This window comes from Phragmites australis, chromosome 11 (assembly GCF_958298935.1).
Source record: "Phragmites australis chromosome 11, lpPhrAust1.1, whole genome shotgun sequence".
Classification (NCBI taxonomy): domain Eukaryota; kingdom Viridiplantae; phylum Streptophyta; class Magnoliopsida; order Poales; family Poaceae; genus Phragmites; species Phragmites australis.
In genome coordinates, this window is record NC_084931.1 from 457300 (window position 1) to 595293 (window position 137994).

The 137994-nt window shown below is 43.2% G+C and overlaps 16 protein-coding genes, 2 long non-coding RNA genes and 1 pseudogene across 24 annotated transcripts; 12 read left to right on the forward strand and 7 right to left on the reverse strand.

Annotated features, from left to right (window-relative positions):
• The first annotated feature begins 948 nt into the window (after positions 1-948).
• LOC133885865 (uncharacterized) lies at positions 949-2260 on the forward strand. The gene has a single exon (XM_062325628.1). The coding sequence runs from the start codon at positions 965-967 to the stop codon at positions 1886-1888; it is 924 nt and encodes a 307-aa protein (XP_062181612.1). The 5' UTR covers positions 949-964; the 3' UTR covers positions 1889-2260.
• A 6862-nt stretch (positions 2261-9122) lies between these two features.
• Positions 9123-9419, forward strand: LOC133885866 (general transcription and DNA repair factor IIH subunit TFB5-like; annotated as a pseudogene).
• A 1241-nt stretch (positions 9420-10660) lies between these two features.
• Positions 10661-12143, forward strand: LOC133885864 (cysteine protease XCP2-like). The gene is made up of 2 exons (XM_062325627.1): positions 10661-11591; positions 11686-12143. Exons 1-2 carry the CDS (start codon positions 10713-10715, stop codon positions 11899-11901), a joined length of 1095 nt encoding a protein of 364 aa, XP_062181611.1. The 5' UTR covers positions 10661-10712; the 3' UTR covers positions 11902-12143.
• An 8960-nt stretch (positions 12144-21103) lies between these two features.
• Positions 21104-22617, forward strand: LOC133885823 (cytochrome b5). Its single transcript, XM_062325576.1, has 3 exons — positions 21104-21356; positions 21976-22042; positions 22144-22617. The coding sequence occupies exons 1-3, from the start codon at positions 21279-21281 to the stop codon at positions 22398-22400; spliced, it is 402 nt and encodes a 133-aa protein (XP_062181560.1). The 5' UTR covers positions 21104-21278; the 3' UTR covers positions 22401-22617.
• An 8691-nt stretch (positions 22618-31308) lies between these two features.
• On the reverse strand, positions 31309-37260 carry LOC133883918 (subtilisin-chymotrypsin inhibitor-2B-like). 2 transcript variants are annotated; one of them, XM_062323319.1, is made up of 3 exons: positions 37134-37260; positions 36881-36935; positions 31309-31776 (listed from the first exon to the last, which is right to left on the reverse strand). In XM_062323319.1, exons 2-3 carry the CDS (start codon positions 36920-36922, stop codon positions 31594-31596), a joined length of 225 nt encoding a protein of 74 aa, XP_062179303.1. In that variant the 5' UTR covers positions 36923-36935; positions 37134-37260; the 3' UTR covers positions 31309-31593. The 2 variants fall into 2 exon arrangements, with proteins under 2 accessions (XP_062179303.1, XP_062179304.1); XM_062323320.1 differs by having other exon boundaries at positions 37079-37168.
• Positions 37261-40383: 3123 nt separating this feature from the next.
• LOC133885842 (uncharacterized) lies at positions 40384-47919 on the forward strand. Its single transcript, XR_009903265.1, has 3 exons — positions 40384-40505; positions 41525-41647; positions 47844-47919. It is a non-coding gene; the product is annotated as an uncharacterized LOC133885842 (long non-coding RNA).
• Positions 47920-48098: 179 nt separating this feature from the next.
• Positions 48099-49291, forward strand: LOC133884974 (replication protein A 70 kDa DNA-binding subunit A-like). The gene is made up of 5 exons (XM_062324592.1): positions 48099-48363; positions 48465-48567; positions 48684-48814; positions 48919-49000; positions 49126-49291. Exons 1-5 carry the CDS (start codon positions 48099-48101, stop codon positions 49289-49291), a joined length of 747 nt encoding a protein of 248 aa, XP_062180576.1.
• A 1253-nt stretch (positions 49292-50544) lies between these two features.
• On the forward strand, positions 50545-50986 carry LOC133884312 (uncharacterized). Its single transcript, XR_009903057.1, has 3 exons — positions 50545-50594; positions 50710-50810; positions 50933-50986. It is a non-coding gene; the product is annotated as an uncharacterized LOC133884312 (long non-coding RNA).
• Positions 50987-63868: 12882 nt separating this feature from the next.
• On the reverse strand, positions 63869-64676 carry LOC133883906 (subtilisin-chymotrypsin inhibitor-2B-like). 2 transcript variants are annotated; one of them, XM_062323307.1, is made up of 2 exons: positions 64550-64676; positions 63869-64340 (listed from the first exon to the last, which is right to left on the reverse strand). In XM_062323307.1, the coding sequence occupies exon 2, from the start codon at positions 64325-64327 to the stop codon at positions 64103-64105; it is 225 nt and encodes a 74-aa protein (XP_062179291.1). In that variant the 5' UTR covers positions 64328-64340; positions 64550-64676; the 3' UTR covers positions 63869-64102. The 2 variants fall into 2 exon arrangements, with proteins under 2 accessions (XP_062179291.1, XP_062179292.1); XM_062323308.1 differs by having other exon boundaries at positions 64495-64593.
• Positions 64677-70546: 5870 nt separating this feature from the next.
• LOC133885947 (subtilisin-chymotrypsin inhibitor-2B-like) lies at positions 70547-71318 on the reverse strand. Of its 2 annotated transcripts, none has more exons than XM_062325724.1 (2): positions 71181-71318; positions 70547-70971 (listed from the first exon to the last, which is right to left on the reverse strand). In XM_062325724.1, the coding sequence occupies exons 1-2, from the start codon at positions 71249-71251 to the stop codon at positions 70734-70736; spliced, it is 309 nt and encodes a 102-aa protein (XP_062181708.1). In that variant the 5' UTR covers positions 71252-71318; the 3' UTR covers positions 70547-70733. The 2 variants fall into 2 exon arrangements, with proteins under 2 accessions (XP_062181708.1, XP_062181709.1); XM_062325725.1 differs by having other exon boundaries at positions 71126-71215.
• A 10149-nt stretch (positions 71319-81467) lies between these two features.
• LOC133884571 (pumilio homolog 1-like) lies at positions 81468-88389 on the reverse strand. The gene is made up of 9 exons (XM_062324029.1): positions 87552-88389; positions 85374-86593; positions 84988-85129; positions 84800-84907; positions 84129-84341; positions 83922-84032; positions 82501-82695; positions 82168-82342; positions 81468-82033 (listed from the first exon to the last, which is right to left on the reverse strand). The coding sequence occupies exons 1-9, from the start codon at positions 87936-87938 to the stop codon at positions 81993-81995; spliced, it is 2592 nt and encodes an 863-aa protein (XP_062180013.1). The 5' UTR covers positions 87939-88389; the 3' UTR covers positions 81468-81992.
• A 6835-nt stretch (positions 88390-95224) lies between these two features.
• Positions 95225-95635, forward strand: LOC133884976 (putative protein phosphatase 2C 46; the record flags this gene model as incomplete). The annotated part of the gene is made up of 1 exon (XM_062324593.1): positions 95225-95635. A coding segment is annotated over one exon (411 nt), but the record flags the coding sequence as incomplete, so codon positions are not given.
• Positions 95636-98084: 2449 nt separating this feature from the next.
• LOC133884684 (E3 ubiquitin-protein ligase RDUF2-like) lies at positions 98085-100035 on the forward strand. The gene has a single exon (XM_062324196.1). The coding sequence runs from the start codon at positions 98516-98518 to the stop codon at positions 99677-99679; it is 1164 nt and encodes a 387-aa protein (XP_062180180.1). The 5' UTR covers positions 98085-98515; the 3' UTR covers positions 99680-100035.
• Positions 100036-108714: 8679 nt separating this feature from the next.
• On the forward strand, positions 108715-109642 carry LOC133885830 (uncharacterized). Its single transcript, XM_062325584.1, has 2 exons — positions 108715-109117; positions 109238-109642. The coding sequence occupies exons 1-2, from the start codon at positions 108870-108872 to the stop codon at positions 109374-109376; spliced, it is 387 nt and encodes a 128-aa protein (XP_062181568.1). The 5' UTR covers positions 108715-108869; the 3' UTR covers positions 109377-109642.
• A 1937-nt stretch (positions 109643-111579) lies between these two features.
• Positions 111580-112148, reverse strand: LOC133885775 (small polypeptide ROTUNDIFOLIA LIKE 3-like). Its single transcript, XM_062325523.1, has one exon. It carries the CDS (start codon positions 112146-112148, stop codon positions 111759-111761), a length of 390 nt encoding a protein of 129 aa, XP_062181507.1. The 3' UTR covers positions 111580-111758.
• Positions 112149-116999: 4851 nt separating this feature from the next.
• LOC133884911 (uncharacterized protein At5g02240-like) lies at positions 117000-120799 on the forward strand. 2 transcript variants are annotated; one of them, XR_009903179.1, is made up of 8 exons: positions 117000-117295; positions 117513-117784; positions 117879-117915; positions 118098-118195; positions 118349-118410; positions 118500-118623; positions 118825-119016; positions 120676-120799. XR_009903179.1 is itself a non-coding variant. In XM_062324512.1 (7 exons), the coding sequence occupies exons 1-7, from the start codon at positions 117100-117102 to the stop codon at positions 118942-118944; spliced, it is 909 nt and encodes a 302-aa protein (XP_062180496.1). In that variant the 5' UTR covers positions 117000-117099; the 3' UTR covers positions 118945-119189. The 2 variants fall into 2 exon arrangements, 1 of the variants encoding a protein (XP_062180496.1); XM_062324512.1 differs by lacking the exon at positions 120676-120799 and having other exon boundaries at positions 118825-119189.
• Positions 120800-122883: 2084 nt separating this feature from the next.
• LOC133884912 (uncharacterized) lies at positions 122884-124940 on the reverse strand. Its single transcript, XM_062324513.1, has 4 exons — positions 124735-124940; positions 124502-124605; positions 123251-123380; positions 122884-123174 (listed from the first exon to the last, which is right to left on the reverse strand). Exons 1-4 carry the CDS (start codon positions 124846-124848, stop codon positions 123136-123138), a joined length of 387 nt encoding a protein of 128 aa, XP_062180497.1. The 5' UTR covers positions 124849-124940; the 3' UTR covers positions 122884-123135.
• A 1339-nt stretch (positions 124941-126279) lies between these two features.
• LOC133885421 (kinetochore protein SPC25 homolog) lies at positions 126280-129682 on the reverse strand. Of its 2 annotated transcripts, none has more exons than XM_062325134.1 (8): positions 129337-129682; positions 128979-129044; positions 128437-128583; positions 128168-128272; positions 128003-128092; positions 127777-127899; positions 126856-127049; positions 126280-126642 (listed from the first exon to the last, which is right to left on the reverse strand). In XM_062325134.1, exons 1-8 carry the CDS (start codon positions 129533-129535, stop codon positions 126619-126621), a joined length of 948 nt encoding a protein of 315 aa, XP_062181118.1. In that variant the 5' UTR covers positions 129536-129682; the 3' UTR covers positions 126280-126618. The 2 variants fall into 2 exon arrangements, with proteins under 2 accessions (XP_062181118.1, XP_062181117.1); XM_062325133.1 differs by having other exon boundaries at positions 126856-127082; positions 129337-129679.
• A 4478-nt stretch (positions 129683-134160) lies between these two features.
• Positions 134161-136706, forward strand: LOC133885422 (PGR5-like protein 1B, chloroplastic). Of its 2 annotated transcripts, XM_062325136.1 has the most exons (8): positions 134161-134391; positions 134508-134723; positions 134996-135058; positions 135172-135258; positions 135362-135596; positions 135728-135801; positions 135904-136002; positions 136427-136706. In XM_062325136.1, the coding sequence occupies exons 2-8, from the start codon at positions 134556-134558 to the stop codon at positions 136514-136516; spliced, it is 816 nt and encodes a 271-aa protein (XP_062181120.1). In that variant the 5' UTR covers positions 134161-134391; positions 134508-134555; the 3' UTR covers positions 136517-136706. The 2 variants fall into 2 exon arrangements, with proteins under 2 accessions (XP_062181120.1, XP_062181119.1); XM_062325135.1 differs by having other exon boundaries at positions 134161-134723.
• Positions 136707-137994: the final 1288 nt, after the last annotated feature.

Sequence of the window (137994 nt, forward strand, 5' to 3'; positions counted from 1 at the left end):
TGTGTTACAGTGGGAGTGGACAAATTAAGGGCCGTCCTCCAATGCTGCACTTTTTGTCACCGTGCCTGTACCTTGGGATCTATCAATGATCAGTCCCCTCCGATCCAAGCAAGGAAGGGATGTGGAAACTTGTTGACCATTAGAACCGGTTAAGGGAGATAAACAAGGCACAGTGCACGTCGATAAGTAAAATTAAACAAGAAAGCTGATGATTTAAAATACAAGATTTCCAATAGATTATATTTACAGGTTGTCTGCTTCTCTTGCTGTTCCAATTCAATTAGTGTCGCTCCCTCTATGATAAGGTTTGGACATTTCATCATCTGACACTGTGGTGACTTTTCAAACTCAATTTTATTTCCTATCATTGATATACTCCAGTTAAAAACTAACTAGAGATACTATGTGTTGCAGGAAATTCAGTCAATGTGCAGCCACTTTCATGGATCCAATGCATGCATCAAATTAAGAAACATGCCCAGATGCACATGAACACAAGAAGCACTTTCGCTTTCACACAATACAAGCTAAGACTGATATCAGTTCAATCAAATCAAGCAGCAATGAACTAATTAAAAAGGATACAAACAAGAGAAACAGAACAAATAAATCCGAAATCACCATATATACTGCTAGCTATTAATCATTGAAAGAGGAAGCATGATCCATACATGCATATATATGCATGTATCCAACCCATCAAACACATGAATCCAATGCAATTATGCATGCATTTTGCCTGTCTCCAGCTGAGCTCAGCTGATCGCATCGATCGAGCTCGATCATCACCCACCCTATCATGCATGTTCATGTCAGTCGCCGCAACCACTTCTCTCCTCTGTCCACGCACTATATAACCATCTCTTCTTCTCCCCTGCGCTCTCTCTCTCTCTCTCTCTCTCTCTCTCTCTCTCTCTCTCTCTGCGCTCGCGGGCACATGACGTTAGTTGTCGCGGCTGTAGCCATGCAGGATCACGTGGCCTACATGCACAGGAGCGGCGAGCAGCCGGCGCCGTCGTCGTGCGACCTCGCCGCCGTCGACGACGTCCCGGTCAACGGCCACAAGCCCGGCAAGGCTGTCACCGCCTCGGTGTACCGCGCCAAGATCGCAGGCCACTCGCGAGTGGTCACCGTGTCCTGGTCCCGCGACCTCCTTTCGCACGCCTTTGCAATCGCGATCTCCGGGGCCGATGGGGCCGCGGCGGAGTGCAGGGTGGAGCTCCGGCCGTGGCAGTTCTGGCGGCGCGCCGGATCGCGGCGCATGGAGCTCGGCGGTGGCGCGTCCACCCCGGCGTCGGTGCGCGTGCTCTGGGACCTCCGCCGCGCGCGGTTCGGCGCGGGGATCCCGGAGCCGCGGGGCGGGTACTACGTGGCCCTGGAGGTCGCCGGCGAGGTGGTCCTCGTCCAGGGGGACATGCGCAAGGACGCGCTCCGGCGCGCGGCGTGCGCGCCAGCGGAGGCCGATGCCGTGCCCGTGGCGCGGCGGGAGCACGTGTTCGGCCGGCGGCGGTTCGCGGCCAAGACGCGGTTCCACGACCAGGGCGCCGTGCACGACATCGCCATCGAGTGCGGCGGCGGCGGCGAGGGCGGAGACGCCGACATGGAGATGACGATCGGCATCGACGGCGAGGACGCGGTGCAGGTGAAGCACCTGCAGTGGAAGTTCCGGGGCAACCAGTCCGTCACCTTCAGCCGGGCCAAGGTGGAGGTCTACTGGGACGTGCACGACTGGCTCTTCAGCGCCGGCACGCGGCCGGCGCTCTTCATCTTTCGCCCGATCGTGCTGTCCAGCGCGTCGGCGCCCGCGGGAATGGCGGCGGGGCTGGTCGACGGGGCGGTCTCTACGACCGGCTTCTGCTTGTACCTCTACGCGTGGAAGCTCGACTGAGCTACCTTACCTGGCATGGATCTGGTCTGGTACCATTACTACAGTCTACCACACCATGTTCATCCAGATTGTCTGTCGCGATCGAAGATGTAAATTAAGTTGAGTAACAAATTTTTTTCCTTTGATTTTGTAATTCTGATCAAATATATAACTATTCAATATAATTCTTCAAACAGGCCATTGCCACTAGCTAGTATTCTCATTCCTGTTGCAGCGTTCAGCGATAAGAGAGCTCACAATCACAGCCTTTCACCGAAGATGCTCAATTGCTCATAAGTGGTTATGCAAAATCTGATAAGCTCCTGTTAGACAGGATGTTGACTTTGTGCTGTATATATGTAGCAACATAACTATGTACGTGTACATGATATGAAACGCTGTAACTTGTGCAGAATATAAATCATCGACAGTGAGAGAGATAGAGATCTTAATGCTACTTGATTAGGGATATGCATGCATGATATGAGAGAGAGAGAGAGAGAGACTGGTGCTCTGCCATGCAATGTGTTGGGTGGGAGGCACATGGGTTGATGAGAGACAGAGAGTGGGTTCCAGTGCTGGGCTGTGCTGCTGCTGCAGCAATTGTGGACTGCCTCACTCAGTCTGACTGACTGATCCAAGCAAAAGAAAAACAATGCCACCGCAAAAGGTGACAGATTGGATCCATCACCCTAATCTTCTTGCCCCACAGTTGATTACTTTTACTTTATCATTTGCCAATTCACGTTATTAACCTAGCCAGAGCATCCTATGTGATGTCCCCACTTCTCACCACTGAAAACATGAGATACATAACACAATTAATTTCACCATGAGATTTCTGTGAAATTCTCGGCTTGATTTTCGACAGAAATAGAGCAAATTTAGATACATAGAGAAAACATATTAATAGTGTGATGAGCTTGGGTTTGTGATGTGCCTGTCGTGAGAAAATTGCAAGGCTGTGTTTTTATTTGTTTATGTTTGTGTATCGCCCAAATGATCGAGTGTGTTGATGAGATGCCAAAAGGCTGTAAGATTCCATCATGGGAAAACAATGAAGGAAGATGCATAAACAATGTTCATCCATTTTGTTGCTTTGCTACCAACTTAATTGCATCTGTTGGATAGCTGGTGCCAACCAAGGCTTTGTTAATTTGTTAAAAAAAGGCTGGATTATACTAATATACCTCTGGTTGGTGCCATTTGTCTTCACAGTATTTGTGCAATGATACTGCAAGGATACTAGCAAGGATATTAGCCAATTCATTTACATAATATATATGCACTGCAAAGAGATTATATTCTGATTGGTGCCACCTGTCATAATTAGTGGGAAGGCTGTTTTATTTTCGCCGTTTCAGTTAGTAATTCTTTAATTGGCTTTATGAAAATCAAAACATAACAAAATATATGTCAAAAGTGCCAGGCATGCTTAACTATATATAGCTGAAGCTACACCCATAAAACAAAACGAGAGAAAACGACTGCATGGACGATTTATTTTTTTAATCTGAAGAATTCCCCAAGCAAACATTTATGGTCTAGCCAAATCTATGTTTTGTTGAAGAATGTGCCAGGCATGCTTTAACTATTGCCAAAAAAAAAAAAGGTGTAAGCATGAAGGAATAAAAAATAAAATGGGAAACTTATGAAAACTTTTCAATTCCACGAATATGATGAGGACCAAACAATTCAATGCTTTTCGCTCAACCAAACAAGAATATGATGGCAAACTATCTGCATGAAGGTGTCAAACATTGTTTTCTCAAGAGTAGTTTGGATACAAAGATATTTTTTCTCTCAACCCTGAACATGATGAGGACCAAACAATTCAACGTTTTTTTTTCAACCCTGAATTCCAGGACATAAACTTATGAAAAGAAGAAAAAAAAATAGCATACAGTTGGTCAGTCGCATCCTCATTGCCCTGATCAAAGCTGCGCTACCGCTGTTATTTCAATCTTTCTAAACAAAACACCTTTCTTTGTTGTAACATATGCAGTTTCCTGACAGCCGAATGGGTTCCTGCATTTCTTTTCTGCTCTCATGTTTCAGAACCGATCAGACTTCACATTAGCTTGGTCAAAATGTCTGTTAGTTGCATATTCGGTATTGTTTGGACTCTGCAAGTACCCACAGTTTGAATTGAATTCCACAATTCGGATAAATTACTAGCTTGTTTTGCTTCCTCTCTGAACAAAATATTATATAGTGAAACTAGTTACCCAGTCCAGCAACCGAGAGGGATCAAGCAACAAAATCAACATTACATTACATTACAGAAGAAGAAGGATTAAAAGTACCAAGCACGCATCAAATATATACACTGCGTATTTTAGATTAGGCTTGTGATTCAAGATATTCATGATTCCTGCAAGTTTAATTTGATGCTGCTAAAGGTGAAGTAGCTAGCATGGAAGTGCGTGAAGCTGTCTTGTTTAGTTTATACTCCACCATGCATCGATATGCATGCATGGTTTGTGCCCGGGATCAGCGGACAGGGGTCCCTTCTTCGCTTGTGATGGATTCCAGCAACCACTACTACCATTTTATTTCCCATGTGCATGATGCATGGCCAACCTGGTTGCCTTAGGGCATGTTTGGTTTTCCATATTAAGAGTTTTTGCTTGTGCGTATATTTTCACGGAGTTCTTTTGGTTATCTGTATATACTATTTCTCTTTACATATGCAGATGTATTTCTCTTTACATATGCAGATGTAATTATACAGGTAGATATGTCGAAATCAAGCTGCATCTGCTACAGTGCTATAACAGACCCACTCGTTAGTCTCGGGTACAAGGTCACTGCATCCGCTCATACAGACAACCAAACATCTTTATATAGTCATTGTATCCATCCATATAGATAATCAAACACTTTTTTTTTCAGAGTTACTGCATCCGCTCAATCTGCTTCTACTCGTCTAGGATATACGCTGCAATTCTTTAAAAAAATCATGCGGATAACCAAACACATCCTTATCGCCTGCTCAGATCAAATAAATTCAAATGGACATGTATATATGGACTAGGTAGCAAGAATCCTTAGCAGCATTTCTTCTTACTGCTACATTATTACAATGCAATGGATAGCTAGCTCGTGCATGCTAGTCTACAACATATGATCCCCAATGCAATGACATGTAATGTAAACAACCCAATGCATATGTATTACGTAGGCATTGACAATTTGGCATGCTTGCATGTTGCTCCAAGCTCAGACTAGTCCAGTTTACGCAACCTATGATCAGCAGCAATTCAGCATACAGCTAGCTTGTACATGCACGCATGTCGCCATATCAGATGGACTACATATTGTACATGTCTTTGTATTCTAGCCTGTATTCGATTGGCATGATGAGAATGTATAAATTGCATACATTTGTGGGGCCTATTTTACATATTTTTTTGATAATGTAAAGAAAAGATTGAGGATGCATGCTTTTTCTTAGGATGCCTTTGGCTAGCCGCCAAGTTAATTTACAAAATAAGTGTGGTGTGGACCATTTGCTACACGTCGCCCTGCCGGCCCTTTTTTCAAGCTTTCAACACAGCAGGACTCGATTTTGTGGGTGCATGGTTATCACGAGATGTGCCTCGAAAACTCACAGTTCTTCCAACAGGTCCCAGCATCCATGGCGGACACAGCATTAAGCAGCTCCCGCTTAAATTCTTGTTTTTTAAGGATTTTAATGGATCTAGTATTTTTAGTGAAGTTACAAATGCACAATCACTGTTATATCTCCGCTTAATTTTTTAGACTAGATCTGCCCAGCATCATCACTCTACTTGTTGTAATTCAATAAGATACTAACAGTAGTAGCTTCACTTGAAAAAGAAAAGAAAAACAGTAGGCCAGGAAGCACCTTGGGGTGCGGCGACAGAGTGCTTTCAGTGGTAAAATTTTGAACCTATGAGATAGGGACTCACTTGCATTTGTGCAGTGTATGGCCGTGGCCGTGGGGGTGGGGGTGCGTCTTCGATGTAACCAAGAAGAAAAAAACACTAGTAACTTGGAAGGAAAAGTCCCCCATGATTCTGAAGAAAATTTCAGATTCGTACTGCAGAGTCAAAATGCGAAATCAGGCTGTGTGGGTCGCGTCGTCCGTGGTTGGACTCTCTGGTGTGTGCTGGGTGGGCCGCAAATATAAGAATAAATCTACTGCGATTTACATGGCTTGGTCTCAGACTCAGTAATTTTAAAATTATAAATATTTTACCTTTAGTAGGCTTCACATTTTTGCCGCTCCAAATATTGGTTCATAGAATTACAGCTCAAAACATTGTCTCTTTGATTCCCTTGCCATTATGCAATTTTAATTTGATTTTTTTTCATCTTAGCCCTGTAAGAAGACCGTTTAAACGTTAGGATTGAACCAATTGGCTGGACTAAGTTAGTTCTCATCCATCTTCTCCCCTCCCCTATCGTGGCACGAGAGTGCGCCTCTCCACCGCCTGCCCTCACTCCTCTCCGCCACCGAGCGCCGCATGCCCCCGCTCCTCTCTACCTAACTTGTGGTTTGTTGGTAAGAAACCCTAACTAGATACACATTTTCCCCAATTTTCTAAGACTTATTTGTTCTGAGATATAAATCTCTTTATTATCTGCTTCTATGATAAATCAAATCCAATAATTTCTAAAAATAAAAGAAAATTGGGTGTTCCACTAAGGTAAACACCCATGCTAAACGCTGCCCCCGCACATAAGTCGATGACTTCACTCTAATTTCTCTGAGATATTTAGCTTAGTGTTGGAGGAGCCATGGCCCTTATGGCCTGTGCAAAGCTCCGCCACTGCTAGGGATTAGAACGCTGCTGAAATTATGTGCACAACTACATGAGAGATATTATCTGGCTGTATAAAGTTATCAGCATATTATGTGTATACGGTTCTCTTTTTGTGTGAGATCATGTGTACTGAAAAAATAGTTTTATTGTGAAATTGGTAAAAACGCAAAGTGTTTTAGTATTATTACATGTGACGATGTGCATGTGTTTGATAATAGGTTGCTTGTATATGCTTGCGATAGCGTAGTGATATTTGCGTTTTGATATGTGAAATACGCTTATGCTGGTGATGTTGTGTAGATTGACGTAAGTCAAGTTTATGATAACTTGTACTCAGAATTAGATATGCTCGTGATAGCATAGTGATATTTATGTTTTGATATGTGAAATATGAGGGACGTTCGGGCTAGTGAGCGGTATACGTGAAGATAATCACACTATGAGACGTACATAAAATTGTATGAGCTATGATGTAGTGGAGATAGATTACACCAGAAGACGTATATAGGAGATGTACAGTTTGTGATACAGAGAATTGCGTCACAATGCGTGTGACGTGGAGAATTATTTTATGAACATGCATGGATTATTGTATGCTATGGAATAAAGGAAAATAGGCTTGCATGGTAGTTCATAGTCTGCCTGCAACTGAGCTCATGTTTGTTCGGTTGTGGGCCTGGAGTGTGGACTCGGCCCAGCTGCTGTGGCGTGCGCCCAGGAGGCCATGAGCTCAGTGGGCTGGTGGATCGAGCGCTTGCTGGCACAGCGGCCTGCAGTGGTGGGCCGTAGCGGCCCATGCCAGGCGCGGGCAGGTGAGCAGCCCAGCGCTTGGCTGGCGGTTCGGTCCGGAAGCAATCTAGGGTTGCCGTGAAGAGGAACGCTTGTTGCCGTCAATATAATACACGGGAACAGTAGTCGACGGAAAGAGAGAGAAGATTAGAGAATTAATCTAGGGTTTTGTGAGGAAATCTTTTAGGATACTTTGAGATGCATCTTGAGAATCTATTCATGCAATAAAGATTAAATGTCATAAGTTTTCCTTCACGTTCTTCGTTTTTGTCTTTCGGTAGATCTTTTGATCGTTCGGTCCGATTTGCCTGGGTTTGATTCTAAAACATGAAGCTAACTTTTTGAATAGTTTGGTTAGTGAGATTGCTGTAATTCTTGCATAATTGTTGATTTATTATTTAATCTATTTTCGTCATCATCTACCACAATATACTTGTAAAATTCATAACTCTATTTCTAGAATCCGATTGACTTGATTTTTATGGGAATAATTTTGAATCGTGTTTAGTGACTTGATAGCAGTCTAAGGCAATATTTGTTTGCTGCTTCTACTTTTGGTTTCTCTGGTGCCAGAATCCCAAACAAACGAGATTGCTGAAAAGTGGCTTCTGGCTTTGAGAAGCCTACTTTTTTTTAAAAAAAAATTAGAAGCTGAGAAGCTAGTTAAGAGTAGTTTTTCTGAGAAGTTGTATACTGAGAAGCTAGCTGAGAGTAGTTTTTCTGAGAAATTATGTGCCGAGAAGTTAAAATTTTATTGTAAAAGCTAACAGCTAGAATCTAAAAGCAGCAAACAAAAATGCCCTAACTAAGACATTATTTGTTTAGACTTTTATTGGCTTCTACTTCTTAGAAGCTAGAAGCTGAAACAAACATCCTACTTTTGCTAACTTCTAGCTATGATTTTTTAAAGTAAAAAAATAGTTTTTACTACTACAGAAGCCTGAAAAACTAGAAGAAGTATGGATGTGCTTGTTCTGGAAACAGACTTCTAGATAAGCCACAGCTTGTAGATGTCTAAACAATCAGGGTCTAATTTCGAGATTAAATTGAATATTTGTTTGCGGTGATTTTAAAAGTTGAATTTAGCTTTCGCAATCATTCACCCCTTTAAATATGTATTTTTCGCATAATCGATCCTACATTTTGTATTTCCCATAGAAAATGATACAAATACTAGCAAACAAAGAATAAAATGCCATTATCTTCAATGTCTGAGCATTCATTGTTAGTCACAGTTGCTCAAAAGCAGACATTGTGCTGGTTTGAATAATGTACAAATGGGCTATTTCTCGTAGTTACATATGATTTCAGTAGGCCTGAAAATTATATTCAACATCCCGATGTCCTGTAGTACCATTATATTCACGATGAGCATGGTTGGTTTAGTTTGGTTCTTTTGTTTCAACTACACCTCATAATCCTTTCACATAATAAGGAACTGTTTTTTCCCCCATTTGCATCTGGTCTTCTTTTTTAATCATTTTCCCCTCTTCTGTTTCGAAGGTCACCACAGTACCATCTTAGAACACTGTCCCTTATCTGATGTATATGCCTGTTTGTTGGGGTTGGATGTTGCCAAAAAATTGCAGTAATTTTCCTGCTTGCTACTCCAACTGACATTTTTGCGTTTTTTCCCAATCAGGTAACTTTCTGTTGTCCAGAGCACAGAAAAGATGGTTAATGCAATCAAGAGGTTGTTCATCTCCTGGTAAGCTTATGATAAAATTGAATTCAAAGTTTTGTTTTTGTTTTTCTCCTTTTGAAGTTCTTTATAATTCACACTATGTCATTCCTTGTTTCTTTCAGTGATGCACCAATGGCGCAGTTCATTGTTAATCTGAATGCTTCAATGCCTGCATCTGCACATGCTTGAACCTACGCACATATTTGTGCAGCCTCATGTGGCAGAAATGATCAGAAGTAAGATAGCGGAGTTCAGGGACCAAAACAACTATGAGAAGCCGCAGTGAAGGATAATTCTATCCTGCATTTTCAGTGTCACCCTCCATTCAAAGATATCTTCGGCTCATATCTGTGTAGAACTGTTATAGAATGGATGGATGCCATGTCTTACTCGTGTTTTTCTAGAAATAATAATTGTTTAGTATCACAAAATAATGTGACTTGTTCTGTCAATGGATTGAGAAGCCTTTTACTTGGTAGTAGGCTGTGCATTCGGTAGCGCTGATTCGTTGAGACTGCAATTTGAAGAGAGTACACTACATCTTACCTGCATTTCTTTTGTGAATTCTGATGTTGTATGAACTTTTTTATAAGATCCCTGAATAGAGGAGCCGAATAGAAGTTTCACCACAAATATATTACACATTCAAAGTTAACAGTTTGAATTCAGTTGAAAGGTGGAATTCGGCCACTGACCACTTGAATCATCTATGCTTGTGCGTACAGATTACATAGGACAGGAGCCTTTAACCTCTTAAGAACCAATTCATCTAGATTGCTATCATGAATATTAACCTTCATAGAAACGTTTCCTGACATCGGTCGCTTGTTTATATATACTCCATTAGGAACCAAAGAGGTAAGTTAGTGTTGGCTTTTTGTACGTGTGGCCTGCAAGAGATATGAGTATGCTATGTACAGAATGATTTATGCACATGACACAATATGATGAATTTGATGCCCCTGTTTCACTCCAAGTAGCAAGTGTGGTCCAAGACGAATTCATTCTTTATGAAATAGAAAGCACAACTATATATGTCACTGAGCCTGAAAAAAAAAACTGCACTGAGATAATCTAGTGAAGTGTGAACAGATACAGAAACCATTTTTGTGTACCATCTTCAGCAGAGACACGAAGCATTAGCATGGAAAGGACCTCATACAATTGACAAGGATGGTTCATCCATCGGGTTGCAGGTTGTTCGACGTACACTTTGTTTCAGTTCAGATCTCAGATGCATGCCTGATTGTGGTTGCTTTCCCTGAATGAGTTCATACGCACTGAGATTTCTCTGGACTTTGCAGCCAACCAAGCAATGCTCTCTCTGCACCCGGCATGCTTGGAAGCAAAGTCTCTCAGAGACCAAAGCTTGAAGCTTTGGCATGATTCAGGAAACACTCATGGCCGGCGCCACATTTTTCATTCTCTTTTCCAGACTCCTTCGCTTTGCTTCCAAGTGATTACGCACCAGAATGATGAGTATATATACATGCATCGTCTCCTACGATCTCGCAATCAAACGCATCCCCTTCTTCTCCTTCCTAGTGAGCAGAGCACTGAGCAGCAAGAACTGATCAAAATGACTTCTTCTGCTCATCTGATGAGCAAGCTCTCCGTTGCTGCCATCCTCCTGCTGTGCGCCGGCGCGTGCCTGGTGGAGGCTCGCCCCCACAGCGACTTCTCCATCGTGGGCTACTCACCGGAGGACCTGGGCAGCCATGACCGGCTGATCAAGCTGTTCGAGGAGTGGGTGGCCAAGTACCGGAAGGCGTACGCGAGCTTCGAGGAGAAGCTGCGACGGTTCGAGGTGTTCAAGGACAACCTCAAGCACATCGACGAGATCAACAAGAAGGTGAGCAGCTACTGGCTGGGGCTGAACGAGTTCGCCGACCTCACGCACGACGAGTTCAAGGCCACCTACCTGGGCCTCCGTCCCAGGAGCAGCAGCAGCAGGGACGACGGCGCCGTCTCCTCTGGCAGCTACTTTAGGTACGATGGCGTCATGACGGACGATCTGCCCGAGGCGGTGGACTGGAGGAAGAAGGGCGCCGTGACGGAGGTGAAGAACCAGGGGCAGTGCGGCAGCTGCTGGGCGTTCTCGACGGTGGCGGCAGTGGAGGGCATCAACCAGATCGTGACGGGGAACCTGACGTCGCTATCGGAGCAGGAGCTGATCGACTGCAGCACGGACGGGAACAACGGCTGCAACGGCGGCATCATGGACTACGCCTTCTCCTACATCGCCGGCAGCGGCGGCCTGCACACGGAGGAGGCGTACCCGTACCTCATGGAGGAGGGCGACTGCGACCAGAAGGGCGGTAGCGAGCAGGTGGTCACCATCTCCGGGTACGAGGACGTGCCGGCCAACGACGAGCAGGCGCTGATCAAGGCCCTCGCGCACCAGCCCGTCAGCATCGCCATCGAGGCCTCCGGCAGGCACTTCCAGTTCTACAGCGGGGTACGTGCCAATCCACTCGATCATCCATTGCTGCTGCTTCACGTACTTCTCCTATGGATGATCATTGATCAGTTCTCACTCAACTGCAACTCAGGGCGTGTTCGATGGTCCTTGCGGCGCGGAGCTGGATCACGGCGTGGCGGCGGTGGGATACGGGACGAGCAAGGGCCAAGATTACATCATCGTGAAGAACTCGTGGGGCTCGCACTGGGGCGAGAAGGGGTACATCCGCATGAAGAGGGGCAGCGGCAAGCCCGAGGGGCTCTGCGGCATCAACAAGATGGCATCCTACCCGACCAAGGACCAGTGATCCATGCATGCATCTGCATCAACATCTATCACCGAAAAAGTCCGCCCGGTTTTTTCCCTTTGTTTAATTTCTGGATCGAGGAGGAGGAGCGAAAGGCACTCAAGAACAGCTAACTGTCTGCGTTTCGGCGCGCTTGGTTGAAATGATGGATGAAATAAAGCTTTAAACTTGTTTGGCTGTGGATTTGATCATTCTGTCTTGCTGCTGCTGCTTTGGCGTTCAGTAATATCTATGTGAATCAACATTTTCTTTCGGTGCGGTAGTATATGTACAAAATCGATCATTTTTATGCACCGTACGTACGTCCACGAACAGCTCCAAGCAGGCACGACGTCAAGCAAAAAATAAGCAACGATTTTTTTCACGACTTCGATTACATTACTGTCACCTGGAAGCAGGAATGATTCAGTTCAGACGTTCAGTGAAGAATTTGATGTGTAGTATTTCCCTCTCGGGAGAGGAGAACATGCATGTGTCTTTTTCGAAGAAACAAAGAGGAAAACATGCATGTATGTGAAGTGTGGACCAGAGATAAGTGTGAGCATGTGTAACAGGTCATCTGCTCTGACCCGATATCAGCATCAGGTACCGTACTCTACACAGCACTTAGTTGCAGCTGCAGGGACCAACAGTACGTCCAACGCAATGTTCATAAATTTTTTTTAAACGATGGCAAGAGCATTAGTGGATTTTTTAATAAAATAAGAGAATTAATTTAGTTTATAAAAAAACTAGGTCTAAAAATCTTATAACCGAATGATTAAAAGGAATCGGCATATAATCTCTAGACCATAATACAATCTCAACTCGAAATAGAACAACGCTCACACCAATTAGCACAACCAGACAAAAGATAAGGCTAACATAACTCAACTCACGCGCTAACTGTGCAATGCCATTTTGGCATATATTTGCACCCCTGTACATGCACATACACATAAAAAAAAAAGAAAAAAGAAAAAGAAAAAAGGGGCTCGGCCGACCCCTTCCTTTTGGCCAGCCTGGCCCGGCTCCCATCTCTCCTCTCCTTCTCCCAACTGGCCCAACCCATGTCCGGTTCTCCGCCTTTTTCCACGCCAGGTCAGCCCAGCTGGCGCCCTTCCTCTCTCCCCCTCGCTCTTATCCACTCGCCCGACGCCCTGTTCTTCTTCTTGTACGCGCCGCTACCCGCTCGCCTCCTCCTCCCACGCCGCACCGAGCTGGCTCAGGTCGCTTGCGCCCGCACCTGAGCCGCTCTCTCCTCCCCCCCCCCACTCTCTTCTTTCCCCCGCTTTATGCTCCCTGGGCCGGAACGCCTGAGCGTGCCGCCCCAGCCGCGCTTGCGCCGTGCCCGAGCCGCTCGCCCCTCTCCTGCTCGTGCCGCCACCTCTTCCGCGTGTAGCGAGCGCCCCTCTTTCCTCTCTCCCTCTCTGAGCAGTGGACCACCATCGCCGGATTGTTTTCCCCTAACCAATTCGTCCTCATCCCCAACCGGAATATACCGGGATTCTCTCCCTAATCCCAATTGAGCTCGTGTTTATCTCCTCTCGGGGGAGCCCCGTGCCGCCACTATAAAAGCAGGGAGGGGTGCTTGAGGGAGGGGGATCGATTTTTTTGGACCTCGGTGGAGTCTTGCTGCGCCGAAGCCGTGCCACCAGGTGTGTTTGTCGAGTAGCTGTGCCTTCCCCTCCCCGCTAGCAAGCCTCGCCATCGGCAAGGAGAAATCGACAGGAGCCCCTGCTGCTTCTATTGCACCCACGCTCCTTGGGACGTGCCTCCGATCCGTCGCCATCATCATCATGTCTGCGCCCCAAGGTGAGGCCCAGCTGTGATTTCCTTCCCCTCTGATGCTCTATGACGTCCGGCCATCGTGCTGTGCATGTGCCGCGTCGCTGTTGGCCCGAGTCCGATCCCTACATGCAAATCGGGAGCGGCAGTCCAGTGCGATGTGCATGCGTGTGGTTGCTGTGCTGTGCTTGTCCCCGGCCTTCGCGCTGTGGTGCTCTTCGCTGTTGTGATGTTGCGTGTCCGTTGGCCAGTGATGAAAAGCTGAGACCCGACCGCTATAGCTTGCCTGTGTGCCTGGCCCTCGTGCTGATGCCCTGTGTGCTTGGCCTTCATGCTATCGTGCTCGGAGACGGCCAATGATGCTAAAACTGAGGCCCTCCTTCCCCTTCCTGTTCTTACAAGTGATGATGGCCAGCCTTCGAGCTGTGGTGCTGCTGCGCCTTTGGCTCATTGTGGTGGCCCTGCTGTTATATATATGGCCGATCGCTGCGATCCCTCTGGTGGTGCAATGTGCTTGTTACTATCCTTGATTATCGGATAAATGTGGGCTGTTCCCCTTTAGCCCCATGAATTCTGATGTCCATTGATGGTTGATTGTGAAGTATAAAGTTTGATGATCGGTTGTTGAGGCTTGTTTACTTTAGCCCTTTTGCCATTGTTATTTTCTGCTGTTTCCGATGGATATGGTACTAATGATTTTGAGTTGGCTATGTTGTGATCATAGTCCCTGGTGCTTAGTTTTGTTAAGAACATATTATGTCTGGTGAGTGTTGTTGGCTAAGTTGTGCATGTGGTTCCTTATCAATTGTTGAGCAATTTGTGGCATGTTGATATCTTCTGCTATTACTAATCTTCCTCAGTTGTTACTGATTATATGCTCTGACGATGGAAATGTGGCTTGATCAGGGTCTTGCCCTTCTGTCATTTCGACTTTGTGGCTTAATACATGTGCGGTTGTCCAGTCATGCTGATCACAGAAAAAATATATATGCCATTGCGGCAGGAGCCTTCGTGGCCTAAAAAGTGATCACCCTTGCCTTTGTGGCCTCCGCCTTTGTGGCGCGTTGCCTTCGGACGGCCAATGAGGATAAGCCCGAGGCCCGAAGAGTGAGTTAGTGAGTCAAGCACAATGTCGGAGCTCCTAGTTGTGGCCATGCCGCCGCTTCCGGTAGAAGCTATGCGTCGTGCCGCGCTCCTAGCTCACCTCTTCGTAGAATATACACGATTCTGAGGCCTATGTTGCCGATGATGATCCGGGATACATAAACAGTCCAAAAAGCTCATGCTAGACCGTTATCCCGTTCTCTACCGCTTTTTGATTTCTAACGCTTACGTTGCTTAGTCTTTGTTGCGTGTGACTACAGCCTTGCAGACTCGGAGATGATCTCAATACGACGACCTCCAGCGCAGCTCAATTGGAGGTAGCCTGAGGACAAGCGTAATTAACCGGAGAGCTTCACGAAGCCCCGGGAACCAAGACAAAGCAATCACCAGATCATGAATATAGTCATATAGCGTGTGCATTGTGGAGTAAAACTTTGTAATCGAAATATGTACTTTATGAATTCAATATGAATGAATAAAGTTAACAATTTCATTACATTGTCTCCCATCTCTTGTATACTCTGTATACTGGCACGTCTATAAATATTACATACACAATTTCAAATACAATTCGAACGTCACGTAACCAACCAAACGACCGTTTCTGTCACAACCGCCAGCGGGGCCATGCTTTCACGCCACCACAACACAACTTGAACGGTAAAGCCTTGCTCCCACGTCATACCTCTTTGTCACACAAGTCGGCAGTGCGTCTCTTTAGAGGAGCGTACATTGAAACCAATTTTTGTCGAGAAGTGACAAACCAGAATGAAGAAGCTGACGGAGCCGGCACCAAAACTGACCAAAGCTGGACCAAGAGGCCGGTGGTCACCAAAAAGCTATGATGTAATTCTAATGTGACGCCTCCAAGGAGGACACGATGTTTCAGTGCCGCCGTCTCATGGCTTTCACCTGGAGAATCCCCCACGAGTGGGATGAGGGAAGACGACACGGCAACGCCTCCAAGAAGGAAAACGGCGCCCGGGGACGTTGCCGTCGTCGGCACCAATAAAAAACGGGCAAGGCTTTCATCTGTGTCTCCACCATCCCAACCCGCCTTTGGTAGCAGCCACACTACATTGCCACGAACCTACCCCGTCCTTGAACCACCATGCCACTAGGCTTCCCGCCGGCCATATTTGAGAAAGGATAGAGATCAAGCAAGGGGAGGAACCCGACAGTGACACAGGTTGGGATGGAGCAGCACTGGCAACATTAGAGGAGCAAAACAATAGCAGAGCCAGCAAAAAGCACCACCGAGTTATTTCAGCTGGATACTCTGGGTTGACCCGGAGACTCCGAGTTCTGGTAGTTGTCTGGACCCTCCGAGTTGTACTCCGGTCAGGGTTCTCGGTTACGCATTCAAGTGACAAACCGGATACTCCGGGTCAGTATAAAAAGCTGTGTAACAACTAGTCTTTAGGGAAATGGTATAAATAACCCCTCACACCTACCCTTGTTTGCTGCTGCTTGAGAACTCAGGTTCATCGGTAAGAAGTTCATCGTCGTATTTGTTACTCTTGGAGCTTTGAGCTCCTAGGTGGCTAGACGTCGTCGACGAGCACATAAGATTGTGGTGTGCTGCAGAAAGTTTGTGAAGACTTCGATTTTACCTTCGGAAGGAAAAAAATCAAGAGTGAAAATACAAGCTCAAGTGTGACCGAGCTTGGAGAGAAAAAGGTTTAAGAGAGACCCAGCTCAAGGTGATTGAGTCCCTTAATGGAGACGTAGGAACCTCTAGATGAGGTGTCCAAACTTCGAGAAACAAATATTGTATCTCCTCTCTTGTATCCTTGTTCTTAAGCTCTTACTTAACATTTATGCATATTGCTCGATCTACTTGATCGTGTGAAATTTATTGTAGGTTCTCCGTGGATCTATTTAGAATCATCATTTGGAACACACGATTTTACTTGGTTTGAGTTAGAACTCCTTAAGCATCCTTTAATTTCAGTTTTGAGTCCATTCTTTACTGAACCCGAATGTTTCGGATTTAACCGGGAAGATCCGGAATCTGTATAATCAGATTTGAACCCAGAGGCTGCGGATTGAACCCGGAACCTTTGGTGAACAGCATTTTTAGGATTTTTAACTAGAGTTTTCTATATCTTTTGCTAGTTTTGAATAATCTTTGTCACCCTAGGATTTTAACTTTTATACTTATTTAGAGTGATTGTACACTAGCTAAGCCTAGCATATTTAGGATTTTCACTTGTGAAAATTCCGTTAGTTTATTTTCCACTACAAGTCTAGCCCAACGGTAAAATGGAATGGATTTTTGTAAAAACACCTATTCACCCCTCTAGGCAACATCATTGTCCTTTCAGCCTCCAAAGTCCAAGTGCCGCTACTTGTAGACCTCATCATCTGCTTATATTCCTCATTAATGTTGCTACCTCAAGTTGATGCATGAACAATTCCTTGCCGCCGCCGCCTCTCCTCAAGTCACCACACGACTAGGGCTATCAACGAGCCAAGCTCAAGTGAGCCTGACATGGCAAGCTCAAGCTCGACAGAAACTCAAGGCGAGCTCGAGCGAGCCTGAGTTGTTGATCGAGTCTAGAGACAAGCTCGAACTCAGCTTGACTGAAGCTCGGCTCGGCTCGGCTCGAGTAGACTCGTTAATAGATAAAATTCGTAAATTTTATTCTCTATTCATAATTAAACGTATAAATTGTTAATAAATTTTCTTCTCTATTCTTAATTAAATATATAAATTGTTAGATTATTAAATAGTACAAGAGGGTCACAAGCTTCGAGCTAGGCTCGTGAGCTTTGAGTCAGGCTCGAGCTCGGCTCGAATCTCAGACGAGTCTATATCAAATCGAGCTTTTAGCAAGCCAAGTTCGAGTAACTTGTGAGCCTCAAACTTTTTTAACAGTCCTAGCCCTTACCATGTCTACCTCGTCATTGACCCGACTCCTATCTTCGTAATACTAACAAATAGGTAATCAAAGGGTCAGAGTACATATAGGATGTTGACTTTTTGGATGGTCGTCGGTGGCGGCATAAACTCGATATCATCCTACACAATACAGAGATATGATTCTAGCAACTTGAGGTCAAAGGAGAAGCATGCAAGAAGAATGAACCGAGATGAAAAAAACTTGGTCTAAAAACAGTAGTCCATCTTCATAGATGAATACATAGAGCTAGTGGATGAAACTGCTCGTGACGTGAGCGTAATCAATTATTGATTTCTTAAACATGGTGCAAATTAAAATATTAGTATTAAATATATGGTTTAAATAGAAGTTATTATTAAAAGTGGTTCAAAATACACCAAGTATACATAGTTTAAAGTGAAATTTACTCTATTACAGTCGTATTTAGCTGACCTTACCACAATCGTACCAAGTTGACCTTACCGCTTAATTGCAGCTAGCGACCTTAAAATATATACGAGTACGGAAATCACGTGGAAGAATGGAAATCACGTGGAAGACGGTGCTATCATCTGGAATAAAATGTGGTGGAAATGGTAGTATTTAATTTCCATGCAAGGAATACAAACAAGAGTTAAGTGTCACCATTGTGAAATTAACATGATCAACCAACCACCAAGCATTTCGAGGACAAAATGTAATGGTCATGACTATCAAGCAAGCGCATGTTGCAGCTAGCGTTTTCATGCATGATCGAGTACTGTATGTATGTAGGAACACAGCACACCAATCACATTTTATAGCTATAATATTATCCCAAAAAGGATCAATGCATGGGTAAAGCAAAAGAGTAAAAAATAAATAAAAAGTCATGTAAAAACACAGAAAAATAGAGCATGCATCTTTGCAGCTTTATCTGACCCATGTCATACACAGGGCCGATCTTGATATCACGGTGGCCTAGGCGAAACAAAAATTAGAAGCCCTCATAAAGAAAATAAAATTTATATTTTAATTGAAAATCAATTATGTGATACATTTAGAAATTCACCATAAAGATATGGAACCAACGTAAAGATATAGACTTCAACTGGGGGATATATCATAGTTAGAAAATGACTTGAAAAAAGAAAATCAAATTATCTTTAGAAAATTAGTGCAAGACTATAATTTAGATGATCAAAATAAACAACTAAGAAAAACTTGACATGAAACCGCAAATCGCAATGTCAATCCCCTTCTTGCTAAGTAGTTTTGGCCTTCTCACTCTACGGCTCCACATCTCCAACCACTCTCTGTACTCTAGTGACAGGTGAAGTGCCGAAGAGGTGATGTATTTAACAATGAATCAAGTCTAAAGTAGGAAAGAGAAAAACTAGTACCTTATATGCAACGGTTAAGTGAAGGATTATGGAGTAAAGTCTAAAGTAGGAAAGAGAAAAAGTAGCATTGTTTCGTTGGATGCGACGACATAATAAACGAACAATACCAGCAAGGGCATCAACTCCTTCAGTTAGGGGTTTAGGTTAGACCATAATATCTTTTTATGTAGTTACGTTTAAAATTATACATGTATATAGCTATGTACTACATACATCTGAAACCCTAACTTTCAGGACCCGCCCGTCACCCAGCTGCTCTTGCCCAGTGCCCGGTCCTAGTGGTCAAAATACAAAATTAGATAACATACGTAATTGTATTTACCGAAATAGACAATATATTATCGTATTTATAATTTTAGCATTTGTATTCGGCACTTTATTTACCAAAAATTAACTTTCGGTATATCGTACCCCGAAAATATCATATTCCACCCACCATATGTGAACAGTGTCGCGCATGAATAGAACAGCAGTGTGTTTGAATTTCGCTTTACCTCTTCTTCAAAACAGTGGTCTTCTGTTACTCCAAAAATTTTAAAACTTTTTTTACATGTTCCATAATACATGTGCAACCCATTTTAATTAGATTCACCGAAAAATCCTTTGTATATTTTAAACTAAAATTCTCCAAAAAAAATCTACTTTTATAACTTGTAACAATTGTTAGTGTCTCAAATAAATTCCAAAAATCTAGGAAAATTCACTAATATTCTTCTTATGTGATGGACTAATTTCTAAAATTATTTCTAACCCTAGGTTATATGATGAAAAAGTGAGTTCCTTTATAATGCTCTATTTATATGTATTTTATTATTTCATGTCATATTCTTGTTTTAATTCAATTTGAATTGTTACAAGTTATAAAAGTAGTTTTTTTTGGAGAATTTTAGTTTTAAATATACAAATAGTTTTTCGGTGAATCCAATTAAAATGGGTTGCACATGGATTATGGAACACGTAAAAAAAGTTTTAAATTTTTTGAAGTAACAGAAGACCACCATTTTGAAGAAGACGGAAAGCAAAATTCAAACACACTGCTGTTACTGTTCATACGCGACACTGTTCTGTGTGCCACACTGTAGCCCATTTTTGTCACATCATGTACCGAATACGGTACTATAGTGCCATATTCGGCATACCGTATGCTGAATATGGCATTTTCGAGGTACGATGTATCGAAAGTCAATTTTTGGTAAATGAGTTGAATACGAATGCTAAAATTGTAAATACGACGATATGTTATCTATTTCGGTAAATACAGTCGCGTATGTTTTTTAATTTTAGATTTTTGCCGACCCTGATCATACACATGTAAGTTAAACGTAGGTAGTTGACCAACACAGTACTGACGGATTTGCCAGGCATAGATTGGTTTTTGTTAGCTGATTACATTAGACCAACCAGGCATGCAGCATATATATAACACCATGTGCCATTTTATTTACTCCAAGCCGTCTCAAAAAAAGAGAAAAAAATAGAGGTCATGTAAAAACGCAGAAAGATACTCTAGCTCAAGTTGTCAACTCAAACTAGTGAGAGATAGCCAAAACCTGGGGGCGCCACCAGTTTAGGAATAAAACGCAGGCACTGGCCGGCCCACTGATTCGTCTTCTTCTACTTCTTTCCTTTTTTGCGTGCAATAAGGTTGCCCAACAACCATGTACTAGTAGTACTTGGTCGTTCTAGAAGCTTCTACTCAACGACCAGCCCAAGCTAATATTTCGGCCACTATTGATTTTTAACTCCATGCCGCGCAGCAGTAAAATCATGGTGCCCACTGTCGAATTTTTCTGTGATAAACACATTGTAATCGCTTTCTGAACTATGAGACATGAGCTCTGCGCTCCACGTAAGAAGAAGAAGAAGAAGCCTAATTTTTAAGCAGTTCAACTTTTTGACTGACGATCCATTCCAAAGCAGCAGCAGCAGCAGCATGTTTAGCTATTCCGGCTCAAGAGTTTGTTTGGATCGCAATGGTAGAGCCGCTGACAGGTGGGGCCGATGAAGGGGTTGGGGGGCGGTAGGTGGACTTGTTTATCTGTGGCCGGTTTTATAATAAGGAGGGACGGCCCTCTGTATCTGTCCCCCTCCGCCAACCCCTTCCTGCTCATCGCCATTGATTTCCTTCGTCGGTGACGTCTCGCTTGGATCCGTCCAATCCGAGCAAGGTTGCCATCGTCTCATCTCACCCTTGGCTGTTTGGGAAGGAGAAGCCGGGGACAAAGAGAGAGGAGGAGAGATGTCCAAGGTATACACCCTCGAGGAGGTCGCCAAGCACAACACCAAGGACGACTGCTGGCTCATCATCGGCGGCAAGGTACCTACGACTCTTCTTCCTCCCTCCCTCCACGCACAACTCATGGTTGGCTGATCCCCAAATTCCCAACCAAGATTAGATTTTGCCTGCCCAAAATCTCAATTTCAAGGAATTACCTAGGTAACTAACTGATGATGGCCAACGAAATCATCATGTCTCTTTGACTGAATTTTACTTCAGGTGTTCTGTTTCCACGGACAGCAGTAGCTCCGTTTCATTCAAGGGTTTAACATGTCAAGTGCTGATCTTTCATATAAACCTTCGATAACATAGATGTTTTCTTTTACCTTTCTCCGAATCTTGATGGTTTCTTAGATAAGCATATTGATAAAGACAGATTAATTAACATTTATGAGACTTCTTAAGGGCTGCTCTGATCTGTTCTGGTTAGGCTCAAAACTTATCCTTTTGTATTGATTATATATGCATATTGGATAAAGACAGTATATTTATTTGCCTTCAAAACTTGAAGCGTTCATTTGCATAATACTATTTGACAAAGACAGGTTAGACATGACATTAGCTCTTTCAGTAATGTTGCTACTTTTACAACTCGGTAATAAGAAGTTTTATCATTTCTCGACAAGAACCTCAGCAAATGCTGTGTTTTGCTGTGTAGGTGTACAATGTGACGAAGTTTCTGGAAGACCACCCAGGAGGCGATGATGTCCTGTTGTCCTCGACTGGTATGCCTTCTTGTCTCTGGCTAGTACAACTAACAAGTGACTAAGAATGCAAAAGATTTGCTGTAGCTTACAATTTGACATCCATATGGACTCTTGTACAGCCAAGGACGCGACTGATGATTTTGAGGATGTTGGGCACAGCAGCACTGCTCGTGCGATGATGCATGAGTACTACTTGGGCGACATCGACTCATCTACAATCCCTGCCAGGACGAAGTATGTTCCCCCCAAGCAACCACACTACAACCAGGACAAGACCTCGGAGTTCATCATCAAGATCCTCCAGTTCTTGGTTCCCCTCGCGATTTTGGGTTTGGCTGTTGCTGTTAGGATCTACACCAAGTCGGAGTCCGCTTAGCTTTGTTGCCCTTGCCCCTTGGCGTTGTCAGAGTCGAATGTGTCGAATAAGTTAGCAAGAGTTTTGTGAGGTTTATATGTGTAACTCGTCGTGGATTCGTCGAATGTTCTGAGCCGCTGTGGGTTCTGTGGTCTTGAGATGTCCATTTGGTGATTAAGATGGGATTGGAACACAAACTATAACTTCATTTGTTATCTCAGTTGTTGGTGACTTTGCACAGTATTGCCTCTCATTGAGTGTTATAACTTACAACCAGCAGCTATATATTACTTTTTTGTTGCGGTTTTATTGGCTGTGTTTTGCATAGGTTATTGCAGGTCTGGTCCAGCGATTGCATTTCGGAGTTTTTCCACTGATGAGTTTTCCTGCAGGCACCATCCGAAGAAGAGTGGCAAACTCACGGTGACCCAGACCTGAACAACAGCTAGCTAGCTTAGTGTTACAGCAACTTCAAATTCCTCTGGAACCTGAACAGCAGCTAGCTAGCTTCGTGTTGCTGCGGCCCGAGGAGAGGTACCTCGACGCGCCACTCTCGGACCTGCGTCTCAGACGAGTGCGCGCGGTGGCGCCCGAGGCCGACGCTGGTTGGACAGGTTCGAGGACGAGTCAGCTTTCGGGAGCATGGCAGTGCTGCAGCCGGCGGCGCTGGCCACACCGGTGTGGGCGGCTGGGTCAGCAGCACCGTAGCTCTCCCCGAAAAGGTACGAGGAGAGTGGGTGCTGGACGCGGCTGTCGGCGGTAGGGTGGCCGAGAAACTTGGATGGCTGTCTCTACTCTTTAGGCATTGCACTTTGGAAGCAAGAAGTGACGTCTTTTCTCCCAGCCTGTAACATTACTCTAGATTGTAAAAAGGATCAGTCCAGGAGTAAGAAAAGATTATGCATCTTTTATTGGTGTAAGGCCGAAAGTCGTATTATCAAAAAAAAAGGAAAGATTAGTTCTGGAACAAGAGATAAAGGTGTTGCCCACTGATGCACTATACCTAGTCGTCAGTCCCATCGAATTGCTCCCCAAATTGCAAGGAAAAACTTTTTTTGCTTGCCACTGACACAAAGCGTTCGGGAAGACCCACCCAAGCTCAAGAGAAGCTTCCGATTTCCTCGCAATGATGCTCATGTCTTGTTGAGTTGGAAAATGAATTCAATTATGTGGATACCTGTACAACTTTTTTTTCTTTCGAAACAACGACATGAGCACTGTCGATTTTATATTAGAAGAAGAGAGTTGATCTAATTTATAAGAGAAATCAGATCTAAAAATCATACAACTGCACGGTGAAAGAGTCATGATGACAGAGACAACTAATCACATGGCCACTCAATACGACGGAGTCCAGCGTAGGTCATCGTTGTCAAGCTCGCTGCTCCAACGGCACATCAGTTCTGACTTCCCACAACAAACCCCTTCGAAACTTCAAAGCCTCAGCCGAGCGTCTCAAATAGGGGGAGGGACCCCTAAGGCGACGCCTGCAAGGAGGACGCAACGTCGAATACACCGTCGTCGTCCATCCGGAAGACCGAACTTGGATTTTCACCTGGAGAGTCCCCCATGGATGGTGAGAGACACCACAACAACGCCTCGAGGGAGGGGAGCAGCGTCAGAGGGTGTCGCCATTGTCAGCACCAGTAGCAAACCGGGAAAGGCTTTCGCCTGGAGCCTCCCACCCACCAACCACGCATTCGAACAAGCATAACACAACTGTGCATAGGAGAGGCAGAACCCAATGATTTTTTCTCATTACACAATGATATTTCTCTCGTTCTCTCCTTTCCACTCAAATGCTCCGTCTCCAAGCTTGAGCCTTCTCTTATGAGTGAGGCTCTCATCGTATCTGTTTGGGGGCACATCCTCGTGCCCTCAACAAGTACACTATGAAGACTAAATAGAGCACAAGGAGTATGTAGGACTGAAAGTGGCGACTAGAGGGGAGTGAATATGCATCTCAACAATTTCTTGTGAAATAGATGATCTTTTCCTATTTTTAATCACCCAACGCATGTCAAACCTTGAGCGGAAGTAAAATACTCAGAGAGACAAAGCAAGATGGAAAGTTTCAAGGTAATATGATTTTACGGATGGAATATGAACCATAAGTTCCATTCAAAACCATTTCATGTGTCTTTGTTCCCAAAATCTTGCAACTTTGAATATGAACGAAATAGAGACGAGGTCATCGGGTAAGTAATCTCTCCAAGATGATGGTCTAGAGGCAAGAGAATTCAAGATCCCATCACATATACATGTGTATGTGAATTCTATACCTCTAGTATCAAGAAAAATAACTTCCCAAGGTGTTGAAATTTCAGCTCAAAAAGAAAAATAAGAATCAACAACAAAACACCAAGAACTTGCAAGGGAACTAATAAAAGAAACTAGAAGAAGGGGAATTCAAGCATATGCAAAAACGTAAACTTTATTACTAAAAGAGGTCAGCGCTATTTTAGGCGGATTATAAAGATTTATCTCTCAAAACTCTCTGAATGTATGAGATATCGCCTAGAGGGGGGTCAATAGGTATTTTTAGAAAATTAAAACTTCGCAGCAGATTATAGCGTCCGGATACTCCGGGTAAATTTGGAGACTCTGGGTTATACAGACCCGGATACTCTGGCCTGATCAGAAAATCGAAAAACTAAGAACTTTTAAGCAAACCTAATTTAGTCTATAAGTTACCACAAGTTCTAATAGATGTCTAAAGACCTATTGATCAACAACCTGCAACTAAACACTCACAAGCAAGTAAACTGAGCAAATCGTCCAAAATCAACTAGAACAAGAAAGTGCGCAAAAAGTAAATGAGACAAGAATTTGTATCCCGAAGTTCGACTACTCCACAAAGAAGTGCATACGTCTCCATTGAGGAGCTCACAAAAAGCCAGATCTCTTTCAATTCTTTTCTCACCCAAGCAATCACCAAGATCAAGCTAGAGTTGCTTACTCAAATTGTTGGGGTAATACAAATTTCCTGGGGCACTCCATAAGCTTGGGTGCTCTCCGGGTGACACCTAACCATCTAGGAGCTCAAGGCTCCAAGAGTAAAGAACGCGGATCGACGGCTTGGTGATGAACTCAAGTACTCAAGATTGGATTTAAACTCACTAGCTCTTTAGTCTCACTCTCCCAACCCTAATCTTCAAATCTTCAAAGATTTAAGGCTTTAGAGGAGTTAGAAGGGCTATTAAATGGCTATAAATGAGCTATACACAAGTTATTCAGCAGCAAATGAAGGAGGAGGTGAGGGGGTATTTATACCCTTCCCCTAAAAAACTAGACGCTACTGAGCTTTTTGAACTGACCCGGAGTGTCTGGGTCAACCCAGGGACTTCGGGTTGGCACACAACGCACAGCCACAAGCCTGTCCGGAACCCAACCCGAAGGGTCCAGATGAACATAGAACCCGGAGACTCCAGGTTAAACTCTTAGGCTCTAACCGAGACTCTCTACCGGAGTAAAGTCCGGAGACTCCGGTCACCCGGAGTATCCGGGCCAACCCGGAAACTCCGAGTTAAAACATTAAACCTATCCCGAGAGCCTGACTCAGAGCTCTACCCGGAGACTCCGAGTTGCTGTCCAGAATCCGGAGTATCCAGTCCAACCCGGAGACTCCGGGTTCAGACAAAATAGAACTTTCTCGGTGTCCCTAGATTATTGTGTCTCTCAATTTTTTTCTAAAAGGATATCATGAGCACTGAGACACTATCAATACACATCCTTCTTAATAGAACGGTATTCCTAAACTCAAATTCAAAAATAAAGCGAATTAAAACCTATTGAGTAACTATATACCGCTTCTCTTTTCTTTTGAGGGACGCCATCTTCGTTTAACTTCTTCACCAGGACTAAAACCTATTCATAACCTCAATAAACACGTTAGGCCCTTATAGTTTGTCATCAATTAGGTAAAACCCACATAGTGGGTATAGATGTATTTTCAATCTTCCCCTTTTTGATGATTGATGACAACACGATTAAAGCTTTCAAAAGATAATTGAATTAAAGATTTTTGAATTCTAAGGTATATGGTGAGCTCCCCCTAAATGTGTGCATTGATTGATATTTGAATTTTAGATCAAATGCACATATTTAAAGGAATTTTTACGAGAGCTCCCCGATATTTTAGCATTCGTGGGATGCAAGAGAGTGAACATGATAAGCATTGATGCATATGACAGGATATATCATAAAAAGAAAGAGAGAAACAAACATTACATTAAGCATCTCATAGGATCACGGTAAGACAAATAAGGACTTACAAATATTAAAGTTCAACTACTAGTACACCACCACATAGATCAACACAAATTATTACATATGTCGGTGTATCAGGAACCGGGGATCCCTGAGTCCCGAGGCCAGGCCAGCCATCCGCCACGTGTCACCATCCCACGAGGTCCCTCCTGCGGGATGAGGAAAATCTAAGTTCCGGGAGAAGGTGCTCGGGGCCACAGCCTCTGGTCCCCGAGCACCCCAGTTCCCTGATGACCCGCAGGGTCCAAGTACCGAGAAGAAAGTGCTCGGGGAGGTGCCCGGTCGCCCCCGAGCACCCTAGTTCCCTGATGATCAGAAGAGCTAAGTTCCGGGAGAGAGCGCTCGGGGGGCTGCGTACGGCAGCCCCCGAGCGCCCGGTTCCCCGAAGGTCAGTGCAAAAGTGCTCGGGAGAGAGTGCTCGGGGTTGCACGTGGCAGCCCCCGAGCACTCGGTTCCCCGAAGGTTCGTGCAAGAGTGCTTGGGAGAGAGTGCTCAGGGAGGTGAACAGTACCCCCGAGCACTCGGTGCCCCGACGACCCAGAAGGGCCCCCGAGGGGCCCGCCGATGAGGTGTCAACCAGTCAGAGGTCCGAGGCCGCATTTAATGGGCGTGCGTGGCCTGACATCCCCAACTGCTCCCGCCGCAGTGTCAGTCCCTGCCATGCTTTGGCAGAGAAGCGTGGGGCCATTAATTGCACGGGTCCCGTCCCGTATCATCTGGTGTATCTCGGGATAACGTTGCCAGGATCAAGGCGTTCCGCCTGCCGCCCTGCCGTGGCAGAGGAACAAGACAGGGCGGGCACGCCGGGTGCCTCTGTGGCTGCTCGGTGGGCCCTCTCAACAGCGCCTGTCGCCCTGCCGTGGCAGAGGAACAAGACAGGGCGGGCACGCCGGGTGCCTCTGTGGCTGCTCGGTGGGCCCTCTCAACGGCGCCTGTCGCCAGGGTGTCCACAGTGACGAGTGACCGGACGCGTGCCGCGTTTTTCCACCGCCCCTGTCACTTCGCCCAGAGGAAATGATGACGCCTTTCTCAGTCGTGGCGTCTTGGAACTTGTGCCCCTTCCTTCCCGTTCGGGGTATGTCGCGGCCGACGAGTGCATAAAAGGATGGGCATACAGAGAGAAGAAAGACGATCGAGACATCGAAAGATCGGAGGAGAGAACAATTGAAAAAAAAGACAAGCCCAAGCAATATTCCGTGCCACACTCAGACGAAGAACATTGTAAGCAAGCCTGAGCAGAGCTAGAACAAGGAGCCTCAAGCTCTTAGTTAGACAATATATTCTTGTAACCAGACATATCCCTGAGGGATCCCCCTCATGGTAAGATATAGCATCCATACAGGAGTAGGGTATTACGCCCCCGTGCGGCCCGAACCTATCTAAACTCCGGTGCATTTACTTCCCTTTGTACTAGGTCGATCATCCCCCACCACCGGCCGTTGCATTTACTTCCACTTCCATTTATTTCTCCGATGAACTTATTCAGGATCATCCCCCTGGCCGAATCTTTAAAAAGGGGTCTCTCGGGATCCCTGCGACAGGAGTTAATCCTCCGACAACATAGGTCTTACATGTCCAACGAAAATGATAAATATTTGAATACATAAGAGAGAAGACACACTGCCTAGAACCCGGAGACTCTAGGTCAACCTGGATACTCCGGGTTGTAGCAGAACAGAACAACAGAACAAATTAGGCATTCTCTCCCCCTTTGGCATCAAGCACCAAAAAGGAAAGAGAAGTAAAGATGAAGAACTACTCGCTGCCTACCTCAAAGTCCTTGTCTTCATCACTATCGTCTCCGTTGCCATCATCATCATCAGGAGAACTAACCTCAGCTCCTGCTACGTCCTCCTCCTCGGTCTCCTCATCATCAACCTCTTGAGCATGTGACGTCCCGGCAGCAGCTTGAGCCTCGTCATACCAAGCCCATGGATTATCAAAGATCTCGGGCTCACTAATGTCTTCCTCAGAGGCAAGTGGAGAGCAAGGGGGCTTAATCCCCAAATGAGCATGAATGGTCTTTTGTCTCTCCTCTATCTTCCTTAACCTCACATTAGTCTTGTCTTTGTATTCCTTGATCTTTGTGGCATTATGAGTGCAAATTCTGAATATAGCCTTGAGAGCATTTTTGATAAAGGAATGAGAGCCATGTGAGGAAGATCGACGCTTCGGAGCCGCCCTTTGTGCATTTGGAGCCTCAGGTGGAGAAGAAGGTGGAGGTGTATAGGATTTTGTGCTCACTAACCTCATCATACAGGGCTCATGCTTCACTTCTTTAAAAAAGTTTTTCTTGGTGACCTTCTCAAGCATGTACATGATGTATGGCGTATAAGCATAACTTTGGGTAGGAGAGTGTGATGCAGTATGAATCTCTTCCCATATGAAATCCACCACACTAAAGGGAGCGACCTCATTAGACATCCTAGTGAGAAGGTTTCTGTAGATATCTTGTACCGTTGTGGCATCTCCACTTTTTGGAGCCAATGTGAGACGGAGCAAGGAGTTGATATATTTGTAAAAAGGCCTCATACCCGTAACTGTACCATGGGTCACCTTTCCATGATCCTCATACATAAAGTCCATGTCTTCGGAGGAGAGTTGGGTCTAATTGTGAATCTTGGTCTTTTGTGTATCCCAGACATCAAATCCAAATACATGAGCAAAAATCTTATATGTAATCTTGTAATGCTCTCCCTCGATCATCCAGAATATGGTTTGATTTTCCTCATGGTCATACCAAAATATTGCATAAAATTGAGCGATCACCTCCTCACTCCAATCACATTTTAAACATATGAGGTCTTTGATTCTTTTCTCTTCACAAGCTGCAATAACTTCATTAAAAATTGGATCATTCTTCCTTTGCATGTAGTCCCAACCAATCCATTGCATTGGAGTTATCGGCTTCTTCTTGGTGAGGATCACTGTTTTATACAAAGTTGGATGAGGATAAAATTTATATAACAATTGTAGCCCTAGACTAGATATACAACTTTGTAGTTGAAAACTTTTTCATTTGAAGTCATTTAGATGTCCAAATAATTGTTTAAAGTTTCAGACAGAAGAAATCAAAAGAATTACATATGCTATTAGTACCTTTAGTTTTTAGTGGGATGGTAAGGACGTATCATCTGACTGAGAGGTCTTGGGTTCAAGAGCTACGAACTACACGTGTGCGTATTTCACACGAAAAATCGTGTGACTTGTGACTTCGACGGTGCGGCCGCGGGTTGTGCCTAGTCGGGCAAAAAAAATCAGTTTTTTGGGCAAAAAAAATGTCGATTCAAGGACTGACTACCAGAGGCGGGACTCAAGGAGCCACCTATGGAAATAGGAATTACCACAAGGAGTTCCTTAAGTGAACCGCCTCTTGTAATCGGTTTCCACAAGTGATTTTTTTTGCATCTGTGAAAATTGTTTATTTTCACAAGCCTTCGACTAGAGGCAGGTGGCTAAATGCCTTTGTAAATAGGTTACCACCTGCCTCTAGAAACGGTTTTTGTAGCAGTGCAAGCTGGTTATTTTACTAGAAGGCCTGGGAGCGACAAGAACCCAAGCGTCTATCAGGTGTTTCACGAGATGTTCATTGAACTAGACTCTTTACGAAGGTCCAGGTGGTACCTTATCATCCCTTACGTAAGCCTGTAGCACTTGGAGTGCCTCGTAGTATAGTCCGATAAGGGAAGGTGATTGAAACGTCTCGGCATGATTCACTCCTCCACTTGTAACGATTGAAAGCTCAGATATCGCGTGGGTACAATGTACGACCTCTATAGATTATAAATCTATTCTAATAGCCGTGTCCACGTCATGGACATGCATGATAATGACCTCATTTGATTAGACTCGGGACGTGTATATCTTTGATGAGTGAGTATGTGAACTAGATGTATATATGATGAGATCGCTTGCTCGATCCACCAAGAGCTGAGTGGTACTGAAGGTACACCAAACATATTAATAGGGATTGTGGAGTGATGTGTAACCCCTCTCAGGACCAAAAACCCCCAGATATACCTTGATTCCTTGTTTAAACTATTTTATAGTTAACAGTAGAGAATATAACTAGATATCTGCATGAAACTGCTTTACGCTTAAAACTAAACCGTAAAACATTGTCCTTGAGTCATCGTTCATGCATCTATCATACCCCTAGCAATTGTATAGGACTTACTGAGTACATTCCGTACTTATTTTTGCTATCATTCAGATGAAAAGATGGATGCTGATTTCGCGGGAGATGAAGGTGAGGATGAGGAGTGGATTTAGCAATCACGTTCGTTTCCTAGCTGCTGTGGATTGGGGTTGTTGTTCCGCTATGCTTTTATTAGCTGGTTGGCCAGGTTTATAATGTACCTTATGGTTTAAAATATTTTATACTCTTGTAACATTAATCTTTTATATATGATATATTAATGTGATGCTATAAATATTATATTATACATATTAACTACTTTATTCTAAAGACTAATAGAGCATGCATTGGAGATTCCGAGAATATGGTCTTCCAAAGAGTTTATATATTCGTGGCAATATTTCGTGTAGGCGTGAGGTTGGGTCATTGGTTTTTGTCGCTTTATTTGTCATAGTAGTTGTGACTAATATAAATAATTAATTTGGCCAGCCAGCACAGATCGATAACAAGTTTCTGCAGCTGGCTTAAGTGCAAGCAAACTAATCCATTCATTCATGCAATGATGGATCGATCAACGCAAATGACAATGCAAAGCGATGTATCTAGCTTTGCATGTGCTTACATTATTATATATGGCTTATTCGTGGAAATTAAAACATAACAGGCACATGACATCACGGTTCGAAACGTAACACCCGATCGAACACACGATTAATCCCGCAGAAGATGCATGCGCATGTTCGTTCTGACTTATTCATTTATTCAACTCGATCGTGACCGAGCAAGCACGGATCGAACTGAAGCTAGCTAGCCGACATGGGGCGTCTCGGCGACGGTGTCGACGAAGATGCGGACGCGGTTGGGGCGGAAGTCCTCGGTCACAGCCGAGCCGGCGGGCAGGACGACGATGTCGGCGTCGGGCTTGTCCTTGAGGATCACCTTCTTGGCCTCCTCCACGCTCAGCCCCACCACCTCCGGCCACGACCTCTTGCCGCTGTTGGCAGACAGCCACAGGATCGCAAGCTTCTGCAGCAAAGAGGACACAACAATAGCAGGAATTGACAAGAACAGAACAATCAAGTTTTTCTGGGTGGACAGAGCTACTTTCTTCTGTTGAATAATAGAGTGTCTTACCATACGAAATACAACTGAATACTACTTATACTAGCAGCAGAACCGGATCATGGAATCTCACGATCCACTAAAAACAGAAACAAACTTATGCACATCGCATGTTATTTTTGACCACGCACTCACGCATGCCCGGCGCTCTCGCCGTGGCCACTTCTTGATTGAACTCCTGACGACGCGCTCTCCCTGCTGACTCCACGCCAACGACTAGCATGCCAACGGGCCACATTCATGATTAAATCCAAAATTCTCCCCTCTAATCCTGATGTGGCCCCAGATCACGAACACCAAGCAGATGTCGCATTGTTGCAAGCTTTACTGCTGACAGTGCTTTCGTCAGAGCATCTGCTCTTTGCTCTTCAGTACAAACTCGCTGAACTTCAATGCTTCCTTCTTCAATGCACTGTCTGATGAAGTGATACTTCGTATCGATGTGCTTACTTCTACCATGGAACACTGGGTTCTTCATCAGTGCTATTGCTGAATTATTGTCAACATAAAGCCTCACCTTGTCAGGTTTCACTCCTGTGATCTCCCCCAACAGGCTTCTGAGCCAAAGTGCATGAACTGCTGCTGCAGTAGCTGCCATGAACTCAGCTTCACAAGATGACAGAGCCACAGTCTTCTGCTTTTGTGAAGTCCATGACACCAAATTTTCACAAAAATAGAATGCCATGCCTCCAGTGCTTTTTCTGTCATCCAGATCACCGGCCAAATCACTGTCAGTATACCCTGACAGTTCTTCTTTCCTCCCTTGTGCATAAACCAGACCAAAGTTAATAGTACCCTTGAGATACCTAAGGATTTGCTTCACTGCATTCATATGCATCACTGTTGGCCTCTCCATGAACCTGCTCACCACTCCAACACAGAAAGAAAGATCTGGGCGTGTGTGGAGTAAGTACCTGAGACAGCCTATCACTCGTCTGTACTCAGTAGCATCTACAGGCTGCCCGGCAAGATCTTTGTGCAGCCTTGCTCTCTGCTCCATTGGGTATTTTGTTGAATTACAGTCTATCATCCCGAACTGCTTTAGCACTTTCACTGCATATCCAGTCTGCTTGATTGTCAGACAGTCCTCCTGCTGGGACACCTCAATTCCAAGATAAAATGACAACAAGCCCAAATCACTCATATCAAATTCAGTTGTCATTTGTTGCTTGAAAACCTCAATCTCATTTGGATCATGCCCTGTGACAATGAGATCATCAACATAAACCCCAATTATAACTGCAGCTACCCCTTCTCCTCTTGTGTACATTGCTTGCTCTTGCACACATCTTCTGAAACCAAGATTTTTCAAACTCTTGTCCAGTCTGATATTCCATGCCCGTGGCGCCTGCCGAAGGCCATATAGAGCCTTGCTCAACCTGAGCACAAAGTGCTCCTTGTTCTTCACAGTATACCCTTCCGGCTGTGACACATACACCTCCTCTTCAAGCTCTCCATTCAGAAATGCCGACTTTACATCTAAGTGATGAACTTCCCACCCGCGGTTTGCAGCAACAGCAAGAATCAGACGCACCTTATCTAGCCTGGCTACTGGCGCAAATACCTCCTCAAAATCAATCCCTTGTCTCTGCACATACCCTTTTGCCACTAACCTAGCCTTGTGCTTGATCACCTGTCCTCCTGAATTTTTCTTCAATTTGTACACCCATTTTAAACCGATGGGTTTATGTCCTGCAGGCAGCTTGGTCAATGTCCATGTTGCATTTTTCTCGATTGACTCGATTTCTTTATCCATGGCCTTCTCCCAATCTGGATTCCTTGCTGCCTCGCTGTAGCAGGATGGCTCTTCTATTTCTGCAAGCAGGGCCTCACCATCAGAGTCAAAAGTGAGCTCTACCTCCGATGTATTCTGGTAAAGATCATCCAAGCCACGGAAACGAAGTGACCTTCCATCTGAACTGCAGGTGTTGGTCGACCCAGAAGCCTCCTGCTCCTCGGCCGGCTCATTTGTCGATGATCCGGGTGATGGCATCTGCACCGGAGTGGCTGGTGAAGAGGGTGACGCCATGAATGGTACTCTCCCTGAATCTGCAATCTCTGTCAGGCTGTTGGGCTGAGGCACCATTGGCTCCTGCATGTTTGCTGATTCTCCACTAGATGACCACACTGAGGGGTTTGAGTGAGGGTCTTCTTCAACATGGAACTCTGTTGATTCTCCAGCACCCACATCTGCACACCAATTCCACTCCAAACTTTCTTCAAAAATTACATCGCGACTTACGGCAATCTTGCCGCGACGTGGATCGAGCAGCCTGTGCGCCTTGCATCCATCTTCAACGCCGAAATAGACCATCTGCTGGCTTCTGTCATCTAGTTTCTTCATGTGCGGCGTCGCCTGCTTGACATGTGCCAAACACCCAAACACACGCAGGTGCCCCAGGTGAGGCCTCCTCCCGTTCCAGGCCTCGAATGGGGTGCGCTCCCCCATTGCTTTCGTTGGAAGACGATTCAACAGGTAGACGGCATGCCTCACTGCTTCCCCCCAGTACTTGCCAGGAACACTCATACTCTTCAACAGTGACCGCGCCATCTCCATCACCGTCCGATTCCTGCGCTCTACAACACCATTCTGTTGTGGTGTGTAGGGTGCAGTGAGGTGCCTCTGAATGCCTGCTTGCTCACATACGTCCGCGAACGCCGCTGCCAAGAACTCGCCACCGCGGTCAGAGCGCAGCGTTTTGACGCGGTGTCCAGATGTGTTCTCGGCCTCCGCCTTGTACTTGATAAATGCAGCGCATGCTTGATCCTTGCTCTTCAGCATGTACACACACATCCACCTGGAATAGTCATCAACGAGCAGCATGAAGTATTTGTTGCCAGCCGCCGTCGATGGAGATATCGGCCCGCACAGGTCGACGTGCACCAGTCCGAGCGGCTCCTCCGCCCGGTATCGCGCCGCTCGAGGGAACGGCGCACGTGCCTGCTTCGCCACCAGACACCCATAACATACCTGTTCTGGGTGCACTATCTGTGGCACTCCCACTGCCATGTTCTTCTCAACAAGCATCTTCATCGCCTGGAAGTTTGCATGGCCCAGTCGCCCATGCCATAGCCACGCCGGGTCCTCCAAGTTTGCCAGGAGGCAAACAGGACTCGCCAATCGCAAATCAATACGGTAGAGCCGATTTGGTGAGCGTTTCACTTTCATTATCAGTCTCAGGGGACTTTTGTCAAATACTTCGAGCTCACCCCCATCCATCACCACCCTGTAACCAATTTCAGTGAGTTGGCCGAGACTCACCAAATTGCTCCGAAGTTTGGGGATGTAGTAGACTTCCTGGAGCATCCATTGATCTCCGTTCTTGCAATCAAACAGGATTGAGCCCTTTCCCATGATCTGCACAGTGGATCCGTCCCCAAATTTCACCCTTCCGGTGACAGCCTCGTCCAGATCCTTGAATTTTCCTGGATCTCCTGTCATGTGGTTGCTCGCGCCATTGTCGAGGTACCAAGTGTCGCGGATGAGCGCACCGTCTTCTGTGAGATGCAACTCGGGGAAGACCTTCTCCTCAGTCAGATACACAGCATCTCGCCGCCCCCCGTGCGCCCGCTCGAGCGACGTCGGCACCTCCGACACCGCGAGCATAAGCGTTGGTTCGACATCTTCCGCCCGCGCATGGTGAGCTTGCTCCTCCTTCTTGGGCTCCTTGCATTGGCTGGCGTAGTGGCCATACTTGAGGCAACTAAAACACTGGATATGGCTTTTATCTTTGACGCCACCACCAGTGCCCTCCTTGACCAGCGCGTTCCCGCGCCCACCGCGGCCTCGGCCTCTACCGCGGCCACGCCCACGGCCGCGCCCACCATTGTCAGGTGATTTTCCTCTCCCTGAAGTGTCACCCGCCACCTTCTTCTGGCGCGCCTCCCACTCCGCCTGAGTGAGGAGGAGCTGCCCGTCAGCTCTCACGCTGCCACCTCCGCGGCGCGTGCGTTCCTCGTAGGCCTTCAACCGGCCCACGGCTTCCTCGAACGCCAAGGTACTGAGGTCGTAGAATTGTTCGATGCCGGCGATGACATTGATGAAGCGCTCCGGCACGGTGTCAAACAATTTCTTCACCAGAGCGGCGTCAGTGAGGGTGCTGCCTAGGTTCACGTACCTGACCGCCATGCCGGTGAGCTTGCCGGCATACAAGTCCAGGGACTCGTCCTCCTTCATGCGCAGGGCGTCGAATTCGCTCTTCAACGTCTGCAATCGCGCCGCCTTGACACGATCTGCGCCGACGAATCTCATCTTGAGGCACTCCCAGACCTCCCTCGCCGTTCTCTTGTTCGCCACCTGCATAAGGAGGTCCTCCGGGAGTGCTTGAAGAAGATGCGCCCTCGCCTTCTTGTCCTTCCTCTGGTCGACGGCCGTGCCGGTCGCCGGCTCAACAGCCTCCCAGACTTCCTGATCCTCCATGATCGCTTGCACGCGGATCACCCACGCGGTATAGTTCGTTGCCGTCAACTGCGGGTACACGAACGGCCCGCCGCCGCTCACCCGCGACGACTCTCCTTGTGTGAAGATCGACATGGGACTGAATCGGGGATACTTGGGCATACAATTGTAACCTCGCTCTGATACCAGATGTTGACAGACAGCCACAGGATCGCAAGCTTCTGCAGCAAAGAGGACACAACAATAGCAGGAATTGACAAGAACAGAACAATCAAGTTTTTCTGGGTGGACAGAGCTACTTTCTTCTGTTGAATAATAGAGTGTCTTACCATACGAAATACAACTGAATACTACTTATACTAGCAGCAGAACCGGATCATGGAATCTCACGATCCACTAAAAACGGAAACAAACTTATGCACACCGCATGTTATTTTTGACCACGCACTCACGCATGCCCGGCGCTCTCGCCGTGGCCACTTCTTGATTGAACTCCTGACGACGCGCTCTCCCTGTTGACTCCACGCCAACGACTAGCATGCCAACGGGCCACATTCATGATTAAATCCAACAGCCGCCGCCGCACTCCACCTGTTCCGTCGTCGCGGAGCTCATCGTCGCAAGCTAGCTGCATGCAGATCCATCCATTCATTCCTTAATTCGTTATAAATAAACTAAACTATACTTTCTCTCAGACGACGTTGAATGATTATAAAGCTAAACTGCTTGCTAGCAAAAATACTGTGACTATAATAGTCCCTATATACTGACCAATTAAGGGACGAAGCTAATTTCTTTCGGAAGAAAAAGGGATCGATATACTCACAATATCTGAAGACCTTGATGATCTCGAGTGTTGTGTTGTGCTGCTGGTGATGATGCGGAGGATACGCGCATTGGTATTTATAGAGCAGGAGCTGCTAGGTGATTTGGCTAGGGTCCAGGATCATCGTCTGACCGTGTACTTACATGTGCATGCACGTGCCACACGAGGAGAACCAGCAATGCAAGTTGGTAGTTAAGCTGCCACGGACTACTAATCAAAGCTAGCCTAGCTCGAGTAAGACAAGAGAGCTTCACGTGAATGACACGAACAGGTACGGCTGCTGCCTATCTAAATAACGCAGCCGTGTTTCGAGGAGAGAAACTAAAAAAATAATCTACAGAGGCGTGTAGGATGATGAGCGAGCGATTCACGGGTCAATCACGCGCATTAATCAAAATCCCTGCGAGCGGTGATATATGCAAAAGAGCAGGATAAGGTGCTCATTCACTTCTCTGAACCCTCCTCTTCTTCTCTCTTTACTTCTTTATCTCCCTCGACCATGATAAAGAAAAGATGGTGCTCTCTTATAAGAATAAATACATAAATAATGTTGATGGCGCAAAGAACATGCAAGACAAAACTCGTACCTCCTCTACCACATAATCTATACCATAATTCCCCGCGAACTTCTCAGCTCCTCACCTGGCCACGTCGACTCGTTGCTTGCGGCCGTCGGATGCTTGCATCGTGTGTCTCCTGTTGCCTCCCGCTCGCGGTTAGGTGCCCGGCCCTCCTCTTTATTGCTGTTCCTGGTGCGGTCCACGTGTCGTCGTGCCGTTTGTACGTTGCGGCCCGCGTGGGGTGCGTGCGTCGGTAAAATCGCTGCCTCGTCTGGGGGATTGACCCTCCTCTTTGTTTTCTCCGTCGCTGGTTCTCTTGACTACTCGGTTCCTGAGCTCTACCGCTTCCCCTTCCACTTTCCTCTCTGGTGAATGCCCTCCTCTTTGTTTTCTCCGTCGCTGGTTCTCTTGACTGCTCGCTTCCTGAGCTCTACCGCTTCCCCTTCCAGTTTCCTCTCTGGTGGGTTTCCGTTCACTTTGCGTGCTTGTTGGATGGGGATGTTCATCTTTTTTGTTTGGATCGGATCCTTCTTGTGTGTTCCTGCTGTGTACATGCCGTGTGGATTTCTTTCTTATTCCTTTGGTTTGTGCAACTTCTTTATTTGTTGGATTTTACGGATCTGGTGTTCTTTGTCTCGGATTTATAGTACTTCTTTGTTTCTTGGCTCTATTGTCTCCAGTTGCTTTGAGTTAGGCTTCGATCTACTCTGCTTGTGTCCTTGTTTGTTGATCTTTTTTCCCCCAAAAACAAAAAAGAGATGGGCATTTGTTAATAGGAAAATGGTAGCTTTCTTTTTGTCCAGCCTACGAATCCCTGGCGTTTGGGTTTTAGGTCTTTTTTCCATTTATTCTCTCCCAGCGTTTTCGGTATATTTGTTAGCTGCGTCTTTTTAATTCCGTTCTATGCCGCAGGTTTGTCCATGTTTCTTTTTAATTTATTTTTTACCTTTGTTGTGTGAGTGTTCATTAACCTCTGTCTTTTTTGATCTGTTTTGTGCCGATATTTTGTCCATGTTTCTTTTAAGTTTATTCCTTACTTCTTTGTTCACCCTTTTTTTCTCGTTCGCATTTATTTAACGAGAAAATTCTAAACTTTGTTTCTTGGATTTCTTCTTTCCTACCGTTTTGACCGTCCCTTTTTTTGCTTTATTTCTGCGGTTTGCGCTGTCTATAGTTCGGGCTGTAATTTTTGTTCGTTGTTTCCTTTTTTTTTTGACCCGTTCCAGCTCCGGAGATCGGTGCTTTTCATCTTACAGCTCTGTTCGTTCCTGCTGTATTGTGCTACGGGTTCGTCCACGTCTTTTCCACCCGGGCCCGTCGTTTTTGCCGTCGTTGCTTTCGGTATATTTGTTAGCTGCATCTTTTTAACTCCGTTCTATGCCGGAGGTTTGTCCATGTTTCTTTTTAATTTATTTTTTACCTTTGTTGTGTGAGTGTTCATTAACCTCTGTCTTTTTGGATCTGTTTTGTGCCGACATTTTGTCCATGTTTCTTTTAAGTTTATTCCTTACTTCTTTGTTCACCTTTTTTTTTCTCATTCACATTTATTTAACGAGAAAATCCTAAACTTTGTTTCTTGGATTTCTTCTTCCCTGCCGTTTTGACCGTCCTTCTTTTTGCTTTATTCCTACGGTTTGCGCTGTCTATAGTTCGGGCTGTAATTTTCGTTCGTTGTTTCCTTTTCTTTTTGACCCGTTCCAGCTCCGGAGATCGGTGCTTTTCATCTTACAGCTCTGTTCGTTCCTGCTGTATTGTGCTACGGGTTCGTCCACGTCTTTTGCACCCGGCGGCAGGTATGCAAGGCGTGGGCAGGGATTAGTGTTGTTTCTAGCTATTTTTTACTCCCGGGCTTTTTTTGTTTTCTTTCTTAGCCGTTCGGTTTTTTTGCTGTGTTCTAATGTTAGTGTGGATGCTTGTACCGTCTCTGATCATTTGGGTATACGCCGGCCACTGGTCTACTCTGAAGGTTAGTTCTTTTATTCCTTTTATGGATATATATCTTCGGCTCATAGAATATGGATTCCTTGTTTGTTATCTGGTTACTGTTACCGATTGAATGTTGATAATCCTGTCTGTTCTCACGGTCTCCTTGTCATGGTTCCCCCCTGTGTTTTCATACCTCCATGTGTAGCCGGCGCACGCTGCTTTAGGAGCCTGTGTTAGAGCTTATGTTGCTTAATTACCTACGTTGATTCCATTGTTATGTATATGCGGTGCTCCACCATCTTGGTTCTGCTCTGTTAGTCTGGGTTAGCGGTCATGTGGTTTCGTTATGTAGGTGAGTTTTGTTATTGCAGATGTTCGGTACCTTAAACGTTTAGTGCACCCTCTATTCTTTCTTGCAGATTTATTAGAAGTTTTTCATTTGCTTAGCGAATTATAATGTGATTACATCACGCTATATGCACAAGCACCCTTCTTTCCAGAGGACGCCAGCTTGTGTCCTGCTTAGATTGCTACTTGCATTAGAGAATACGGTTTCATTAGATTCACATGCCCTTTGCAAGTTAGGAAAGGCTACCCATTGCTTCTCCCAGCGTTTGTTGTCGGTAATTTTATTTTTCTTCTGATGCGTTGTTACCACATACCTGGTAGCCATCGATTTTCATATTTCCATTTTTTCAGCCTGTCTTTTACGTTGAATTTGTCGATGATTGCTAACTTTCCTTGTTGCTAATTTTGTAGATTCGGTATGTAGAGGTCCTGCCTCTGTATGTTCTCTGTGGCTTTTCCACCTTGTCGTTTCTGGGTGATCTCATTTCTTAATCTAATTCTGGTGCTTCTTCTTGCGGCTTAAACAGTTACAATCAAGGTGATGTAGAGCTTCATTCTTTATGTATTGTGTTTCAATTTTGGTTACCTGTTGGTTCATACACAAGCATCCTTTTCCCTGGATATTACTCAGCTTGTCACATTGTTTAGGTTGCTATTTAGATAACAGAATCCTGTTTTATGTAGTCTACACAAATGTTCGAAGAATGCTAGAAATTCTCTGTTGCTGACTGTTAGTTCCTTGTCTGTGATTTGTCATCTTCTAATCTATTTTTGTGACCTGTTTGTTGACGACTTTCCTGAATATTACCCAGCTTGTCACATTGTTTAGGTTGCTATTTAGATAACAGAATCCTCTTTTATGTAGTCTACACAAATGTTCAAAGAATGCTAGAAATTCACTATTGCTCACTCTTAGTTCCTTGTTTGTGATTTGTCATCTTCTAATCCATTTTTTGATCTATTTGTTGACGACTTTCCTGGATATTACCCAGCTTGTCACATTGTTTAGATTGCTATTTAGATAACAGAATCCTCTTTTATGTAGTCTACACAAATTCTCAAAAAATGCTAGAAATTCTCTGTTGCTCACCATTAGTTCCTTGTCTGTGATTTGTCACCTTCTAATGCATTTTTGTGACCTGTTTGTTGACGATTGATCCTGCTTTGTCACATTGTTTAGGTTGCTATTTAGGTAACAGAATGCTCTTTTATGTAGTCTACACAAATGTTCGAACAATGCTACAAATTCTCTGTTGCTCACCATTAGTTCCTTGTCTGTGATTTGTCACCTTCTAATGCAATTTTTGTGACCTGTTTGTTGCCAATTGATCCTGCTTGCCTACATCTTTTGATCCATCTTTTGTGTTAAACTTCTTTATAGCAAGTGATCTTCATTGTTGCCTCTTCTCTGTTGCTCATTGTTAGTTCTTTGTCTGTGATTTGCCAGCTTCTAATGTACTTTTGTCATCTGTTTGTTGCCGATTGATGTTGCTTGCCTACATCTTTTCTATTAAATTTGTTTGTGGACAGTAATCTTTTGTGTCACCTCTTCTACAGGGTTGGCATCTGAAGGTTCATCCCTATTGCTGCTCTGTGTAGTTAATCTACCTTGTGCTTTCTGGAGCTTTTGATTTCCTCACTTACTTCTGGGATTACGCGGTTTAATCTATTGTGATCAAGGTAATATATCGTAGCCACCTATCTATCTATATCCTTATTAGTGATTTATGCTTGTTTATTACATATGATAGTTGTTATGAAGCTCGCTCTAACAAACAACTTTATTTTTCGCGGCTTTCTTTTCTTCCCTCCTTGTCTTTTTTCTCCCTCTTTTGCCACCGCCCCCCCCACTTTCCCTGTGTGTTTTTCCCCCATCGCGTAGGTGCCAACTTCAGATTTTTAGTTTAGAATGTTTGTGGTTGGGGCGTCTTATGTTTCGTTGTTACAAGCTGTAGTTAGTCGATGCGACTCAGTCTCTATTTCTTACCTATGTGAGGTCGGTCATGATGGGTCTGTTTTGGCTGGCGTAGAGATAGAGATGCCACTGTTTGATGTAGCCGCTGCTCCTCGCCATGTGTTCTTTTGGAGTTCTCCTCACATCACGTATATGGCCCCTTATGAGCAGATGGCATTCCAAGCTGTTACCTTCCTACAGATGCTGTATGGGTTTGTTGTCCTCAATTATAGCTACCAAGGTCTTTTGTATTATAGAAGAGTAGCACAGTCAGCTGTCCAGATAGCCGCCAGTGCAATACGTCGGCTCAGCTCTGTTGGCCCATTCATTTGTGGCCAGGTTCTATCTCCCTCCGACATAAATGAACTTCGCTGGCTTCTCATGGCTGACCTTTTCCCTCTTATAATGTGAGTTCACCCAAGTGCCATGCTCCCCCTCGTTTGTTGCATACTATTCTTCCCAGTGTAATATCTATTCCTCGTTTACTGATTAAAGACATACGTTGTTCCAATCAGCTGATTGTGTCAATCTCCTATTTTCCTCCTACAATTTAGTCTGCTATGATTGTTTTTAGAGCGGCCTTTATTTACCTTGTTTTCCTACTTCATTTTACATCTTCTTTGGGTTTTCCCTCCCTTTCACGTTTCCTTATAACCCGTAGAAAAAAACCTGGCGTTTCCAATGGCCCGAGGTTCATGTAAGAGACCAAGTATGTATATTTATTTTAGTTGTCCTACATTCCTCATGGTTCCTATGTTCCTGTGCTGATGACGCGTTCGGAACCCCATGTTTTTTAAAACGGGAATAGGAGAGATCGTTCTACCCACTATAGCATCAGATGTAGCCAGAGAGAATCGCCATAAGCGCCTCAGGTTATTTAGGCTCAAACGGCACAGATTGACAGGTATTTACTTATCCAACCGACGGTTTCCCCCCTTAAGATTCATAAGTGGATAGTAAATGATGCTTTTCAATTCCCTGATAAACCGTAGGTCCAACCGAAGGCTGTGTTATAACTGATGTGTATGCAAGCTTTACACAGCAATACATTGATTACCTTAGAGGTATATACACCATGGTACCTACATGTATTCCTCCGTATTTAGTCTTCTATACTTTCCCTCACTGCCTTCCCCTGTCCCTTTTCTTATCTGTCAGAATCTTATCCGGAAAGATCATACTATGGTTCGCCTGATTTCGAGTGTCAACATTGCCATGCATTGTTTTGGTATCCTGAAAGAGTACGAGGATCCACCTCTGCTAGAGGTTCTACACCAGCGTATAACCTTTGCTGCAGAGATGGGAGAGTATGAATACCCCCATTTAAAGACCCACCATCGTACCTTCGAAATCTTACCAAATTCAATGGCAATACTCGATGCAAAAATTTCCTTAGACATATTCGCCAATATAACTGTTTATTTGCCTTCACTTCAATGGGTGCCAAAATAGACCACGCTATAAATAGATCTCGAGGACCATATGTATTTCGTATCAATGGTTAGATCCACCATCGTATTGGATCTTTGCTTCCATCAGCCGGCGAGCCTCCGCAGTTCGTCGAGCTGTACATTTATGATATTGAAAATGAAATAACAAATCGAATTCATGCATTAGATACATCTGAGAGGTTAGAAGCTGACTTAGATAGAAATATAATTCACGGACTGTTGCAGATGTTGGATGACCATAACCCTTTGGTTAAGACATTTAGAATGGCAAAAGATCGATTAAAGGACCATGATGAAGAAAATGTGGCTATTAGAATTATTGGAGCTCGTGAAGGCGATCCTGTTCAGTACAATTTGCCGACGTGTAATGAGCTAGCTTTGTTGGTTGTTGGTGATTTTTCTCTTGAGACCTACAAACGTGATATAATAGTTCATTCTTCTGATGATACCCTTCATCGAATATCAGTGTTGCATCCTGCCCTTATGGCTTTGCAATACCCGCTTCTATTCCCTTATGGTGAACGTGGTTTCCAAGTTGGTGTTCCCTATGTTGGCGCCAACCTAACAAGATCAAATACTCGAAATAAAATGACTATGCAAGATTACTATCGATATTGGTTCCATTACAGAAAAGACCAGCCAAATCCATATCTATGCTATGGTAGACTCTCTTCGCAAGCCAAAGTTGATGCCCGAGCTTCTATTGACGAGTGTAGACTACAGTGGATCGTTGACAACCAGCCAAAACTTAGAGCGGATCATTTCCAAGGGCTCGTAGATGCTGTAGCCGGCGGTTGTATAGACGGTGATGCTGTTGGGAAACGTACATACCTTCCTGCAAGCCACACTGGTGGTAGACGATATATGGTTCAGAATTTCCATTATGCAGTCGCAATAACTAGAGTCTACGGTCCTACTGACATCTTTTTAACCTTCACATCAAATCCAAAGTGGCCCGAAATTGCTGAGGCTCTTAGACTTGAGCCAGGCCAAAAGTACACAGATAGATATGACCTTGTTGTTAGAGTCTACCATATGAAATTACAGGACCTTTTAGCAGATATCAAGGATGGCTCAGCCTTTGGACCCATTAACGCAGGTGTGTTACCTCTTGTGTTCTTCTATACATCCTTTCTTGTTACTATATTCACTTCCCTTCTTACCTTTGTGTTCTATACTCTTCTTACCTATTTTATTAACTCACGTGCGATTCCCCTTGTCGTGTTTTGGTAGTGCTGCACGTCGTTGAATTCCAAAAACGTGGACTGCCGCACTCGCATGTTCTTATATGGCTTCGCCTCGACACATCAGTTCCTACAGCAGACATCATAGATTCGTTTATCAGTGCTGAAATTCCAAACCCAGAGGTTGATCCTCTTGGTTATGCTCTCGTTGCAGAGCACATGATGCATGGTCCATGTGGACCAGATGACCCAAGCTGCTCATGCATGAAAATGGTGTATGTTCTAAAGGTTATCCAAAATCTTTTTCTGACAAAACAAGAATTGATGATCAAGGATTCGCTTTGTATAAACGTCCTCAAAATGGAAGATATATTAAAAAAGGCAGAGTTGCTTTAGATAACCGATGGGTAGTCCCCTACAACATACCTATTCTAAAGAAATTTCAGGCTCATATAAATGTTAAATTTTGTAACAAAACTCATGTTTTAAAATATCTGTTTAAATATGTAACAAAAGGACCTGATTGTGCAAAAATTTATCTTGAACGAATAAGAACAAATGAAGCCGCACTGTTTGATCCCACAACAAAAACTATCAATGAGGTCAAAGAGTATTTAGATTGTCGGTATATTTGTGAGCAGGATGCGTGTTGGCACATTTTTGGCTATGATATACATGCGCATGTTCCAGCTGTAGAGAGGCTGCCTGTACATTTACCTAACGAAAACTATGTCACCTATAGATAAACAGACAACTTGTCTAACATTGTCAGAAACGACCGATTTAAGCAAACCATGCTGACTGAGTGGTTTATTGCTAATCAAACATACCCACAAGGCCATACCATGACTTACTGTGAATTCCCCGCTAAATTTACATGGGATGACACAGATAGAATGTGGCGTGAAAGGCTCCATGGTTGTAAGATAGGCCGGTTATACTTTGTGCATCCAAGTGCTGGTGAACGTTATTTCTTACGAATGTTGCTAATGATTGTGAAAGGAGCAAAGAGCTACGCAGATCTTAGAACGTACAACGAAATAGTTTATAGAACTTTCAAAGAAGCGTGTGCTGCCCGTGGTCTTCTAGGCGACGATTCTGAATGGCTTGCTGCTTTTAACGAGGCTGCTACATGGGGTTCCTCCAGCCAGCTTAGACAACTTTTTGTCACTATGCTTCTATTTTGTGATATCAAAGATGAATATTCTTTTTTTGAAAACATATGGTTCTACTTGGGAGACGATATCCAGCGTCGTATGAACCAAGTTGTGCGTAATCAGAATTTCGTTCTTCCTTTAAATGAATTAAAAGACATGGTGCTTGATGAAATCTCTCTATTATTTAGTAGACGTGGTTCAAATATACAAGATTTCAACCTTCCTGCTAAAATCGACTACAATTCAGCATTTTGTTCAAACAGATTGATAGATGATGAAATGTCTTACAATCTGCCTGAACTGGAGATAGAAGCTCCATCATTGTATAGCCGTTTAAATCCTGAACAACTACGGGCTTTCACAGAGATTGTTACCTGTGTCTGATGACAAACCTGGGTTTTTCTTTGTTTCTGGTTTTGGTGGCACTGGTAAAACTTTTCTATGGAATGCAATTGTTACATCTTTAAGAGCACAAGCAAGGATAGTCCTCACTGTTGCATCCTCTGGTGTAGCTGCTCTTCTTTTACCAGGTGGTCGAACTGCTCATTCCCGTTTTAAAATCCCACTTAGTATTGACTCTACTACAGTTTGCGATATCAAACGAGGCACCATGCTAGCTGATTTAATTACTAAGACATCATTAGTAATTTGGGATGAAGCTCTTATGACACATAGAAAATGTTTTGAGACATTAGATAGAACTTTCCGTGACATCATATCTGTCGACAACCCTGACGCAACCAGCATTGTCTTCGGTGGTAAAGTTGTTGTACTCGGTGGCGATTTAAGACAGATTCTTCCTGTCATAGAAGGTGGCACTAGAGCTGAAATAGTAAATGCTTCGATTACTAATTCTCCATTATGGCACCATGTAAAAGTACTCACACTTCAGACTAATATGAGATTATTCTCTCCTGATCTTAGTCATGATGCTCAGTCTGAGATCGCTGAGTTTAGCAAATGGGTCCTTGACCTCGGTGAGGGAAAACTACGTACTGATACACACGGTGCTGATACCGAACCAGTCAGGATAGATATACCACCTGATTTATTAATCGATATTGATCATGATCGAATTGCTTCGATTGTTTCTTCTGTCTACCCAAATTTCAAATCAAACTTTGCTGATCCATCGTATTTATGTAAACGTGCTGTATTAACCCCAACCAGGCAATGAAAAGGAATACTTAAGTTGTGATACAATCTGTAAATCGACAGACACATTCGGAGATGCAGATTTACTATATCCTGTCGAGTTCCTCAACTCGCTTAAACTAGCCAATTTCCCACAGCATCGTCTTGTTCTTAAAAAAAAATGTACCTATTATGTTATTACGTAACCTTAGCCAAACAGAAGGATTGTGCAATGGAACACGACTCATAATTACAAACCTTGGTGACTTAGTGATTGAAGCGGTTATTATAACAGGGACAAATACAGGCCAGACTGTTTATATTCCTAGGATAGTGCTGTCATCACAAAAAAACAAAATGCCATTTACACTGCAGCGCCGTCAGTTCCCTGTTAAACTGTGTTATGCTATGACTATAAATAAGAGCCAAGGCCAATCGCTAGATAATGTTGGTGTCTACCTAAAGAACCCTATATTTACGCATGGCCAACTATATGTAGCCGTCTCCCGAGTGACGTCAAGAAAAGGCCTTAAAATTCTAATTGAGAATGAAGATGGTTCCTGTGCCTCCAAAACTAAAAACATAGTCTACACTGAAATCTTTTCATCTTTGCAGTAGTTTCCTTCCCTTTATTATACATTGTATCTACTTCCAGTATGTCCATAACCCTTTTTACCCCTTCATCTACCCCTTCGTCTGTGATGCATATACATTTACCTTTCGCTTTTCAATACTGTACCCCTCCATTAACCTAGCTCCCTACATGTGTACTCTCTTTTGGCGTAATTCAGATTTTTCATATTGACAAATTCTTCAATTCTATACCTATTGGCTATATTCCCACACTCTTATCCAGAAAAGAGCCAAAAAAAAAACACTTTATTATTCTGTTTCTATTTTTCCATCTCCTTGCTTCTCTTGATTCCCTGTGGCAGCGCATGGTGCTAATCATCCTGTGCTGCCTATTTAGTTTTACCTTTGTATATCCAAGAACAGATGTCAACCTCTATGCTCAAAGATATACACCCCCGGAGTAGACACTGGGTTGTCTGTACCCGAGTCTCAAGAATGTGGGAATATCGTGGAGGATCTAATGATGGTGATATACGACATATTGACCTTGTGCTCTTGGATGCTGAGGTAGTACACAGTTAACCTACTTTGCTATTACAGATGTATACTCCGTTTACCATTCGTTGCTCCCTATTTGCTATTCTAATTATGTATCTTCACCTATTTTAGGGGACTGGTATGTACGCTGAAATTGCCTCGGACAATATCAAAGACAAGAAAGCTTTGCTCGCTGAAGGGAAGGTATACACCCTAAAGAGATTCAGGGTGCTCAAATCAAAACCCTCTTACAGACCTGTTGACTCAGAATTTATGATCGAAATTACCTGTCATACCTTGATTGAAGAGAACAGTGGCCACCAATCTACCATTCCGCTATACACCTATAGTCTAACGCGATTCTCTGATTTGCCTACGCTTGTTGGGGAGACCAGGCACTTTATTGGTACATACCTATTTCACAATCTATTTATCACTTGCTTCCTACACCGCTAATTACCCAACATTCTGCTACTATTCTGCTCAATCCTTGCTTTTATCTTGCAGATGTTATTGGTTTAATCACTGAGGTTGCTGATACAACCACACTCCAGCTAGCTAATCAAAGCAAACCCACAACCCGAAGGGCTATCACATTGAGAGACAACAGGTAAACTATAATCTGCATTCTTTTCTCCATGACTACTGTCTTCTCCTACTGTTCGAACCAAATTTTTAATATTCCTCTAAAGTTCTTCAGTTCTAATTTATCCCGTTCCATTTTAGCAACTATGAGATCAAACTGTATCTTTGGGGACAAAGAGCTTCTGAATTTAATGCTGATGAAATATACACAATTGGCCAAAAAGAACCAGTTGTGGCTATCTTTGTTGGACTTCTTATGAAATCTTACAGAGGTCTGTCCCTTAACAACTTTCCATTGTTCTCTCTTCATATCCCATTACCATACCCTTTTTTTACAAAAAAAACTTAATACCATGCATGTGATTTCCCATTATAGGCGAACATTCGCTAAGTGGTAATACAGCTTGCCGGTGGTACATAAATCCTAATCTCCCTGAAGCTCACACTGTCCTAGCAAAGTATTGTTTACCTACCATAGTCATACCTCTTTTATTTCATACTATTCCATATTGTGCTATTTATTCTTTTATGCAACTACATTCTCCTCAATTAATTACTTCATTCCCCCTCTACACCCCAATAGCCTCCACGGTAGTTTCCAGCCTGTGCAACACGCCGCAATGGATCAGCAGCCTCCTATTCCCCAGCTCCCACCTGCTGAACCAGAACAGAAAACTTTAGAGGCGATGTTTAGTATCAGTCCATACGACTTCCCAGTTAAGTATACTACCAGTTTTAACTTCAATTGATCATTCAGTGCCTTATCCAACATGTACTACAACATGATCCATTACCATATCTTTTATTGCAGCCTCAAGGCTTCCGATGCACCATTACTATTTGCCGGATCGATCCATCTATATCCTGGTTTTTTCCATCATGCAATCGGTGCAGCAAAACTGCGCTCCCTGACGGAAGTGGATACAAATGTCCACATTGCAAATGCACAGGGTCTAAATTCAAGTAATGCTTCCTTACTATACAGATGTACACCTTCTACCAATTTTGCATACCATATTTGAATAATATAGTATACACATACATTCACTCATACCATATCTTTACTGCAGATATAAGATATGCTTAATAGGAACTGATGGCACAGATGAAGCAGAATTTGTCCTCTTTGGTGACATGGGTCGTCGCCTTGTTCATAAAGACGTGAAGGTATTACTCAGATCCTGCCGCTCCATTGACACAATTCCAAGTGAAATAGCCTCGCTGGTTTCGCAAAAATACCAGTTCACAGTGAACGTCACCAGCAAATGTTTCGAGAAACCCCAGCGATCATACGAAGTGAAACACGTTAATTGTGCATACAGTCGGCAAACTACCGTTCCAACAATCAGGAGGTCCACCAGTTTATCCCTTCATGACAAACAGAAATCAGTTTTAGCAATTGGATCCTCATCTGATTTTTCAGAATCACACAAAAATCCGCAGGATGAGATTTCTGAATTATCTGAGGTACTTAAATCCTTAATCTTTTCTATTCACCTGGTTACCTCCTATTTTGTATCTTATCATATACCTTCTACTGATATTTGCTTTCTCTACCACAACATCAAGCATACTCCACCACCAGCAACATCCCCAAATGTTGCCACCCTGAAAAACAAGCAACCTCCTCCGTAAGTACACTAAGCATATTCTACTCTTTGGAATACCTACTCGCTTACTCTACACTTTACCATCGTTCTGTTTTTGCATGTCCCAAGATCTAGTGATCACCCTGTTGATACCAAAGAAAGAAGAGATGTACGCAGGCGTTTATCCTTGCATACAGATACAAGTGGTCAGGTTAATTATACTTCACTCAGTTCCTTCATTCCCTTGACATCTACGTCTAAACCTCTTCTGTTTTCAACAAATGTGTACACACCCAGCCACTGCCAGCCTAATTATACTTATGATACTTTACTTGCCGGCTATCCAAATGTCTAAATGTCATTATTTCGCTTTCAAAATAAGCTACGTTTTACTGTAGGATACATCCAAGCACATTCTCCCTGATGCTGATAGTTTGGAAACCCATTTACACCCTACCACTAGGTCAGTGCTCTCCAAAACTCTCAATAACTACTACCCTCACAATTTATATTATAAACTATTTAAACCTGTTATTTTTACATCTTGACCATTCAATCCTTACTTTCTTTATGTTAAGATCTACACTTCGTTCCCATGCTGCTGCTCATTCTGATATTCCCCACGGTGATCCATCAACTTAACAGAAGTTCCCAAGCTTCCTCAAAGAAATAGCTACCTGTAATTCCTCTTGCTTTCAACACCTTCACTGCTGCTATTAATCCTACCTTTACTACTTCTATTACTTCTACTCTTCTAATACCTGCTCTTCTTTCTTACTGGTTCTTTCTTTATTATTTCAGATTGACAAACCCCGCCTCTGGACCTTTTTGTACCAATATGGATAACTCAAGACTTCACAACACAGGAATCTACCTTGGTTCCTTCCTGGTTGTGCCAGCAAACTTAATAGGCTACGTTTTTATTTTGCTGTGAATATGACTCTAGCCTCGAACCTGCTACCGATGAACCTCTGTACATATAACCGTCGTAGACATTACCCCTCCACTATAGCACCTCCTGCCTGTGTGATGCATCTCGTCCTCTAAGCACACTCACCCCCTTTTCAACAATACCAGTTGTAAATACCTGGTCAACCTACTATAACTACTTTTGCTGTACCATCTTAGATTACTGCAATACGTTCTATTTTATTACCTTCAACCAAGAAAATTAACCAGTCATGCCACTTGCCTTTTATCACAGTGCTAAGACAACCATGATACTGATAGAATACCGCCTTCACCTTTCAGCCAAATCCCACATTGGATTTCCAACTGCTACTTCTCAGATTTTTTTTCTTACCACTATGCTATACACCTCTTTCTTTAATTATATTACTCTTTTTTGCACCACATACTCATATTTGTCCCTTGCTTCTAACATAACCGTTGATGTCTACGTCTCAACATAGTAGAATCAAATATATATTCTGCGCTCCCTTTGTCTACCATCTTAGACAGCATTTTTTTTTTCAGGCCTTCACCTCGGCAGGTACGTACTTCTTCTCTACTTCCCTACCTACAACACTCTATAAATACCTTATGTATATCTATGTCATACACCCAGTATTCCCTCTAGAAGACAGTACGTTGTTTACCACTGCTTACTAACACATAAGTTCACTCAACCAATCCCCTCTCTTCACCTCCTATATCTTGCCATCTCAAAACATACGATCCTCCCTTTTATCAAATAACGCCACTACATATTTAATCTGCCACTAGACTAACATCTATTATCGTTAATACGATTACTCTATTTACTGCTTTCCTACCTTCTAACGTAACCTCTGTTCTCCATTAGCATTCCACTATTATCCACCGCACAAAAAAACAAACACTCGGTAATAAATAGTAGGCTAACCAAGCAATATATATATACACAAATTCGCAACATATACTTACAGCTTTAGTAAAGAGTTACAACCCTACACCTTCTCAACATGTATCTTTCTTACTAGCGGTTCAAAATCAACACTATGCTTTTACATATTAAACACCTGATACAATCTCTACGGAATCCATCTCATGCCTCCTTTGCAAACATAAAGCAGTTTTACCAAGCATATTCTCATCTTTATGCATATTCAATTACAAACGCTAACTCTGTTAACCCACATAACACAGATTAGTTTTCTTCCTTTCTATGTTTTACCTACCCCTTTACATACCTTTTGTCAACCATTTACATTTACTACTTTTCAGCTCACATTATATATATCATCACACACAAAAAATATATCTATGTATCCAGATCTCCATGACATGACCATTATCACTCTCACTCCAAACTTTATGCTTAATTAGATGATGATTCCAGGTCAACTTCCCATGCCAAAATACAATAACAGCAGTACGTGGAGCAAATGGATCCGTCGCGTCCACATGCGGGTCTCCCCGTGCTGTAAATCATAATCATCTATCCCCCACAGGGCCAGGTATACCGGCTTAGCACTGTCCTAAGCCTGACACACGGTATATGTATATCTTGAACTTCGCAGTGAGCGATCATCTATCTCATGGTATATCTATATCTTCAAAAACACGGATCCTCTGATTTACTATACACCCACTGTCACATAGACTCGAACCTCACGTGTTAACAGCCGTGCAATACTCAATCGGCATCTTATCTTGAAGACACCAACATACAAAACTACCGAGATGACCGCTCATTGAAATCTTTTTGCATTACCTATAAACAAGCTTACAATAACTTCTAATCTATTCAAGACTAATGTATTTTGCAACAGATTCTGCAATTCTCAAGTAACTTCACAGGTGTATGTATTATTTCTTATCAAACATATCAAGTCAGCCATGAAAGAAGTTGATAAAAGCCTTCAAACAGGAGCAGCAATCTTCCATGACCATGGTGTTTACCCATTTGGTTCGGCAAGCCAAGGATGATAACTTCATCATATCACCGCCGAATCCAATTACTACCGTATACATGTAAAATCTATGTATTATTCTATGGGTGTTTAATTCCCTAATCTACATCCCAAACTTTATAATCCCACCATACTGTAAATAAACGCTTTGTTGTATTTTTGAACACATCATCCTCCCTCTGTAATATATCTTACTCCACCCTACAAAATTCAAGATTCACAATACCATGCTCTTACAACTAGATATCATACAACATTACTCCAATAATCAATATTTACGTTACAATACTGATTATTATCACGCTCAACCCCTCCTTTCTACTGGCACCGTTATTTCCTCGTGGCGCGCGATGGCGCGCCAATCTCCACTAGTATACACAAGATACACATGAAATGGTACGTCTACCACATCCGTTCAGCGTAGATGGTGCTCTCTAAGAAATAAATAAATAAATAAATTATGTGGATGATGGAATGAGCGTATTGTACATACCAACAACTCATGTGCTCACCCTACCACTTATTAATATATACACACGAGGCACACGAGGTGGCCTGGTGTCCCTCCTGATGCTCCAATCACCTAGTACACAACAAGATCCGAGGATAACGTTGCAGAAAAATCAAGCAGCTCCTCACCACCATCCTTTGCCTTAGCTTTCCCCAGTGATGGAGCCAGTATTTTATCGTTGGATGTGCTAGGGATAAAAATGGACGGAAACGGTTGGAAAAATTCTCTAACCGTTTTTACTTTCACATTTTCTCAGCTGGATGGAAACGAAAGCGGAATAGACGAGAATGGAAACGGTCGGGACATAATCGGAGGGTTGAAAACGAACCAATCCAATAGGGAAAAGACCAGTATCGGCCGGAATTCGAAAAACACAACGAAAACAAGAACCCATAAAACCATCAAGACATGTCAACATGTATAAGTTTAACATGACTACAATAAATATATTATCCATGCTTGGTGAGATAACATGTGATACAATATAATGACGACATGTATAAGTTTAACCACACAAGCAATAAGTCTCAAACAGATACATAAGTGAACAATAGTACAAATATTCATACAACTACACAAAATCTTAACATAATAACACTGAACCACTAGTCCACCACGACGTCAACATATGACATTAATAGGACAACAAAACACGAACATAAACATTCTTCAATCATTCTCGGCCTACAGCTGGTCATAATCATTCATCACATCTGGATCACTTGCTATTTCTTCTTCTTTCTCCTGCAATTTTGCAATGTATGGAAAGAGGACAATTTAGATAGGATGTACATGAAGAAAAATAACTTGCTAATTGCTAAAGGCCTAAAATTATAGAGTTATAGCATTGCATATTTGTAGTTAAGAGAACAACAAAAAAGAGCAAAGCTAGAGAGAGAGTGTGTGATCAGCTTCGGACATCCATGCATCACAACGACTAAGAGATTCTATGCACCTTCAGCCTTGTACAATGAGAGGATAGCATAAGTACGGTAAGTATCTCATGCATCAGTTTATTAGAAATGATCTCTAGAACCTCGAGATCATCTACAATAGAAGAAAAATTCTTGGAATCTAAAAAATCAAACAAAGACACATACATCAGTCAAAGAAAATAACCAATTATTGCAAAATTATAAATGGTAAACTATTTAAATTATCACCTTTTCTTGCTGCAACTACCCAATCTTTGGTGCAAATTAATGCTTGTACCATCTCAGGATCAAGACGACTGCGATAAGGATCAATGACACGGCCACCAGCACTAAAAGCAGACTCTGAAGCAACCGTTGACACTTGTATGGCCATCATATCACGGGCAATTTGTGAAATAATAGGGTAATCTTCTGTATGGTTCTTTCAATATGCTAAAATGTCAAATTGGCTCTGCTTCAAAAGTGGCTCTGCCATGTATTTCTCCAACTCACTTAGGTCATCTCTATTAGGGCCACAATCATCATATAAGAAGCTTTCAAGTTCATCATTTCTATTTCCCATGATCTCATCTACTGGGTTTGTAGGTTCATTCACATTACTCTTTGCCTTTGAAGATATAGGTGCAGAACTAGCGTAAAATTGATACACCTTCTTTACAACACTAACAAACTCTTCAAAGTGAACTTGATACAAACCACCATAGAACTTTCTCATGTAAAATTCTACAAGCTTTTTCTTGTATCTAGGATCAAGAAAGCATGCCACTGCAAGAGCAGTACTAGACTTGTTCCAATATTTCTCAAACTTTGTATGCATAACAGTTGCTATTTCACTAATAATGAATTTTCCACTAACTTTCCATTTATCAAGCAATTCCTTTATCTCACAGAAACCTTTATAAAACATATTTGCAGTTAGATATGAAGTACCAGAGAGAAGTTTAGTAAGATCATAGAATTTCATCAAGCACCAAAAAATAGTTATAGCCATGTTCCATTCATCAGAAGATGGAGAAATTTTCTCATACCTACGGCGATTCGAGGACTTAAGCCTCACAAAAGCAGGCTTGTAGTACAAGGCATCCCTTAGCATCAGATAGGTTGAATTCCACCTAGTTGAAACATCAAGTGAGAGACCCTTCGTTGTATCCAACCCACACTCAGTGGCACGCTTCATGAGTTCCTCCCGCTGCAACAGAGAGCCCTTTACAGCTAGAATAAGTGCTTTAATCTTCTCAATTGTTTTTGAATTACACTTATACCATCTCTAGCAACCAAATTGAGTATGTGGCAGGCACATCTCACATGAAAAAATATACCATCACAAACTAAAGAAGCATGAACATCGTTGAGATTAGTAATTATGTCGTTGACTGCCACTTCATTTGCACTAGCATTGTCCAAAGTTAATGCAAACAATTTCTTCTCAATGTACCACTTGACCATAAGTTTAGAGAAGGTCTGTGCCAACTTCTTACCAGTATGTCGTCCTTCTACATGAAAGAAACCCGCAATTCTCTTCTGAATATGCCAATCATCATCTATCCAATGAATGGTGACACACATGTATGATTTGTTTTGACATGATGTCCACATGTCCATAGTTGCACTAAAGCGGCAATGAACATTTTTAAATTGTGCATACAGTTTATCCTTTTCTTCCAAATATATGTCCATGATTTCCTTTCTAACAGTGACACGAGAATTGATTGGAAAGTTAGGACGCAATGATTTAATAAACTCAACAAAGTAATCATGCTCAACTATATTGAAAGGATACTCATGCATGATTATTGCCAAATACAATTTCTTGAGACTAGCTTCCTGATCATACCTGTAAGGCTCAACAACAGTAATGTCTTTTCCATGATCCTTTTCCACTTTGAGTTGTTTCTGCCTTTTTACTATACTATGAGCTAACTTCAAATGGTTCCAAAATCCAGATGTTCCATGATAGCTCTCAGCCCTATATTTGGTCTTGCAATTTGGAAAGTTGCAATATCCCCAGCATTGCTCATACTTCTTCCCATCCCCCTCTACTATCTCTATTGTCTTGGTAAAGTACCGTCAGACATCAGATGTGCACTTCTTCTGCCGCTTTGCAGTTGTCTGAGATTCTGGCCTATCATCAACAATAACAACATTAGGATTTGGAGCTACATCATCACCCTGCTCTTGTGTATGTGTGCCACTGCCATCGGTGCCAATAGAAACCCTCTCAACTGCAGGTGTTGAAGATGATGCTGACACACCGAGATGTACACTCGAACTAACACTTTGAACATTGTTTGCCTTTCTCTTTGGTCCTGACAAGAATCAATAATACAAGAATCAATAAAAGACTTTTACAATTCTACTAGCTGAACTAGAGAATATGAGCAATGTCTTATTCCTGTGCTAGATATTACAAGAATCCTTATTTCAAAAGAAATTGATGACACAACAGATTCTTGGATAAAAACACAAATAAATGAACACAATACATTATATCATTGTCATGGGGAATAAGATTGATTCAGATAAAATTAAAATGTGAATCTATGTGCAGCAAATTTCACACCAACGCCGAGCTGAATTCGAATGAACACTTCCTAAAATCATCATTTCATTTTCATCACAGTGACTAGAACACTTCGTAACACTGAACACTTCCTAAAATTTCATTTTCATCACAGTGATAGTCAATATCGCAACTTCGTCACAAGTCATCTTCTATCCATGAGCAATATGACCAATTCTGCAGAGATATATTGCTAGGATTGATGGTCATCATAGATTTGGAGAGTTTGGATACTTGGAGTGGAGGTGTACCTGTAGTAAAGTTGTCGATCTTGGCATCGACTGTAGGCGTCGGCGGCGGCACCTCTAGGAGCAAGCGTCCCAAACCCAGATACTTCTCGGGTGGCCTCAAGCCAGAAGGGGCTTCTCCAGTTGGTAGCATCCCGAGTTTCCTGGAGAAGGGGGGTCGGGAGGGAGTCGGCAGTTCAGGCCTCTGCTGACTGCTACCGGCTGCCGCTCAATTGCTGGCTTGTTGCCGCTCTGGAGGTTGGAGCAGGAGCACCGACCAATGACACCGCGCACACGAGCTCCTGGCCAAAAATAGCTCCACCAGCGGACTCCACGGCTCCACCAGCGGACGGTCAGCGCGCTGGAGTGCGCCTGTGGGCGAACGCTGCGGAGCGCCTGGCGGGCCGGCGACAGGAGTGCGCCTGTGCGCGGACGCCGCGGAGCGCCTGGCGGGCCGGCAGCTGGAGTGCGCCTGTGCGCGGAAATTTCAAGTTCATGGAAAATTGGCACCCAAATATGAGGGGCCTTACGAGATACACAACAATATTGGAGCAATGACATAAGTTAGCACTTCTGGAAGAAACGTCTGAGCACAATGTATTCCATGTGTCGTAGTTAAAAAAAAATTGAGAGTCCTAGAGGAACACGTTCCCCTAGAAATCATGGATCTATGGTAAGAACTTCAGTATCAGGAGAGACCCATCAAGATCTTGGATGTGGAACTCGTTAAACTAGAAAGACATCAGTCAGGTTCTGCCGAGTACAGTGGAGTAATCATACAAAGGCAAAAGCTACGTGGAACGCAAAGAAGCATTCAGATTATAGCAAACTTTTCTCATTAACAAAATCAATTATTTAAACCAACTTAAAATTGAGGAAGTATATATTTGAATATATGTATATGCTTGCGTGTGTATATTTAAATATATTATTTTGGCTAAGTATTCCAAAAAGCACCAAATTAATTTCTAAATTAATCCCTACAAAACGATGATCATATGCATCTGGGTTTGATTTGTTTTTATGGTTATTTAAGTGGATATTTGAATTTGAATGTCTTTTAAATTCAAATCTATTTATTAGATTCAATTCAGCTGAAAACCAAATAAATTCAAATGCTTCGAGTTCAAATCCCTCCCAAAAATCAGGGCTTCAAATCCAAAATCATAATTCAAATAAATTGATTTGAATTAATACCAAATCTAAATACAAATACTTTTCCAAATTCAAATTAATTCTATTTGAATTTATCCAAAAAAATCATTTTCTTTTTCCTCTCCATGGGCCGCCCTCTTTCCCTTTTCTTTCTCCTCTGGGCTCTGGCCCAACCGGCACAGCCCAACCCTCTTCCCCTTTTCTTTAGCACGGCCCAGTCAGCTGAGCCGACCTCCCCCTCTCTTCTTATGTGCAGTGGGTCGCGACTCGAGCGCACGGGCCCATGTGGTCAAGCCAGCCCAACCAACGCGACACCCGCGTGCAGCCCAGCCGCATTGCCGCTCTCCCTCAATGATGTGCAGGACCCACCATCCAGCGCCTTCTCCCACCTCCAGCGCACCACCACCACGTTGTTCCTAGTCTCCACGCCGCTTTCCCCGCATTCAAAGCCAGCGACTTCCTCTCTCTCTCTCTCTCTCTCTCTCTCTCTCTCTCTCTCTCTCTCTCTCTCTCTCTACCGCTCTATCTCTTCTCAGCTCGCGTGGTCGAAGACAAAAGACGACCGCATGTGACAACGTCTGCCGCACGTGGATGATCGGCGGTCACTGCCATGCACCGCGCTTTTTTCGGTAGGCACCACCGCGCTGTTCAACCGAAACGCCAAGCCACGCCATCTCATTGCCGCTACCTCCTACTCTTCTCCCTCTATAAAATGGGCACGCCAACCCATTTTTTCCTTCTCACCCCCCATTTGCATCTCGTGTTGTCGCCGCTGCCACTACAACGGTGATGACACCTCTTCCCCTTGGCCAACCGAGGCAGCTGAGGAGCACATGGAGCTCGTTGTCCACCTGTGTGCCACCCTTCTTCATCTAGACACCGGGAGGGAGCGCGAGGACATGAAGCCAAGATTTTCGCCTGTAGCATCTAGGCCACCAGGTAAGTGGTAAGTGTTTCGGTTATTAATGACAACCGTATCATTGTAACTAACATTTGTGTTTTGAAATGTATCAAAAATTTAGTTCACAATGATGAGTGGGTCTCTTAGTCCCTAAGGTGATATAATCAACGATCAAAGGACATATGCATCAAAATTAAGGATCTTCTAGTTCTAAGTGTCACAAGGAGATGAATGACACTTAGATTAGTTTACGTGGGCTAAGAGTTGTAGCTTGACATAGTTGAGTCTAGATAAGGTTGGATGCACACTTCTAAATTTATAGCACTAGGTAGCTCAAAGAAGACCATGGTTAAGATGTCGAGAAGTTGGAGCTCAAGAGTACTTGAATTGGATGAGCTCAAAAAATTTTGAGTACACCGGATGGCCTGGCAATACCAGAGATGAACATGCCGGAGTATTTCTTGGATCAAGGCAAAAATATCTTAAATACACCAGATGGTCTGGTGATCTAAGACTCATTAACACCAAAGTATTTTTATGTGGTGACGTAGCACAAAAAAGTTGAAGTCCACGCCAGATGTTCCAGCGTGTAAAGAAGGCTACGATGGAGCATTTATTGCAGAGAGGATTTTAGCGAGGTATTTGAAGAATATGAATGCCAGATGGTCAGGCATGTACACCAGAGTATACGCCAGAGTATTTCATGCAGAGAAGAATTTTAAAATATGGATTTCGTTGTTCTACACACCGGATGATCCGGCGTATGCCTGGAGGCTTCGCCAGAGTGATTAACAAGCTTAACGGCTATTGATAGCTGGCGATTGTGAGTGGATGAAAAGGTACACGTTGGATGTTCCGGCATGTTTGAGCAAGTGCACGTTAGATCTTTCGACGTTCACAGAAAATAGGGTAGTTGGGCAACGGCTAGATTTGGACCTCTAGCCTATAAATACCCCCTCACTCGGTCTCACTTAGATCTCTTGCAACACAGAGGAGCCTATACAAGTTATTGGCTTGTTACTATTGGTGGTTGGCAACACCTAGCCGGTCTTAGGTGATTGGACTTGTCTCGGTGAGCTCTTGAAGTTCTTGTGAGAGCCCCGGTAAGTGCGATGTACTTGGTTTGATACCCAACAATCCGGAGATAGAGAAATGGCAATCATGATGGAGCATTTGAGTCTTATTGACTCAAGGGGGAGCGATATCCTAGGTGGATGCTTCAACGAGGACTAGAGGGAGTGTCAACTCCTCGATACCTCGGAAAAAAATTGGTGTCCTCTTATTCATCTTTCTACTTTCCTGTATTTACTTTGAGTACTTACATTCTTGCAAGCTTTAATTCCGTAATTTGTTTAGTGTCTTTGTTTGCTTGTTTTGTTGCCTTGCAATAGCTTATTCGCATAGTTGCATTAAATTTTATCTAGGATAAGGTTACCAATGTTTTAGTTTTTGGTAGAAGTATTTTTAATGAGAGCCTAATTGCCCCACCCCCTCTTGGGCCAATCGGTCCTTTCACTGCCGCAACCGCCAGCCTCCACACCCTCTTTTCGAACACCAGTGAGCCTCCCCACTCCTTGATGCCCCCTCCGCGTAGCTTATTAGGTGGCCCATGTGACCCGCCTTCATGCAGCAGAGGTTGGTCATGTGATTCTTCCCCACCGCCGTGATCTGGTCATCGCCGGTGATCCTCTCCCCTCTCTGTGTGCCGACCGTCATGCCGTGTAGCTGTAGGTGAGTGTAGGAGGCCTACATGTGGATCAGAAAGCACAAATTGCAGGGAGGTGCTGCCCATTTCTTTTCCATCGCCGTCCCAAACTTCAACCAATGTCTGGGAGTGTTCCAGCCGCCGCCTGCCAACGGTGAACACCAAAATGGATTCCCCGTCGTGTTTAGATCAACAGCCACCTAGTCTCAACCAAACCCACCACCGTTTAGCCAACTCCGACGAACTTCCCAGTGGGACGCCGTCATGATTTCTCACCGTCGGCTCCTCTGTTGCGTTGCGCCGTCTAGTGAGACACGCGCACACTGCTAGGATCTGGCCGCGACAGTGCAACCCAGCTGAGCCAGCCGTAGCTCGGCAACTTAATAGGCTGGCCTTCCTAGAGGAGGAAGGCCCTCTTTAAATAGGTTGGCCCAGCTCACTCAACCCACTAACCAATCGGCCCGAGGCCGTTTTCTCCGATGGGCTGGCTCGGTGTAATCCGGCCCAGGCCCAAGCCTAAGCCTAGATCCATCCCATTCATTGTTAAGTGGGCCTCACCAGAGCATTGTTAAGTAGGACCCACCTGTGGGCCCCCCCCCTATGAACAGTAATTTTTGTAATTTCTTGATTTAATTTTAGATTAAATCCTCTGAGAGTCATAACTTCTTCGCATAAATTCATCTAAATTCGAGATCTATCTTTATATCACAATGTGTATCCATTATGACTCATTTTGTATTCCATTTGGTGTTATTTGATTCTTCTATAGCATAGGTCATCATTAATCGTAATCACGTTTTCAGAACTAGAGGAATTCACGGAGGAACCGGAGAACCCTGACTTCGACCAAGGACTAGAAGAAGACTTCGGAGAAGGCAAATACTATCTCCTTGATCATTTTAAACTCATATTTTTCATTAATCTAATTGATCAACTTAAAACTTGACTTATTATCGTATATGCTATGTATTGTGCTATTAGGATTACTTGCAATAGTTAAATCCTATCAAACAATTGACATGCCTTGATATCTAGCATGCTTATGATTGAATACATCTCTTCAGAGATGTCGCTTATAGAATACATCTCTTCGGAGATGTCGTTTCACTGAATATCAATTCAACTCATATGCCACGAATCTTTGGTGATTGTGGAATCCTTGATTTCACGTGGGATATGACGGGTGTGTATAAAATGGGTGAAAATTGATTTGGCAGGGGCAGGTAGGGTAGTCCTCCGGTGAGGATGCTCTTAAGAGCTTGAGTTATCTGCGTGGTATTCATTACCAACTTGTAGATGCTTGCCCCGATCATTTAAGTACCGAATCATTGTGCCGTCATGCTAAACCACCCTAGTGCAACCATGCATCCTATTATGGGCATGACTCGTCTTTTCTATCTCCCGACCAAGTTGGACATTTTACTAGAAAGCTAGGGGAGCAACGAGAACCCGAGCGTCTGTCAAGTGCTTCGTGAGATGTTCATTGAACCAGACTCTTTACGAAGGTCCAGGTGGTACCTTGGCATCCCTTACGTAGGACTGGAGCACTTGGGTGTCTCGTTGTATAGTCCGGCAAGGGAAGGTGATTGAAGTATCTCGGTATGATTCGTTCCTCCGCTTGTAACGGTTGGAGGCTGAGTATATCGTGGGGTACATTATACAACCTCTGTAGATTGTAAATCTATTTAAATAGTCATGTCCACATCATGGACATGTGTATCTTTGATGAGTGAGTGTGTGAACTAGATGTCCGTAAGATGAGGTTGCTGGCTCGATCCGCCAGGAGCTGAGTGGTACTGAAGGTACATCAGACACATTAATAGGGACTGTGGAGTGAGGTGTAGCCCCTCCCAGGATCGAAAACCCCCATATATAACTTGATACCTTGTTTAAACTGTTTCAAAGGTAACAGTAGAGAATATAACTAGATATCTGCATGAAACTGATTTACGCTTAAAATTAAACCGTAAGTCTTGTCCTTGAGTCATCCATTATGCATCTATCAAACCCCTTGCAATAGTATAGGACTTGTTGAGTACCTTCCTAACTCATTCTTACTATCATTCAGATGAGAAGATGGATGCCGATTTCGTGGGAGATGAAGGCGCGGATGAGAAGTAAATTTAGCAGTCACATTTGCGCCCTAGCTGCATGTGACTTGGAGTTGTTGTTCCGATGTGCTTTTGTTAACCGGTTGGCTAGGTTTGTAATGTACCCTATGGTTTAAGATATTTTGTACTCTTATAACATTAACCTTTTATATACGATATATGATTGTGATGTCACAAATATTGTACTATATGTATCAGTTACTTGATCCAAGAACTATCACATCAGACATAGGAGATCTTGAGAATGGGTTGTTACAAAGAGATTATATATTTGTGGCAATATTTCGGCTGCGTTTGGATAGACTGTGACTTCGGAGCTTCGGACTAGCTGAGGAAGCTTTTGTGGCTGTTGAATTTTGATTGTTGATTTTTATAATAAATTTTTAGCTTCTCAACACACTCAAAAACCAGCCAGAATATGTTTCTCAGATTTTAGTTCATTTCAGTCACAATCCCTTCCCCAGATAGCCAAAAACCAGCAGAAACCGGGGCCAGAAACTAGTCATTTAGATAGTTTCTGACTTTTTTAAGAAAAAAAATTAAAAATAAGCCTATCCAAAGAGGCCTTCGTGTTGGCGTGAGGTTGGGTCATTGGTTTTTGTCGCTTTATTTGTCATAGTGGTTGTGACTAATATAAATAATTAATTTGGCCAGCCAGCACAGATCGATAACAAGTTTCTGCAGCTTGCTTAAGTGCAAGCAAATTAATCCATTCATTCATGCAAGGATGGATCGATCGACGCAAATGACATTGCAAAGCGATGTATCTAGCTTTGCATGTGCTTGCATTATTATATATTGCTTGTTCGTGGAAATTAAAACATAACAGGCACATGACATCACGGTTCGAAACGTAACACCCGATCGGACACACAATTAATCCCGCAGAAGATGCATGCGCATGTTCGTTCTGACTTATTCATTTATTCAACTCGATGGTGATCGCGCAAGCACGGATCGAACTGAAGCTAGCTAGCCGACATGGGGCGTCTCGGCGACGGTGTCGACGAAGATGCGGACGCGGTTGGGGCGGAAGTCCATGGTCACAGCCGAGCCGGCGGGCAGGACGACGATGTCGGCGTCGGGCTTGTCCTTGAGGATCACCTTCTTGGCCTCTTCCACGCTCAGCCCCACCACCTCCGGCCACGACCTCTTGCCGCCGCCGCACTCCACCTGTTCCGTCGTCGCGGAGCTCATCGTCGCAAGCTAGCTGCATGCAGATCCATCCATTCATTCCTTAATTCGTTATAAATAAACAGAAACTATACTTTCTCTCAGACGACGTTGAATGATAATAAAGCTACACTGCTAGCTAAAGCTAGCTAGCAAAAATATTGTGACTATAGTAGTCCCAATATACTGACCAATTAAGGGACGAAGCTAATTTCTTTCGGAAGAAAAAGGGATCGATATACTCACAATATCTGAAGACCTTGATGATCTCGAGTGTTGTGTTGTGCTGCTGGTGATGATGCGGAGGATACGCGCATCGGTATTTATAGAGCAGGAGCTGCTAGGTAATTTGGCTAGGGTTCAGGATCATCGTCTGACCGTGTACTTACGTGTTCATGCACGTGCCACACGAGGAGAGGCAGCGATGCAAGTTGGTGGTTAAGCTGCCACATACTACTAATCAAAGCTAGCCTAGCTCGAGTAAGACAAGAGAGCTTCACGTGAATGATACGAACAGGCACGGCTGCTAGCTAGCTAAATAACGCAGCCGTGTTTCGAGGAGAGAAACTAAAAATAATCTATAGAGGCATGTAGGATGATGAGCGAGCGATTCACGGGTCAATCACGCGCATTAATCAAAATCCCTGCGAGCGGTGATATATACAAAAGAGCAGGATAAGGTGCTCATTCACTTCTCTGAACCCTCCTCTTCTTCTCTCTTTACTTCTTTATCTCCCTCGACCATGATTAAAAAAAAGATGGTGCTCTCTTATAAGAAGAAATACATAAATAATGTTGGTGGCGCAAAGAACATGCAAGACAAAAACTCGTACCTTCTCTGCCACATAATATACATCCCAACAACTCATGTGCTCGCTGGATCACTTAATATATACCCACGAGGTGGCCTGGTGTCCCTCGTGATGTTAAAAAACACGTAGTACGCAACAAGATCGGAGGATAACGTTGCAGAAAAATGAAGCATGCAGCTCCTCACCACCATCCTCTGGCTTAGCTTTCCCAGCAGGCTTGCCATGGCACCATCAATAGCTTTCCTCACACGAGCGAGGCATAACAAACACGTGGATGATCATGATCCATTGCAACATTACAAGATACCATCTCATTCTCTTCCTTCATATATATCACCATTCTCATCCTTCCCAAAAAAAAGAACTATCTCAAAGAGTGCAACGACAACACTGTGAAATAGGCATGCGTGAAGTTTTATGTTTATCTCAAACACAAATGTAAATTAAACTTTCAGGACACTCCATTAGCACTATAAGCATGTCATACATACAAACAGTTCTGGAAAGCTGATACTAATGATAACTTCAGACTAACTGTAAAGGCTGGCTAGCTTATTATCTCAGGTGACTTCAGTCCAGACAGCATGTATATGTATATGCTTATCGTGTGATGATTATCTCTAGGTGTTAGTATGCCTACTTGATTAGGCAAAGTGCTGCTGAAATTTTATAGTGACGGTATAAATTCATAGTAGCAGCATTTACAGGGCTGTGGTGTTACAACTGTGGATAATTTACTAAAAAGGCTTATGTGTTAGAGCAAGGCTCATAGGTTTCTCTGTCTCACACACAGAGAGGTATTCTTCTGTTTAGAAATAGTAGATATATTTTTTTAGAAAAAATAAATTTTGTGTACTTTAATTAATATCTAATCAAGTTATAAGAATATCTAGTGTATAAAAATTATACAGCTAGGTTCACAATTTAAAATAATTTTATACTATATAGATTTGTAGTTATAAATGATATATTTTGTGAGAAAACTTTAGTCAAAATCTAATTTCAAACTTTAGTCTAATCAAGTTATAAGAATATCTCATGCCACAGTGTTTGCTATGCAGCTGCTCAGGTCAGCCGCTACCGCTGTAGAGGTCGAGCAGCTTCTTCCTCGCCGCCACAAGCTATCACCTAAGTGGGAAGGGCCCAACATAGTAGTCGAAGTCACTCGACCTGGATCAGTACAGTTGTCTACTCCAAACGGTGAGATACTCAAACACTCGTGAAATATCGATCAACTTCGACAGTTTCATTCATAGATAAGGTAAATTAAAGGTAAGTCGATCACATTTTGATCAGATTCACTATCATATTACGTAGTTCTCTTTCTGACCTGCGTGGCTAGCGCAAATTTGACAGAAACGATTCGCCTAACTCTTGCATATAGTGAAGATCCACCACCACCACGAGCAGAGAGTCAGGGGCTACATCATATATTTTTTTATGGTGCAGGTATGTTTCTTTCTTACTTTTCGATTAAAAAATCTTCTCCTTGACCAGAGAGCCGAGAGCTACATAGTACTACCATATTTTCTACATACATTTTTTTTTTGTAAAAGTTTATCTGGTTTTACGTCGACTGCATTGGATAGAACTAACGAAGACATATTTTGGATTGATGACAAATAACTACACCTCATAAGGCATAATGGCATTAGAGATTGTCAAACATCTCACGCCTAATGGTTCACAAGGTTCCAAAGTTCTAGCGGTATCATTTGTGTTCTCTATCAAGTTCATGTTTGCACGCTGGTTAAATACGCAAGTCGGCTAAAAGTTTGCCAAAAACCATGATACTATTTTTTTTAATTTTATACTAGTTTATTGTTCCTTATTCTTTCGACTACTTCGAGTGCTTACTCGATGTCCGATGCATCTAATAATATGTCTAGTTGAGCTTTCATGTATCAATGTATATTCAATCAGCAAGTTTCGAGGATAGTCATAGCTTGTACTAGTCAGTTTTTGCATCTACTTTATGCTAACTCTATTTCATCAATAAGGGAATAGTGGCAAAAGCATAGTGGACAAGTAAAATAACAGTAATGTTTACAGACATCCCTAGACCACGGATCAAGTTTCAAATGTTTCGAGTTAAAATTGCAGGACATTGGAAGAAGGGATCCCCTCATTTTCATCGTCAGGAAGTCTAAGTGCTAGAGACTCGACGAAGGTGGGGATTAGAGCTCCGATGGTGTGAATTATCTCTGCCACCTCATTTGCTGAACATCTAAACCCCTCCGTCACTACCGACGTGTCGAGGTTAGGGTTGTAGCTTTTGAGGAGACCAAGCATCATCTCGGCACTTATGGAGGCCGATTGGTTCATGCGGTCGAGGGTCTAGTCCCTCAGTTTCTGAAGCGTTGTGACCGTAGCATCCCATTCGGCAACTATGGTGTCCCGTTTGGCAGCCATGGCGTCTCAGTCATCTTTCGTTTTCTTCAAAGTGCCTCTGAGGTCTTCCAGATATTTGTCCTTATTCATGATAACTTTTATTGCATCATCAAGAAAAACATCTTTGTTCCTTAAGAAGGATTCAAGAGCTGAGAAAGCAAATAAATACAATTGTCATCAGTTGCCCGATGTTCGTATCACATAATAGTGATATATGGGTAGACTAACCATCAATTCTTTCTTAGCTAGTGGCAAGAAGCGCATCATGTTCCTTCTGGTAGTTGGTGTGGTTGATCTCTGAATACCGAGCTTTCATGAATGCTACCTGGGCACCTGTAGCCTTGATGAGATCCTCCATCGCCACACAAGGATCATCAGTTGGGGTCGATGCTAAGGTCTCAGCTTTGTTGGACTGTAGGCTTGTTTCAGCTTCGTCCGTGGGAGGTTTTTCCACTTGAGGAAGCGGAGGTGACATGACAGGAGAGGTTGGAATCAGCTGACTAGTTGATCTGCTTGCAGTCTATTCCTTCAATGTCTTTAGGGGTGACAGTTTGCAATTAGCCAGATGAGGAAGGGAAAGGAAGGCCACAAGCCAAGATAAGTGTTCAAGTCAAACCTTTTGGCTGTCGGAATGCATGAAAGGATGGTTGATTTGTGCCTCTTGATTGTTATTTTCTTCTTCATCATACCAGCCGTTGGGACTGGTTGTGTCGAAGGGTTGACATGGGAGTCTAATAAAGCTAAGGAAGCCATTGTCTATAAAAAACAAGCCCACAATGACTCATCATTATTCTGGACTTATCAAGGGAATCCTCAGAAGAATGACCCATGTAAGGGGAGACAACTTGATAGGAGTTACCTTTCCTACCGAGTCATCGGGCGTGATGATCATTCGAGGAGGCGAATGAGGGGGTGTTCCAGTTGTTCCCTATAAGAAGGCAACCCTTATAGACTGGGCGTCAGTTGGCATATGCTCGATAATCAGAATAGTAGCTAAAAAAGTGATCATCCAAGGACTTGATTTCAGTACCAGTTGACTTTTTCCCCGCGTGTGCTTGAGGGGTGATGGGTCGGATGGTGAGGACGCTCTCTTGGATCGAAGAGACCCTTTGGCATCTTGACCGGATGACTTTTCCCCTTGTCACTGCCGCTAGAGGATGAGGTTGGGGGAAGGCTAGAATATGGAATCCAAAAGACAAATCAGGTCAAATAAGTAATAATCAGTGCTACTTTATTAATCCAAGCAAATTCTCACCGGTGGTCGAGGATTCAGGAGGGAGTAGGGCATAACAGAGCATGGTTGTGCCTCTTCAGCAAACAATTTGCTTAATCAAGCGGTAGTGTCCTACAGTGACAGTGCTAAAGAAAAAAAGGAGACACTCGAAAGAGCTCGACTACAGCTACAGAATTGGTAAAATGCTAACTAAATCTTACATCCGGCTGCATCCCAGGAGCTATATCGTCTCCAGCATAGTCTCAGGCAAAGCGATCCCGCTCTTTGAAGGGGCTAAATCTTAGACTAATGAAGTCTTTGGCCACATGCTATTCGGTTAAACCACTTTGCCTAAGTTCGCCAATCTTCTTGACGAAGTGTGCAGTGTGGTCTGACTCACGGTGCTTCTTCAACTAGGATGGATTTGGGCGGGGGTGAAGGCACTTATAGACTAGGGGAGAGGTGATCGGGTCGGGGTTGGAAACATAAAACCACAATCTCATGATCAAACAGGCAGAATGAGAATTCCTCACCCGACGCCGACCTCCGATTGGCCAGCTAATGAGGAGGAATGATTCCTTCGCCTTCAAGCTCCTAGAGCTTCGATTCTTGCATCGTCAAGATCGTCCAGACCTCAGTTAGGAGCTCCATCTTGTCCAGTTGCTTGGGAGAAGTGTCGGCAGCCTTCAAGTTGGATTCTTTCTTAGGCGAGGAACGAGAAGTGGCATTCGCGGATGGGCTGGAAGCCATGGAGCAAGATTTTTGTGTGGCGGCCTGCCCTTGGGCAAATAAAGGTGAGAGCTTGAAGCAGGAAACTGGTGGCGAGAGGATGAAGAATAGCTAAGTCCAGGTTCGTTCAGATAAATAGCCTGGTACTTAACTTTTTTTTTTTTAACCACTCCCATTATTGTGGCGTCTCGTTTGGTGTGAAAGATAGGATGATGGCGTTGTGTAAATCTTTGCACGCTCATCGGAGTGCAGTAAATGCGCTTATACCCAACAATTTAAATTTTGGAGATCTCTTTTTAACTCTACTCAGAGATGGGTATCAAAAAGTTGAATTTTCAAGCCTTTCTTGAGTCTCGAGTGTGGACAACAACAGGACACTCGACCTAATTACATTTCCACTCGATACTCGGAACACGACTTTCCTTGCCCGATTCTTTCTATTACAAAGCTGGATCCATCTTACTCAATCAAACCTAGACTTGGCATTACTCGAGTAGGCGCTTGTGGAAACCCTCCCTACTGATCAGAGTTAGGTGGCTACTGTCGAATATCTAACTATATGATATATACGAATAAAAAGTACACTGTATGCGGACATGATATACTGTATGTATGCTTATCAACTCTTGATATTGCGGATCCAAATTTACGGGACCCGGTATACTCGGAGATTTCAGAAACCTGTACTATAAAGGTTTTGATGGAGTTAACCGACTCGAATACGACCGGAGGGAGTATATGTTTAAGGTGACAGGACTGAACGGGTACTTGGAATATCCGACAATGGTATTTGGGTTGTTCGTATATAGCCTTATTTTTCATTTGAGATCAAAAATGAAAAGGACATGCAGGCAGTGTTTATGCAGAAGCAAATTACAAAGTATCAAGAGCGAATGAAGAAGAGATTATCTATTCGCGGCAACATTTCGTGTTGGCGTGAGGTTGGGTCATTGGTTTTTTGTCGCTTTCTTTGTCATAGTAGTTGTGACTAATATAAATAATTAATTTTTCCAGCCAGCACAGATCGATAACAAGTTTCTGCAGCTGGCTTAAGTGCAAGCAAACTAATCCATTCATTCATGCAATGACGGATCGATCGACGCAAATGACAATGCAAAGCGATGTATCTCGCGTTGCATGTGCTTACATTATTATATATGGCTTATTCGTGGAAATTAAAACATAACAGGCACATGACATCACGGTTCGAAACGTAACACCCGATCGGACACACAATTAATCCCGCAGAAGATACATGCGCATGCACGGATCGAACTGAAGCTAGCTAGCCGACATGGGGCGTCTCGGCGACGGTGTCGACGAAGATGCGGACGCGGTTGGGGCGGAAGTCCTTGGTTACAGGCGTGCCGACGGGGAGGACGACGATGTCGGCGTCGGGCTTGTCCTTGAGGATCACCTTCTTGGCCTCCTCCACGCTCAGCCCCACCACCTCCGGCCACGACCTCTTGCCGCCGCCGCACTCCACCTGTTCCGTCGTCGAGGAGCTCATCGTCGCAAGCAAGCTGCATGCAGATCCATCCATTCATTCCTTAATTCGTTATAAATAAACTAAATCTGTACTTTCTCTCAGACGACGTTGAATGATTATAAAAAAAAACTGCTAGCTAAAGCTAGCTAGCAAAAATATTGTGACTATAATAGTACCTATATAGTGACCAATTAAGGGACGAAGCTAATTTCTTTCGGAAGAAAAAGGGATCGATATACTCACAATATCTGAAGACCTTGATGATGTCGAGTGTTGTGTTGTGCTGCTGGTGATGATGCGGAGGATACGCGCATTGGTATTTATAGAGCAGGAGCTGCTAGGTGATTTGGCTAGGGTACAGGATCATCGTCTGACCGTGTACTTACGTGTTCATGCACGTGCCACACGAGGAGAGGCAGCGATGCAAGTTGGTGGTTAAGCTGCCACATACTACTAATCAAAGCTAGCCTAGCTCGAGTAAGACAAGAGAGCTTCACGTGAATGACACGAACAGGTACGGCTGCTGCCTATCTAAATAACGCAGCCGTGTTTCGAGGAGAGAAACTAAAAATAATCTATAGAGGCATGTAGGATGATGAGCGAGCGATTCACGGGTCAATCACGCGCATTAATCAATCCCTGCGAGCGGTGATATATGCAAACGAGCAGGATAAGGTGCTCATTCACTTCTCTGAACCCTCCTCTTCTTCTCTCTTTACTTCTTTATCTCCCTCGACCATGATAAAGAAAAGATGGTGCTCTCTTATAAGAATAAATACATAAATAATGTTGATGGCGCCAGGAACATGCAAGAAAAACTCGTACCTTCTCTGCCACATAATATACATCCCAACAACTCATGTGCTCGCTGGACCACTTAATATATACACGAGGTGGCATGGTGTCCCTCGTGATGTTAAAAAAACACGTAGTACGCAACAAGATCGGAGGATAACGTTGCAGAAAAATGAAGCATGCAGCTCCTCACCACCATCCTCTGGCTTAGCTTTCGCAGCAGGCTTGCCATGGCACCATCAATAGCTTTCCTCACACGAGCGAGGCACAACAAACACGTGGATGATCATGATCCATTGCAACATTACAAGATACCATCTCATTCTCTTCCTTCAAACAATAGAAACTATATATATATATATATATATATATATATATATATATATATATATATATATATATATATATATATATATATATATTACCATTCTCATCCTTCCAAAAAAAAAGAACTATCTCAAAGAGTGCAACGACGACACTGTGAAATAGGCGTGCGTGAAGTTTTATGTTTATCTCAAACACAAATGTAAATTAAACTTTCCGGACACTTCATTAGCACTATAAGCATGTCATACATACAAACAGTTCTGGAAAGCTGATACTAATGATAACTTCAGACTAACTGTAAAGGCTGGCTAGCTTATTATCTCAGGTGACTTCAGTCCAGACAGCACGTATATGTATATGCTTATCTCGTGTGATGATTATCTCTAGGTGTTAGTATGCCTACTTGATTAGGCAAAGTGCTGCTGAAATTTTATAGTGACGGTATAAATTCATAGTAGCAGCTAGCATTACAGGGCTGTGTCATGGGCTATGGTGTTACAATTGTGGACAATTTGCTAAAAAGGCCTATGTGTTAGAGCAAGGCCCATAAGGCCCGCTAGTATGTTTTTCTCTGTCACACATACAGAGAGCTACTTCCTCTATTTAGAAATAGTAGATGTATTTTTTAGAAAAAATAAATTTTATTTACTTTGACTAATATTTAATCAAATTATAAATATCTAATGTATAAAAATTATACAACTAGGTATACAATTTAAAATAATTTCATACTATATATATTTTGTACCTATAAATAATATGTTTTATGAGAAAATCTTAATTAAAATTCAACTTCAAAAACAGAATAAAAAAAATACGCATACTATTTCTAAATGGAGTGAGTACTGCTTAGCATAATAATTGACTCACTAGCTAGTCAACAAACAGCAAAGAACAGTGATAAAGGCCATTGAATTGCAACCAATTATGTGATTAATTAGCAAACTCTTATAACAATGTATAAAATTAATGTGGACAGAAGAAAGTTGTATGCATGATCGAGATTCGAGAAAAGTACTATCAAAAACCTATGTACTCCAATACAAAAGGAACGTAGTACCCCCAAAAGATAAGTCTGTGCTTCAAACATGGTGCTAGATTGAGGATGAGCCCCTTCCAAATTAGACGATACAATTTATTTGTTGGTTGCCAGTATTCACTGGGGATCATATTTATTGGAAAAATTATGAAAATATCATCGCAAAAAAGCTTTTGTTTCTAAATACCATCGCAAAGTTGCTAAGTTGCTAAATATCATCGCAAATGCAAAGAACTCTGGAAAATACCATCGCCGTTGCATTTGCGACGTTAAAACACCATGAACAGTACTTGACAGCTCCAATTTTCTTTTATTCAAAATAGTGGTCTTCTGTTGCTCCAAAATCTTAGACCTTTTTGTACGTGTCCTATAATTTATGTACAACCCATTTTAATTAGATTCACCTAAAAAGCATGTGTAAAATTTAAACTAAAATTCTCCAAAAAAGGCTACTTTTATAATTTCTAATAATTATTAAAGCCTCAAATAAATTCCCAAAAATCTGAGAAAATTCACTAATATTCTTATTATGTGATGGAATAATTTCTAAAATTATTTTCCAGACTCAGGTTATATGGTTAAAAAGTGAGTTACTTTGTAATGCTCCATTTTTATGCATTTTTATCATTTCACATGATATTCTTCTTTTAATTCAATTTGATTTTCACCATATAACCTAAGGCTAGAAATAATTTTAGAAAATATTAAATCACATAATAAGAATATTAGTGAATTTTTCCAGATTTTTGGGAATTTATTTGAGGCTCTAATAATGATTAGAAGTTATAAAAGTAGCCTTTTTTGGAGAATTTTAGTTTAAATTCTACATAGGTTTTTCAGTGAATCTAATTAAAATGGGTTGCACATGGATTATGGAACATTTATAAAAAGGTCTAAGATTTTTGAAGCAACAAAAGATCACTATTTTGAATAGAGCGAAATTGGAGCTATCGAGTACTGTTTATGGTGTTTTGACGTCGCAAATGCAACAGCGATGGTATTTTCCAAAGTTCTTCGTGTTTATGATAGTATTTAACAACTCAGCAACTTTACGATGATATTTAGCAACCAGAGGTCTTTTGCAATGGTATTTCATAATTTTCATATATAAAAGGTTCCACTAACAACGAGTGGATGGTATCCTTGAGGTTTTGACAGTTTGTGAATTTGTCGTCTTGTTGTACATGAATTCCATTGTTCTCGTCAGGTTGAATATCCTATCCAATAGCTGCTTTGGATAGGCATTGTCGGGATTCAGGCAATCGCCGTTAAAATCTTTCTATGACTCGTCTTTTAGTTGTGTATCTTCTCACTTGCCTCTTCAATCGAGATACTGTGCTGTTTCATGTAGCTATCAATTATCTAAGTAATATGTCGAAGATTTGTTTCTGATAATATATCTATGATTGAACTAAGGTACCTTTGAGATCAGGGATCAAACACGAAATAAGATGCACGATATAGACAGGTTCAGGCTTACAACTGGAGTAATATACTACGTCACGTATGAACGTTGATGTATATGTATTTTCTCGAGTACAAGTAAGGTGACTAGACTTATTATAAGGAGTAGATTAGATCTAAACTAAACTATAGTTGAAGTTGTCGAGTCTCTCTCAGGATCTTCGTGCTTGCGTCGAGTTGGATTAAATTCCTTTAGGTTGTCGTTAAAGATATAAACAAGGTATCATGTCCATATATAATATACTTCTTATACGTATATACGCTATAGTTACAAATTCAACACAATATGAGGAATCAGTTGCTCTCGCTGCATGAACAGTTAAACAGCATTCACAATATTGGTAAGAGAAAAGTAGAGATCACATGTCAATCAACATCTTAGCTTGTCAGAAAATTCCCTCAGCATGCATTTCTAGATTACAAAGCTATGTTATGTGCCCAATACAAAATTAAGTCGATGGTAGAACAAATTGAAAGGGAAATATGAGTTTGCTATCAAGCTTCGAAGAATATGTAGTATACTTATGGCTTGTTTGTTTTAGCTTACGATTCTGAAAAACAGTTTCTACATCGTAGATTTTAAAAAGCTATGGGTCTAAAAGCTAAGGTTTGTTTGGCAGCTTGAATTTTATGATGGGTTAGATATTTACTTTGGTTGCGTAATATCTGTAATACTCTTGGTTTTTCAATAGAGATCGAGCTACAAAGAAGCAAGAAGAGACACTTGAGGAAAAACACAAGAAGCCAACAACCAGAGCTTCTCGTCCTGACACTTGCTACTGCCGCTGCAATGTAGGCAACTCATGCCACAGTGTTTGCTATGCAGCTGCTCAGGTCAGCCGCTGCCGCTGTAGAGGTCGAGCAGCTTCTTCCTCGCCGCCACAAGTTATCACCTAAATGGGAAGGATCCAACATAGTAGTCGAAGTCACTCGACCTGGATCAGTACAGTTGTCTACTCCAAACGGTGAGATACTCAAACACTTGTGGAACATCGATTAACTCCGACAGTTCATTCATAGATAAGTTAAATTAAAGATAAGTCAATTACATTTTTATCACACTCGCTATATATTACGTATTTCTCTTTCTGACCTGCGTGGCTAGCGCAAATTTGACAAAAAGGATTTGCCTAGCTCTTGCATATAGTGAAGATCCACCACCACCACGAGTAGAGAAAGTTAGGAGCTACATCATATATTTTTGATGTTATATGTATGTTTCTTTCTTACTATTCGATAGGGAAATCTTCTCCTCGACCATAGAGTCGAGGGCTACATAGTACTAACATATTTTATAAATACATATTTCTGTAAAAGTTTATCTGGTTTTGCATTGACTGCATTGGATAGAACTAACGGATGCATGTTTTGGATCGATGACGAACAACTACACCTCATAAGGCATAACTGCATTAGAGATTGTCAAACATCTCACACCTAACGACCCACAAGGTTCCAAAATTCTAGTCGGTCTCATTTGTGCTCTCTATCGAGTTCATGTTTGTACGTTGGTTAAATATGCAAGTCGGCTAAAAGTTTGCCAAGAACCATCATATTATTTTTTAGTTTCGTATTAGTTTTTGTTCTTTATTCTTTTGGCTACTTCGAGTGCTTACTCGAGGTCCGATGCATCTAATAATATGTCTAGTTGAGCTTTCATGTATCATCATATATTCAATCAGCAAGTTTTGAGGATAGTCATAGCATGTATTTGTTAGTTTTTGTATTTACTTATGCTAACTCTATTTCATCAACAAGGAAATAGTGGCAAAAGCATACTGGACAAGCGAAATAACATTAATATTTACATATATCCCCGCACCATAGATCAAGTTTCAAATGTCTCAAGTAAAAATTGCAGGACATTAGGAAGAAGGGCTCCCCTCATTTTCATTGTCAAGAAGTCTAAGTTCTGGAGACTCGATGAAGACGGAGATCAAAGGTCTGATGCTATGAATAATCTCTGTTGCCTCCTCTGCTAAAAATTTAAATCCCTCCGTCACTACTGACGTGTCGAGGTTAGTGTTGTAGCTAAAAGTGCATCTAAGCCCCCTATGTGGGTTTTGGATAATTGATGACAAGCGATTAAGGGACTAATCAGTTTAATGAGGTTTAGACAGGTATTAGTTTCATTGAAGAAGTAAAATGACGTTGGTGTCCCTCAAAAAGAAAAGAGAAGCAGCATATAGTTACTCAATATATTTAAATTTATTTTATTTTCAAAAAAATATTTTTTTGCTTTTTTATACGACAAACATGTTGAATCGAGGACTGGCAGTGATAACCGACTATCGCTGCTGGCTAAAGACTTCAACCGGTAGTGATAACTCCTTCACTGTCGGTTCCCGAACCCTAGACCGGCAGCGATAATCGAGGACTATCACTGCCCATTGCCCCATTATCGGCTCCAAAACCGGCAGTGAAGAGAGTTTTAGAGCCGGCAGTGTTAAGGATTTCTGCAATAGTGTACAGTTGTGTCTACGAGATAAAGTCACCTCACATTCTAATGGTTCATCTAGTTCAGTTGCTATTGCTCAATCATCTAGGTTTGTTTGGCAAAGCTCATAGACCAGCTCCCAAAGTGGAATCAGTGAGAGCTCTGCCAAACGGCTGTTTCGAGTTTTTAGCTCCCAGAGTGATTTCGTAGAAGTGATCCTCTAAAATAAACTAGATGTTGTGAGCTGAAAAAACTAGCTTCCTTTGATTTACTTCCCCAACCGAATCACTTTCTCTATAGAGTTTACCCTAAATAATTATTAAAAAATCACTTTTAACTACAAAATCACTTTTTCGAGATATTCACTTCCCCTAAAGAACTTGAATTAAGAGGAGCTCTAATAAATAGACCCTTAGTTCAACTTCCTAGCAATCATAACTGAAATTACAAGCTGCATATAATTTCAGAAGTACTGCTATTTCTTTTTGACTATCCAACATCCAACAACAGAGTCTATGAACAGTGTCGAACTCACAATAGAATAGTTCAGAGTATTTGACTATATTGATGCGTCATATATCAGCACCAGATCTGCAGCTTCACAATAGAATAGTTCAAAGTTTATCAATTCAGCTTCACAACAGAATAGTCCATTAATTCAGAGTTCTTTTGTTAAATTTTTCATAGCTGTTCTGCATTAAGCAAGAAACAATAGAATAGCTCTAGCAACTTCACCTGTTTTTGTGACCAGCGCAGTCGCGGCTATTGTCCCTCCCTTCCCCTTGTCCCTACCATGGAACCCCCCCCCCCTCCGTGACAGCCCAATTCTCCCTCTCTCTCTCTCGCTGCCAATCGGGCTCACTTGTCATAACCATCCCCTACCTCCTCCCAATCCTTTTTCCAACCGAATCCATCGGCAGCCGCATCAATTCCCGTCAACCCCACGAGCAATCAAAGCAATTCATTGCCAATTGAAGCCTTGGATGGAAACCGATAACCGCTCAGTAAAGCTATCAATCAAATTCGTGAAGGAAACTGCGCGGATGAAAAGAAACTGACGCCAGATTTCTCGCCGCCGCATTAAGACCCCAATCGGTTGATTCAATCCATCTTTCCCTTCTATAAAACCCAATCAAAACCTTGGTCGAGCTTCTTTGCACCTCACCGCGTCTGACACCCCAACTCCCATCGTTTTGCACCACGAGAGCAACCTCGCGACGCCGTCGTAGCTCTGCTGCACCCCACCGTTGCCGCTATGACGCTCCAACCTGCCTCGACGCCATCTGAGCCTTCGCCCGTGTTCGCCGACCTCACATCGACGTCCACGATAGTTCACCGTCGAGATTCACCGCCGCAACCAAGCCCTCATCGTCACCAGACCTCCACCGAAGAAGCCCACCATCGTCGAGCCTCCTCAAGCTTCCCCGACGCGCCACAACCCATCAAACAAATTCGCATCGACACATGTCTGCGCTCCGCCGCTCATCATCGAGTTCCAACCACTGCGACGACCTCTCCGAGCTTCTCTAGTCGTCTTCCGCTACCACCGATCTCACCGTTGATCTATTCACACAAGAGTCAAGGTAGAAAGCTCTGTCTGCCATTGGATCATCTAGTTCAGCTAGGATTAGATGTTAGGATACCCCTTCGCGTTAGTCAATCAGAGCCATCCGATTAGAAATCAAGGGTCTAGATTTAAATAACCTTCCGCCCCAGCACCCTGCCATGTCAACAAGCCACATTGGCGTAGTTGTCTTACATGGCATCCCAGTCAGCCGAGCTGAGCCTAATCAGCGAGTCCAATCACCGTTATGAAGTAAATCCGATTTTCCCATTCAAAAATACTTCGCGAAAGTATAATATTTTGAAAAATATGTTTTCGGTTTAGAAAAAATTCTAGAAAATATAAAATGTTTATAAATGTTTTTAGTTCTATTTTTGTTTATAGAAATGTTATTTAATGCTTTTCTAGTGTAAAACGTATTGCAAAAATATTGGACTAAATGTTTTGGTTTGAAAAATAGTTTAGAAAATATAGATTAATTTTGATAATATTTTACTATGTTTTGTTGCATATAAAATTAGTTTTATTTTTAGAAAAATACAAATAAATTCTATAGAACTGTTTTATTTAGTTTTATGCTATAAAATAATTCTAAAAAAATAAATAAATGTTTTAGGCCTTAATATTAGGTTTAATTGCATCAAAATAGTTTTCATTGTTTTTAGCCATTTAAAATTCATTTAGCCATAGTTTTTACGTCGCTACTCCAATTTGGACGGTTCTTGCGCCTAAATCTTCCTAAAGCCATGTCCTAGCTAGCGTTAGTGTTTGTTTGTTGTGTTAGCTTCGTTTGGCGCTTGTTCTTAGTGTGTTGTTCTCCCTGCTTGTAGACAATCCTATCCCGTAGAATTTCCAAGACCATGACTTCAGTGGTTTCGAGCAAAAAGTTTTGTTATGGTTTACTAGTATTTTCCCCAATATTTCTTGTAACATTAGAATTTTTATCATGTTATAGTTAGAATGTGCTTAGTTATGCTTACTCATGAGTAGCATAGGTTGATAAATTGTTTAATGATGTGGAACATGATGTTAATGTTGGTAAAATGCTTAGACTTAAAGAGTGGGGTGTGAGCAAGTTGGCATATTGGTTGGCCTATGGATGTGTTTCAAGCAAGACGGTTGGCTATTTGGATAATTAGTTATCTCTCTGTGTTAGTAGATGGCGGTATTACCCAGATCATGTTAAGGACTGGTTCATGGAGCGGCCACCCATAAAAATTGTACAATCATAAGTCTGATATGGGACGGGTCTAGCCGAGTAATTTGCTATTCTTTCAACATTGTGAAGATCATTTGGTGGTATAGGGATGAAATGGTGTACATTCTGGAACAGTAAGGCGCAAGAGAAAGCTTCTGGGTTGGAAGGTGTACTCCACTTATATATGGCGATGAAACCTCAACAGGTCGACACGTGCTAAGAGGCATTAGAAAGGCTTTGCAGTGGACTCCTAACGCACACCTCGGAAGTGTATAAGAGTCATCCGTCGGCCAACGGGTACTCGGCAAAAAAGGAAGACACGTCTTATGAGTAAAGTGTACAACCTCTGCTGAGTGAAAATTGATATCAGTCGTGCTCACGGTCATGAGCGGTATGAACTCCTCACATGATTAGTCAGGTAGTTTCGGATGGTTTGGATGATCTTTGGTTGGTTCGAGTGGATCATAGTGGTGGGAACTGTGATTTGATCTTAAGTTTCGGATATAAGCGGATGGAACCTCACATGAGGAGCAAGGTGGTTGAAACATTGACTCAAGTTTTAAAAGATCTTCATATAGTAAATATGTTGCTTTTTATAACTGTTTTACTACTAAAATAGTATTTATGCAAACAAACTATTGAGCTAATCCATTCTTGATATTGGTCCCATGTCATATTTTTTCACTTGCTAGGTATTATATGTACTCATATTTGTTATACCCAAATAATGTTGCTTAGTTGGAGAAGATTTTAAAAAGACTTCACAAAAAATGGCGCATTCTATGGTGTGTTCTCTACTGATTGCCTATGATGTCGCCTGGAAGATTGAAAACTACACTTAGCTCCGCTGCATCGTTGATCCCTTTCTGTAAGAACAAAGGTACATTTAAGTAAATGATATTATTTCTGTTATTCATGACATTACTCTATATTTATATATATATTTATATATATAATTTTATCCTAGCATATATATAACTACATTCAGTTTGGTCTTATTTAAGGTGTGACACTGTCTCCCTTTATCGTAGCTCCTCGACACACTCCCCACCTCTCCTTGTCACCACGGGGAGCTGCAAGCCTGCAACTGTGCACCGTCGGTCTTGCGCACGAACCACAGATCCTTGCCGTCCATCGGTCGGCTCACCGTCAATCGCACCTTCACAACCACTTGCGCGCGACACCACAAATCCTGGAAGCCAAGAATGCCTCGAGTGTCATTCCGGTGAACAAATTGTAGCAGATCCTTACCTTGACGGAGGGGTGGCGCAACGACATCCGGAGCGCAGCCTGGAGCAACGGATGGAACGGGAGGGTGAGTGGGACGACGCCGATGGGAGGCTGACGGAGCGCAGCCGAGCCCGAGGCCCCAACCACCGACGTCGGCGCCGCCGGGATTTAGAAAAAAATTTGAAGGTGGGAGGGGTACAGGGGTCACGATTTCACGACTCAAGGTCACGGACAGGTTTGTGGGATAGGGTTTCGACACCTGGACGGGTTTTTTTTGCAGGTTTTCAAATTTGGCCGAAATTTTTTGACCGGCTTGGTTTTTCACCGGTCCACTCCGGTAGAACCGGATTTTTCAGACCAGTTTTTGTTTCCCTGCTCACCACCATCCTCTACCTCTAGTTCGTTCTCACACGCACAAGGCACAACTATCACATGGATAGTCGTCATAGATGGATAGCAACATACATAAAACAAAATAGAAAAAAAAAGTTATCAATAATAGTGCATCATCATCATCATCATCCTGGATTACACACTCCATTACCACAAGAAACATGACATAGAACATACCAACAGTCCAGGAAAGCTGATACTAATAATTTCAGCTTAACTGTAAACGAAGGCTAGTGCGCCTGAGCTTATGTTACAACAAACAACTACCCACTATAGTGACAGATAAAGCAGGGTGCTAGTGGCTTCAGTTTAGACAGCTAACAGCTTTCTCTCTCTCTCTCTCTCTAGCTAGAGCTAAATTTGTACATCAGAGTAACATATGCTTCTTAAGTACTCTTCTTCGTCTTTACAGCTTTCAGATTAAACTTGCACGCATGACTCGTCCCCACTGCGTGGGGTCTTCAGCCAACAGAAATGTACACTCTTCGGCGCAAACATGCAGTATTTATTTCCGACAAAGACCATACTGGCCTTCTAAAGTTTTAGTTGAGAAAAAACGTGAGCGCAAACCTAGCAACTGTTAGCTGTACAACTACAGAGTTCGCCCTTCAGGCAGTGGTGCATGCTGGTTGAAGCCCAAGTCGCTTCTCTGCGTGCACAACAAGACATGATAATTAGCCCCTAAATACAGAAGTTGCAAAAGCAACGCAGGTCTTAACGTTAATATGTCTAGCTCAAAGACAAATAATGTGAAGCACTGGAGCCATAAAGATTAGACGGTACCTCCAGCAGCAACCAGCTTTTCTACACGTGCTACTATGTGCTTCCCGTAGGTGTACTTCTTGAGGGTGTTCAGATGTGTTTTGATCCTTGTAAGGATCATCTCTCTCTGTTGGTCATCACAAGTTTCTAACACCTTCTGCACCACATAGTTTGCAAACTGATCTTTCATCATTACCTAGCAAGCACAACACAAGCCGTTTCAGTATGATTGCTGAAATCAGCTTTCTAAGTCTGAAGATATAGCCAATTACTAGCATAGCCATTAACCAGTTAAGCCAACTATATCTGGCCAGTTTCAAGTGAGAACATGGTAAAGGATGAAAGAACACATACCTCAAGAGGTTCACTTTCGCTAGTGGATCCAAGCATCTCGCCAATCAGAGTCTGGCGTTCCACAGGATTTCCAAACGCTAAGCACTTCTCAATGACATTTGAAGCAAACTTCTGCTGGCTCATTTGCACAATTTGTCCAATTAACTTCTCAATAATAGCCGATCTCTCATGGGGTTTGCCATGTTCCAGAACATGCTGCAAAGTTCAACCAGTCAGATTGTTAGAAATGAAATATTGAGAAACTAAAACACCTTGCACAGAAAAAAATTCAAAAATAGAAGGTCCAGATAATATCAGAATCAGGACTACTGAGCATACAACCAATGTTATTTCATAAGTGCTGCACACATTGTAAGTTGGTACTTGAATCATGAATCAGTCTTAATTCTGAAAAGAATAAAAGAATATTATGTGCACTCCTTCAAGCGGCAAAAAAAATGGCATATCAGGATGTGTGCAGTCCGACATTTAAAATTTTGGCAATCAACATCATTATGATATTCATACTGCCCATACAAATAATGATATATGTAGATTTGTCACCAAAAGTTCTTTCACAACACTACAATTTTACAAGATATTATAAACATAATAAATAGACATCAGCAGTCTTAAGTCATGTTTTGAAGACTGCGTCTATGTCCAAAACATTATTTATTTGTAACTTGGGGAGAGTAATGGATGGTAATTCCATATCCCTGCAAAAATTCATCAAGTTCCCCACATACTAACTAGGGAAAACATAAAAAGAAACCACTTAAGTTATCAGATCAGGACTTCAGCTATGGAATGTCTATACTGAGTACAAAAAATTCAACTTGTGTCCAATATAGGCATTCAAATGCTCCACAAGAAATATTATCTAGAGTTGTGACAGTAACAGTATTATATTGTGGTTTACATGAATTGATTGGCCCATATATATAAGAATGACAGTCTGTTGGCGATATCAAGGTACTAGAACCTTGAATTTAAAATAATGGTTGCATATTTGTATCCAGTGGAGACTGCAAGCTCCGAATCTTGGTACTCAACAAATGCAACTACTATGCACTTAGTTGCAATTCCTGAGAAGCAGGAGAAGCATAGTAACCTACAGACACGACTATACTACTCAACAAATGCAACTAGTACGCACTTGGTTGCAATTGCTGAGAAGTAGGAGCAGCATAATAACCTACAGACGCTACTATACAAAACAGTCTACCTATATTTCATTGCAAGGAGGGAAGAGGATGCAAGATCCACATTTCAGTATTGAAATATTAGTTATCGAGCAACCAACATGGACTTCCATTTTTATTGTGCATTAAGATCAACATAATAACCTACAGATGATATTGCACAACACGGCCCAAGAACATTACATTTACAACCAGGTAAAGCATGTATCTCTTCCCAAAAATACGCATGGTACTGACCTGAACGACGTAGTTGCCATACTGGTCCTGAGCTAGCAAGCATACAGATTGGAGAATCTCATCCATCATTATTTGCTGTGTTTTAGGATCATCACAGTGCTCCAGAACCCTCTGTTGCAATTCATGTGATGCAATGATAAAGAAGATGCATAGTACAATCAGGAAACCTCAAAATGGATGAAGGGATGATGTATGTCATTAGCATACCTGTATTACTCGACAACCATATGGATGAGTGGATAGCATTACAACTTGGCCATAGAAAGTCGAGACAATGAACTCGATAGCATGCTGAGGGATGCACTCTATGCATTTCTGTATTACATGGTTCCCATTTTGATCACGTACACAGCGCATGACATGTCCCTCCAGCTCTGCAACCATTTTAATCTGCAGATCTAATTCAACAACCTCTATAGCCTGCACATATATCATCGATAGCATCAGAGAAATGTATTACTTGCTTCAGTATTTCAGCCATTTATGTAATTCCACAATGCAAAGGGTTTGCCACTTTTACAAGCACACACAAAATGGATGCATTTAAGCCTGCCAGCAGTCATCCAACAAGTACTCTTCTAACAGAACCTGATATCCACGACAACTCGACAGGTCATCAGCGTGTAAATGCTTTAGTGGTTTGCTGCATGTGTTTTCATATTTAGTTGTTTTTACTGGATGTGGAGGAGTTAAATCTCAGCAAGTCAAATGACATTTCGATCAAAACAACAGTGCAAGTTATAGTGCAAGGTAAAGCCCAGCTTGGAGACAGCAACACACTTGCAAAAGGCCAAAAACACATTTTACTTATCAGATGAACACTGAATTAAAGAAAATCTTCATATATACTATATAAAAATATTTCAACTAATAAGCACCTTCTGTATAACCCGGCACCCATACATCTGAAGACTGAGAGCAAGGACACGTCCAATAAGCTGACCAGCCAATTCCTTTATCTGGGAAGCACTTCCATGCTCAAAAAACTGAAAAAGAAGAAAGGTGCGTTCAGACTCAAAGATAGGTATCACAGAGTTACAACCTCAAATAAATAATATTTCCCTACCTTCTGCACAACATAATTTCCAAATACATCAGTCATCAATGTGAGAGCTTGAGGCATGATTTCTGAGAAAACCATGTCTTTTTCTTCAGTACTTGCTGTTTCTAGCTTTTGTTGTATGAATCGGCTCCCATATTGATCCGCGCTACAAATTATTCAACAATTAGTGAGCTAACAAGGTAATCTTTTGGAAAGTAGTTATAGGGAGTAAGTCTGCTTGTGATTGAGAAATTAGCAATATTTAAGGGCTCAGTATATAGCGCAATGTTGTAAACTGCATAATACTCCTAAACTACACTGTATGCTTTAATACTGCAGGTCGCTAGGTTGGCATTTTCATGCTAGTATGTTATCATGTTTCTAACAACATCAATGAGAAAGAAGTGTACCTGAACTCAACGACATGACCAGCTATTTCAGAGAGCTCATATGATTTACTTTTATTGCTCTTGAATTCCTCCAGAAGCGAGGGCATCAAATTGGCATCCATCTTTCCACCCAGGCCTGAATTCCATGAACCAAAGGAACTACCAAAAATTCTCATGCCTGATGGAAAGCGCATGCTGCGTTCACCATGCCTAAGCGGACTGCCTGGTGCAATAGGTGAAGAGGGAAGAACGGGACTTGTCAATGGACTTCCAGCATAACCAAGGTTAAATCCAAGGTTTCCATAGTAACCATATTGCTTTTGTGACTGAAGCAATGGACTAAGGTGAGCTTTCTGAGGACCTAGTAAGTCCATGTAAGAACTTCCCATGAGAGGATCATCACAGCTAGCTGCAACTTGAGCAAGGTACTGGATATATGCTGGATCAATAGGAGTCTGAAGAGAAGCTGACGCGGTTGGACTTCCAATTCCGTTGTAGTTTAGCAAGTTAGACATACCAGCTAAATTTTGTCGAGAAGACGCAGTCCCACCTGGAGACCTAGAATCGATCCTTGGGGAAGCAAAGCCAGATCCAATTGACAAATTGTCAAATGGTGTGAAATTACCAGCATTAATCTGATTTCTCATCGTAGAAGAATTGGCCGAATTTGCAGAATACCCATCCGGTGCTTTAGATTGTCCGTGCTCAGGGCGTCTCATATAGGAGTGCTGCTGATTGCCATTTATTTGATCACCCTGTCGATCAAAAAGAAACTTCTGGACATTGTCAACATCCTGATAGAGCTGAGACTGGTCCATAGTTTGCCCACTCACTGCCCTAGATGATAAGTTCATCCCAGATAAAGCAGCCACCAGATCATCAGATTCACTAATAGCAGATGAACTACGACGGAAAGAAGACGAGCCACCATTAATCTTCTTATCATTAGCACCAACTTTCACACCGATTGGAGGCAGAGATGGACTAGGGGCCCTCCTCACAAGCTCAGGATCTGGAGATGCACTTCTAGAAAGAGATGACCCTAGAATAGAGGCATATGTATTTGATGACAAATCATTGTTCTGGATTTCATCCAAGCCCCGTACATTACTGCCAGAGCGCAGGCCTCCCATATATCCAGGTCCACGATGTAGAGCGTACTGCATTCCAGACGAACCCAGCAAGTCATTGCTATTGTGAGTAGCAGTGTGCCTATCTATATCGCGCTGATATGGGTCCTCCTGCACCATTTACAACAAGTTGTACAAATCTGAGTTAGATAAAATGAAACAGAAGGAAAGAGGAGTTGTACAAGAAAAAAGGAATCTTAACAAATCCAAGAACTTCACAATACACAGTCATCGACAACAACAAGATTTACAAAGGCCATTCTGCTGAGAAAACCACAAATTTAGAAGATTCTCTTTATGACCTAGTGCAGACAATGGCTCATTTATGCATAAATGCATTGCAATTGATAAGTGACAACAAAAAATGCCAACCATAGAGATGCACCAAGCATTATAGAAGTGAAATATGGAACAATGCTTGTCATGATCCATTAGACATTCTCAAAATCAACCATGAACCGTAGCGAAGTGGCGGTCCTTAGGAACTAGGTTAGCTTATTGCATGGTAACATTCGCAATAACACTTTCATGTGCATAAATAGAAAAACTAGCTGGAAAATTTTCCAGCACTCTAAATAGGGAAAGAAAGAATTTTTCTGTTAAGTAAGCTTAAACCACATAATCACTCTATGTATGATCTTCAAAATTCAGATCATATAAGAAGTCTGCCTCCAATAAATCAATAGATCGCATAACTGCAAGACAAAGATTTCACCCATAACACCAAAGGTCTAAATTGTAGTCACACATTCACACTGTAGTGACTGTACAACAGCGGAAACATGATACATGTCAAACTTATATAATCTAAGACATGGAAGAGCTGCTGCTTTACAAAAAATCAGTTCAGTCAAAAACAGAAGCAGCGATGATAAAGATGGTAATTCACACTAGCCATTATAAGTGGTACGAATTCATACTTTTCACTTATCAGTCAAAAATAGCAGCACCGCATAGAGCTACAAGGTCAAGACTCTCACATAACATACACTAGCACAGAGTCAAGATATATACTTAAAACCCATAAAAAGGGAAGAGAAAAGATTCGATCTTTCCTCGCGGCAACCACCTGGAAGACACTGGAGAAACTCCTCTGGCGACCAAGATCGATCCCGGGCAGCCCCATAGTCCCTTCGGCAGCCGGCGGCGGCTGCCTCCTCCCGTCGCCGATCCCGCCCAGGCCGGACGAGCGGAGGCGGTGCTGCGACGAGCGCCAGTCCTCCTTGGAGAGCAGCGGCGGCGGGAGGCGCGGGTTGATGTGCGCATTGGAGTAATAGTAGCTCTGGTAGGCCGGGTCGGCCCGGAGCTCGTCGCCCAAGAACAAGCTTCCGGCGGCGGCGGCGGCGCCCATGGCGCCCTCGACGGTGGGCGGCGCGGAGCCGCTGCGGAAGACCTCGAAGTCCCGCTCCGCCTCCGCGCCGAACGCCTCGCCGCGCGCCGCCATCTCCGTCACCATCGTCGGAACACAAAAAAGACAAGATCTTTAGGGTCTAGCGCGCTAGAATCCCGACATTACCGTGCTCCCGCAACTGGAAGCAGCAAGAACCTATTTTTGTTGCTCAGAGCGGAAGAATCGGATAGGGTAGGTTCACTTGCGGGAGAATATGCGTTCGATCCAGCGAAATGGTGCGGATTTGGAAGGGATTGAAGCTACCCTTTTCCCCTGCAGCTGTGCAGTGTTGTAGTGGGGGAAGAAGAGTAGAGACTGGAGAAGAGTCAGAGTAAGCTTGCGGCTCGGTTAAGTACAACGTCCGGCGAGACTTGGACCGCCGGATTGCAGATTGGACGGGCGAGATCCTCCAGAGGGCTTTGGGTCCTAGGGTTTTGTTGTTGCAGACTTGCAGTCCGCGAGAGAGGGAGAGAGAGAGAGAGAGAGAGCTGCGAAGCTTGACCTGTTTTCCTTTTTGTTGTTTATAGAAATGGGAATGTGATACGTGCTAGGTGCTGTGCTGTGCTATAGAAATTTAGTGACTGAAAGAGATGTTTCCAGTTTCTCCATCTAAAAGCTGCTTCTTCTTCTGGCAGATTCCGTGCACCTCTTCTCTGCTACTTTTAACGTAAATTTGGAAATCTCTTTATCCATGTCAGATTCAGCTTATTACAAGGATATATGATGCTCCTGAAATGTTGAAATAAGATTAGATTTTACAGTGTGCAGGTCGAGGCGTGCTTGGAACATGATCATGAGATTTCTATCTTCTGCAATCCTGCAAATGATCAGTGTTCCCCGTACTAGTCCGTTGGGGAATGAAAACAGGTCCTTGGGCATTTTCTGTCTCTTCTGAACAAACTTCACAATACGATTCCCATGAACTGAAAGCATTGCAAATGCAAATGCAAACTCTGCCTACACGACATCTTTGACAGCTAAATTAGAGTACTGCGATAAAAATGTCATCTTGGCAGCCGGCAGTGGGGGAAAATGGCGGTGAAGGTGGTGGAGGTAGGGGTAGTGATGAGTACGTGCAGGCAGGCAGGCTCTGCAGTGGTGTCGCATGGGCAGTGGAAGGAGATGGAATATGGTCAGCACGTGATGTTAACAGTGGATTAACTGCTTCCAATCTATCTATAAACTGCTCGTTAGCAGAGCTGATTGACGGAAAGAAAAGGCAAAGATGGCGCGCATCTCGAGGCGCCCACTCCTCATTCATTCGACTCTTCTTTTAAATAAATAGAAAAAGGAGAAAAAGATGGAAATAAGGAAACCGGATTTTTTAAAGAAAAGAAAAGGAAGAACCAAGGTATCTTTAGGCCTGGAGGTATCTTTTGGCCCATCATCGTGTTGCGGCTTCGTACGTGGCGACATGGGATAAACTCGCTGGCAGCCCAACTAAGTATATGATGATTTCATTTCATCCGTATCTTGCAAATTACCCTGGAATTTCATCACAAATTTGCTCTCAATATCAGAACGCTGTGGAGATGAATGGACAGAATGCTTGGAGTAAAAACGTTTGCAGCTAGCTTTTAGCAAGTGTGAAAGCTGTCTCCCAGTAATTATGATGGCGATTAGGATTAGGATGATGCGGTTTTTTTTATGATCGAAAACCGTATAGATGATATTGTTCAAGTTTTAAATACTGATAACAAGATACTGACAGATATATCCATAGAAAAAGAGGTGAAAGAGGTAATATTACAAATAAAACATAACAAAGCATCCAAACAAGATGAATTCCCTGCAGAGTTCTATCAAATCCTTAAGGAGGTCATCAAAGAAGACTTGATGGTGCTTTTTCACGAGTTTCATAAAGAAACTTTACCTCTATTTACCCTCAATGTTGGAATCATCACACTACTACCAAAGAAAAAAGACACTTCGCAAATTCAACAATTTAAACCTATTTGCCTCCTAAATGTGATTTTTAAGATCTTCACAAAGGTGGGGGTTAATAGGTTCACAGGTGTTGCGCGGAATTTGATTAGACCATCACAAACTCCTTTTATGCCAGGAAGAAATATAATGGAAGGTCTGGTTATTCTTCATGAAACCATCCACGAAATGCAGAGGAAAAAAGCAAAAATTGGGTCATCCTTAAACTTGATTTTGAAAAGGCTTATGACAAGATCAAATGGTCATTTTACAACAAATTTTAAGGATGAAAGGCTTTTCTGAGCAATGGTGTTTCTGGGTAGAACAGTTTGTAACAAAAGGAAGTATTGGAGTCAAGGTAACTGACGAAGTTGGACGCTTCTTTCAAACAAAAAAAGGTTAAGACAGGGAAATCCGTTATCCCCGATTTTATTCAATATAATAGTGGATATGTTGATGGTCAATTTAGGGGGTCGTTTCTCATCTTATTGATAATGATCTTTTAATTCTACAGTATGCAGATGATACAATACTTTTTATGGAATATGATCATGAACATGCTAAAAACATGAAGCTCTTGCTATGTGCTTTTGAGCAACTGTCCGGCCTAAAGATTAATTTCCATAAAAATGAATTATTCCGCTACGGAGAAACAAAGGACTATGTTGATCAATACACTCAACATTTTGGATGTGATATGTTATCCTTTTAAATACTTGGGAATCCCCATGCATCATAGGAGGATTAGTAATAAGGATTGGAAGATGATTGAGGATAGATTTGAGAAGAAATTGAGTAGTTAGAAGGGCAAGCACTTGTCATATGAGGGGAGACTAGTACTCATTAACTCTGTTTTAAGTAGTATGTCGATGTTTATGTTCTCCTTCTTCGAGGTACCATAGGTGTTCTTAACAAGTTAGATTATTACCGATCTAGATTTTTCTGGTAAGAAAATGATCATAAAAAGAAATATAGATTAGCTAAATGGAGTATACTATGTAGACCAAAAGATCGGAGTGGTTTGGGTATACAAGACCTAGACATCCAAAATAAAAGTCTACTTGGTAAATGGCTATTCAAACTAATCAATGAGGATGGAACATGGTAACAATTAATTGGGAAAAAAAACCTAGGTAATAAAACAATAGCTCAAGTGGAAAGGAGACCTACAACTTCTTAGTTATGGTCAAGATTAATGAGTATCAAGGATCAGTTTCAATATTTTGAAAAATTTAGATTACAAAGCGGTACTCAAATAAGATTCTGGGAAGACAAATGGTTAAGAACAACCACTTTAAGCGAGCAATACCTAAGATTATATAGCATCACATACAAGAAGCATGTGACTATAGCCGATGCCCTTAGTTATAATCCTCCAAATATTGCTTTCTGTAGAGTATTAGTGGGAGATAAGCTTGTGGCTTGGCATGACCTGGTGGCAAAAGTCACATATATCGAGTTAAATGATGAACCTTATCTCCAAGTGATCAGTTCTTAGTAAGCACTATGTATAGGGCATTACTCGATGGCAACATCATAGCTAATAATTGTTTCTTTTGGAAACTAAAGCTTCATTCAAAGATTAAGATTTTTTTTGTGGTTCTTAATTAAAGGAGTCATTTTAACTAAAAATAACTTAGTGAAAAGAAATTGGCAAGGAAATGAAAAATATTGTTTTTTAACTATAATGAGATAATTCAACATATTTTCTTCGATTGCATTTTTGCTAAGTTCATTTGGAAAACAGTTCATGTTACTTTTAGCCTTTATCCCCCTAGTAGTGTATCCAATATATTTGGATATTGGCTAAATAGGATAAGGAAGAGGCTTAAGGAACAAATTTTTGTTGGAGCTGCTGCTATTTGTTGGGCGTTGTGGCTTAGCCGAAATGATGTGGTTTTTGACAAGATAAATATATACTCTTCTATGCAGGTTATTTACAGAGCACATATTGGATCAGGTTTTGGTCGTTGCTTCAGAAGGAGTTGAACCGTACTACAATGCAATCGGGATGTCATCAATTTGAGACTACAACAATGGACATCTTCGCAAAATTTGACTGGAGATTTAGCAATAGATTAAGTGTTTAAAATGAACGTGTGCTTTTTGTTAAACCTCCATCCTTTTGTTTGGATTGATGGATCATATGGTAGACGGAGTCTGCATCATGATCGGTTTGATTGTAATAATTGGCCAAATACATATCATTATGTAGAGATTGGAACTTTTTCATTTGCCCGATGAAATAAAATTCCTTTGTAATCACTCCTCTATTGTAAGACTAACCCCCAATTGGAGTACCTCACATGTTGACACTAATTTACGCGCGCAACATGCGTCTAAACCGGAAATGGCAATAAGTTTGAGCAACAAATTAAAGGTTACACACATTGAGGTTTCCTTTAATTTGCAGCCCTTACCGAACTTGCCTTGTTTCCTCTTTTCTTTTTTAAACACTTATCTAGCTTTATCTAGAAAATTTGCAAATCAAATTATCATCCTTTACATGATTTGTCTGCTTTGTGTCCAAATTAAACTTATGAAGCAAAATCAATCGCGTGTCATAAAGTAAAACTAGTTAGACATCTCATAATGCTCCAACATGACTAGTTTCTTAGATATTAATTAGGTGTTTACGTAAGTAAAAAACTGATATGGCAAGTTATTTAAAGAGAAGAGATATATAGCTTATTTTTACGAGAGAAACTAGCTCTTTGTGCAATTATAGATGATTATGAGATAATAAATTGCTTTGCGATATCTCAAAAATAAGTAACACATATATATACATTGAAAGTTTATTTCTTAACACCAATTTATTACCCTCTCTCCTTTAAAATATCACTAAAAAACAAAGTATTAGGAGTAATCTTATGGCCTGTATTAGTTTGGAGGCGGGGGATCGAGGCGAAGATGGCAGACCTCGACTCTGAAAAGCTCCCGTCTGGAGACTGGAGGTGGAAGATGACTCAGGGACCCTCCATTCTTGATCCAAGGGCCAAGGTCCGTCGACTGACAACTGTTTTCAGTTGATTGAACATTAGCTCCTCCCTTAAGATTTTAGGAGTAGTAGGGCGTGTCTACATCGATCATCATGTCATGATCGTCGCAGCTACATAGATGGAGTAGGAGGACTTTGCCAGAGCAACGACGACTTGGTACAAGCAGCAGCTACCTAGCTCGCTGGATCGATGGATATCCTTGCACACTTGGCAGCAGCTAGGAATGATACGACTGAGTTGGCAGCTTAGTTTGACTAATCATCAAACCCGGCACGTACTAGAACAAATCTGATGTTCTATGACGAATCCGCTATGACAATTAAACCTTTGTCATGGCCTATTTTTTGTGACGAAAATACAGTCATTGTCATAGAACGTATTAGGGCACACAATTCACTAGCTCTTTGCCCCCAAGTCCATTTTATTGGCAGATTAGAAGCATTGCCAAACAAAACATTATATTTTCATGGTGGTTTCAAGCTATTCAATTTAGCTTTTCCGTTCCCCTTCCACGAATTTGCTGAAAATTCTCCAAGTCGCTTCTCATCAATCAATCTTTCCAGGGTTTTTTATTTTTTATTTTAAATTTTTAAATTTAGCAATTTTATGATGCCGTTTAAAAAATAGCAATTATAGGCGTCTCTCACCTGTTGGATGGAAGAAAAATTTTAAAAATAAATCTGTGACACTTCCAACAGGCAACATGTTAATTAAAAAAATAAAAAGTACAACATTCCATTACTCTCAAAATTCAAAATACTATTATAAATAGTCATAAAAATTTCTAAAAAATTATAGTACAGAGGACGCTATCATCTAGCTCTTATAAACTTTCAACTCAAAATGTTACTTATATAATAAAAAATAAAAAAATAAAATTTAAATATTCTGAAATTCGTACCTACTCAACTAAAATTTGTCTTTTCCAGAAAGCGTCAAATTTTGGGTCCTGCATGACATTTATGGATCATCACTGAACATGAAAACTCTAGTAGTGCGGCCCCAAGTTCATGTCACGCTCACACGTAGATAATTATTCGATCCGTTGATTTTTCTTGCAAAGGGTGGGATAATTATTTCTTTCATCCCAAGGCAAAATAGCCAAGTCCAAACTGAGGAGCATAGAAAATTAAAAGGCAATTTTCTTTGTCTAATCAATTGAGAAATTAAGAAAGTTGCTCCTACCAACAAGCCAAGAATTGCAAAGGGATCGCCTGGCTAATATACGAGAGAGAATTTAACTGGCGCATCAAGAAGGATTATTGCAAAGAAGCAATCGTAATAAGTTAATTTTTATTATTCCAGACAGTACCGTACAATAATGTAGTATGCAAATTAAACCCTAGAGGCAGTGGGCGTCTAGAAGGCCTCGGACCCCATCCACATGCAAGGCAAGCATGCGTCATGCTTAGTGCTTAAGCACATGCATGTTAGGTTTGTTTGGTTACCGAATCTTTTTTAGTCTATTTTTGAAATAAATATATTTGGTTATTTATATCTATTGTTTCAGATTGGACCGATAGATGTAAATATATGATCTTATATTGGACTGGGAGTGAAGCTCGATAGGAGCTTTATTCCGCATGCTGGCGGGCCCACTTGTCTGGTGAATGCAGGCAAGTTGGCTGGTGGATGTAGGCTACATCTGCTCATACAAGTAAGTTCGCTTGTTAGTATCATAAAATTATGTTTATATGAGTAATTAATTACTCTATCAACTCTACATCCACTTATACAACCTTAGATTCAGTTAATCGAACAGAAACTCAACTCAAACTATTCACACATATATAACTAACCAAACATTCTTCTTTTCAATAAATATAACTCCGCTCAACTTATTTCTCCTCAATTTATTTATATAATGCAACTCTACAAAACCTCGTAAAAGAACTAAACACAGCCTTACTGGTTCATATATATATATATATATATATATATATATATATATATATATATATAGAAAAACTAGTATGTACTCCTGGGTGTATGTACTCCCACCTCTCATATACCATTTTTACACGTGTGTTATACTTCTTTATCATTTTAAATATACTTCATTAGTAATTATAAGATACTACAATACAAATCCCACGAAATTTTTTATAAAATTCCATGATTTTTATCTTAATTTGCATATATACTTCTTTTATGTATAAAAAAGAGTATATAGCAAAAATGAAAGGCTAACATTGAATTTTTTTTCATACAACTCATATTGGAGTATCTTAGAATTAGTATTAGAGTATACTAAAAATGATAAAAGAGTATAAAGTGTTTGTTTAGGTGGTATATTGCATGTGGGAGTACATACTCCTAGGAGTATAGAATAGGTATATATATATATATATATATATATATATATATATATATATATATATATATATATATATATATATATATATATATATATATATCATCCATTGGCCAAAAGCCAAGAAATTCATCAGCTTTGGTGCAGATATAGAAATCGCCATTGATAGATCTGATCCAACGGAGTTTGCATTGGTGCTGCAGCCCAGGTGGAACAAGGCTCTCCTGGAGGTTTTCCGGGTGGACTACGTGGGGACGTCACCGTACATCACCTGCCGGCCATACCTCCGGCACCACCAGCTTGAGTCGCGAGACAAGTTCATGATCCTCTCCTCCGACGGCCTCTACGATTACTTCACCAACGAGGAGGTGGTGGCGCAGGTGGAGGCGTTCACCGCCAGGTACCCCGACGAAGACCCCGCCAAGTACCTCAGCCACGAGATCCTCCTCCGCGCCGCCAACCAAGCCGGTGAGCGTGTAGCGCGCATCATATATATATACCCTTCATTAATCCGGCCGGAGTAAAAGCAAATAAGCTGATAGATTAAGGGAAACAAATTTCATAAACAGTGATGCTTATGGTTATCTATATATATATAGGAAAACTAGTACGTACTCCTGGGTATATGTACTCCCACCTCTCATATACCACTTTTACACATGTGTTATACTTCTTTATCACTTTAAATATACTTCATTAGTAATTATAAGATACTATATATATATATATATATATATATATATATATATATATTGAAATGTTAACCTCCTCCAATCAAGGAGCAGGTCGTCGGTACAAGTGTAGTCTCATATCATATATGAATTGAATGACTTCACCTAGAGCGCCAAAACACCCTTGTCTGCTTGTTGCATGGCTCAACTCAAACAATTAATTTTCTTAAACAGCTGCATGGCTCAATTGAATATAACAGCGCATGTCACTATCAATGGCTCAAATGGAATCCCATGTCGTACTAAAACTTATGATACCTGCTCCCCGGCCAAACTCTACCACCCGCGACCAGTCAAAACTCGGTCAAACAATCGTTCTCCTGGATCGTTTTTGATCGAGCTCAAACATTTTGACCTGATCCAATAAGTTTTTGAGCCACTGATCTAGACTGTAGCTAGTGGATCCAGGTAAAAAAAATATATATTTTAGGGTATTTTGATTTTCAAGAAATTTTAGAAAATACCAAAAGAAATATTAGTTATATTAATAAATCGATTGAAATAATCTAAAATACATAAGAAAAATATACAGCTCAAAACAATATAAAACTAATTTTGTTGTGTTTATATTACCGTCGTCTACATGTTAACATTATGTGCATGCATGAAAGACCAATCAAAATTCGATCAAACCACCGTTCCCCAGATCGATTTTGACCAAACTCAAACATTTTGACCCAATCCAATGGGTCCTTGACCCACCGATCCAGACTATAACTAGTGGATCTGGGTAAAAAATATTTTAAGATATTTTGATCAAAATATTATAGAAAATACTAAAAAGAATATTAATTGTATTGATAAATGAATTAAAATAATCTAAAATGCATAGAACAATATCTAGAGCTAAAAAGATATAAAACTAAAATTATTAGGTTTTTATTATTATCATCTACATATTAAAATTATGTGCATACATGAAAGATCAGTCAAAGCTTGATCAAACTACCGTCCTAGGGTCGATTTTGACCGAGATCAAACATTTTGACACAATCTAGTGGGTCCTAAACCCACCGATCCAGACTGTAGCTAGGTGGATCCATGTAAAAAAATATTTTAGGGTATTTTGATTTTCAAGAAATTCTAGAAAATACCGAAAGGAATATTAGTTGTATTAATAATTCGATTGAAATACTCTAGAATGCATAGAAAAATATCTAGATCTCAAAAAAAAATTGAAACCAATTTTATTAGGTTTATATTAGTGTCGTCTACGTGTTAAACTTATTTGCATGTATGAAAGTACTACTATTTATTCTATAATTAAGTGAATGCGTTAAATATTGATAAATTCATAACTAAATCCCAAAATATCCAAAATTTGTGAATCTGATTTTATTAGTCTTCTTTTATCATACTCTATAAAAAAAAATATAGTTCAATAATAAAATACACGACGGACATGGCATAGCGTGCCTTCCATCCTAGTAGTCAATTACGCGATCCAAGTTTTGTTTATGCCAATCGATGTGCGTTAATTTGTCCGTTAATATATATGATGGATGAGGCGTTCCAAGGGTAGTTTAGCCAGTTCGGGTCGGGTGCCTCGATGCTCATAGAGTCATAGGGATGGTCGGATGGATGGGTCAACGGCGACAGCCGCGTGTGCTGCTGGTTGCTCTATACCACTATCAAGCACGTCGCCGTCCATCGCAGGAGCGTTCGCCATTCCTGCGTTGACTGACCCAAGCCTCTCTCCCTCCGCGGCCGGAGATATTTTCCATTTTATTATTACTGCATTCTCTAGTCAACGAGCCAACGCTCTAGAGATGAAATATGCATGATACTAGTGTTGTAGCTCTACCTATAGTTGGTGAATACATCTCGCATGGGTCTTTTCATTTCTTGCGCAGCTTGCGATGGACGTGAAATGAACTCAGGGGACACGCGTGGTGTTTAGTTTTTACCATAGATCAGCGTTCCAGGATAGACAAGATCGCAAGGTGAAGAGAAATGAAGAAAACCGAGCCGTACCCGTACGATGTGGGATCGATCACGTTTGTTCGTCACACAAGGTGAGGAGCAACGACTGATCATGAAAAGTAACTGTTCGCAGATGACAATCACCCATGGTCGGATCTCCGAGCAGGCAGGAGACGAGCAGGCAGCAAGGCAAGGCAATTCCAAATTGCGTGTGCAACGAAGCTCGTATGAAATTTCGTAACGGAATTGGTGGGCGAGGAGAAAATTCGGACGACGCGTACGCCCAATGCAAATCGCATCTCAAACGCGCTTCCAGTTTTAATTGATTTTTTCCATTCCACCGCCACTTGCACTCCGCGACCGGTTAAAAGCCTCCATCAATCAAGCCAAGGAATCGTCTTCTCCGACCTCCTCCTCCTCTCCTCCGCTTTCTTCCCCTCGCCCCTACTCCCAACCTACCCCTTCCTCTCTCTTCTATTACGCCGCCGCTGCCGCCGCCGCCTCCCCTCCCCTCCTTCTCCTCCTCCTCCTCCTGTTACTATCCCCCAGCGACCGCCTCCCCTTTACTCCCTGCTTGTGTGGTCAGATCGGTTGTCTAGCGTCACCCGCCGGGGAAATCCGTTGACACGGCGGTTTCCAGGCAGATCTGAGCTTGTCGGCCAAGAAAGGCGCCGGCTTTTCCGGTGATTCATACCTGAGGAAGCCGCCCGCCGTTGCTTGCTTGCTTGGTCTGCTAACTCCTGAGTCCCGATGGCCACTTCTCCGACCGCGGCCCCGGCGGCGTCGTACTGGTGCTACCAGTGCGACCGCTTCGTCCGCGCCACTCCGCAGGAGGACGACGACTCCTCCGCCGTCGTCTGCCCGGGCTGCGGCGGCGGCTTCCTCGAGGAGATGGGCGCGCCGCCGCCCCGGGCCGCCTACCTCCGCCGCCCGCGCCCGCACCACCACACCACCGACCTGCGCCTCCGCCGCACCCGCCGCGGCGCTGCCAGCGCCGCCGCGGGGGATCGCTCCTCGCCCTTCAACCCCGTCATCGTGCTCCGCCGCTCCCCGGCTCCCGGCGCCGCCGGGGATGACGACTCCCCCGCCGCCGCCAGCAGCTTCGAGCTCTTCTACGACGATGGCGTGGGCTCCGGCCTCCGCCCGCTCCCCGAGAGCATGTCCGACTTCCTCATGGGCTCCGGCTTCGAGCGCCTCCTCGACCAGCTCGCCCAGATCGAGGCCGGCGGCCTCGCCCGCGCCAGGGACAACCCGCCGGCCTCCAAGGCCGCCATCGAGTCCATGCCCACCGTCACCGTCGACGCCTCCCACGTCGGCGCCGAATCCCACTGCGCCGTCTGCAAGGAGCCCTTCGAGCTCGGCGCCGAGGCCAGGGAGATGCCCTGCAAGCACATCTACCACCACGACTGCATCCTGCCGTGGCTTGCTCTCAGCAACTCCTGCCCTGTCTGCCGCCACGAGATGCCCACCGACGCGCCGCGCTCCCGGGCCAGCAACGACGGCACCAACGAGGAGGAGACCACGGTCGGGCTCACCATCTGGAGGCTCCCCGGAGGCGGCTTCGCCGTCGGGAGGTTCGCCGGCGGGAGGAGGCCCGAAGAGAGGGAGCTCCCGGTCGTCTACACAGAGATGGACGGCGGGTTCAACAACGGCGGCGCACCGAGGAGGATCTCCTGGGGGTCGAGGCAGAGCCCGTCGACAGAGAGGAGCAGCATTAGGCGCCTGCTACGCAGTGTCTTCGCGTGCTTTGGGCGCGGGCATTCGTCGAATTCGCAGGCCTCGTCTTCCCACATGAGGCCTGAGCTGAACGACGCAGCATCCGATCGGAGCGCCGCGTTCAGCCATGGCTCGAGAAGCCGGAGCACGAGCTGGAGACTCGAGGACGGCCACGCCGATGCAATGGTGCAAAGATAAACTACGAAAGCTTGTTGCTTGTTTCATTCATGTATTTACTTAGAAGAAACACGAGGGATTTGTAGAACAGAATTGAATTGGTGTTGTACATAGAGCAGCATCTCTAGACGATGAATTTGCAGGGGGAGTCGTCCACTATGAATGATGATTTTGAATTGAGCATTTGGTTGGTTGGTACATCAGGAGGTGATGAATTGGTTTCATTCGTAGCAAATACTGGCATGTTTGATGATTCGTTCGATCCAATGTGGCACCATTATGTTCTTTGCGTTTGTAAGAACACAATGAATGTTTGATGTTTACATCGCTGTTGCAGGATTCAATAAAAATCTTGTCCGAGATATTTGTCTGGTTCAGTCCCCGTCTTCTTGAATCAGCATTTACCTGCTGCAGTCTTGCAGATACTCCTCATGACTGATGATGACTTGACCAGCTTCTGGATGGATGGTTTTTATGTTGTTACCACTATGATTAGTGATCAATCAGATTATTGGATGCTGTTTTTGCCATCAGTCAACACTCAACACATGTTGATTCATTCCGTTTGTCCAAAAACCACAAGTTGCAAAATCTCTCACGGTGCTAACATTCAATCGAACACGGTTTCACTGAGCTGGTCCGAGTTTGAGGTGTGACATTCTCTTAATGAAATATTAGGGAACGTCATCCTCCTTGGTGCTCATTTTAAAAACCACTGCTCACCATAATACCTCAAGTGAAATAGATTTCCTGACTGAAATTTGGACCTGGTGTGTTGTTTTCAGAATTCAGATATTTCAGTTCTTTTTGGATAACCTATCTGAAGCAAGATATTTACTACTACTCCACCTTCAAGTATATGCTAGTGTTGGAGTACTTGCTAGACATCACTGTCCATCCTGTGTAAGCACAGAAATGGGCATCTTACATGAACTTACACTCTTTTACTGTCTTTTACTAGTTCCCTTTATGCTGCTGAAAAGGACATGCATATCTATGGTTCAGTAAAAGCTGGTAGATTCCTCTGATTGTTGACTACCTTTTGCAGTAAGTTTTCCTTCCCTTGGAGGTCTATATATGTTCTCTCTTGTACTTGAAGGTCTATATACGTCTTCAGGTTTGTACTGGCCTCCAGCACTGCTGCAAGAACCAAGGGAACTCATGTGTGTATTCAATTGTAGGTTTGCTTTATTTCCAGTTATTCTGTGTGAAAAACGGGGAGTTTGTGTTGGTGTTGTTCTTAAGGAAAATCTGGTGTGTTCAACCTTCAAATAAACTGCCCGACTTATTGGATACCACCATAACCATTACCAACCAAGACATGCTCCCTTCACTTGCATGGTCCATGCTTGTACGATTCAACTACTGAACTCGAAGTTTGAAACTATTGTGCTGTTTCTTCTTGTATTAAAGCTTGTATACATGTAGGTCCAGCGATGATTAAGCTCTGCCCTGATGTCTGTTTTGGTAGCCGGGCTGCAACTGCAACTGCAATGCGAGCAGAGTTTGGTGCAGGTGCTAATTTTCTGTTCGGCTTATCTGCAGGACCGCATCGACAGGTAGTAGCACAAGATCTTTGATGCCATCATTGTGTTTGTTAGTCTGGGTAATAGCAGTTAGTCGCTGTTAAACAGTCTCGGTTCTTGTTGACCTAATCCCAGTGTTGGTCTGAAACGAGGCACTTATAGATAAGTTAGGCGTGGCCCTTTGTGGTAAAGCTGTAGCGAGTGATTCAAGTGCAGGCTTTGTGATTGCATTGTGCGCCACACTAGTGACCTGTTCTTTGAGTTTTTTCACTATAGCTTGACCATAATTTGCTTGTGGCAAGTTGCTTCTCTGTTGCAGAAGCAACCACATGCGGTGTCCTAGCTTGTTCCCCCTGTTGCATCAAGAAACTGTTCAAGGAGAAGGTGTAGTATGTCTAATACATTACGTACTAATCTCTCCCAAATGAAAGAAACATTGACAATATGACTGCAATCCTGTTGCAAAGACGAATGCAAAGCCGAGTGTATATATTCTTGTCCTTTCCGAAGTTGTATGATAAATATAATTTTTTCTTCTGACTTTGCGACCTTGCATAATAAGTCTGAAGAGCCTGTTTCTTTGTTGTTCTTAATGGCTGGCTACCTTTTTTTATTTTCTGTGACATGTATCATCGACAGTGCTCTTTACTTGTTCTTCTTCACGCGCGTCACATGATCCGTGCAGGCATTTGAAAACAAACAAAATAAAATTGCTCACTTATTGCTGTCGTATGTATTTTTCTGCATTATTGGAGTGCGCCTCCAATGATTTTTTAGTATCCAACTGCAGCCCTTGGAATCTGAGGAGGAATCAATCAAAAAACTTATGGCGTGGTGGTTGATCTGCAAGCTTCAACCTGCAAAAGAGAGAGTATATATGTATGGTCATGGCTCTTGCAACTCCCATGCCTGACTGCTGCTGGTCTGCAATTGCAAGCTACTGTAGTATGACGAATGAAAGAATACGACATTCCATGTTCGTTGGCATTTGCGTATGTACGCACTCATTGCGCCTGCACTGCGAGGAATATTGATCAATTACAGGCATGCATATATACTGTATGCATACAGTATACGTACCAGTGTGCTACTATTTATTTTCCACTTCGGCAGGCCATCAAGCCTCGCTCCCTGATACAGTACAGTAGTAGTATATACTGCACGTGAGTGACAGTACGTAATTACTCTACGTTGCTGCTATACACGCTGTGTCCGTGTCACGCGTGCCTGCCTGAAAAGAAAGCCGACCAGCAGCTGTTGTTCTTTTAGACAAACCAGCAGCTGTAGTTAGGGATGGCAACGGCTGGGACGGACCTCGAGGGGTGCCCCATCCCTGATCTGACACCCAAACTTCGAGCCCATCCCGACTTTAAAACGTAGATCGGGATAAAAATCGGTCCTATTCTTGATCCCGTTAGATCCCTATGACATCATGAGTTTTAAAATATATTAATTAATTATAAATTTCACTCTATTTTAATTAATTAAGCTAACTAAAGTTAGGTTGGCATCTCTCGTTTGAATTTAATCTCAAAACTATTTTTTCTTTTTTCTTTTTCTTTTCTTCCTCGGGCTCAATCTCCTCCCTCTCTCTTGGCGCAGCCCAGCAAACGGCCAAGCCGGCCCGACTTCCTTCCCCCTATCTTCCGTGCCTCAACTGCAACCACGTTGTCGGCCCAGCTCGCCCGCGCGCCGACCTGCCCACCCGCTCGCGCACCTGCTTCACTGTACGCGTGCCAGCCATCCAACCGCCACCCGCCCGTGCCTCTCCTTCCTCCTCCAGCGTGCCGCCGCGCCAATCACCACCACGACAGCTGCCTCCTTTGAGGAAAATATCCCCGACCGGCCTCCGCCTCTCCCGCTCTCTCCCTTCTCTCTCTACACATGCCATGCTGCCCATACCTCTACAAGCCGCGCGACTTTCACGCCCCGCCCGCGCATGGATGACGCAGAGCGCCCACACCTCGGCAAATGCGGTGGGCGCTGCTCCGCCATCTCATCGCGTGATGCCAGCGCGCTCATCGCCTCTCTGCTCACCTCTTCCCTTTACAAATAGCGAAGCTCAACTCCTCTCTTTCCCCCTTTTCTCATTTCACCGTCCCCGTCGCCATTCTAGCTGTCGCCAATCCGTCGTGCACAAGCCGCTGAGGAGCACCAGGGAGCCAACACCATCCTTATGCCACCGTCCTTTGGCCAGAAGCCCAACGGGGGGGGGGGCTGTCCGAACCAAAGCTGAGCCGTTCCGTCGCTTCAACACCGTCGTTCCACCAGCCACCGTCCCATCTCTCACCGTCTCCAAGCGCGGTGAGCACCTCAGAACCCTAACGCCCCCTCCTAGTAGCATGTAGGAGTCCCCGTAGTTCTTCCTCACGTGTAGCCGCACGTTTTGACCTTTCGTCGTCGTGTTGTGCTCGTCGTCGACGTGTTCGTGCTTTGTGTGTGAGGTCGACCATCGTGCCGTGATGCCTTGGGGCCTTGGGCCCCTTTTTCATGCAGGTTAGCACCTCCCACTGCAGGGGAGGTGTGTCTGATTTTCCCACGCTGCTGCCCCATCTCCAGTTGCCGTCCGGTATCGCTCCCGCCGTCGGCCGCCGTCGATGAGCCTCCAGTTCAATTCCCCATCGCGTGTAGATTCCCGGCGTGGACTTCCCATCATGAAACCCTGGTCGAAGTGCGTCGTCGGTGAGCATTCCCGCACGGCTCCACCGTAATTCCTCGTCGTCGGCCAATTTTCCCCCTCCCCTCTGCCACTCGCACCACGCTAGCATGCTCGCGCGCTCATGTGGACCGGCCACATACCGTGGCTCGGCCTGGCGAAGTGGGCCACGGCTCGGCCCACACGTCGCTGGCCAGGCAGGCCAGCCCAACCGCCCGCTGGCCACGCCCCAATAGGCTAGCCCAGCTCTACAGCCCGTGCCCAATGGACCAGCCCAGCCCCGCAGCCCGCTAGGCACCAACCCAAACTCGAGTCGGCCTGCACTGTACAGCCCCAGTACTGTGCAGCCTAAGCTTAACCCGGCCCATCCAGGCCCGGAACCGGCCCAATTCGAGCCCATTTTGGCCTAGCTAGTATCGATCATGTAGGTCCCACTAAGTCACTATTCATGTGGGCCCAGACTACTATTTAGTGGGTCCCACCTATGGGCCCCACTTGTGAATATTGCAATTTTATAATTTAATTTTAGATTAAATCTTACGGGAGTCATAACTTCTCCGTTCTAGCTCTGATTCAAACGATTCTTTCGCCGTAATTCATCTAAATTTAAGATATATCTATCCATCACAATGTGATATCCATGGGGCTCATTTAGCTTTTTATTTGGTGTTATTTGATTCTTCCCTAGTATAACCCGTTAATAATCGTAGTCACAATTACAGAACTGCCAGAATTCTGCGAGTGCTGCACGAGAAGTGTCAGAAGCAAGGAAGATCATGACTACAACCAAGATCTTAAAGAAAATCTCAGAGAAGGTAAGTCCTATATCCTTGATCATATTGAACCTATATTTTCAAATAATCTACATTATCAAATTAAAACTGGACTTATATCACATGTGCTATGTATTGCATTTTTACAAACTGCTTGTAGTAGTTAATCCTATCAACACTTGTCATGCCATAAATGTTATCTTCCAAAATACATATCACCCTAGGATTACATGTTGTTATATATATATTAATGACAGACGACGTCTTGATATCTAGCATGCTTAGGATTGAATACGTCTCCTCGTTAACGTCACTTTTAAAACACCTATCCTCGAAGATAAGATTTACTATTATCAATGATAACTCATATACTATGAATCCTTGATGGTTGTAAATTCTGTGATGGTTGTGAAATCTTTGATGTTGTGTGGGATATGATGGGTGACGTGAAAAAAATAGGTGAAAACTATTTGATGGGGGCAGGTGGAGTAGTACTTTAGATGAGAATACTCCTGGGGGCTTGAGTCACCTCTGTGGTGTTCATTGCCAGAAAATACATATCCTGGTTGTTTAAGGATCGAGTCATTACGGTGTCATGCTTAGCCATCCCGTGCAACCATGCGTCCTGGATGGGTAGGACTTGACTTCTCATTCACCAGACTGAGTTGAGCATCATACTAGGAGGCTGAGAGCAGCGAGCAGTTAAGTGGCCATTTATCCCTCTGTTTGAAAGTTGATAGTACCAGCCTAGACTTAAAAGAGGCCTCCAGTACATGGACTCTGGTGCTTGGGGGTAAATCTCGTGAAAAAATTCGACAGGAAAGGTGATTGGAGTGTCTCGGTATGATTCGCTCCTCCGCTTATAATGGTTAGAGGCTGAGCATATCGCATGGGTAAAGTTGTACAAGCTCTGTAGAGTGTAAACCTATTCGAATAGCCGTGTCTACGGTCATGATCATGGATATGCGACAGCAGTAACCGTTTATAAATGATATAAATTAGTACCTACATAAACTATTTTACGCTTAAAAATAAACCATAAAGTCTCATCCTTGAATTATCCCTTTATGCATCTATCAACACCTTGAAGTAGTATAGGGCTTGTTGAGTATCTTCTGTACTCACTCTTGCTATCATTCAAATTAGGAAGTCAATGTTGACTTCGCCGGAGGTGAAGGCAGGGATTGAACAGGGTCTATGGTCGGTCCATGACCCCTGGACGCCGTTCTTGGAAGATTAGCCTTAGAAGTCACATTCGTACCCTAAGTTGCTTGTGGCTTGGGCTTTTGCTTTCCGCTGTGTTTTTTGACCTCTCAAGCAGGTTTGTAATATACACTATGGGTTGTAACCTTTTGTATTTGGAACCTTAGTAATTATGTATGTAGTTTGTATGTGATACTACAACTGTTATACTGTGCGTATCAGCTATTTGATCTATGGACTGATACAAAAGGCACAGTAGATCCCGGGATAGGGGTCTTACATCCTTAAACTCTGTCGGGGCCGTGGGGGAGTGGTGCGTGGGCTGCGTAGGAGGGGTGCAGTGGCCGTGTTCGTGTTGGCGCCACCATCGCCGAACTGGAGTGTGGACGCGGACGGGGAGTCGCAATCGATGAGGCAGTAGGAGAAGGTGGTGGCAAAGATTTGGGATGGGAAGGAGAGCAGCCCCCGTCGAGCAAGCCCCACGACATCAACAAAGAGACCCTCATTGTTGTGTCCGCACTCGATGGCGACATTGCTGACGGGCTATGAGTCCCTGAGCGTGAGCGTCTCAGTGGTGATTGGCGAGTAGGAGTCCAGAAGTGGGGAATGGGATAGCTGGATAGGGTTATGGTTCTAAGAAGGTGAACATATGCGTAGATGGGCCATTGGACCACAATCAATATTCATGACTTCAAGGGCCATGGAGCCCTGAGGGAAAAAATATCCCTGATCTAAACACGGGGATCCACCCTTGTGAGCCCTATGGGAAAAAAAATGTTAGGTGATTGAAATTGAAAAAAAATTAGGTGACAACTATGAGCCGTTGGATGAGCATTCAATGGCTCACAGTCTTCTTCAACCTCCTGCCGTGCCCCACCCCACACTGGCTCCAGCCATCTCCAGCTGCCGGATCCACACCTGCCACCCCGCTGCGCTAACCTCTCCATTTTGTGCTCCTTCACCCCACCCTGGTCCATCGGCCGTCCTTCGCGTCTGCCTCCTCCACCGGACTAATCAGCTTCCCACAAAGCATCATCTAAAGCTAGTGACAAAGACCCCCCCCCCCCCCCAAATCAATTCCCCCGTTGAGAACCACGGCCAGAGCATGCCGGCACGTGTTCACACCTGGCGTCTGAAATTTAGTAGCGTGTATTTATATTTTTTGGATTTAAAAAATATAAAAACAAAATAGATCCCACATGTCCAGTGGACCACGCTATTGGAAGTTCCCTGGGCGAACACCCAGGCCCAGTAAACCCCCTGCCAACCTCACTCGGCCCATAAGCCCAAGCTTACACCGCTTTTCTACAACTTCTAGGCCCTGTTTGAATAGACGTTTTCCAAAGGAAAAGCGCAGGAAAGAAAAAAAGAGGAAAGGATGTTAACTGGGCATCTAGAACGTAGGAAATATCGATTCCTTCCTTTTGTTTTTACCGTAGTTGGATGCTCATTTCATAAGAAAAAAAACCACTCTAATGTCTTGGTTTTCTTTCCTTGGCGTATGCCCGAGGCAACGCGTGCAAAGAAGAGAGGAAAGAAGGCAACACGCCGTTGGAAGGGTTGGTTCGTTGTCGCTATTGCTACCCATGGCTCTCCCGTTGATCATCACCGTCGCCATCCCAAAGACGTGCTGCTCTTCTGCCATCCAGCTGCGCCCCGACGATCTAGTCAACTTTCAATTGGTAATCCTTCCGAATTAACGAGTCTCAATGGAAATTTTACAAATATGAGAGGCTGGAGACAACACATGAACTGGTTGTCGAGTCATCAAGGCACGTAGGGTGTCCTTGAGATTGGCTAACCCACAGATATCTGTAAAATGCACCACTACAGAATATATCGGTTCATCAGTATCGGTTGAACCGACAGTGAAAATATATCACTGTCGGTTCTTAATCTCCCACGTCCAAACTAGGATGGAGCCGCTAAGAACCAGTATTGATACCGACTATTAGTGTCGATTCTAGTCGCGAACCGTCATTGATAGTTCGTCCGGACTCGACATTTTAATCAATTCTAGTTTTGGCTCGTCCTCACGTCCGGCTACAGATATTTTTCACCATGGTGAGCACCTCTATCTTATCTCCTCCACCACGTGCGTCTCTCTCTCGCTCTTTCTCTCTCTTATCACCTCCCCCACCGGTCTCCTCCCCTGCCTCCTCCCCCACCGGCCTCCTCCTCCCCCTCCTCCCCTCGCGAGATCCACGATGAGATCCTCCAGCCATGGATCTCGCCAGGGGCAGAGATACACGTTGTCGAGTTGGGGCTGAGAGCGGACTGCGGTGAGGATGATGAGCTGGGGACACGACGTGTTCTGTGGCGATGGTCTTTGTGTCACCGCATTTGGATGTGCGTGTGTGTGTCGTCGAGCTGGGCCTGGGAGCGGATGGCGGTGTGGTGCAAACAGCGAGCTGGGGGCGCGGCGTGTTTTGTGGCGGCAACCTTCGTGCCATCGCATATGGATATGCGTGTGTGCGACATAGAGCTGGCGTGGGCAGGGGGGTCGTGCGGGACGATGTGTCCGGTGAGATCCACAACAGCAACCTGAGCTCCACGACGGCGAGTGGCATGGCGGCGGTCTCGAGTGGCTTCGGCTCAAGCGCCCACTCAAGCTCAAATTCTTCTTTTTTATTTCTAGTTAATGGCTTCACTGCCGGGTTTGACTTTCACTGCCGGAAGCAAAACCGGCAGTAAAGATCTATTTGCAACCGGCAGCATTAGCTAATTCTGTAGTAGTGATGGTAAATATCTGTGAGACAGTCGGATACTGAAGCTCTGCTGAGGACTCGGAGGACGTGTCCCGCCTTATCCACCACAGCATGGGACCGGGCAGCGACGTGCCCTTCCCTCGATCCGTCCCTCTCTTATCCGCAATCCAGCTTTGTGCGGCCTCCCTCGGTTCATGCATCTTCGTCGCCACCACCTCACACCCTTAATCCCTCGCGAGCTATCTTAGATTTTCTTCCTCGCAGAATTATTCAGCCCTTCCATCTGGATCTATCGATCTTGCTCTTCAGTCTTCACTGGCCCCAGTAGGCAGTAGCTATCCATCAATGGCTGCAATTGTCAATGCGCCAGCTGCTGCTTGTTGCTCGGTGGCCCGCTCCGGTCTGCAGCTGCCAACTAGGCCGGCGTTGCTGCCGTCGATGAGGAGGAAGGAATCGAAGGCGGCGGGGCGGCTGGTGGCGGTTGCGGCGGTGGGCGACGTGGCGGCGGAGGGCAACACGTACCTCATCGCCGGCGCGGTGGCCATTGCGCTCGTCGGCACGGCCTTCCCGATACTCTTCTCGCGCAAGGACACGTATGTAATTAATCACACATATACATGATCCATATATCACCTCGATCTTCCATTCAATTTCCCATGCATGCATGCATATCAACGAAACGTACGGCCATGGCCATTAATATTTTCGTTCAGGTGCCCGGAGTGCGACGGCGCAGGGTTCATCCGCAAGGCGGGGGCGACGCTGCGGGCGAACGCGGCGAGGAAGGACCAGGCCCAGATCGTCTGTCCAAACTGCAACGGCCTGGGCAAGCTCGGCCAGATCGACAAGTAGCTCCACCTCACTCACTCAACATGAATATGCATGCTGCATGCTACCTGGTCAATTTCCACATATGTATTCGTATATGTTCTAAATTGTTGTCTCCATTTAACTTGTGTGCGTGCTCGTCAAAGTCGGGAAAAAGGTATATAATTAAGCACTAAACCTTTCTTACAAAAGTCCATTATCATGTGCCAGACGATGGTTATGATGAGTAGATGATCAGATATGCCTAAGTTATGATCGAGAACAATAAATCTAATTAAGTTGGTTTGTAAGTTTTTTGTAAGAGAACGTACGTTCGTATGTACTGTATATATACCATTCCTGTGTTCTAAACACGCTCCCAGTGAAGTATCGCCGTCGATCCTGTAAAGTCATCCCACGGTGCCAGCTCCAGCTCCTCTCCTCTCCTCTCCGGCCGGGACCGCGAATAAAGGAGATACACGTTTCGACGACCACGCCTAGAGACACACCCACCCAACCGGCCAACGCATTTTATTTAGAGCTAATCAGAAAACAAGAATCCGATGGTCTAGTGGAGGTGGAGCAAGCCACACCTTGCTGATGATGGTCTTGCGCGCAAGAGTTAACCTAGACTAATGTAAGCCAAGCGCATTGATTTAACTGGTGTTTAATTATCCGACTGCGGTATCCCTTTTACTTCCTCTGGTCATAAATAAATGTTATTTTAATATGAACACGGTCCTTAAAAATACATCTTTAATTATTAATTTTTTCGTATTTACTCCTGTGCACTCGACTGAAATCGCGCGATTCTCTCACTCGACCGTGTGAACATGCCAGATTTAGGGTTGGGGGATTTGGGTTAGGGGCTGGGGGTTGCTGAGGCTAGGGGCCGGGGTTGTCGGAGCTCCGGTGTCTGGTGGGTTTAGAAAAGAGGTTCGAGGGAGGGAGGTAGGCCAGACGGTGGTTGTGGGAGAGACTGCAGGGCGGCGGGAGACACCGGCCGCAGGCGGCGGGAGACAACCGGTGGGCCAGGTCGAGGCGGGGGCGTCTGAGCCGACGTGTTAGCGTGGCGGGGGCGGTGGAGGTGGACCCGGTGGCGGGGACGACGCCGGGACGGTCGGAGGAGAGCGGGAGGCGGGAGTGCACACGCGAGATGGCGAGAGAGAAATCATGAGGAAGAAGATGAATGGATGGCGTCCGTTCTGGATCGGACGGCTCTGGTCCGTCGACTGAGATCCTCTCCAATTTCAGTCGATTGATTTATAGTCAAATCATTACTTTTTAGTGTAATATGTTTATATAATAAAGCAAAATTTTACTGTTATAAAATTATATTCTAAACAAATCTACCTGTATCATTTTTAAATATTCAAGTTTAATACATAAAATAATAATTTGTAGCTAAAGTTTGATAATGTTAATGACACACAACCTAAAACAACATTTGCTTGTGACTAGAGGGAGTACATTAAAAAACAGAATGTACATTCTATTTTTTGCTCAATTTAAAATTTTGATGGTACCGTCTTACTCCAGTATGAAGTGCACCCTGCTCACATGTGCTTCGTTTTACGGCCAAAGATAGCTCAAGCTGTGAATACCTTGAACACTATTATTCTAGCTGTCATCTGGAACAATTCGTTGTCAGTTAGCCATGCAGAGTGTAATAATCTTACTGCCCATACCAAATCATTTAGAGCTGGAGTTGATCATGCTTATGCAGCATGCATGAGCTAGCTAGGGTGGACGTCTATCGGATCAAGCTGTTCCAGAGCAGTAAGGCTTATTTAATTTTTTGCCTCCTGTGAAACCAGAGTGCTATGAAAATAAACAGCTGTCTGTGTCTAGTAAATAGTCTGGTTCCTTAAAGAAAACAATTGAATTTTCTCTGCCGTCCGATCTAGATCAGACGACGGCCATATATCTTCCTCTCTCGGCCCCTCCGATCGAACCCTAGCTAAATCGCCCCTCCCCTCACCTCTACCATGCTAACCCACCACCGCCTCGTGCCGCCCGTTGGAACGCATGACATGGACGCTATCCAGCTATCTACTTTCCATTGATCGATGCATCCATGCATGTATCTTTCCAATGTGATACCAAGGAGAAAGACATGATTGTTTCCATCTTTCTTTGATTCAACCGGCGGACGGAGCTAGCTTGTGTCTGAATCCTGAAAGAAAATTCTAAGTCGCGCTGCACAACTGGTACTTGCACGCAGCAGCAACAAGACCGAGAATTAAACACGAAGTAGGCGAAAATCGTCTCATAGATCCCAAACAAGGAGTAAATTTAAACTACTTAAGGAAATCAAGAAAGGAAGAAAATATTAAGGAAGGGAACAATGGAGGCCGGCGGCCGGCATGATTACTATACGGCATGCATGCGGAATCCCTAATGGCGACGACTGATGGACCGACGGAGCTAGTAGTCGGCGGCGGCGTCAGCGTCGCGCCAGCAGACGAGCATGGAGACGCAGCGGCGAACGATGTAGAACCGCGCCCGCTGCTCCTTGATCTTCCGGGAAAGACGCGCGCTCGCTCCCAGCTTCCCCTCCCGCCTGCGCTCCGTCCCCTCGCCACGCGCTTGCTGCTTCGCGCCGCCGCCCTCGTCGACGACCGGCGCCGCGGCGGCAGAGTAGCTCCGGCTGAGCAGCGCGGTGGGGGTGCTTCCTCCCGCCGCCGTCTCTATCTCCACGTCCGAGGACGACGACCACCTCCTGCCGGACCGGCTCCGCGCCCCGACCCGGTTGCTGCTGATGCTCCTCGTCAGCCGTTTCGCCGGCTTGGCACTCTCCTCGCTTGCAGCATCCATCCTGCCTTCCTCCGAAGCAATCAGTCAGCTTTCAGCTGGTAATTTGTACCTACGGAGAATTGGAGGTGAGATATGCATGATCGAGAGGTGAGCGTAGCGAGTGAAACAGACAACTGACGGCGTGGGGCCCACCTGACAGAGGCACAGGGACGCGCACGTCACTCACACCTGGGCCTGAGGGCTCCTTCCATTTCTATCATCGGATGCTGCCACCAAACTGGCTGACTGTCCGGGTCGACCTTATTTGCCCGACTGGTAACTGAACCCAACTGAGCAGAGCCAGACAAAACACAAGCAACAGCACCACTGCCCTTTCTGTTCACAGAGGAAATAAAGGTCCCTAGCAGCTGTGCTGTGCATTCGAAATTTCGTCGATTCGATCGTGACAGCAGATGTCATGCCCTTGAAGGCTTGAAGCATGCGTGGATTTCCTCAAGCTAAATATATAGGAGGATGCAAATTGACGCGGACAATAGCTAGATCTTTAATCGATCGATCTCTCGTCCATCATATATATCAGCGCCATTTGTCTTCTCCTAGCTGAACCGCTTCTCTCCTCTCGGCGCTGGCCGCTTCAGCCATCGGCGGCAGCGGGACCGATCTGATCGATGGTCGGAAATTAAGAGGGACAAGCTAGCCGAAGAGAGAACCCGCACTACTTAAAACAAAGGGTTATATCATCCTGCTCCTCTTTCACTATCAATTCAGAACTAACCGGTAGTGATAAGATATTATTAACGATTCATAAATTGAACCGACAAGTTTAACATACGAATCGACAGTGATATTACTTGCCGGTTCAAAAGTTCACCCGAGAAACTAAATTGATATGTACCTTGGTTTATATATGATGAGTTATTGACAAAATCTAAATTAAGTTAAGTTTAATTTGCATGAGCTTGACTATGCATGATTTTGATTATAACTAACCGAAGAAGTATAGAAATAGGAGTTGGAGTTTTATGCTTCTAAGCCAGTAAAAATGTACACACCAAATGATCCAGAGCTAGAGAAATTGTACATATCGGATGGTCTAGTATTCAGAAGATTTCACACTGGAGCATTTCACTTAGAAGTGAAAATTGAAAAACTCACTAGATGGTTCGGTATTAAAAGAAGTGCATACTAGACTATTTTTCAGGAGATACTGCAATGCTTGTATCGTGGTTATACATATCAGATGGTCTAGTGATGAGCAGGTGTGAACATCGGATGCTTCACCGGAGCATTTTTCAGTAAATCTCCTTTGGTTCGATGGAGAGAAGAGTTGTACACACTGGATGGTCTTGTGCTCAGAAGAAGTGTACATCGGAGACTTCATCGGAGTTTTTTCTAGAAGGTTTTCGGTGGAGGAAAGATGTGTACACATCGGATGATCCGGTGATCAGAGACTGTACACACCGAAATATTCGGTGTCAGCGATTTTCTGTGATGAGCTTTTCGACAGAGAATTTTGATTTTGACTAATTGGAGATGAAGTTGGAGAAACGCGTGTGATTGTCTTGTGATGTGTATGTGATGGATAAAACTTGACGGTCGATGGTAGGATGATCGGGGCTAAGCAGGGTGCTCGGTGCCGGACGATCAAGGAGGTCGGGCGGAGTCAAGGGTGATTCTAGCTGTATACGTAGAAAGCAAGCAAAGCAGGAGAAGGTGGATGAATATGCTGCGTTGATAAAGTCAAGCGAAAGAGATATCGGTGCAAGTGACAAAGTGACCCGTGGGATTAGGAGCAGGAGAGACTTATCGGCAGTTAAGATCGTAAGACGGACTACACATGTCATCATCGGAAAGATTCTTTGGCTAGCAAGAAAGCTAGGTTGCTTGGAATGCAAAATATCTAGAAAACTTGGGGGGGGGGGGGGAAGGAACGTAGGAAATTTATGGGTAAGAAACCTCCTAAAGACCTATAAATAGAGGGGAGGGGTTTGAGAGTCTCCTTGAGTTAGCCATTTGAGAGCATTTGGAAGAGAGTTCTAGGGTTTTAGAAGAGAGAGAGGACATTCCTCAGCAAATAATGAATATTGTGTTTACTCTTATGCTTGTGTTCATCTTATTTTAGTTTCTCTTTTTTGGCTCCCTTGCATGATTGCAAGTTTATCAATTTTTGTGGTGATTTTTGTTTTTACTGAAGAGATGAATTTTTCACCGTGTTGGAGTTGTTCTTCTTGTTGCTAGAGGGATAAAAATCATATATGAGTTGGTCTTGTATCATCTTCCATCGCTAGATCCATCAATTTAGAGAGTTTCTTCATCAGGTGTGTAGTTCTTTGGATCTAAGTGTTTTCCCATCTATTTGCAAGTTCTGAGAGCTATGACACTTGGATTGATCTTATATAGAATCTAGGATTCAGATTTATCCATTGGAGCTATGATTTTTCATGAAGATGTTTGGAATGGTTTATTTCTCTCAATTTATTGCTTCTATTTTTTTTTATTTGAGACGTATTGGATGAAAGATTAGGATAGGTCATCGAAGAATTTCGTGAGGCTCTTATTCACCCCCTCTAGTCACCTTCCTCGATCCCACATCACCGACAGAGAGATAATTGAGCTAATACAAACTGACTACTTCACTGTCGATTCGTAATACGACAGAGTAATAATACAACCAATACGAACTGATAGTGATAATCCTTATCTCTATTGTCTTGTATTTTAAACCGATATTGATGGGGGTTATCATTGCCGGTTCATATGCTCACTGACGGAGCAATAATCAAGCGAATATGAACCAACAGTGATAATACTTCCCTGAGCTTGTCTCCCTCAGTTTACGCCTCATCTCACTTCGCTCCCAATCTTCAGAAGCCACCCCCGAGGGGTAGTGGCGGTCGAAGTGATGCTATAGTCACCGTGGCCACTGCGGCTACCTCTACCCCTTGGGCTCATCTTCCACATCCTTCGAGCTCATCGTCATCTCCTTCTCCCGAGCCACCTCGCGTCCATCCTCGTTTCCCTGAGCCCTCACCATCTCCAAGTCTGTTGCCGACCTTGCTGTCTATTGAGCTCATCACTGACCTCGCCATCTCCCGAGCCCGTTGCCCTGTCTCCCCATTTCCTGATCCACCTCTTCCCATCTCTCCATCCCCGTCTCCCTAACTAAACAAGTGGCAAGTTGAGTGTTCAAGATTGTGGTAATATGCAAATCTAAATGAGTGGTAGAAAATACATTCGCTTCAAGATGATTGTGTTTTCACAATTTATTTAGATTTACTATTGTCACTCGGATAGCGCAAGATGTAAAACAGATGGCGTATAACTGTTGTATCATTACGAGCGTCAAAGAACTCCTAGTACAACAGCTTTGTAATATCTGTTCCTATTTTTCATTACGAATATAGATTTAGATATAAAAATACTCTACCATGAGCATTTCAGTATAGGGCTTCTATCTTAACTTTGAGATCAAACTTGAGATAAATTCTAATGCTAGAGAGTTTGTGGTAGAGTATTTTTACATATATTGATGGATTATCACTGCCATTTAAGGCTAGAACTGGCAGTGATAAATGGATTAGCACTGTTGGTTCAATTCGAGAATCGACGGTGATACTTTATATCATTGTCAGTTTATAAGTCAACAGCTAATTCACTGTTTTGGATGAATTTGTGAACCATGCCCTCGTGTGGTCATGCCAATGCACGTGCACCAACACGCGCTCACTCTCACACAAGCATGTATGCACACCACAACTCTTTGCTATATGCACACCGAACTAATACGCGAGACCACGCAAATAGGCACAAGAATAATTCTATTTCATGGTTTCATATGCTCATAGATATTTGGGGCTACATTTTTTTCTCTCTCTTTTTACTTTCTTTGATGGATAAATGAAAGAGATGGCTTCTCTCTAATTTCTTTATTGTGTGTACCTAGCTTCTCTCTATCTTTTTTTTCTTGCTTCGACTACTGTTGTTGGCCGGGCACTTCCTGGTGGATGGATGGTGTGTAGTCTCTCCCTTTGCCATTGGCATGGCTCCATATTTATAGGAGGAATGGAGTGCATGGTGCTACCTCTGTATGCTAGACAAGGAGAAGAGACCAAGGGAAGAGCACGAGCTTCTAGACTTTCATCCATCCATGCTCTTGTTATTGGCCATTGTGGAGAGAATAATATAGGCAAGAGGTTGCATGCGACATCATGCGTGACTTATTTTCCTCCTCCTTGTCGGCATGGTGTTTTTGAGATGGTCATGCAGGCATTCTTATCTTGCCTTGCATGGGCACTCCAAATCTTGTCTAAAGCAAGATGCCTTGAGTTTGTTTTTTATGGTTGTTTTGTACTTTCTCAGTTTAAAAATAGTAGATGTATTTTTTGGCTCGTCGTCGAAGTTAGATTTTAACTAATTTTTTTCATAAACTAATTTATAGTTACAAAACCTATATAGTGTGAAATCATTTTAAATTATGAATCTAGTTATATAATTTTTATATACTAGATATTTTTATAATTTGATTAAATGTTAGTTAAAATATACAAAATTTATTTTTAAAAAAATACATGTACTACTTCTGAACGGAGGGAATATGATTCTTGATGGCAAGGTGGTTAATAAATTTTTGCCATGTCAACAACATGAATTTTATGTGAAATACACGCAATTTTAAGTGACACATCAATAATAAGTTTAGGATGACATGCGAGCAAAATAGTAAACCCTCCTTCAATGATCGAGTGAAGCATTACTACATTCCAGTGAATCGAATTCGAGATAGTTTGAATAGTGCTAGTATCAACGAATTAAGGTCATAAGTTTCAAAAGGGAAAACAAGTTCTCGTACTTTCGGAGGTCATGGAACTCATTATATCGGATCCTAACGAGTGGCCCACGAGGCCCAATAAAACAAAGCGGCCACAGCGAGCGACCCAACATCCGTCACAAGCGGGAAGAAAGCGATAAGGAGACAGTGAAGCAACCAAAGCTGCTCACTCGCCGGCGAACGATGGCCACGGCGGCTGCGGCAACGACGTGTGTGCGGGTGTCTTCTCCGTTCACGTGCCCACTTATCAGGCCTCCCTGCCATGTCAGTGCTGCGATGCGGGGACCGAGGAGGGCCGGACTGGCCGTCTCGGCGACCGCTGGGGCCGGCGGTGGGTCGCTGCCCACCGTGCTCGTCACCGGCGCCGGCGGCCGAACAGGTTTCTTTCGATTCCACTCATTTGGAATTTATGAACCCTATGTAAATCTCTCGCCTTTTGCTCTTGTAATATACTACCTAGAATTAGACCCCGCCCATTGCTTGTGGGATTGGTAAATGTGGCATCTTTTAAGCAGTTTCTTGGAACCAGTTAGCGGAGTCTTGTGTTTATGTACTTGTCACTGATTACAATCCTTTTTTCCTCTGTGATAATCCAGGCCAAATTGTGTACAAGAAGTTGAAGGAGAGGGCAGGTCAATTTGTGGGTAGAGGGCTGGTCAGGACAGAAGAGAGCAGAGGTAAAATAGGCGGCGGTGATGATGTGTTCATCGGAGACATAAGGGATCCCGAAAGCATAGCTTCTGCGATTGAGGGCATTGACGCGCTCATCATCCTCACCAGCGCGGTCCCGAAGATGAAACCAGGGTTCGATCCTAGCAAAGGAGGGCGTCCCGAGTTTTACTTTGAAGAAGGGTGTTATCCTGAGCAGGTGACAGAAATCATTTGACATCCTCACATTACCAGTGCCAAACTCGTGCATTTCTTTGAAATTAATGTGCTTTGTTGTTTGTCAATGTTTTAAGGTGGACTGGATCGGTCAAAAGAATCAAATAGATGCTGGTAAATGTTAACCTTTGTCTTGTGTATATATTATGTAAAGATTCAAATAGTATGTAACTTGTTTTTTATGCTATAAATTTCAACCAGTGATTTCAAAATGACTGGATGCTGTGTCTTTTTTTTCTATGAACTTAATCTCTCTCTGTGTCTCTCTGTTTTTTTTTTCCTGCATCTTTATGCAGCCAAGAACATCGGTGTAAAGCAGATTTTGTTGGTTGGATCCATGGGTGGAACAGACATCGATCACCCATTAAACAAGCTAGGAAATGGGAATATACTGGTATATAGCATATTCAAAGGTTTTCTTTCATTTTGTTCTGCTCTATGTTTGTGTGTCCGTGTGTATGTGTTATGTGTGCATGTGTATATCATGTGCAATACTGCATTGTTTGGCAAAAAAAAAAAAAGAATTAATGTTCTTCTAAACTTGCAGGTGTGGAAGCGGAAGGCGGAACAGTACCTAGCGGACTCTGGTCTACCATATACTATTATAAGGTTGTAACACAAAAGAGAGTTGCTAAAGCTATAATTGTGAATGTGTGTGTTGATAATATACTCTTCTCCTTTTTTCCTTTTTTTTTCAGGGCTGGAGGACTGCAAGATAAAGATGGTGGTTTGCGAGAGTTGATTGTTGGGAAGGATGATGAGATCTTAAAGACTGAAACAAAAACTATTGCCAGGGCAGATGTAGCAGAAGTTTGCATACAGGTAGCTTCATACAACGAAAGACACATTCCTGTAGACTAACTACTGCTCAATATTTTTTTGCATATACCAAATACATACGTTGCAGCTTTCTGCAGTTACTACCTATATAATGCATTGCATGTGTGTTTATCTCTCTGTAGAGAATCTCTTGTGGTAAGTGATGATTCTATTGGCTGATCAATATTTGGCTTTCCCATGCAGGCCTTGCTATTTGAGGAGGCAAAGTTTAAGGCATTTGATCTGGCATCAAAACCTGAAGGTGAAGGGACACCAACTACAGATTTTAGGGCTCTTTTTGCACAAGTTAGCAGTCGCTTTTAAGAAGATAAGATCAGTCTGGCCAAGAAATGAGGGCGATTTTCATGAAGGGATATGAAATGTGTATTGAGTAAGGTTAGTTTCATTTTTTTTTTTACTAAATTGATACAATATAACCTTTGTTCCATGTAACATTATTTCCATGCGATTTCCCCCCCTTCGTTTCCCTTTCATAATGGACAGTGGATTCTGTGTATAATGTTTATGATTTCTGTTAGCATTTAAGGTTTCTTAAGTGCAATTAGGCATGATGCCCCTGTGTTCTGTAGGGTAAAAGAATTGCAATGAAGTGCTTAAGGTAATTATTCATTATCCAACGTATATAAGCTCCTGGAAACTAGTTGGCTAGATACTTAGCCTTCTGATTTTTAAGAGCCTCACCTTCTGTACGCTTTTCTAGTAGGGCGCCTCTAGTTTTTGCATATGTTTTTTTTGGCTTAAGAAACCAACAATGAGCAAGCAAAGCCGGCTGGGAGCAGCTTTTCCAGCAAGCTAGGCTTACACGGCTTCTGCACAAGCCACCAATGTTACCTGGACACGGATAAGAGTGTCATAATTCGACTCGGATTCAGGTGTTTGATTCGGCAAAAAAAGTTGGACAAGGGTGTCCAGGTAACACTGCAAGCCACAACTCTCTCAAATGGGCCTTGTTCCGGTTCAGTACCCTTGCAATTTTCAGCTACAAAGTAATAAGCTTTTCATGTAGCTTTGGCTCAGACTCATTAAAAAAATTAATGCCCTTCGATTAGTTATGCAAATAACAGAGTACAATAAATTGATTTGTATTACATTCAAGCATAGAAACCTTGTTGTTTACAATCCAATGCACTTTCATGCCGCCAATCATGATAGAGAAAGGACGATAACCAGCTTCACAATTGACGAGCCAAAGTTTACCAAAACTACATTGGGAAAAAGAAAATATGACCTACTAATTTCATATCAAATACAAGCGAAGCAATTACTGATTGCTCAATTATTCAAAATGTTTGAAGGATAAAAAAATGCTCATAGTTGGTAGAGTAACGCATTAACAAATAAAAAACATGTTTGTGGACAAATTTAGCATACACATGTCACCCCCTTTTAAATTTCATGGATTCCTTATGTAGTATGACAGTTACATTAATTCGGAAAAGAATGTGGAGAATAAACAAAAATCTTATGTCATCTTCTTCCAAGATTGTCTCTAATACTCCGCCAACATAAGTAATTTGCAGTACTCAGAGCCAACATAAGTAATTTGCAGTACTCAGAGCCATTCTGCTGAAGATTCCATCGCTACCTTGTAGGTTTGAAATTATCTAAGCTCGTCACAGCATTATTACTAGTATAGCTGACGTGCATGCAACGATCTACTTTGATCTTACTGATTAATTAGTACATGATTCTTAGGGTTTCCATGAGGTGAGTGCATGTATTATCCTCCCCTTCCATCCCTGTAGCATCCAACCGCTATCTTCGTTGATTACAAAATCTTCATGATAACTTCATCTTTACATCTATTGATCCCTTTAGGATTGCTTGATTAACAGGCAGTTGCTTGAACCCTGCCTTGAGGCTTCTCACTTGCCATTGTTTGTAACTCTCCGGCCTCTCGATCCTTTCTGCACTTTCACACTTTCGCCCCAAGGAGATATCTCTGTATCAGTATCCTTTCTTCGTGGCTTGGAGCAACAGTTGTCATGTCAAACAGTGAAAGTAATGGAGCAAAACCTCTCTGAATCTTGGCAGGAAGAAGGGGGAGCTGTACAATCCATTCATTCACAACGCCAAGGATGAGGACCTCTGGCTGCATCCTGTTCATGATGCGCAGCACCCTATCCCTTGCACTATCTATGTCTTCTGTATCATCGCCAAGATTTTTCAAATTTGGCATGCAGTTGATTATGAGTACCTCATCCGTGACAATGTTGAGATCCTCGATGGCGACATTTTCCCATCTCGAGGCAACTCCATGATACTGAAAGGTACTTCGAACATTTCTGCGTACTCAGCCAACTGCTTTCCTGTCTCAAAAAAATTACAGGGTAGAAAACCTGGCTGGGGAATGTCTATACCCGTGATACCAAGATTTGGGGGCCCACCTTCGCGCTTGCAAAGCGTTGGATTAGTAGTGGCCACGCCAAAATCAACTATATGTTTATTGGGTGTGATCGATTGTCCGTATAGATTATATACATACGCTGAGCGAAAGTTACTGGGTAGAATTATATTTATTGAAAAGAAGAGTGTTTGATTAGTTGTATTTGATTGAGCAAACTGAGCTGAGTTTTTATTTGGTTGATCAAATCTGAAGTTATATGAGCGAATACAAGAGTTGAGATTGTGATTGATTGCTAGCATAAGATGATTTTATGATACTAATAAGTGGATTTATCTGCATAAGTGAATGCATGAGCCTGTATCTACCGAACCATACCACAGAGCGAACTTGATTTGAGCATCTCTCTCGAGCTAGACTGTATGTGTACATTTACATCCGTCAAGTTAGACTAAAACAACTAGGCGGATTGGCGCGCTTACGCCGCGCTCTTTTTTTCACAGAACATGACAAAAGAAATCAATTTATGATATCTCAATATTTACTTATGAATTTATCAATATTTAACACATTCACTTAATTATAAGGAAAACAATAGTACTTTCATGTATGCACATAATTGTAGCATGTAGACAACAGTAATACGAAACTAATAAAATTTGTTTCATATTTTTTGAGTTTTATATATTTTTCTTTGTATTTTAGATTATTTCAGTCGATTTATTAATATAACTAATATTCCTGTTGATATTTTTTGGAATTTTTCGAAAATAAAATTATATTATATGTGTAAATATATGTATATGTATGCACATATATATGTACATACATACATAAATATACATATATATATGTATATATATGTGTACGTATACGTATATGTATCTGTATATCTATATGTACACATATGTGGGGTCCACTGCTACAGTAGGTACAGTGCCCGAACACATGAGAACGCTCCAAATCTTGGAGGGATAATATATGTTATAGATACATGTGATAAATCAAACACGTTTCTTTCTGCGTAATCGTCGGACCATGATCCTCCCATGTGAATAACTAGTTAGCCCCTTGGTCTTCCCTCTAATATATGAAGAATAGTTTTGTTGGCGAAGTAGTATGCTGCAATTGCGAAAGGGCATGCTGTAATAAAAAGAAGGCAGGCCTTTAGCATCTCTGTGGCGCTTGTTCGTATTACCATCAGCTTTTGATACATTTGATTCCCGGTCCCAGACAAGCGCGCCTCAAGACCATCAACTGCCGGCCTCTGAGAGCCATCTCCATATGGTGAAGAGTGATACCTCATCTTCTTCAGTAGCTCGCTGGCAAATGGACGGTTCTTAGATGCTATCGCTTGTGCACACTGGGTGAGAAGAGCCCTGACATCAACAGCCTCGTTCTGTTGCTTCTTACCTCTTAACTTCTCGTGCCCTTGACCATATATTTTGCTTTGGGCATTCTGTGTACTGTCGTTTGCTTCTTTTGCCTTCATTTCTCTAATGAAACATTTCATCCCGGACTGTTTCATTAGTAGAGATTGCCGAATGTTTGCTGCTCCTCGCTTCCAACAACTAAGTCCACACAAGGATGATTCTTTATTTTGTTTGCATGCTTACTCTGTTGTCCAACTGTTGCCTCTGTCGCTTGTTTGGAAACAGAAGGTTAATGTGAATAATTCGATGGATTTAGAATCTAAGCATAGACATACTAATTGCGTAGAAAACTTGAAAACTCTACACAAATTTTTTGTCACCCAAATGACTACAATAAGTCCTAACTTGCAAGTGGAACTAGGAAATGTCAAGAATTCGGGAGGTGATTGTCAAAAGACCTCAGAATGGTACCACCCTACTTTCCAGTGTGCAGAAGATTATAATTGATGGACTAACAGAACAATGTGCTAACTCGGTGATCATTGACCACCATTTCCCCCCTTGATTCAAGATTCCACAAGCAATGTTCTAATAACTCGCGCTGAGTTAAACCAATTCTATCAAAATTACACTGGAGTTGAGAAATAGCATTACAAGGTGAACCGTTTTAATACACTGCTCGTTCTAAAGGGCTCCTTGATCCATACTGTTCTGGTAAGTCTCTTCCGTCCGGCATGGTGAGCAAATGTTCCATGGTATGTTCAACGAAAGAGCTTCTCAAAAGTGAGCCAAACTGTATAGTAGAATCCATGAAAGCTGCAAGCAACCGAACGTAAAATAAGTTTTGAGTGGACAAAGGTGGATTATTTGTTCTGTTGATGCGGGTAGTTACCAGGAAAAGGGTGAAAGAAGCAAAAAGTCCCTCCTGAAGCAGTGCCCCATGGCCTCCATATTCTTCCTCGTCAATCTTCAACAGGTATGCATAGTACCAATAAATAATACCAGTAGAAATAGCCACAAATCTGTAGAAGGGCCATAGTATGTTGTTACAGGACGTATCAAAAGCTCCCGTACTGATACTGATTGAAGATCAGTACCAAATTAATTGTTTTTTTAAAGAAGCATGAATACAGTAGTGGCTAATAGCTGCAACAGTGAAACACAATTTCCTGCGATGTTAGGTCATGGCAACAACACTTGAAAGTTGACTTTCGGTATGGCAATCTTGCTTGGTTGCATCCCATATAGAAAATAAGTAAATGATTCCTATTCTGGGCAACGTTGCTACTCCTAATCAAGCCTCTAGAAAGCACGATGATAGAGGTAAATGTGATGGATCATGCCGACTATGTATCCCAATCCGTATTCCTGAAATCTCAACTCAACAAATTTGAAGAAAAGCCTTATCACTTACAACCCAACAATAGTTGAGACCAAAAGAATATGTATCCAAGTACGAAAAGAAGGTCCAACTGAAGTGTTCACTACGGTTTCGGAATCAGCATTGTGGGTAGCGACAGTAGCCAAAATCCACCATTCTACTTAGTTAACCGGTGAATTCTGCTAATGTCCAGTTAACCAGATTCAACGCGCAATTAAAAATAGAAACAACAGTTTCGACCGCACATCTGACCACTCACCATTCACCAACACTGGTGAAATCACCCCTCCCTAAGCCAATAACATTGAGAAATTAATCGCTCTCCTAAGCAGTGTTATCTGGACACAGACACGGGTGTCAGAATCCGACTCGAATTTAAGTGTCCGATTCGACAAAGGAAATTTAGACACGCGAAATACAACTCGGAATCCTACATGCGTGTCGGATTCTGTAAAAAAATCGGACATGGGTATCCAGGTAACACTGCTCCTAAGTTCTAATATACCATCACTCAATTTAACATTGGTTGCGCAAGTTCTAATATATCATCACTCAATTTAACATTGGTTGCGCCGAGTTGCCAGGCCCTTTACTCATTGCTCTAGTGTTAGGTGCCTGCAAATTGGCATTCGAGTACTAGTAGCAGTAATCTACTAGTCTTCACCAGTGCAAATGGGCATCTCAGACTACCGAAGATAGCTACAAATCTACAAGGCAGGACTGGATTGGGGAGCTTAGAAGACGTGAGGTTCGGGAACTCACAGCGCGATCCAGACGGCGCCGACGAGGGGGACGGCTCCCCAGAGCAGGCCGCAGAGGAGACCCACCGCCTGCCGGATCCAGTGCACCGCGTCCAGCAATTGGTCCTTTCAAAGCCAAGGCAAGCCAGATCGAAAGCGTCAGCACTTGAGCAGCAGCGGTGCCAAGCAATCAGCAGCAGCGGCAGTAGCCAGGAGGAAGAAGACTGAGCGGCGAGAGGCGTAACTGGCGCGTACCTTGTCCCAGGAAGCCTCCGGGTCGAGGTACCGCGCGAGCTTCGAGGGCAGCGCGTGCCCGTCGTTCTGCTGCTGCGCGCGCGACTGCTTTGACGACGGCCTGCTCTTCGCCATCTCGGTCGCTTGATGGATCGGCGGGATCCCCGAGGTGGGAGATGGGATAGCGGCGACAGCCGGTGGGCGGCTGTCTTGTCTTTTTGCGCCTGGGCCCCCGGCGTGCTCGGTTATTACATTTACGCCCCTGCAAAAGTGATCATTGTTAGATGACGGCTGAGAACGTACTGTAATATTATTATTTTTCAACAATAAAGCAAACTTGATTCCAATACCGAAATACTAAGGCTATGTTTGTTTTCTGTTTCCGTTTCTATTTTTGTTGCTGATAAAAGTTAGAAAATTCTGAAGTCAGAATAAATAAGATTCTAGAGAAGTAATTTTTAGAGAAGTTAGAAACCTATTTTTAAGGATAATAAACTAAAACTGAGAAACTTGTTAAGAGACGTTTTTTAAAAAAACTATATACTGAGAAGGAAAATATATTATAGAAATCAACAATCTATTTTCAAAATTAATTTTTCAGACAAACCAAAACATAGCTTTTCAAAAAAAAATCAAAAATAGAATCACAAACAAACACGCCCTAAGATTTTTGGCTTCTACATTTAGCAGGTGGACGTAGTCAAAAGTAACAAGATCTCAGGCTTTCCACAACGAAGTGCAAACCGCCCTAGATTATTTAAAAAATCAGTCCAAAGCTAAACACTAGGGTGCTAAACCGCAAAACACCATGCTAAAGCGAAACATCAACACATGCCAAAGTCGATGTCTAAACCTACACGGATGCCCGGCGAGATCTTCATATGGTCATGACCTCCGGTGTACAACACGCTAAATCAAAAATGTCTGTCCCTCTGGCTAAAGCAACGACTAACCAGTAAGTACCTGAGCACCTGCATGTAAGTAATAGTTTTCTCCTTGTTAAAAACAACGTAATTACGGCACCACCATATTGGCCAACAAATTGTTGCAACCCCAATCCAAATCTTTAGCATGAGCTTCGATCGTACCAACCTAGCCAATTCCCAAACATGTTGTTGATACATGTAGGTGGAGGTAAATCAAAAGCAATCTGTATTGTTCTCCACATGAAATTTGCAAACTGACATCCAAGAACAAAGATGTTGGATTGCTTCATCGTTGTTAAAAACAATCTACCATCCCAATTTCTTTTAGATTACCATTGTTCAATACGATGTCTTTTTTACGTACCGTAAAAGCACTTTTATTTTCGTAGGTCCCTTGGTTTTCCATATGAAGCGATGAGATTATAAGACAAATCATGATTCATTAGAACATTATTGAATTATTGGAAGAGCAAATCTTTTTGCAGCTCAGAGAGAGCATCGCGCCACCATGAAATCAAGGCCAGAATTGAGATGGAAGACCGTACAGAAAGAATAATCTCACACAGTTTCACGATGCGAACTAGGCTGATTAAATAGTTCAGGGTCCTCTTTTTTCAGATTTCAGGGTTGAAGCTTGGACTGAGCCAAGATTTGAGGGTTGATATACTAATAAAAAAACCATAGAATCACAACTTAATCGCAAGGAAACAAGTAAGATAGCTGGAGGAGCAAGAGAAAAACACACACCCAGGATGCTCAAAGGCAATCACAACCTTGCAACATTTTCGTTCCATATAATACAACACACGATCGATGTCACTGCTATACAGACTGACTTGTGCGAGCCATGGGTGGTGTTCCCATTGAAGCAAACCACCATCAGGATTCAGGAAAGGAGGTAGAATCAACATACTATCAGCCTTGGTTCTACCATTATATCACAAGCCTAAGAATCAGTTTCTCCAGGTCAGGATCTGCTTCACCTGACAGCTGACCACATTCCCTGCAGAAGCAATGTGAAAATTGAGATATGGACATGCGGTCATTTCCTTCACTTGTAGTATCTATCAGTTATCAAGAATTGCATGCAAGAGAGGGTCTGCGCCTCTGCGCATAGTGTCAAAAAGGCTTTGCATAAGCCTCAATGCCACTTCGGTTTTCCTCTAGATAATCATTCACTAGCTGGAAACACGTCTAGAGGAGATGAGATAGTTACCACGAAACGCGGGGAGCGGCGCAAGCTAGATCCTGCAGCAGCAGGAGATGCTGCCGAAAGGGCTGTCGCGCTTCTCTTAGCAGGAAGAGACTGCCTCTTGTTCTTACTTTGAGAGTGGCTTTGATTGGGGACATCTTTACTTCCAGCGTCAACTGACATCGTTACTGGAGATGAAAATGGCACAGGGGAAACATCTGCACAAACAACTGGGCTTACCGGAAGAGACCCTGAGGAATATAGTGACAAGAATTAATAGATTACACGGAACAAGGACAGAAGCTTATGTACACAAATCTGGGGACAAACAAAGGTTCACTCCATGAGAAAAGAAGACACAATTTTCAAAGTAAAAATCATTCGCTGTGTCATTTTAAACATCCAACATATACTTTGGCAAGTCCTCCAAAACGAAAATTACAGAATCAGCCAACCCATGGAACCTCTGCAATTGACAGTGTATAGTGCATATTTGAGGGCATGCCAAAATACATGGGATGTGTTCGGGGCAGGGCAAACAGGCCAGATTAAGCTCATCGCCCCTTACTAGCACTTGGAAATTGAAAAAAACTACACTAATTATTGAAGTATAAGCGAATTGTCCACCTTTCCCCATCAGCTTAGGCTTTTGGATGAGTTGGTATCAGGGCCAGAAGTCTCATGTTCGAATCCTGGCATGCACAATTAAATAAAAAAAAATTGCAGCCAACTTCTATTTTCTCGTATGAGGCTTGAGAGCCTCCATGTGAGGGGGAGTGTTAAAGTATAAGTGAATTACCCACTTTTCCCCATTAGCTTAGGCTTTTGGATGAGTTGGTTGATACATGTAGCTCAATACCAACTATTATACTTAAAGGAGATGTTTATGAACTTATAACTTCTTCGTAGTTTTTGTACAGAAAATATATAGAGAAAAAAGGGTACCATTCACGGTAGAAGTCTGGAATTTCTCTCTGGCAGTTCTTACAAACTTGAATAGATCATCATTGAGATTCAAATCCTTCACCAGTTCCTCAATATCTTTGACGTGTGGATCGCATTGAAGTACTGTTGAGAATGGAAAAATAATTTAACAAGCAGACATGTCTAATGGAGTATGAGGAATACATTGAAGACATTTGACCAAATTTCATATGGAGCTTCAACTCACAGTTATATCTATCTTTGTCAAGATTTATGCAAAATGAATATTCCTTCACCAGATTTTGTGAGTCAATTTTGTTGAAGACAAACTTCACACCTTGAGGGAGAACAGGACACTCGTCAGGAAATATGGCATCATTAAACATAGCATTAAACTCCAATTGTCCATTACCTTTTCCTCCAACAACCTTGAAGCCAAGAAACTTATCATACCACAAAACAGCTTCTTCTATGTTCTCCTGCCATGTTGCATCTTCAGTACTCTTAGCTTCAAGAGCTGTAACAGTACATGAAGTAATATCAATGCCATATTACTTTGAAGCCACAGTTCAATCAGGGGAACAACTGAGACAACAGAAATAAAGCTATGCTATGACTTTTGTCAAGGATAAAGTCACAAAGGCCCCAGAAACTAGCATTAAAAAACAATGGCAAAGTTACCCTGAAGCTGATCTGATATGACTGCAGCATATTGGTCTCTCTTGTTCCTCTGATCGATAAGTGAGTTCTTGAGCTGCTCGTTTATCGCAGTAGCACTTGAAAATGACCCCTCAGTAAGTTTGAGTTTTGATTCCTTTCTCAGTTTAACTGCAACGGGAGTTTATACTAGATTTCAGTCATGAACCAATCGTACAAGATAAGCCAGCTCAATCGTGCAATAGGTGTCAACATGAGAACAAAACATAACAACGATATGCATCATCACAATAACAAAAGGGGGTATCTGCGTCGTGGTCACCTTTACGAGTTTCAGCGGATCCCATTTCTACTTTCCAATTATGATAGTTAACAACAGGCATCTTGTAGCAAGGCGTAGAATCGTAACTAGTGGGCATAACTCAAGACAGAAGGCAAAGGAGCTGAGTTGCATATTTCTGAAGTAAATTGGGTATTTGAGAGCCTTCCAAAACTAAACAGGTGCAGTACAGTTTACTGGTATCAAGAGCCCAAAATGTGTACAAGTTGAAGCAGCTTGCACTTACCAGATAGAGCTTGTGCGAGTTGAGATTCCAGCTCCCGGGACTGAATCTTAAGTCCTCTGAGTTCCTCTGCAGTAATCACCCAAAAAACTCCCACCGAACAGTCAGAGAGTCAGGGGGAAAACCTAGCAATCCTCGCTAGCTTAGTGTAAGTAACAAAGTAAAACCAGAATCACTGGGAGTACTATATGAACGGCAAATAAAAAACTTTAGCGACATTTTCTGGGACACAGGCATGAAACGCTCACCTACATTTCACCATCAGTGCGCTCGAAGCCGCAAAGAATAGGGGGGAGGGAAAGGGGAAACGAAATGGACCTTTTGTGGAGATGAGAGGAGAGAGGGAGGGATGGGGGCGTACCTTGACGCAAGAGGGCTCGCTCAGCGACCGAGCGTGCGGAGCCAAGTGCGGCGCCGAAGGCGGCCGATGCGGAGGCGTCGCGCCCGGCGGCCATCCGCTGCACCAGCGCCGCGCGCTGCGCCGCCATCCGCCGCCGCAGATCTGGCGCTCCTCTTTCTCCAACGTCTCCGGCGGTGGCTGCGATGGTGGAGGGCTCCATTCCCTCGGGCGGTGGCGGCGGGGACCTGCGGTCGCAGCGCAGCGAGGAGCGACTTTGCGGGGTGACTGGTTCCCCTGCCCTGACGCCGGCGGCGAGCGAACAGTGTTTTTTTTTTTTGGAATAGGGCCACTGCGAGCGAGGAATGATTTTGGAGGGTTTTCTGTTGGGTTAATTAGGTTGGTGCAACTATACATTTGTCCTATTCAAAAAATACTATTGTAATTAATGAAATTTAGTGGCTGTCATTGTGATTTTGCATATATCCGAATCAAGCCATTATGTATGTCTCCGATAGATTTGGACCCACTGTTAGTCACCAGAATTTGCATATTTTTCCGTAATACCTCCCATTAACCCTCAATTCGACTCGATCAGGTGGTGCCCCCATTTTTTATTGGAGGAGTATGTAACATCATCTTGAAGCTTGCGTCGATACGAAACTAAGTTGTAAAAACGGCGTGACTGTTCGATGAATGAAGAAAAAAATAGACTAAAATATCACCGGTAGTAAGTAGAAATGTACTATAAGATATGAGTATTTTTGAAAAAAAGCTAGTAAATTTGTGGATCAAATTTTCTATGCCTATAAATAAAGAGGTATGTGTCGGTAACACAGAAACTAGGGGTCCCCGAGTCCCGAGACCAGAACAGCAGAGTGCCATGTGACGCCCTCCTGCGGGGGTTATCTCCCCGAGGTACGAGAAGATCAAGTTCCGGGAGAGGGTGCTTTGGGCCATGAACAGTGATCCCCGAGTACCCGAGTTCCCCGATGACCCGAGAAGACCAAGTGCCGGGAAGAGAGTGCTCAGGGCTGCAAGTGCCGGGAGGAGAGTGCTCAAGGCTGCGAACAGTGGCCCCCGAGCACTCAAATCCCCCGACGCTAAGAAAAACCAAGTATCGGGAAGAGGGTGCTCGGGGTTGAGAACAGTGGCCCCCGAGCACCCGAGTATTCCGAGGACCCAAGGGAAGTCAGTTCCGGGAGAGAGTGCTCGGGGCCGTGAATAGTGGCCCCCGAGCACTTGGTTCCCCGAGGACCCGAACAATCAGTTCTGGGAGAGAGTGCTCGGGGCCGTGAACGGTGGTCCCCGAGCACTCGGTTCCCCGAGGACTTGAGAAGTCTTTCGCCGCTAGCCCCCACAGAGGCCCAGCGGTGAGGTGTCAGCTGGTAAGAGACCCGATGCTACATTTAAGAGGGCGCGTGGTCCAACTGTTCCCCCCACGCTTGCTGCCAGTCCCTGCCACGGCCTGGCAAGGAGGCGTGGGGACATTTAATGCACAGGTCTCATCGCGCGACTTCCGGCGCGCCTCGGGATAACATCGCGAAGCCCAAGGCGCCCCGTCTGCCGCCCTGCTGTGTCAGGCTTGCTCTGACTGGACGGGCACGCCGGGCTGCTTGGTGGCTGTCCGGTGGGCCCTCCTTGCGGCGCCTGTTGAAAAACGGCATGATGACGAACAAGACCGGACGGGACGCGTTTCAACCCTCCCCGTCACCTCGCGCAGCAGACCATGATGGTTGCTTTCTATTTATGGCGCCTTGGGACTCGTGCCATCCTTTCTGGGCACGCTACCGCCCGGCGGTTATTTAAGTTGAGTGGGCTCCTCGGAAAAAGACAAGTTGGAGAGTTCGGTTCAAGTCTTGAAGTCTGGACGAGCACCGAAGAACGAGGAGCATGAAACTCTAGAGTTAGACAAATATTCTTGTAACACAGCAGATACTCAAAGAGACATTCTCAGAGCATTTATAGCATACGCACAGGAGTAGGGTGTTACGCTCAATGCGGTCCGAACCTGTCTAAAAATCCTCTGAGCATTTACTACTTCCTGCATCTGATCATTCCATTCCACCTGCATCTCAGTTATTCCCATTTATTTCACCCGCAAAACGGATTCAGAATCATCCCCCGGCCGAATCTCAAAGGGGTCCCTCCGGATCCCCGCTTGAGGAGTTCACCCTCCGACAGTATGGCTATATAAAAAGATGAACCAACCATTTAAACCTCTTGTACCACCTATATAAAAGCATTGTGTTAGAGTTTTAGTAGAGACTAAGATGAATACTTAACCTATGTAATATGTGAGAATTTTGAGAGTAAATCTTTGTCATCCGTTTAAAATAGAACTGATCTCTTTAAATAATAAATTTTGTTTTGTTTCATATGTTTGAACTTTCCTCCTTCTAGTTTCTCTCTTGGTTCCCTTGCTTTGTGTGCAATTTTTTCCTTTTTAAGTTTGATTTTCGTTTTTATTTTTGGCTAAAATTTCATCACCTTATGAGTTCATTCTTCTTATTGTTAGAGGCATAAAATTCGCATACACATGCTTATATAATGGGGTTTTGAATTTTCTTGCCTCTAGACAATCAATTTGGAGAGTTTTGAGTGCTAAGACAAATAGATTGATCTTAAATGAAACATATGGTTCATATATCATTTATGCAGTCGTGTTGTCTCGATTTTCTCTTGTTAAAATTTCTCTCGATTTTTGCTTTCGCTTGAGTTTTGAGGTGTATTGGGTGATCGAAATAGGAGAAGACTATCGGTTTCACAAAAAATTTGTTGAGACGTTTATTCACCCCAGCTAGTCGCCAATCTCATTCTTACAGGTTCCCTAAATTTGCGTTCCTATAATCCACTTATATCTATTTTATTAATATCTTGTAACTAACAAATAACTGTTTCATATTTAAACGATGTTATTTTCGATGGCTATATTTTTAACTGCACTTACAACGCTTGTGCTTATGTGGTAACTGCTCAAATAAATTCTTACAAAACGTATGCTTATGTGGTAATTACTCTTACAACACGTGTGCTTGTGTGACAACTGCTTTTACAATTTTTTATAATATGTGTGTTTGTATGGTAACTGCTCTTATAACATATATGATTGTGTGGTAACTGCTCTTATAACACGTGTGTTTGTGTAGCAACTGTTCTTATAAATTCTTACAACGCATGTCTTGTGAGGTAACTACTCTTACAAGATGTGAGTTTGTGTGATAACTACTTTTACAACGCATATTCAACTGTCAGTCCTCACCTGCTCCCCCCCCCACCTCTCATCCACTCACCTACGCAAGAGCAGCAACATGCGGATAGAAAATCTCTCGCATTTGTTAGATATGGGGAGTGAAAGAGGGTAAATAGAGAGCTCTAAAAATAATAAGTTGGATATAAAATCGGTTAGAGAGATTTCTTTTTATAGTTTTTGCTAAAATTTAGGATAAAAGAAAAGTAAAGAGCCTATTAGAGTTACTTAAAAAAAGCTTGTGATAAGGGGCCCGCTTAACTGAAACAGAAAAAACATACCCATTACGTAAATGATCTGTTTCGCGCACCCATTAGCAATTAAAACATCATAAGATCATCTCCAGCAACTATCTCAAATTTTCATCCTCAAAAATATTATTACAGCATCCCTTATCACTATTACAACATCCCTTATTTTTTTTATCTCCAGCAGCTACCCTATTTTCTACCTTCTACTCCTCTTTTTCTCTCTTCGGTCCTGCTGTCAGCCTCTGTAAACAGTACCGCTGCTGGTACTGTAGCAGTGGATACAGCGCATTTAGAGCATCCGCTGAAGTTGACCTAACAGGTCCTGTCTGCGGGCCCGTTTCAACAAAATGGACTAAAATATCCGTTGCCTGTTAGATTTGCTGATGGGATAAGTCTTTGTGGTCCTTGGCTGGTCTTTGTGGTCCTTTCTAGGGCTACAGCATCTAGGACAGCATCTTAGCATTTAGGACAGCTAGAACAGCATCTAGGACAGCATCTTAGCATCTAGGACAGCTAGGACAGCATCTAGGACAGCATCTTAGCATCTAGAACAGCATCTTAGCATCTAGGACAGCTAGGACAGCATCTTAGCATATGCTTGGCATCTAGGACAGCATCTTAGCATATGCTTGGCTGGCTAGCAGCTTATAAATATGTATCCCCAACCCCTCAGGTTGGCATGGCATTTGTGTGAGAAATAAAGAAAAAATTACTCCAACTCCTAGTGTCATCCTCTCTCGATGAGAGTAAGAATTCAGCTACTACCAAGAGTAAGAATTCAGCGACTAACATTTGCATCGTGCAGCTGATGGAAGAGGATCCTGTATGGCTTTAAATTGACGTAGACCGTTAGATTGATCAGATTTTATACTATAACCGTATTATGAATTGACGTAGACCGTTAGATTGATCAGATTTTATACTATAACCGTATTATGAACGTCCTAACGGAATTGATATAGTACTGTTGCTAAAATGCTTTTGCTGTTACTCTCTTCCTTCGCCGATTTCGATCCGTAGCTGATAGCATCGCCTGAACAGAGCATAGATTTCAGGCATCTCAACATTAGCATCCCTCTTTATTTTTGCGTTACGTGCAGCAATCTTTACCAATGAAAAAACGTAATACCATCTGGGTCCCACAGACCCCATCTCCCTGACTCCCTGATGTCACGCGTAACACCTCTCCCTGTTCTCTCTGCAGAATGAGTATTCCAACATTGGTAGCAACCAGACTAGGTGTCTGTTTACGACCAAGGAACAGCTCAAGAACCGGATAAGATCAAAGCTGAACAAGAAGATGAAGAAGTAGTCAATAAATAGCCACAAATAAGGGAAGAAACGAAGAACATGAGGTGAAGGCCACAAAGCCAGTGTAAGCATCACAGACGGACACGAAAGAAACTCGAGTCGACCGACGATGTCGCACTGCCGCTCGCCACCACTAGCTAGCTGCTAGGAGTAGAGAGTAATCTCCTGCTGAAAAGATCTGGCTTGACGTTTGTGTATCTTCCCCGTCGAGCTGAGCTGAGCTGAGCTGAGCCACAAGTTTCCCTTCTCCGTCGCGTCGCTTGGTTGGTTTGTGTCCTCCACGCAACCACCACTCGCCCTCACTCGCTTGCTTCGACCTCGACGACCAGTTGATGCCTGATTTGGTTGTCTTTTGTTTGCTGCTTCGCGCCGCACGGTTCCAGTTCCAGTTGCCCCCTGCAAGTAGGAGGTCCACGCGAGACTGACCGTCCATGGCCGCCGCCGCCCCGGCGGCCCCCGGGAGCGGGCGCCTCAGCCGCCCGCGGCCGCCTCGGGTGGGGCTGCGCGGCGCCGGGGCGGCGTTGGAGGGGCCGTCCTGCCTCTACGTGGGGCCCATCGAGACCGCCAGCCAGGAGAAGCTCGAGGCGCTCTACCACCAGGTGCGTGCCAAAAAAACAAAGCCTTGAATGATTGCTTCATTTCCAGAGAAGAAGGAACAAGCTTTAGACTGTTCTTGCTCGGTCTGATTTAGTCGTATCAAACTTTCAGATTAAAACAAAAGTTTGATACTTTTAGACAACTGCATTCCTGTCGTATATATGTTGGATCTACACCCATAAGATGTTCTCAGAGCTCTAAATTATTGTTCTTGCCTAGTCTGATTAGCCCTTATCGATTAAGATGTTGTTCCACCCCTCAACCCTCCTTACAGGCCAGGGATTCTTACTACAGTGGCCAGCCTTTGATCGTTGATGACATGTTTGACAAAGTTGAGGTAAATTCAAGCGTTACTAGTCTCCCAAATTTCCTGTGCTGAAGTGATACTCAAATGTATCCACGAATTAATAATTCAACTTTGTCTTCTGACAAATTATGCATTCCTGACAGTTGAAGCTCCGGCTTTATGGCTCCAAATCCGTTGTAAAGTACCCCCGTTGCAGCCTCAAAAGACAATCGACCTACGCCGACGCTGAGGTAACGTTTCTTCTTTTACACTAATATGATATCATCTTATCTAAACTCTATCTAGCATTTGCTTACTGTTTAATGTTTCCATCGACCTTTGGGTTTAGGGCAGGAGGATAAATCAATGTTTATGGCATTATCAAGCATCTGGATGCTGCTGCTCCTGTTTGGTACCTCAGCCTTTCTGGTTCCCAGTCTATACGCCCTGAGCCTAGCGTTCGGAGATGCATTCGGAGCAAGGTACCTCTTGTACGGTCCAAAGTCCCTTGAGATGATAACAAGGATCAACGACCTGGCTTTAGTCGGATTGGGCTATCTGGTTGGTTACCCAATCGCATCTGCATCCGGTAAGAGCAGCTTTTAAGTAAATATGTTAGCTGTTACTGGCGCTGCATGGCACCTGTAGTTTTTGCCTTTTGCATATCTGAAGTCTTAGTTTCCACACATAGGTAAACCATCTGATTGGCTTTTTTTCCAGTTGGTGCACTGCGAGGCTTGTTGACAAACAATTTGGTTGCACTGAAAGGATCTTGCCCAAATTGTGGTGAGCAGGTCAGGTTCAGTTCTAGTAACTATAGTAATCAATTATGGTTCCTTTTAGTGTTAATCTTTAATCATGCGGCCATCTGAGTAAGTAAAGCATGTTGCTTTCAGGTATTTGCATTTGTTAAGACAGATAAATCCATTCTAACACCTCATAGAGCAGAATGCCATGTCTGTGAGTGTCCATTGGAGTACCGCACTAAAGTGGAGGTATGTGGACCTGTAATTTTCGTACTACTTTGCAGTATCAAAATGTGTAGCTGTGTACATTCTAGAATTTGGACTCAATTTATGTCTTTAGATGGAAATGCATGGATGGCAGTACAATTTTCTTTTGTCAAGGGCACACTCTTGTGAAATCAACACCGTGCTCTTGCGTTGTTGCAAAATTTGAATCCTCTTTCTATACTTACTGTTCTGAGAGTTGAGCACATTCAGCTCCTTTACGGTAACACATTTGACATCCAAAAATAGATACGCTATTGCATCAGAATAAATTTTTTTGACATAGTGAAGGAGACTGATTCGAGATCTCCGTAGGTTTTGGAGCGGAATTATTCATTGTAGCGTACATAGATTTGTGACAGTACATAAGCAAACCATATTATGTGTTCCCTTTGCTGTTGCTCTGCAGAGATCGTTGTCGGGGCCTGGAGGAAGCTGTGTCTACGGTCGGGTTTATCTGGTGAAGCAAGGGCATCCTAAGAAACGGAAATGGATGTAAACTATAATTATAATGGTAGCTACTGCAGAAAGTTTGGCGCGTACCACTCTTCCGATCGGTGTTCAGAAGTGCTCACTGTGTTTCCATTGAATCATTTATCAGCGCAAGCATTTTGTAAAGCACATACATTCCTTTATGAGACTTCAAAACTCTGCGGATGAACTTATAGTAGTGTTGTTCGTTCCTTTTCTTTTCTTTTGGAACAAGCCCATGACACATTGATGAAGCACCAGTCAGGAGGTTTCGAAGGTACACTTGATATCAGTAGGGAGGGTCACTGAAACCGTGCACCAAACCAATTTTTTTTTTAGAAAAAGGAGTCAATACTTATAAAAGTTTAGTCTCGGTTTCTGCGTTTCTGAGATATACAGTCACATACTAAGGAGCCGAGCACAGTACATGAGACTCTTGATAAGGAGAAACGCATTTCTCTACCAAAGTTATTATACATTAGCTTTGATGTGAAATTTAGACTATCATTCCAACCGGATAAATAGCGTCCTAGCTGCACGCTATAGCCTTGTACATGCTATAGTAACTAACATGTGATGTTTCTATTGATGTAGTACAGATCACGAATGAAACGAATATGTATAAGTAAATATAATATGTGGAGGAGAACCATATTTTTTTCTTATCAAAGACAATATTATTTTTACATAGCTATAATATCCAACAAAATGTGACAACTGTTATCATTATATAGCATTTCATATTTTTACTAAGATCTAAAACCAGTTTCCAAACATGTTTTGAATTTTTCATGGTTGGTAAAAATTTTGATGCTACTCGGACTATTAGCTATATAGAACATGCAAAACAACAATTAAAAAAGATATGCTTAATTGTCTTAGATTTGTAACAAAATAACACTTCTAATCTTCAAGCCATTGCTTTTTTCTAAGGTTATCATTTGTTAACAGAACCACTTTTGTAAATACCAAAGGAATATTTTAATTTTTTTTCGAAAGGACGGCAAGAGCATTGCTTTTTCTTAGAATAAGAGAATTGACCCACTTTATAAGAGAAATCATGCCTGAAAACCTCATAACTGCATGGTTTAAAAGAAAACTGGTATACAACCTCAGAACGATAATACGATTTCAACTCGAAACAGACGTCCACACCAGAAGGCACAGCCAAACAACTATGACTCACACAACTCGGTTGGCAGAGCCTCGCTCCCAAGCCACACCTCCCTTGCAACTCAGGTCGGCAGAGCCCTGCTCCCATACCACATCTCTCTAACACACAAGCTAGCAACACATCGTTTCGGAGGAGCGCGTATTGGACCAATCCACTATCTTGAAGTGCCAAACTAGAATGAAAAGCCATCGTGAATTAAGGATGTAGGGGTAAAAACCTACAGAGAAGCCAACGAATCAACCAAAGAAAACAAGGGTTTCTTGGAGCGACGCCTTCAGAAAGGAAGATATCAAAGTCGTCGTCGTTCGTCCGGACACCCGGACCGGGTTTTC

Bases quoted from the DNA above. Each gene is read 5' to 3' on its own strand.
- LOC133885865 (XM_062325628.1), top strand. From the start codon at position 965: ATGCAGGATCACGTGGCCTACATGCACAGGAGCGGCGAGCAGCCGGCG.
- LOC133885864 (XM_062325627.1), top strand. From the start codon at position 10,713: ATGACTTCTTCTGCTCATCTGATGAGCAAGCTCTCCGTTGCTGCCATC. The intron at 11,592-11,685 runs GTACGTGCCAAT...ACTGCAACTCAG, and splicing joins ACTTCCAGTTCTACAGCGGG to GGCGTGTTCGATGGTCCTTG.
- LOC133885823 (XM_062325576.1), top strand. From the start codon at position 21,279: ATGTCCAAGGTATACACCCTCGAGGAGGTCGCCAAGCACAACACCAAG. The intron at 21,357-21,975 runs GTACCTACGACT...TTTGCTGTGTAG, and splicing joins GGCTCATCATCGGCGGCAAG to GTGTACAATGTGACGAAGTT. The intron at 22,043-22,143 runs GTATGCCTTCTT...ACTCTTGTACAG, and splicing joins TGTCCTGTTGTCCTCGACTG to CCAAGGACGCGACTGATGAT.
- LOC133883918 (XM_062323319.1), bottom strand. From the start codon at position 36,922: ATGAGCTCCGCGACGACGGAACAGGTGGAGTGCGGCGGCGGC. The intron at 31,777-36,880 runs TGTTGGATTTAA...GCCAACAGCGGC, and splicing joins AGGTGGAGTGCGGCGGCGGC to AAGAGGTCGTGGCCGGAGGT.
- LOC133884974 (XM_062324592.1), top strand. From the start codon at position 48,099: ATGTACGCTGAAATTGCCTCGGACAATATCAAAGACAAGAAAGCTTTG. The intron at 48,364-48,464 runs GTACATACCTAT...TTTATCTTGCAG, and splicing joins GGAGACCAGGCACTTTATTG to ATGTTATTGGTTTAATCACT. The intron at 48,568-48,683 runs GTAAACTATAAT...GTTCCATTTTAG, and splicing joins ATCACATTGAGAGACAACAG to CAACTATGAGATCAAACTGT.
- LOC133883906 (XM_062323307.1), bottom strand. From the start codon at position 64,327: ATGAGCTCCGCGACGACGGAACAGGTGGAGTGCGGCGGCGGCAAGAGG.
- LOC133885947 (XM_062325724.1), bottom strand. From the start codon at position 71,251: ATGCGCGTATCCTCCGCATCATCACCAGCAGCACAACACAACACTCGA. The intron at 70,972-71,180 runs GTGAGTATATCG...ATCTGCATGCAG, and splicing joins CATCAAGGTCTTCAGATATT to CTTGCTTGCGACGATGAGCT.
- LOC133884571 (XM_062324029.1), bottom strand. From the start codon at position 87,938: ATGGTGACGGAGATGGCGGCGCGCGGCGAGGCGTTCGGCGCGGAGGCG. The intron at 85,130-85,373 runs GTACACTTCTTT...AATAATTTGTAG, and splicing joins GGTCATGTCGTTGAGTTCAG to CGCGGATCAATATGGGAGCC. The intron at 82,034-82,167 runs GTACCGTCTAAT...TTGTGCACGCAG, and splicing joins AAAGCTGGTTGCTGCTGGAG to AGAAGCGACTTGGGCTTCAA.
- LOC133884684 (XM_062324196.1), top strand. From the start codon at position 98,516: ATGGCCACTTCTCCGACCGCGGCCCCGGCGGCGTCGTACTGGTGCTAC.
- LOC133885830 (XM_062325584.1), top strand. From the start codon at position 108,870: ATGGCTGCAATTGTCAATGCGCCAGCTGCTGCTTGTTGCTCGGTGGCC. The intron at 109,118-109,237 runs GTATGTAATTAA...ATTTTCGTTCAG, and splicing joins CTCTTCTCGCGCAAGGACAC to GTGCCCGGAGTGCGACGGCG.
- LOC133885775 (XM_062325523.1), bottom strand. From the start codon at position 112,148: ATGGATGCTGCAAGCGAGGAGAGTGCCAAGCCGGCGAAACGGCTGACG.
- LOC133884911 (XM_062324512.1), top strand. From the start codon at position 117,100: ATGGCCACGGCGGCTGCGGCAACGACGTGTGTGCGGGTGTCTTCTCCG. The intron at 117,916-118,097 runs GTAAATGTTAAC...ATCTTTATGCAG, and splicing joins AAAGAATCAAATAGATGCTG to CCAAGAACATCGGTGTAAAG. The intron at 118,411-118,499 runs GTTGTAACACAA...TTTTTTTTTCAG, and splicing joins CTACCATATACTATTATAAG to GGCTGGAGGACTGCAAGATA.
- LOC133884912 (XM_062324513.1), bottom strand. From the start codon at position 124,848: ATGGCGAAGAGCAGGCCGTCGTCAAAGCAGTCGCGCGCGCAGCAGCAG. The intron at 124,606-124,734 runs GTACGCGCCAGT...TGGCTTTGAAAG, and splicing joins CGGAGGCTTCCTGGGACAAG to GACCAATTGCTGGACGCGGT. The intron at 123,381-124,501 runs GTGAGTTCCCGA...GCCCTTCTACAG, and splicing joins GGCGCCGTCTGGATCGCGCT to ATTTGTGGCTATTTCTACTG.
- LOC133885421 (XM_062325133.1), bottom strand. From the start codon at position 129,535: ATGGAGCCCTCCACCATCGCAGCCACCGCCGGAGACGTTGGAGAAAGA. The intron at 128,584-128,978 runs GTAAGTGCAAGC...CTCCCGTTGCAG, and splicing joins ACTCGCACAAGCTCTATCTG to TTAAACTGAGAAAGGAATCA. The intron at 127,083-127,776 runs GTACCCTTTTTT...TATATTCCTCAG, and splicing joins CCAGACTTCTACCGTGAATG to GGTCTCTTCCGGTAAGCCCA.
- LOC133885422 (XM_062325135.1), top strand. From the start codon at position 134,556: ATGGCCGCCGCCGCCCCGGCGGCCCCCGGGAGCGGGCGCCTCAGCCGC. The intron at 134,724-134,995 runs GTGCGTGCCAAA...CCCTCCTTACAG, and splicing joins TCGAGGCGCTCTACCACCAG to GCCAGGGATTCTTACTACAG. The intron at 136,003-136,426 runs GTATGTGGACCT...GTTGCTCTGCAG, and splicing joins AGTACCGCACTAAAGTGGAG to AGATCGTTGTCGGGGCCTGG.